A 144179-nucleotide genomic window follows, 5' to 3' on the forward strand; every position below is an offset into this window, starting at 1 on the left:
ACCATAGCCTTGACTAGACGGACCTTGGTTGGCAAAGTAATGTCTCTGCTTTTTAATATATTATCAAGGTTGGTCATAACTTTCCTTCCAAGGAGTAAGCCTCTTTTAATTTCATGGCGGCAATCAGCATCCGCAGTGATTTTGGAGCCCCCCAAAATAAAGTCTGACACTGTTTCCACTGTTTTTCCATCTATTTCCCATGAAGTGATGGGACCAGGTGCCATGATCTTTGTTGTCTGAATGTTGAGCTTCAAGCCAACCTTTTCACTGTCCTCTTTCACTTTCATCAAGAAGCTTTTGAGTTCCTCTTCACTTTCTGCCATAAGGGTGGTGTCATCTGCATATCTGAGATTATTGATATTTCTCCCGGCAATCTTGATTCCAGCTTGTGCTTGTTCCAGCCCAGCGTTCCTCATGATGTACTCTGCATAGAAGTTAAATAAGCAGGGTGACAATATACAGCCTTGACGTACTCCTTTTCCTATTTGGAACCAGTCTGTTGTTCCAGGTACAGTTCTGACTGTTGCTTCCTGACCTGCATACAGGTTTCTCAAGAAGCAGGTCAGGTGATCTGGGATTCCCATCTCTTTTAGAATGTTCCACAGTTTATTGTGATCCACACAGTCAAAGGCTTTGGCATAGTCAATGAAGCAGAAATAGATGTTTTTCTGGAATTCTCTTGCTTTCTCCATGATCCAGCGGATGTTGGCAATTTGATCTCTGGTGCCTCTGCCTTTTCTAAAACCTGCTTGAACATCTGGGAGTTCACGGTTCACATATTGCTGAAGCCCGGCTTGGAGAATTTTGAGCATGACTTTACTAGCATGTGAGATGAGTGCAATTGTGTGGTAGTTTGAGCATTCTTTGGCATTGCCTTTCTTTGGGATTGGAATGAAGACTGACCTTTTCCAGTCCTGTGGCCACTGCTGAGTTTTCCAAATTTGCTGGCATATTGAGTGCAGCACTTTCACAGCATCATCTTTCAAGATTTGAAATAGCTCCACTGGAATTCCATCACCTCCACTAGCTTTGTTTGTAGTGATGCTTTCTAAGGCCCACTTGACTTCACATTCCAAGATGTCTGGCTCTAGGTCAGTGATCACGTTATCGTGACTATCTTGGTCGTGAAGATCTTTTTTGTACAGTTCTTCTGTTTATTCTTGCCACCTCTTCTTAATATCTTCTGCTTCTGTTAGGTCCATACCATTTCTGTCCTTTATCGAGCCCATCTTTGCATGAAATATTCCCTTGGAATCTCTAATTTTCTTGAAGAGATCTCTTGTTTTTCCCATTCTGTTGTTTTCCTCTATTTCTTTGCGTTGCTCACTGAGGAAGGCTTTCTTATCTCTCCTTGCTATTCTTTGGAACTCTGCATTCAGATGCTTATATGTTTCCTTTTCTCCTTTGCTTTTCACTTAAATGAATCAGCAGTCTATAAACTTATCAATCTCCTTTCAAGTGTATAGTGGTTATAAGACAAATATATTTTCTTGTATTAAATAAATAAATAGAATACATTATGTAAAAGCACACACTCCAGAATTTGAAGTACAGTAAGCCCCCTACATACAAACAAGTTCCCTTCCAAGAATGATTTCATAACTCCAGTGTGTTCATAAGTCCAACAAATTTAGCCTAGGTATGCAACTAACACAACCAGCTAAATAGTACTGTACTATAATAGATTTATAACTTCACACAAATAATGCATAATAAACAAACAAAAATATAATCTTACAGCATAGTATCTTGAAAAGTACAGTAGTACAGCTGGCATGCAGCGGCTGGCATTGAGTGAACAGGCAAGAAGAGTGATTGGAGGAAGGAAAGGAGATGGGAGATGGTAGAGCTGAAGGATCATCAGCAATAGAGATGGAGGGCAGGCTGCAGTTTCACTCACACCTGACATTGATGGCACAGGTTATGATTCCTTACTGAATTCAGTAGTGTCTACCCTCATAAAAAATTATCCAGTGATGTCTGGGTAGTGGCTTTTTTTTTCTCATCATAGATGACATGGTAGCACTAGACAGCATTCTGAATGGCTGCTGCTACCTTTGTGTACCATTCTTCGTTTGGGTCATGTGTCTCAAAAACCAGCATGCCTCTTCAAATAAAGAAAATTGCCTTGTCATTTTTCCATGTCTTGTATCTCTTTGATTCTTCAGTTACTTCTTCCTCTTGTCTCTCTTTGTCCTTTCTCTGGGGCTCTTTCCCAACAGGTCTTCATTAGTAACCTCCTTGTGTTGCACAGCAAGGTGTTCAGTGAAGTTGTCCTCTTGCAGATCTATCTCCAGCTTATCATTAAGGGTCACTACATTGCTGAAGACCTCTTTGGACTTCTCGTCCATCTTCTCAAATCCTGAAAAATCATGAACAAACTGGGGGAAAACATCCAAACCCCCAATATGGTGATGGCTGTAACCTCACACCAAGCAAAGCCAATTATTTTTATGGTCTTGTAGATGTTATAGTTCTTCCAAAATTGTTGCAGGATTGTTCCTGATTTGTCATTGTCTTCATTGCCTGATGAAAACTGTGATGTAAATAATATGAAAGTGAAAGTCACTCAGTTGTGTCTGATTCTTTGCGACCCCATGGACTGTGCAGTTCCTGAAATTCTCCAGGCCAGAATATTGGAGTAAGTAGCTGTTCCCTTCTCCAGAGGATCTTCCCAACCCAGAGATCGAACCTAGGTCTTCCACATTGCTGGTGGATTTTTTACCAGCTGAGCCACCAGCGAAGCTCAAGAAAAATGTAATGGGTAGTCTATCCCTTCTCCAGTGGATCAACCTGACCCAGGAATTGAACCAGGGTCTCCTGCAGGCAGTTTCTTTACCAGCTGAGTTACTAGGGAATCCCTGTAAATAATATAGGGATGGGTATAAAGTTCATTTGGATTATTCATAAGATGTTATGGAAAAACCCAAACAGAATTTTTGACCAACCCAATATTTCTTGAGAGTTGCCGTAACTCACTGGTCCATAGGCTGGATGAGCAATGTATTATTCAGTGGCACATGCACTACTTTGATGTTGAGATGAAAGTCATCCATGAATAAGGAGTGGCCTGGATCACTGTCAAGCAGCAAAAGATTGTTTAATGGAAGGTCTTTCTCCAAGCAGTATTTCTCTACTTCCAGGATAAAGCGATAGCAAAAACAACCCTGGAAAATGGCCTATGGAACCCAGACTTTGGGGTTACTTTTCCACAAAACAAGAAGAGAGTCCTAGACTGTGTTTTTAAGGGCTCTTGACTTCTCTGAATGATAAACTAACAGGCTTCAGCTTCATATCACTGGAAGCACTGCCATCAAACAACAAAGTTAGGCTATCCTTTGATAGGTTTTATAGCCTGGCATCAACTTTTCCTTCTTACTGATGTAACTTTGGTCTTGCATCCTCTTCCACTACAGTCTTGTCTCATCCACATGAAAAACCTGCTTGGGTAAATAACACACCTTCAGAGTCAAACTTACCCCTTCCATAAAAGGGACATTTCTTCCTCCCTTTCCTGAACTACTATCTCAGCCTCTGAATGCCACGGGGCTTGTATGCAGTTCTCATTCTGTCTCACCATTCCGTCTACCATCACTTCTAACCTCCTTGAGGTTTAGGTCCAGTCACCCATCTCAGGAAACTTCTCTGCAAGTTTCAGAGGGCAATCCCCTTCCTTCCTCTCTTTGAGGCTCAGTTACCACATCAACAAGATGGCGCTAAGAGCATCTGCTTCCTTGGGTTTCTGTGAACATTAAGCGAAGTAACTACAAGACCGAGCTTTACGACCCTGCTATGGAACAGTACCAGCTCTCCCTGCAGTTGATCAATTTGTTCATGTTTGTGAAGGACCCTGAGAACAAGAATCTGCTGGCCCATCAGTATGGCCCTCCGGGTAGCTTCACCTTCACCTCCCAGTCTCCAGGAGAGCACCAGGTCTGCCTCCACCTCAAGTTCATCCAGTTCGCCCTCTTCTATGATGGCAAACTGGCCATTCACTTGGACATGCAGTTGGGTAAACACACCAATGATTATGTGGAACTTGTGGCCAATGACAAGCTGACTCTGCTGCATCTGTGCATACGGCAGCTGGTGGAGCAGGTGGAGAAGATCCAGAAGGAGCAGGAATACCAGAGGTGGCGAGAGGAGCACTTCCAGCAGACCAGCGAGAGCACCAATCAGAGGGTGCTGTGGTGGTCCATCCTGCAGACCCTCATCCTTGTGGCCACCAGCATCTGGAGATGTAGCACCTCAAGAGCTTCTTTAAAGCCAAGAAGTTGGTGTAAATCAGCCTCAGAGACCAGAGGCCTGGGCTCCAGTCAAACCCCTGGTGCTGAATGATGGGAAGTGGTCTGGCCTGGTCTGTCTCCTGGCTTCTCCCATCCTTCCCAACCCTGAGGGATTTCCTTGTTAACTGGCAGGGGGAGAGAGGACCTCGTTCGACTGTTTTCTCGTTGGGATTTGGGAGAGAATGAGTTTCCAGATGGAGACATGTGGGTGGGAGGAACTGCTGGCTGAGCAGGAGGTTGGTGAGTGTTATCCCCACCCCCATGTTAATTAGGATGAATGAACTATCCCAAGATGGAGAAATAGGAGTGAATATAAATTATAACTCCAATTTTCTGAGGTAAGCATTTATTGCTTCCTGTGCTACAATTTGAACTATGGTGTTGGAGAAGACTCTTGAGAGTCCCTTGGACTGCAAGGAGATCCAACCAGTCCATTCTAAAGGAGATCAGTCCTGGGTGTTCATTGGAAGGACTCATGCTAAACCTGAAGCTCCAATACTTTGGCCACCTCATGCAAAGAGTTGACTCACTGGAAAAGACTCTGATGCTGGGAGGGATTGGGTGCAGGAGGAGAAGGATTGGGGGCAGAGAATGAGATGGCTGGATGGCATCACAGATTTGATGGAGGTGAGTTTGAACTCCAGGAGTTTGTGATGGACAGGGAGGCCTGGCGTGCTGTGATTCATGGGGTTGCAAAGAGTCAGACACGACTGAACCACTGAACTGAACTGAACTGATGATACAATTCATTCTATATGGCCAATCAGATGTTTAACATGTGAGGCTTCGGTGGGAGATTGATCCCAAAGTGGATGAGGTGAAAAATGCTTTTGTCCCAGAAGCATTAACAACATGTGGAACCTTTTCTAGAAAAGTCCAACTTGGGCCCCTCTTTTGGGTAACCTGAGTGCTGGTGGTAATCGTGTGCCCATTGCACCTTCTCTCTCTGGGCTCTACTCAGGCTCATGTGCTACCTTATTCCAGTTACTTGGACTGCTAGCTTCTTCAAGGAATCTGATATGCCCCTCTGTGGTCCTGCTTTTATTCAGTTGACCTCTGTCTCTCTGTGATTCCATTGGCTTATATTTTCAGTAGATGCCTAAAGTTCCAAGTCACTGTTTCCATTATATTCAGCATCTCCCGTAAGTCAGCCTTCACAAGTGCACGCAGGTATGCACGCGTTCATGTTAAGTCACTTCAGTCATGTCCAACTCTTTGCAACCCTATGGACTGCAGCTTGCCAGGCTCCTCTGTCTATGGGGATTCTCCAGACAAGAATACTAGAGTGAGTTGTCATGCCTTCCTCCAGGGGATATTTCTGACCCAGGGACAGAACCCACGTCTCTTATGTCTATCTGCATTGGCAGGCAGGTTGTTTACCACTGGCACCACCTGGAAAGTCCTGGCACATAGGTATAGATGCCCCCCATTGATTCTGCCTGACCTAGTCCACATTTTACCAGGTCCTATGCCTGTGGCCCTATTGGACTATAGTCATCTCTCATGTGAATTTGACATTTTCTGTTATAAGAAAATTCACTGGTTGGCGTTTCAGTAAATTCATGTCCAAATTGTCAAAAAAAACATACACACCTTCATCAGTACTTTCTTGAAGCATTATGGGAAATCCCAAGGCAGCTGTTGTATCTTCACTGATTGCCTCACCGCTATTATGTTGTGAAGGTAGATTCTAACCTTGCGTCAAGGAAACTAGCCCTGGCTGGCATTAAAAGATGTGCTTTCTAATATTTCACTGCCATGTTTCTCCTTCAAGTCCTCGTAAAGGCTTCTAGCTTTCTCTTGAATCAGTGTTAAGCTGAGTGGGACTCAATACTGATGCTGATCCCTGCATCCACACCCTGAGAAGTTTTTCTATTTCCTCCATCACTTTTCCATGCTTCTTCAACGTTATTGTTGACATCTTCGGCACAAGACTTCATATGTTCCATAATCTTGGCCTTGTTCTTTAGCACTGTGCCAGTGGTTGAACAATCTATGTTATAAGAACAAACGATATCTGCCATCATTTCATCTCACTCCACTGTCTCAGTTGTTTTCACTTTTGCCATCATTATCGCTTAGTACTTCTTAGCAGTACCAGTTACATCACTGCTGCTTTTATGTTTGTTTCTGGACATCCTGGTCTTAAAATAAAGATACTGTACTATATAGTCTATACAGAGCCTTGTGGTAAAGTACATAAAAGCTTGTAGAGGATGCATGCATATCACAGTGTACACAACTGCAATACTTTGGCCACCTCATGCGACGAGTTGACTCACTGGAAAAGACTGATGCTGGGAAAAATTGGTGGTGGGAGGAGAAGGGGACAACCGAGAATGAGATGGCTGGATGGCATCACCGACTCTGTGGACATGAGTTTGAGTGAACTCCGGGAGTTGGTGATGGACAGGGAGGCCTGGCATGCTGTGAGTCATGGGGTCGCGGAGAGTCGGACACGACTGAGCGACTGAACTGAACTGAACTGAACCAGACATATGAACTAACTTAATGTGATTGGACATGCAAATGTATGTTTGCATCTTTTAAAGTTCCCAGCATGAAGGTTCATGTGTCAGGGGCCTACTGCACAATTAAAATCCACTTGTTCATTTTAAGATTGATACAGCTCTTTTGAGACTTAATATTGTTTCTCATTTTGTTAAACAAATACTTCTACTGTACCTTATATATGTGTGTGTGTGTTAAGTCACTTCAGTCGTGTCTGACTCTTTGGGACCCTGTGGACTGTAACCTGCCAGGCTCCCCTGTCTTTGGGAATCTCCAGGCAAGTATACTGGAGTAGGTTGCTGTGTCCTCTTCCTGGGGATCTTCCAGACCCAGGGATCGAAACCAGGTCTCCTGTGGCTCTTGCACTACAGGTGGATTCTTTACCACTGAGCCATTGGGGAAGCCCTGTACCTAATATACACCAGATAATAGTCTAAGTACTCTATAAATATTAACTAGTAATCATCATAATAGGTTAATGGGATAGGGATGATTTCTATCTTAATCCTCTATTCGGTTCGGTTCGGTTCAGTCACTCAGTCGTGTCCGACTCTCCGTGACCCCATGAATCACAGCACGCCAGGCTTCCCTATCCATCACCAACTCCCGGAGTTCACTCAAACTCATGTCCACAGAGTCGGTGATGCCATCCAGCCATCTCATTCTCGGTCGTCCCCTTCTCCTCCCGCCCCCAACCTTTCCCAGCATCAGAGTCTTTTCCAGTGAGTCAACTCGTCGCATGAGATGGCCAAACTATTGCAGTTTCAGCTTTAGCATCAGTCCTTCCAATGAACACCCAGGATCGATCTCCCTCAGAATGGACTGGTTGGATCTCCTTGCGGTACAAGGGACTCTCAAGAGGCTTCTCCAACACCACAGTTCAAAAGCATCAATTCTTCGGCGATCAGCTTTCTTCACAGTCCAACTCTCACATCCATACATGACCACGGGAAAAACCATATCCTAGAAAAAAGGAAATTGAAAGATAGAGGTGGCATATAACTTGTGTAAATGTACACATCTGAAAAGTGGAAGAAGCAAGGTGGGAACCCATGCAGCTTGACACCTGTCTTCACTTAGACTCCTGTGTTTTGCTGCTGCTTATTGTACCAAGAGTTGCTAACAAGTGAATGTTTACAACCCCTAAAAGGCATTCATTGAAGCCATAATGTAAGGGTATTTGAAGATGGGGCCTCTGGGTGATAATTAGGTTATGAGGGTAGATCCCCTGTGATGGAATTAGTGATTTTATTAAAAGAGGAATAAAGCTAACCCCTTCCCTCTCTCCACCATGTGAGGATACAATGATAAAATGATTGTCTATACAACAAGAAGAGTCTGTAAAACAGGCCTTCACCAAGAACCTTACCATGCTGGCACTGTAATCTTGGACTTCCCTTGCAGAACTATGAGAAATAAATGTTTGTTGTTTAAGCTACTCATTCTGTGGTATCCTGTTATAGCAGTCAAGACTAAGACAGCGATGTTTTCCGATAAACATTTCCTGTGTTTGAGGAAAATGTATGAACCATTTGTTTCCCATTACACACACATATCTATGCTATATTAAGATGTGTATGTGTCTAATGATAGTTTAAGTGTAGCATATAAAATTATATTATAGATAGGAAGTTGAGTTAAGGATCAAATACTCCTGGGCATGTGTCCAGATATACTACCCATGTGATACAGTGGAAATAACTTTATCTCCCTGAAACCTAGTTTATTCCTCCATAAGATGAGTACTATAACTTTCGATATTATTCATATATAATGAATTGCTTTTTATTGTATGGGAGTTACTAGAAATACTACTTGTATTGAGAGGGAGGGAGGCCTGGTATGCTGCAGTCCATGGGGTTGCAAAGAGTTGGACACAACTTAGTGACTCAACAACAACAACACTACTAATATAATTATTGTTATTACTAGTACTTCTCTATCTTCTTAGAGTACAAAAGTTCTGACAGAATTTCTATTGTCTCATATTGGTCAAGACATCATTGAAGTGATGTGTATTTGTAAAATTTGGTTCCGTAAATGTAGAAGAAATTAAGTAAAAAAAAGAAAAAACACAAGAGAAATCAAGAAAATTGAAGAGAATCAGAAAATAAGCTAACATTTTATTCACAACATATAGGCACACACACTTGTACAGTTGACCCTTGAACAACATAGCTTTGAACTATGCGGGTCCACTTATACTCAGAATGTTTTCAGTGAGTAGGTAATACAGTACTATATGGTCCTCCTTGATTAAATCCACTCGTAGAACTACATAGAGCTGTAATGTTATATGTGGAATTTGACTTCTCAGGTGGGTGGGCACCTCTAACCACCATGTTGTTCAAGGGTCCATTGTATTTTATTTTAAAGGATGAATATATTACCACAGTTTCATATACTGATGACTGAAATAAAAACACATTACCACGACACAGAATGAAATGCTTTATTTCATTTATTTAAAAAATGACAGACTCACAAAATTATTTCTACATTGGTGCTGAGAAGAGATGAAAAGTTTATCATAACAACCAATATTAATTTTTTTTGGATTTTTAACCTTATATGAGCTAGAGGTTTTGCTAGAATTTTTTGTTTTATTGGTACTGTATGGAAACTAAATTTGGCTAGATTCTTATAAGTTTACTAGACAATGCAAATAAAGTACTTCATGATTATTGCTTGTGTTTAATTAAACTAGAACAGTAGTGAGTTAAATCTCTGATCCCAGTTTCTATGGAGTTTAAAAAATGAATGAAAAGCTAACACAAGTGGAAATGACAATGCTGTAGTCTGTTACTGATTTGTAACATACATTTGGGCATATAGTAGGCTTAATTATTATTTGCTTTAGCAGAGGATGATGAGGTTATGAATTCCTAATTATCAATCAATCTCATTTCTTTGTAAAAATGCAAGCAATTCATAGTGTCACGGAATAAGAACTAAGTAATCAATGATTTCTGTTGGGTTCCTGGCTTAAATCTGTATTCTTGGATATTATTATTACCACTGGGAGTCCACACTTTTATATAATGGGAGTGAAAAAGTTGTAAGAACCTCTAAAATAAGAGAAATACACTTAGAACTAACTTTAACTATTTGAATGTAATATAAAATTTTGTAAGTATGAGTTTGCACTGGTTCTCTATCTGTCATAAAGTAATATGTGTTATGGTATTTTCCTAAACCCAAATTATTGATATCTGGGTCCATAATTGTCTTTCGATTAGAGCCTTTATTCAAAAAGTTTTCAAGAAATATTCATTGAAATACTTTGAAACTGGAAACATGAATTATAATATTTTTTTCTTCAAAGATTTCAAGTTATTTTAGTGATGATATACACATCCAGTATGTATGCTATTTTTAACCAATAAAATATCTTACATTCTGGGTTGATTTCTAATTTATCAATGAAGTGTTTAATGGTCTAATCTGTCAAATCATATTTGTTCAGTGTATTAGTTTTCTATTACTGCTATAACAGATTATTTGAAAAAGTAGATTGCTTTTTTTTACTTTAAAGATTTCAAATTATTTTAGTAATGATACACACATCCAATATGTATGTTCAGTTAAGTTCAGTCATTCAGTCATGTCTGACTCTTTGTGACCCCATGAACTGTAGCACACCAGGCCTCCCTATTCATCACCAACTCCTGGAGTCCACCCAAACCCATGTCCATTGAGTTGGTAATGTCATCCAGCAATCTTATCCTCTGTCGTCCACTTCGCCTCCTGCCCTCAATCTTTCCCAGCATCAGGGTCTTTTCTAGTGAGTCAGCTCTTCGCATCATGTGGCCAAAGTATTGGAGTTTTAGCTTCAACATCAATATGTATGTTAGTTTTAACCAAAAAAATATTTTACATTCTGAATTGATTTCCAGTTTCAAATATAGATTAAAAGTTTAATGGTCTAGTCTGTCAAATCATATTTGTTCAATGTATTAGTTTTCTATTACTGCTATAACTGATTATTACAAAGATAGTCACATAAGAACTGAAATTCATTATTTTCACATTTCTGGAGGTTGTAAATCTAAACTTGGGCTCACTGAGTAAAAGTCAAGTTGTCAGTAGGATTCCTTCTGAAGGGTCAAGCAGGAAATGGATTGTCTTGCTTTTTTTTTTTTCCCCACTTTCTCAAGATTCTTAGGCTCTTGACACATTTCCATCTTCAGGGCCAGCAATTGTTCATTCTGTCTGAACTCTGCTTCAATCACCAACTTTTTCTGGCTCTGATTCTTCTGCTTAGCTCTTTCATTTAAAAGGAAAGTTTTGAATACTTTGAATCTATGAGATAATGCATGATAATCTTCCCATCTCATGTCTTTAGTTAAATTGTATCTGCACAGTTTTGCTATGTAAGGTAACATGTTCAAAGGTTCCAGGGATTAGGGTATGGACATCTTGAGTGGAGAAGAGCATTCTTCTGCTCACCCCAGTGAGTACAATAAACATGCCCAGAAGGCATGTTTAGGTAGCTGCCTATAACAGGCCCTTTCCTTTCTTAGAAAACTATCCCTCCATCCATAGTGAAATGCTCTCTATTTATCTTATCTCCATGTGCTTCCATAATCCATATATTTCTCAAGAATTTACCACTCACACACACACAGAATTACAATCACTGTCATCATTGTCACCATACAGAGATGGTTATTACATTCAAACTGAGAAAAATTGTCCCTCCAGAAAATTGGTATACTCAAGATTAAGAATGCTCATCAGTATCTTCTAAGACTTGAACATAAATGTGGTAAGAAAACCAGATGAAAAGGCCTTTTGGGTAAAATTGTGCTAAGGAGAAATTGAGGAGCGCCTCTCTGCCTACAGAAGAAAATCTAAAGCAGATGTAGAAAGAATAAAGAATAGAGAAAGGCTATTAAGAAACACAAGAGCATTTTCATTTATTTGTGGCTTCCTAGTTCATTTTTCCAATCCCTGTGAGGCCTGCCTATTCATATTGCCCTTGAGTTTTATGATAAGCCAATAGGGTGGTAGAACCAGATTTGGAAGAACAAGTGTGCATATATCTTCCTAACACTGTTTTCAACGGCATTATGTTCGAAGTTTGAATTTGACTCTGATGGTAATATTTATACCATGGAAATTGGCATATGCTATAAATGTAGAGTGGAGGGCCACTTGTTGGATATTTATCAGCACACAACCAGACTTATTCCTAGATCCTGCAGTCAGTTTCTTTCCCTCTGCATAAGTTAGTTGAGTGAATTTTCTTACTTGCAATGAAAAGCACTTCCACCAAAATAAAGGTGATTCGTTTAGGACATTTTTTCTTGACTTACTACACACTAAAACACATATGTATCTTTTATTTTGGATATTTTAAGTTTTGTTTATTTTTTATGAGGTGAACTACCATATTTTGAAGGAGACAGGCAAAAGACCGACCAGCTGAAGTAGAAGAAACAAAAAAACACGTCTTATTCATTAAGATTAGCTGTTAATTCCATGCAGGCATGTTAGAAGAGACTTGTAGGTTGAAGTGACCATTTAGCTTAGCCTTGTACAATCAGTAACATATTTATGTGTTACAACTCTGAGGTACTCATGCAAACCTAAGCATAGATGGAAGAAACTGCAGAGTGAAAGTAGCTGATTAAATTTTGTTTTTCTTTACTGACATGTTTTTTATTTATTCAAAGCTTCCATGGTGGTTCCTGCAATGCAGGAAACTTGGGTTCGATCCCTAGGTTGGGAAGATCACCTGGAGAAGGGAGTGGCTACCCACTCCAGTATTCTAGCTAGAGAATTCCATGGACAGAGGAGCCTGACAGGCTACAGTCCATGGGATTGTAAAGAGTTGGACGTGACTGAGTGACTAACATTTAATCACTTAATCAGAATAAATTAACTTCTGGTTCTTAATTGCAAATCTTAAGGAAAAATCAACCTCAAATGTTTTCTACTCCCATATTACCATATGACTTTGGTAATTACCATATGGTAATATGAATTACCATATGACTCTTGTTTTGATAACTTACAAATAAAATTGTTAAATAGATGATGGTGGTTGGTGGCTTAGTTGCTAAATTGTGTCTGACTCTTGCAACACTATGGACTGTAGCCTGCCAGTCTCCTCTATCCATGGTATTCTCCAGGCAAGAATACTGGAGTGGATTGCCATTTCCTTCTTCGGGATATCTTCCCGACCCAGGGATTGAACCCTGGTCTCCTGCATTGCAGGCAGATTCTTTACTGACTGAGCTATGAGTAAAGAAAATATATGAATACAGGGTGAAAATATAATATGACCCAGTCATGATAAGTTGGGAATTTTAAAAGCCAAATCTGATTTTTAACACCATTGGCTCATATATTTGCTTTCAGTCTGTAATTTTATTTTTTTAATTTACTATGGATGATCAGTTGCTCAGAAGTGGTGACAAAGAATAATGAAGGATTGCTAATCAGTTGTTAATTATAATTTTTGTCTATTTATGTTGACTAAACCTAGAACATATTAATTTCTAAAACTAAACATTTGGAAAGCTTACTGATATAGGAAGGTCTATTAAGTTATTCAGAAATGGATATCTGTTATGAAAGAGTAAAGGCATGATTTTCTTTTTTCAATAAGGTTACCCCAGTATGCACAGTGGTTTAAGCATTAAATTTTAGAGTTTTAAAATAGGAAAAGGATTGACTTTTTAAATTATTTTGATGACATTTTAAAGAACAATTTATTTCTTTGAAACAGATGTTCTCCATTTCTATTTCAAGCCCTTTAAATGTTATATAAAAAAAGTGAAAGCCAAATTGCATGAAAATAAGTATCAGAGATATGCCCACAATGAACATATTTAAAGATAAGGGTGAATGATAACAATTAAGACATTTTCCATTTGGTGGCATCTACCCTTGTTAGCAATGATGCTTTTAACTTGGTTAATTTTTTGTTCACAAATCTCCAGTTTATATTATAACCACCTGTAGTGTTTATGACAATGTGAAATAATAATTAAAATATTCCCATGGAACTACTGAACATATGGCACATTGAGTTCTCTGTTGATTTCACTGTGACACTGGTTCTATTTTTTTGTATGTTTTCTCAACGTGGTTATTTTAAGTTTTGCTGAAGCTTCAGCAATGAGACAACCATTAAAAAAAAAAAAAAGAAGAAGAATCAGAGGCTTTTCTGTTTGTTTTTTGTTAGGAAATGGCTAAATGATATCTTTGATACATGCTTTGTCCAAAGTTAAATATATATATATACACACACACACACAAGCATATATATATATATATATATATATATATATATATATATATGACAACTTGATGTATCTGAAGTAATTAGGTTAAAGTGTCAACCTTTACTAAATGAAATCTAAACTAAGAGACAAGAGCCTTACACTCTGGTGTCATTTAGTTACCTATTTCAATGTGGAACATTAATTTTTAACAACCAGTCAGCCCTGTATCTACATACTGTATTTGATGTCTGCAGTAGAATGTTTCAATTTCAAGTACGTTTAGAGATTCTGTGGGCTTCCCAGCTGGTGCAGTAGTCAAGAATCTGCCTGGCAATGCAGGAACGCAAGAGATGCAGATTTGATCCCTGGGTTGGGGAAGCTCCCCTGGAGGAAGGAATGGCAGTGTGCTCCAGTATTCTTGCCTCGATATTTCGATGGGCAGAAGAGCCTGGCAGGCTACAGTCCAGCTGGTTGCAAAGATTCAAAACACAACTGAGCAACGGAGCACAGATCACCACATTGGGATTCTATGTTTTAAGAGGAGGGTTACATATTTCACTTTACAATGGTGAATTAAAAGCATCATCTAAACACTGAGAGTATGAAATGAACCATATTTTTAAACAACTGTGCATCAAAAAGAGACATGAAGTTCTGTTTTAAAATCACAGTGTGTTTCCAAGCAGTTATCATTGGTAAATCATTCACATCCTTTTCCTCAATACTGAAAATTCTTATGAGTTATCATTAGACTGTTACAACTTATAATGGAAAAATCAATGCAGTAAGAAAATTAAATTTTACTGATAGCCTTTAGGCAAAATGCATTGTTAAAATGCATTTTAGCTTCCCATGTGGTTCATAGGCAAAGGAAGAAATGGAATCTGGGTTAGCTGTCAGGGAAAAATATTTTTTTAGAAGCCTGCAGGCCTGCCTGTGAACCAAACTATTTTCTAATGCATTTGTTCCTTGATTACTTAGTAATGTGAAAATAACCATCCTAATCTGATCATTTGAAAGGTCAGAAGTCTGTTCTACTTAAAAAAAATAATTCTCGAGTCAAAATCAATGAAGAGATCCTCAATCTTCCCAGGAAAGGGAGCTAGCAGGAAGAAAATGGATTCCTCTCCTGAGCAATGGAGTAATGACATCTGACCCCTAGGGAGAGAAAGGATGGGGGAAGAAAGGAAAAGGATGAGAGGAGAGGGCCAGACAGAGGAAGAGGCTGGTGGTATAACAGAAAATTCATCAAGCTGCCACCAGTCTCTTGAGAAGACGTGACATATAGACTACATCTGATGTAGTTTGTAATCACCATAACGGACCACTTTCTGTTGGCAGACTGATAAAACAGACCTGGATTACCACTCATGCGTTTTACTGATCCTGCATTCTTAATAAAGTTGTGCTTTATAAGAGTGATTTAAATGACAGTGTTCTTTTCTTAATTACCAAGGGGAATGTGTACAGTTAATTTCTAGATCATAAACAAAGACACTAGTGTTTTACAACTTCTTTCCTACCCTAGACAATGACTAAAAAATTCGTTTATTGCCGTCATAAAACACAATGACTAGGTAGAGCACATTTTTTTTTTCCCATTTGACTTTCAGAAAAATCTTTTTAGTGGTCCTTTTGAAATTTAATGTTATTTCATAAGTTTAGTCGTTCAGTTGTAATAGCAGTTATCAATAATATTTTCAATTTTCAGTCTTCGAAACAGTATATTTAGTTGTAGTTAGTATTTGAAATTGTTCTCAGTCAGCTTTAAATTCTTAATAATGGTAATGATTAATATTTTTGAAAGCACATAGGTAATTTTGTTGATGTCTAGAATATTAAATGGGTTTTCCTGGTAAAGATGGTAAAGAATCCACCTATGGTGTGGGAAACCTGGGTTCAGTCCCTGGGTTGGGAAGATCCCCTGGAGGAGGGCATGGCAATCCACTCCAGTATTCTTGCCTGAAGAATCCGCATGGACAGAGAAACCTGGTGGACTACATACAGTTCATGGGATTGCAAAGAGTCAGACACAGCAGAGTGACTAAGCACAGCAGAGAGTGTTAAATAATAGGGAAGGAAACAGTTTTATCTTCTACGTGAGGATAGCCAATGATTTCAGTAATCTGAAAGATATTGGTTATACTGCCTAATATCATCACAATATTAGAAATATTTTTATTATTTTAAAAAATAAATTTTGTATCTTTTCTGATGATTTTTGCTTTATTGATTTTTTTTTAACCTGCACTGCACTTTTTTTAAAGTTGCTTACTGTGAGGTTATTCTCAACAACTTCTGAAAACACTTTTTTATTTTCAACAAATATTTGCAATATGAATCATATTTCATATTCCTAACAAAATGGCTGGAAATATATGCAGTGTGTGTATATCTTAACCCAAATGTGAAAAATTACTGGATGAGTATACTGAAGTAAGTTTGGTGAATAAAAGGTTTTCAGTTTGAAGAGCTTACATTTGGAGCTGAATATGTTTATTGGGATTAAATAACATTCAATAACTGAGTGTTATGTTTTAATGGAATAGAAGTGTAATATAAATATATATATAAAGTGATATTATTCCTTTTAGTAATTATAACATATATTTTCATTCTAGGATATGGTATCATATTCTCCTATTTTTGTTTGTTTGTTATTTTCCTCATAAATGTCTTCTATTGGGGCCACTTATATACTCAGAAGTCACATACCTACTACTTCTGTAGGAGATTGCACAGATTCTGTCACATTTCAGTTGACAACTCAATGATCAATCTCCCACGCAAAATACAACAGTGGTTCTGTACCATATACTTTCTGGAATGAACGCATCCTGCCTATTTCAGCATAAGTCTTCTGAAACAGAGGCATCACAGCACCAGAGCTAGCATGTGAGAAAGAGGATATGAACTCTTTCAGTGGACAGTACAGGCAGCCCTTGTATCCAGTGGTTCTGCATCCTGAGATTCAGCTGACCATGGATCAAAGTTACCAAAAGTAAAACTTGAATTTCTCATATGCTGGTAACTATTTACAATTATTTACATAGATCCCCTGGAATAGGAAATGGCAACTCAGACCAGTATTCTTGCCTGGGAAATTCCATAGGCAAAGGAGCTTGGCAGTCTAACAGTTCTTGGGGTTGTAAAGAGTCAGATGTGATTAGCATGCACGTACCATAATGTACATAGCATTTACATTTTATTAGGTACTGTAAGTAATCTAGAATTATGTTGAGTATGCAGTATGATTTGCACATATGCCATTTATATAATAAACTTGAGCATCCTCAGATTTTAGTCCTGGAACCAATCCCCTGTGGATATCAAGAGGCGATTGCAATTCATTCTGGTTACAGGGAGATATCAATTTGCCCCCACAAATGACACTTCTTTCAGTAAATGCTCTTCCTGTTTTGGAGTCAATATATTTGCATGACTCTTCATGGAGTGTTGAATACATAGAACAGGGTTCTATGGAAATAATCTTTAAAATTCATTGCTTGCTATGAGTTATAAATACATCATAGCCAAAAACAACTACTCCCCCCCCCAATTGGTAATAATAGCTCTCCCTATTCCATCCAAATGTTGACAGCTTTATATTTTGGATACTTGACGGTGTGCCTTGTGATCAGCTTCTTACATCATTATTTGAGACCTTGGGACCATTATCCTTTCTTCCAGTTTACCTCATAGGAATAAATTTAAAGAGTAGATTAAATAACTTTCTTCACAGTGTGGTATTGAGGTGATTTGTCCAGAAAACAATTGACCATCAGTGACTTATTTCACTCTACTGTACTTTGTGTTTTAAACAACTCTCCTTCTCCTCCAGGAACAATACTATTAGAGAAGAACCCATAAATCGTGAGCCCTTGTGGACCTACAGTAGTACAGTGACTTAGACATATTGGCTTAATGGCTATTTTGACTTTTTCACAGCACTCACTGTAGTTCCCCATAAGGCCCTCGAGTCTGAGAGAGTTCATGACTCTCAGAAAAGACTGTACTTTACTGGACAGCCACGTGAGTTCTTAGATGATACATATGCAATGAAAAAATATAGTTCAATTTTCTAAAAATTGTGAATATGGCGCTAAAAACATAAAGTCCGATGTTTCCTGTCACCCTCCCAAGTAGCGTCCTGCACTAGGGAGAATGCACAATAATTGAAATTTTTATATGATTGGATTTTTACGTATGCAGTTTTAAGGTAAGATTCTAGGATATTGGTTATGATCACTTAACAGATGAGGAAACTGAGCTCAAAGAAAACTGTACAAGTCCAAGACCACTTATTCAGTTAGTGACAGAAGATGAAACTGTTAGTTGCTTCAGTCATGTCCGACTCTTTGCAACACCACAGACTGTAACCTGCCAGGCTCCTCTGTCCATGGGATTCTCCAGGCAAGAATACTGGAGCAGATTGCCATTCTCTCCTCCAGTTGCCATTCTTCCCAACCCAGGAATGGAACCCAGTCCTCCTGCCTTGCAGATGGTTTCTTTACCATCTGAGCCACTAGGGAAGTGACAGAACCTGGATTTAAATCCAGACCTCTCACTTTCCAAAGGCTAGTTTTTCTAATTTATCCTAGAAGCCTTTAGAAATTAGTGAACATTTATGATATCTGATGACAACACATAAAGTAAAAATAGCATTCTCTCAGATGATCGTAAGGAAAATACCCGTGTCTTGAAAATATGCGTGTACTGAAGTTAGGCATAATGTAAATATCAGAGGACTGTGGCATCAGTTTTTAATGAACTGTAGCAAAGTCTCCATGATGTAAATCTAAGTTAAATTTTTATATCTACTGATAACCCAGTGTGATCTGTTAGTGCCTTTATAAAAAAAAATCAGATCAAAAATTGAAGTGAATCATTAATGTCACATATTTCAAAAATATTATATATTCTTAAGAATAACAAAATATGCTGGATGCTTTCTACAATTCCATAAATGTTAAAAAAATGTTACACTATCATGGCATAGTCATAGGTTAGCAAGGCAGATGAATGAAAATGCCATGGAAATCAGCAGTGAAACCTTCTGATACATTCTGTGTCAAACTGTTATGGGTTTCAGGTAGAGTTCTGTTTCTGGAATAATTTCATTCATTCTTCTCCCTATAGCACTGTGAGCTAAGAGAGCTGTACATGAGGGAAAATGTAGCCAAATAAAAAAAAAAAAGCCTTATTAATAAATGGGCAAGTTACCAGGCATACCCAGGACTGTAGACCACATAGGAAATAATAAGCCAGTTACTGCATGGGAAGTTGGAGCTCCAGGCTTTAAGACATGGTGTCCTGGAATCTCCAGTACAGTGCTGCCATATGAATGTCCTGAATTTAGATTGATTACATTTACAAATTTTTAAATGAGGGATAGAGCTGAAATTGCCAGCTACAACTATCAAGACCATCCCCAAGAAAAAGAAATGCAAAATAGCAAAATGACTTTATGAGGAGGCCTTACAAATAGTTGTGAAAAGAAGAGAAGTGAAAAGCAAAGGAGAAAAGGAAAGATATACCCATTTGAATGCAAAGTTCCAAAGAATAGCAAGGAGAGATAAGAAAGCCTTCCTCAGTGATCAGTGCAAAGAAATAGAGGAAAACAATAGAATGGGAAACACCAGAGATCTCTTAAAGAAAATGAGAGATACCAAAGGAACATTTCATGCAAAGATGGGCTCAATAAAGGACAGAAATGGTACGGACCTAACAGAAGTAGAACATTTTAAGAAGATGTGGAAAGAATACAGGAGAACTATACAAAAAAGATCTTTGCAACCCAGATAATCATGATGGTGTGATCACTCACCTAGAACCAGACATCCTGGAATATGGAGTCAAGTAGGCCTTAGGAAGCATCACTATGAATAAAGCTAGTGGAGGAGTGGAATTCCAGTTGAGCTATTTCAAATCCTAAAAGATGATGCTGTGAAAGGGCTGCACTCAGTATGTTACCAAATTTGGAAAACTCAGCAATAGACTGGAGTTTTGGATTTGAAAAGGTCAGTTTTCATTCCAATCCCAAAGAAAGGCAGTGCCAAAGAATGCTCAAACTACTGCACAATTGCCTTCATCTCACATGCTAGTAAAGTCATGCTCAAAATTCTCCAAACTAGACTTCAGCAATATGTGAACCATGAACTTCAAGATGTTCAAGCTGGTTTTAGAAAAGGCAGAGGAACCAGAGATCAAATTGCCAACATCCTTTGGATCATTGAAAAATCAAGAGCGTTCCAGAAAAAATATCTATTTCTGCTTTATTGACTATGCCAAAGCCTTTGATGGTATGGATCACAATAAACTGCGGAAAATTCCTCAGGAGATGGGAATACCAGACCATCTGACTTGCCTCCTGAGATATCTGTATGCAGGTCAGGAAGCAACAATTAGAACTGGACATGGAACAACAGACTGGTTCCAAATATGAAAAGGAGTAAGTCAGGGCTGTATATTGTCACCCTGCTTATTTAATTTATATGCAGAGTACATCATGAGAAATGCTGGGCTAGATGAAGCACAAGCTGGAATCGAGATTCCTATGAGAAATGTCAATAAACTCAGATATTCAGATGATACCACCCTTATGTGCAGAAAGTGTGGAAAAACTACAGAGCCTCTTGATGAAAGTGAAAGAGGAGATTGAAAAAGTTGGCTTAAAGCTCAACATTCTGAAAACTAAGATCATGGCATCTGGCCCCATTTCTCCATGGAAATAAATGGGGAAACAGTGCCAGACTATTTTTTTGGGCTCCAAAATCATTGCAGATGGTGACTGCAGCCATGAAATTAAAAGACACTTACTCCTTGGAAGGAAAGTTATGACCAACTAGATAGCGTATTAAAAAGCAGAGACATTACTTTGCCAACAAAATTCCATCTAGTCAGGGCTATGGTTTTATCAGTAGTCCCATATGGATGTGAGAGTTGAACTATAAAGAAAGCTGAGCACCGAAGAATTGATGCTTTTGAACTATGGTGTTGGAGAAGACTCTTGAGAGTCCCTTGGACCACAAGGAGATCAAACCAGTCCATCCTAAAGGAGATCAGTCCTGGGTGTTCATTGGTAGGACTGATGTTGAAGCTGAAAGTCCAATACTTTGGCCACCTGATGAGAAGAGCTGACTCATTTGAAAAGACCCTGATGCTGGGAAAGATTGAGGGCAGGAGGAGAAGGGGACAACACAGGATGAGATGGTTGGATGGCATCACTGACTCAATGGACATGAGTTTGAGTAAACTCTGGGAGTTGGTGATAGACAGGGAGGCCTGGTGTTCTGTGGTTCATGGGGTTGCAAAGAGCTGGACACAACTGAATGACTGAACTGAATGGCATTGAAACATGTATATTATCATATGTGAAACAAATCGCCAGTTCAGGGTCAATGCATGTTACAGGATGCTTGGGGCTGGTATGCGGGTATGACCCAGAGGGAGGATAAGGGGAGGAGGGAGGTGGGAGGGGGGTTCGGGAGGGGGAACTCATGTACACCCGGGGCGGGGCAGATTCATGTCAAAGTATGGCAAAAGCAACAAATATAATATTGTAAAATAATTAGCCTCCAATAAAAATAAAAATTAAAAAAAAAAATAAAAAGAACTGAACTAGCTAGAAAAGTCCTGGAGAAAGCTGGACAGGGAGTAACATAAGGTTCCCACCTCAGTGTGTGTGTATGCATACATGGATGCATACATGTGTTTTTGTAGCACTTGATCTGAATTCATCTTTAGGTTTCCACATTCAGGCAAATATTATTCTATATCCCTTCTCAACACCATCTCTATTAATATCTTTCTTTTCAATATCTTTGTAGTAAGTTAGACGGAAACAATCATGTTGCCTTCTCATAGGGTTGGAAGAAAGGAATAAAAGTGCATTGCTGAAATAAATCTCAGTTTAGCAGTTTAATTTCACCATGATCATTTTGACCTTTATGCCACTTTCTTGCAGTGGCTGCTGTGTAATATACTGTGGAATTCATAATTAATTGAGACTGATAGGCATATTTTCTTTAATATTAAAATATGATAGATACTTCCAGATCTTGTAGTTTATCAAAGTGGGGGTGTGGATAACAAATTCTAAAACAAATGACATATGGTCCAGTGGTTTATGAAAGGGATAGATGGATGATGGAGTCATGGATTCTTTCCTCAATATTTTGTTTTTAAATCTAGAATCTGAGTTAATAAGTTGACTTAGCACCTTAAATGTTAGGAAATATTATAGTGTCAAATGAAAATGAATTTTTTAATGTATGTAGGCAATTAGATTAATGTTATCTTAGTGTGTAGATGTACTGATTATGTTCAGTTCAGTTCAGTTGCTCAGTCATGTCCGACTCTTTGCGACCCCATGAACCACAGCACGCCAGGCCTCCCTGTCCATCACCAACTCCCGGAGTTCACTCAAACTCATGTCCATCGAGTCGGTGATGCCATCCAGCCATCTCATTCTCTGTCATCCCCGTCTCCTCCTACCCCCAATCCCTCCTAGCATCAGACTCTTGATTATGTTAATACTGTACAAAAGCTATTTTTATAATCCGAAGACAAATTGAGGTCTAATTTAATCTATTCAGCATATTGTTTTCCCTAGACATTTTATGTCTTTTAAAATTTCCTTTTTTAAATATAGCATTTCTGCCTTATAAACAGTGTTCCGTCAGTTTTCTGCCTTTGTAGCTACTATACATTCTCTACATGACCCATGCAGATGAAGAATCAGTTCTTATAAGGTTTCCAACTCTCCTGAAAAAGACCCAGTAACTCTTTCTTTTCAGTTTACCATCACATGTACATTATATTTCCTGCTTCCTGACAATTTAAGAACAGAGGATCTTGTATCTTCTTCATTACTGTCTTCCCAGTATGTACAACAATTTGACATTTACAGTAGATATTCAGAAACTGTTTATAAATTAGATAAATGACTTGTGTCAAAGTCTGTTGTTTTATATAGCATTTAATAAAACATAAGTAGTTTGTTGAGTGCCTATAAGACAGTTCAATTTCCTTACACACTTAACAAAAATTTTATTTTTTTTCTTTATTTAAAATACATTTATTGTGTATCTGCTCTGTACAGAACACAGTGCCGTGGGTTATAGGAAAATGTGAGAATTTGATGCCTCCCATTACATCTAAGGGAGCTATAAGGTATGAACAGAAATATCTATTAGGCAAGTTTGAATGTGATAAATGTTACAGGAGATCACTGAAGAAAGTTTATCAGTACAGTTCAGTGGCTCAGTCATGTCTGATTCTATGTGACCCCATGGACTGCAGCAAACCAGGCTTCCCTGTTCATCACCAGCTCCTGGAGCTTACTCAAACTCATGTCCATCAAGTCAGTGATGCCATCTAACCATCTCATCCTTTGTCATCCCCTTCTCCTCCTGCCTTCAATCTTTCACAGCATCAGGGTTTTTCTCAAGGAGTCAGTTCTTTGCATCAGGTGGCCAAAGTGTTGGAGTTTCAGCCTCAACATCAGTCCTTCTAATGAATATTCAGGACTGATTTCCTTTTGGATGGACTGGTTGGATCTCCTTGCAGTCCAAGGGACTCTCAAGAGTCTTCTCCAACACCACGGTTCAAAAGCATCAATTCTTCAGTGCTCAGCTTTCTTTATAGTCCAACTCTCACATTCATATGTGATTACTTTTCTTCCAAGGAGTAAGTGTCTTTTAATTTCATGGCTGGAGTCACCATTTGCAGTGGTTTTGGAACCCCAAAAAATAGCCTGTCACTGTTTCCATTGTTTACCCATCTATTTGCCATGAAGTGATGGGACTGGATGCCATGATCTTAGTTTTCTGAATGTTGAATTTTAATCCAGCTTTTTCACTCTCCTTTCACTTTCCTCAAGAGGCTCTTTAGTACTTCTTCACTTTCTGCCATAAGGGTGGTGTCATCTGCATATCTGAGGTTATTGATATTTCTCCCAGCAATCTTGATTCCAACTTGTGCTTCTTCCAGCCCAGAGTTTCTCATGATATACTCTTCATATACGCTAAATAAGCAGGGTGACAATATACAGCCTTGACATACTTCTTTCCCGATTTGGAGCCAGTCTGTTGTTCCATGTCCAGTTCTCACTGTTGCTTCTTGACCTGCAGACAGATTTTTCAGAATGTAGATAAGGTGGTCTGGTATTCCCATCTTTTGAAGAATTTTCCACAGTTTGTTGTGATCCACACAAACAAAGCTTTGGCGAAGTCAATAAAGTAGAAGTTTTCTGGAACTGTCTTGCTCTTTCAGTGATCCAATGGATGTTGGCAGTTTGATCTCTGGTTCCTCTGCCTTTTCTAAATCCAGCTTGAACATCTTGAAGTTTGCAGTTCATTTACTGTTGAAGTCTGGTTTGGAGATATTTGAGCATTACTTTACTAGCGTATGAGATGAGTACAATTGTGTGGTAGTTTGACCAATCTTTGGCATTGCCTTTCTTTGGGATTGAAATGAAAACTGACCTTTTCCAGTCCTATGGCCACTTCTGAGTTTTCCAAATTTGCTGGCATATTGAGTGCAGCACTTTCACAGCATCATCTTTTGGGATTTGAAATAGCGCAACTGGAGTTCCATTACCTCCACTAGCTTGTTAATAGTGATGCTGAGGTCCACTTGACTTTACATTCCAAGATGTCTGGCTCCAGGTGAGTGAGCACACCATCATAGTTATCTGGGTCATGAAGTTTTTTTTTTTGTCATTCTTCTGTGTATTCTTGCCACCTCTTCTTAATATCTTTTGCTTTTGTTAGGTCCGTACCATTTCTGTCCTTTATTTGTCCATCTTTGCATGAAATAGTCTCTTGTTATCTCTGAAGGAAGTATAATAGACATCTTTGCTGCTGCTAAGTCGCTTTAGTCGTGTCCAACTCTGTGCGACCCCATAGATGGCAGCCCATGAGGCTCTGCCATCCCTGGGATTCTCCAGGCAAGAACACTGGAGTGGGTTGCCATTTCCTTCAAATTTCACCAATATTTCTTTCTTTTATTTAGTAATATTTTTGGGATAACTGTTACATGCCTGGCAGGATAGATACAGGGGTGAAAAAGATACCTCTACTTTTAAAATTTTATAGTTAACTAAAACTAGATAACTTTGGGGTAATATTGGAAATTCAGGTGAGTGGACAAAGAATTCTTTTACAATACCCTGACTACCATGATAGGGACAGAGTATAGAAAATGTCTCTTCAAACACAGAATAGGGATATCAAATGAATAACATTTTTCTGTCATTTTAGACTATCTACTGTGTAGAAATCCTTTTTCTTCCTATCATAAATACTCCTGAGCTTATTATTTATATACATGATTTTAATTCACTTAAGATAAAACATTCCAAAAATATAACTTACCTAGAAAATAGTTTATTGCATGATCAAATAAAGCATGATTCCATAATGTTCTTGCTTTGAAGAAAGAAATATATTTGTGATTGAACCTGACAGATTTAGAAAATTAAGAAAAAGTGGATTGTGGAGAGACTGTTGTAATGAATTACATGGCAGTGAAAGCAATCATTATAATTTATCAACCAAGGTGCTAGATGAATGTGCATTCTGCTTCTATTGCATTTATTCAATGGAACAAAGGCTGGGTGTATATATATATATACACACATATCCTTACAAACAGATGCACAGGATGGATTTTTGATAACTTAGATGAAATGATACATATGCAAATAGGTTAATAGAATAATATTTAAAAAATCAGAAAACTAGGGCAGGGAAAGGGAGAAGGACCAGGTATCTTTGTTAATCAAGAATATTGACACAGGTGTGAAGTGTAATGCCGTTTTGGTTCTGAGACTCCTGGAAATGAGAGCAGATACTGACCCGTATCATAACGCGCAGAATATTTTGATTGGTTCCAGTTGTTTAGTGATGGGAACTATTGCTTTGATTAAAATTTTGACAGATGAAATTCTAAATTATACCATGCATATATGCATGCTTGGTTGCTCAGTTGTGTCTCTTTGTGACCTCATGGACTAATGTAGCCTGCCAGGCTACTCTGTCCATGCAATTCTTCAGTCAAGAATACTGGAGTGGGTAGCCATTCCTTTCTCCAGTAGATCTTCCCAACTTTGAATATGGTTCTCCTGCATTGCAGGCAGATTCATTACTGTCAGAACCATCAGGGAAGCTCAAATTATATAATACCTAATTATAAAGTTAAATATCAAATATACATAAGCTAAAACTTAGAGGTTGATTTTTTTGTGGTTAGTAGTTCAGCTGGTAAAGAATCTGCCTGCAATGTGGGGGACCTGGGTTCGATCCCTGGGTTGGGAAGATTCCCTGGAGGAAGGCATGGCAGCCCACTCTAATATTCTTGCCTGGAGAATCCCCATGGACAGAGGAGCCTGGCAGGCTACAGTCCATGGGATCACAAAGAGCCGGACATGACTGAGTGAATGAGCACAGCACAGAAGAAGTAAGGATTTATATAAAGCAATGTGTACTTTATGTCTGCATTTTGTACTGTTTATTAGTATGTATTTTGCACTGTGTTCAGTTCAACTCTTGAATTACAAATAGTAACTTTAGAGACCAAATCGTATGCATCAAGGGTAAACAGGATAAGTCTTCAGACACAACCCTGATGGAATCAAACCTGCTTCAGACTGTCTTCCAAAAGAAGGTCACTCTGTGCTGCTGCTGCTGAGTCACTTCAGTCGTGTCCGACTCTGTGTGACCCCCTAGACGGAAGCCCACCAGGCTCCCCCATCCCTGGGATTCTCCAGGCAAGAACACTGGAGTGGGTTGCCATTTCCCTCTCCAATGTGTGAAAGTGAAAAGTGAAAGTGAAGTCGCTCAGTCGTGTCCGACCCTTAGCGACCCCACGGACTGCAGCCCACCAGGCTCCTCCATCCATGGGATTTTCTAGGCAAGAGTACTGGAGTGGCTTGCCATTGCCTTCTGTAGGAGTGTACTATTGAAATCACTTAAATATAATATATCCCAGAATTACAACAGCAATCTTGTCACAAGAAAATGGAGCTTCAATATTCTTATTAACTTTAAACAAGCTATTATATGTGCCTAAATAACACCACAAACTGAAATTTTGTATGATTACTGATACATAATAGATTTTTCTTTGAAAATTATTAAAAGGTATTTTATTTTGATTTCATGACCAAGGTAAATTAAACTGCAGAAATGTATGGATTCTGTATAATTCACTTTAAAAAAGGTTCTTGGCATATGCAGTGTAAAGATAACTTTTGCTCTTAAAAGCACTCCTAGTCTATCAAAAGAGACACTCTTGCAATGCTGCTGATTAAATATCAAGAAGGGCAGACACACTATGAAAATACATGGGAGTCACATGTAATATGGGGATTAATTGGGACAGAAAGAGGAAATTTCACAGAATTTTTTATGGGGTAAATAAAACCTCTTAAATAGAGTCTTAAATTTTAAGTGGGAGTTAACCATGTGAAAATTAATGGAAACTTTTAAAAGATACACTTTTCTGTACTTTTTATTAACAAGGAAAATCATGAAGTTAATGAGTTCCAGAACTAAGAAATGGAATGTCAAAGGCATGGATGTATAAAGGAGTATGGGAATTTTGAAAATTTTAGTATAGGATGCTAGGTTGCTATTAGAGTATAAGTTAGGGATTGGTAAGAGAGGAAGCCAGTTTATTGAAGTTTTTACACATTATCGTAAAGAGATTTAAAGCATCTGTATTACTTACTCCAACATAATTTCCTAAATTATCTGTTAGGCTGTTTTTGAATGCAGATCTCCTTTGCTGTTGTTTAGTCACTAAGTCGTGTCTGACTCTTTTTGGTTTTGTTTTTTTTTGCTATTGGTGTTTTTATTTTTTTAATTTATTTATTTTAATTGGAGGCTACTTACTTTACATTATTATATTGGTTTTGCCTACATTGACATGAATCTGCCCCGGGTGTACATGTGTTCCCCACCTTGAACCCCCCTCCCACCTCCTTCCCCATCCCATTCCTCTGGTTCATCCCAGTGCACCAGCCCCGAGAATCCTGTATCATATATCAAACCTGGACTGGCGATTCGTTTCACATATGATAATATATATGTTTCAATGCTATTCTCCCATATCATCCCACCCTTGCCCTCTCCCACGGAGTCCTTTAGCAGACCATAGTTTCCATGGAGGCAGATCATGTCCAATTTGCCATTCTCAATATATTATGCCTGGTGCATACTCCTAGCTACAAAAATTTTTGTAATGAATATATATTGAAGACAATGCAGAACCAAAGATGGGTTTTCAGTTCAGTTCAGTCGCTCAGTCGTGTCCGAATCTTTGTAACCCCATGGACTGCACTCCAGGCCTCCCTGTTCATCACCAACTCCTGGAGCTTGTTCAAATTCATGTCCATCAAGTTGGTGATGCCATCCAACCATCTCATCCTATGTCGTCCCCTTCTCCTAATATGGCGCAAAAATATAAGGGTGAATTTAAGTATCAGGGAGACAAGTTAAAATTCTTTTTCAGTAGACAATAGTGAGAATAAGTTCTACATTTTTGGTTTGGACATTTTGGTATATGATAAGGCCTTCTTATGAACTTAGAAATTTGTGCCTGCTTTTATGTATGCATTTCTATATAAACAAGTGATGAAACACATATGACCTATGAGAAATATTAGACATTCTTTACAGAAAGTCCTTCATCTGATATATAAGAAATTTGAGGCCTAAAAATGGTCCAGTTCACTCAAGGCTTCTCATTGAACGTCACTTTCTTGTATAGTCAACTGGTTATTTCTGGCTGACAGAAGATCAAGTTCCAGGGGGTTATTTATTGAATAACATTTATATCTTTCTCATGACTAAAGAAAACTGAAATGAAAAAGAATGCTATATTTGTATCTGTCAGGACCTAGGCATTTAAACATAAACCACTCTACTTATTTCAAAAAGGGGAAGAGAGCAGTACAGTGAATTTGTCACATAGGAATTTGAGCAGTTAGAATAGCAAAAGAGAGATAGGAATGTCAAGTCTGGGAACAAAATGTTACATTAGTGATCCCACAAGTCTCCACTTGTTTCTGTGCTGTTGGAGATGCTGTGATAGTCAGTCCTGGTTTCAGCAGAGAAATATCACCTTTCTCAGAGCTGGAACTGTTGTAAAAGGGAATGACTCTTCTTAAGTTTCCTGAGTCTAGATTGAAACATCTCAACTCAGCTAATACTGCGTCCACTCCAGGAACTGCTATGTAGCTGGTACCAAAAGCAGAATGTGTTCTTTTTTTCTGCTTCTTAGTTCCTTTCTAAATGTTTTCTGCTCTATCAAGATCACATTCCTTATAGATTTGAATTCTATTTTATTTTTACCTAACATTTTGGATAGCCATCATATAGATATTAAATAATTTACTTAATAATTTGCCTAATTTTTAGTATTTAGATCAGTTCTAATCTTTGCTACCCAAAATAGTGTTCAGTAAATATCTTTATTTGCAACTATTGTTTGAAGTTTCAGATAATTTTTTAGGTAAGGGTCTCAGAAGTATGAAGAGTAGTTGCAAAGGCTTTTTATGTTTTAAGACTACTTTGTTGCTTACCAAAAGTTGTTTCATTCCAAAGGTTTATAACTAGAATTTATTCTCTCGAGCAATTAAATCTCGTTGTTGTTTTACTAGCATAAATTATTTTTCTTTCTTTTCTCCATTCCCTTTACTCTGTTTCTTCTGCTCTGCTTATGTCTATTTTGTTTCATTTTATTTACTCTTTTGACATTTTCTTAGTATTTAGTCTTCTTTACAATGTGTTTTTACTAGGTCTCTTGTTTCTTGTATGTTAATCAAGATTACCTTAGACCTACATTTATATATATATATTTTCTATTCAGTTCAGTTCAGTCGCTCAGTTGTGTCTGACTCTTTGCCACCCCATGAATCACAGCACGCCAGGCCTCCCTGTCCATCACAGATATCTTTAATTTTCCATTCTGAATGTTAGAGGTTATTTGTTATCAATTCATAAAAAGGATTTTTCTTTTGTGTTAAGAAAAGAACATTTCTCAGGGCCCATAATTATATTGATGGGTATTCTTGCCTTTTGTTGGAGACTGGGTTACTCTAATGCCATTTAATTGGAGTTGGAGGAAGGGATGCTAAGGCTGCAAAACACAAATTCCTCCTAAGAGCTTGGCTTTCATCCCAGAACTGCAAGGGAATACCCCCAATCAAACACATCTGATGACTAGCTGCTATTATATAATAGGAAATATTTTCCTGCCTATTGATACAGTTCAAAGTAGGATAAATCAATCCCCAGCTATGTGGTAAATTATTTTTCTAATTTTATTTCCTGTATCTATCACTGACAAGTTCTTATTTATTTATTTTTCTTCTGAAAGCACTATGAAATCATGATTATTTTGACAACTATGTTTGACTTGATTTTACCTAGGTAAAATTGGGTAAAACACTGTGACTTGGAATCAGGAGCTTTTAGTTATATAATTTTGCAGTGGAAAGTTTTTTTGCTTCAATTTAAAGGGATTTTTTGGGGGTTTTTTTTTGACATTTTATAGAGACTAAAGTTGAACCAGCCAAATAATTTGATTTCATAATTGAGGACAATAGGAATGGGTGACAATTTAATAACTACTTTAACATTTTATAAGTAGTAGATGCCATGGTCTTTGGAAATGTATAAACCTGTTAATAGCAACTGTTAAGTAATATATTGTCTGAGGAAATGGAATCCTCAAATATTGGATGTAATTATGAATTTAAAGAGTGAAGGCACAAACTGTGGATAGTATTCAATGATCAGATTATTTAACTAGGATATTGAAATAAACCTGAAAGAGAATAAAATATTACTTCTTAAATATATTTTACTACCATACAGGACTGACAGAGTGTGAAGCTAAGAAGTCTTAAACTGGGAATGATCCTGGAAATTATATATAGTTTTCATCACCTATTTTTTCCTAGAGAAGAAACTAAAGATCCATAAGACTACAAAATAATTTCTCCAGAAAAATAAGATCAATTGAAGAAAAATAATATCCTGAGAAAAGAGCCAGCTTAAGGATTAAGAATAGTAGAGTTCAAAGGTAAATGGTAAGATACTAAAAGGCTTAATCATTAAAGCTTAGCCAGATATATTTGGAATGAGTATTTGAATGGAATAGGAGCTTGGTGGGCTGCAGTCCATGGGGTTGCAAAGAGTTGGACACGACTGAGCGACTTCACTTTCACTTTTCACTTTCATGCATTAGAGAAGGAAATGGCAACCCACTCCAGTGTTCTTGCCTGGTGAATCCCAGGGACGGGGGAGCCTGGTGGGCTGCCATATATGGGGTCACACAGAGTCGGACATGACTGAAGCGACTTAGCAGCAACAGCAGCAGGAGATGATACTTTTCTTGTTTGGAAGTGAGATGGGCAAGCTATGTAAAACAGATATTTCCCAAACTACACTTTCCAGGTAGTAATAAAGTAGATATTAAGAGAACAATATTGCAAGGGAAAAATTAACAGCATTCTCCCAGAAACTTGAGAATAGTTGCCAAAATGTGAAACTCATCCTTTGTCCAGCAGTTCTACTTCTATAAATTTAATCAATAGGCATACTTGTATAAATTACCAAAAACTTGTATTGATAACATTCACTGACCAATTTGTATAACTACAATATTGAAAACACTATAATACCCATTGATATGAAAAGTAGTTAATTGTTATATAGATGCACAATCCTTAAAGAAAATGTGTAGAGTTTATGCTCACTACCATCAAAAGAGTCCTAAAATATGTTGAAAAGTAAATAAAGTCAGGTGAAACTCACTACATACAATGCAATCATATTTGTTTTTTAAAAAGGAAGTGTGTGTGTATAAATATCTATCCTTGTAGTAGAGACGGTGTACATGCCTGGATGGTTGGAGAAAATCTCTAGAAATACACATAACAAATGAGATGCTGCTGTTTCTTTTAGGGATGTTATGCAGGAGTGATAAGATTTTTATTACAATCCTTTTGTGCTGTTCGATTGTTTATATACGTGCATTACCCTTTTAACCACAAAAATTAAAGATAAAATAATCTCACAATCTATGACTTGCGTCATCTCAGAAAAATCATAGAAATTTTAAACTCTCTCAATTTTTAAAAAAATTCCTGACACATTCATAAATGATGATCCACTTGCAACTCTTACCAAAGTACTACTTTTGTTTCGCTACGGGCTGTCCTGTCACCTACAGTATTCTGTTCCCCAGGGCAGTATGGATAGGAACATAATAACTCATGGATGTGCTCTGGTGTTTCTCTGCATAGAGATGTCATTTGGGATCACTGTGCTGGGCCTAGGTAACTGTTTACAGGAGGTACAGATGCTGCTTCTCAAAACTTGTGTTCTACCTTGATCATAATTAAACCTGCTATATGATAAATGCTTATCATAAGTTCTATCATCAAGGATGACTCTAACAAGAAACTTGAAGTCCAAGAAACAGTATTGCATTCATTTTGATAGTCACCAGACCCAATCCAGGACAGAGATTGCTTTCCTTTTCTTCATAGAGATAGGAATGCTTCTCCCTCTAGCACACTTGGACCTGTGTTACGGTCACGTTGCTCTGTGAGGTTACCGCTGCTTCTCTAGTATAAAGGTCTTTTTCCTTCCATGAAGCAAAATTGCCATTTCTCTCTCTTTTCACTAGAGGACTGAAGGAAAATACATCTCCTGCCATAAATCTGTAGTGTCTCTCTTCCACTCAGGTATGTTATTTTTGTCAGAAGAGTGGAACTTGGAGAGAGGAAAGATGAATTGACTGATACAGTGCTGATAGTAGTGGAGATTTAAATGTGATACATTATGAGATTCTTGGATAGAGACAGGAGGAAAAAGCTGTAAAACTTGACAGACAGAGGAGTAAAGAGACTATTAAACATGATCAAGGAGAAAGAATGATAATGGAAGAATGAAGCCATCAGTGCCAAAATAACAGGCTTGGGTCAGTAAAATAGTGAATTTAAGATTGCAGTGTTATTGTGATATTTGTTGGTGGTAATGTTTAGAGTACGGGGACCAAAATAGCTGTTTCAAAGCTTGATGTGAGAAGTTGATGCTTAGGGAATTTGGAAATTTGGGGCAGGATTGTTGAAATTGCCCATATTCATAGTAAGAAGAAAAGATTTGGTTTCATTTTCTTAAGCAATGTAAGTGGCCTAGCAGTCATAGAAAACACAACAAAAAAAAAAATGTTAGACCTAATACTGGCTGAAGACATTAACATGGAATGGCCTACATGCAGATCAGTTTAGAGTTACACAAAGAGCACCACCGCCTCAAAACACCATTGGCAGTGTGCATTCAAAAATGTATCTCTTGCAATTATTACAGGTTTGTATTCAGCAAAAGAGCCAGTCATGAATTTAAGCAAGATAGCACAGGATTGGTTATTTGAAGAAGCGAAATATGGAGGTGATGTTTGCTTAAAGACCTCAAAGCACCTGATAGAGAAACTGGTGACCCTGGCATACAAGGTAGAATATTAAGTTTGAAAGGGATATGTAGAAAAAGAGTCCTTGAGAAATAATCAAAGCTGGTGGACCTGAAAAGCAGCATGTTCTGATCCTAAGGATTAAGTCAGTAAAGTCATTTTTGACTAGTTCTTCTGAGGTTAAGTTGTTACTTTTTCAACTTGGCTTATGGCAAAGCCCGTGGTGAAATCTTCTGGACGCAATAATGAGAAGCAAGGGGAATAAATCATAGTGGTAAATGTGCAATTGTTTCCATGCTATCAGAAGAGAGATAGATTTTGGTTCATGAAAGGCAAGTTTAGAAATGTTTGGATGACAATTGGAGAATAAAAGTTAATGACAAAATGAATAAGTCCCTAAAAGCTAAATAAAATGGGTGGTGATGTGCAACAAATAACCTTCAGACGGAGAGGTAGAGGTGGAGAAGAAACTCGTATTTGGCCACTGTGGCACATACACACCCCTTTTGCACAGTTGATTGCACAGCAGCTGGGATGGGCAGTTCTATGTGCATTGCCAGCATTCCACCTGAAGCACACACCATGGGGTGTTTCTGATTTTCTGCTTCAGGCATTCTGTAAGTTGAGTCTCTCAGCCCAGAATGTAACTGTATTTGTGGGTGAAGATGGACATTAATGCTTCCAAAGACCACCTTCAACTAGTCTTCAACTAATAGTGTGGGAAGATCTGTAATTTCACCAACCTCCCTGAAATAAATTTCAGGGTAATCATTCCAAGATGATTCCTCTACAAGATTTCTCAGAGTCTCCACAAATCTCCAGTTAGATTGATTTCTAGTTGCCTAGATCGGCAGTCCCCTCAATAAGGCTTTCAACTTCCCCAGTCCCTAACTTTTGCCTTCTGGAATTAACTCATAAGTTTTCTGCACCAAAATTCTCATGTCAGGCTCTTCTTTAAGAAATCCAAATTAAGACAGTGTGTTACTTCCTTTCTCAGTAAATGGCTTAGCAGTGGGAATTTGTGGATAATAAATAATGTTTGGAATAGAAAACTGTAGTGACTATTGATTAGCAATGGGTTATGGTGAAGAGTGGCTTAGTGTTTGCATTTACAATTAGACCATTCCTCGGATCCAGTTTTCTCTTCTTTCATGTGTGATGTGCTTACATTTTATTGTTCTGAGATTGTTTCCTGTGGAGTCTCTCCTATCTACCCTCATAAATTCTTGGAAACATTCAAGGCACTAGAATTAAAGGGCAGATAAATGTGGATAACTTAACAAGGAAGAGAAAGTAGTTTTGAGGATAAATAGGTGGGAGTTAGGAGGGACCAGGAGGAAGTTGTGAGGGAACAGGAAATAGTTCTTTGAATCATTCTTTCTTCTTTACCCCTTAATCTTAACATTTTTATAATTTGTTATTGTTTATTCTTTAAGAAAAAAAAAAAAAAACTAGCCTTATCGGCTTCCCAGATATAGTGGAAGAGTCTAAAGAGCTATCAGATAGTTTGTATGAAGAACACAGAGAAAGGTGTACATAAAGTTGGCTCTATTTAGAGCTGAAGATTTACATTTTCCTTAACCCAGAGATATAATCCCCTGAAATGGGCATAAACTGATGAATAGGGACATGGTCCTCAGAGGACCTAACCAACCTCATGGTCTCTGGCTAATGCTCACTAATTATGAATAACTTTGTTATATGGTTTCCTGCTCCAAGGTGCACCCGATCTCCACTATAATCAGTTCCGCCACCTTCTTCTTGCAACTTGTTTCTGTTGGTGGGGAAGTGGGGAGGGGTTGAAGCTGGTGATTTATTTGGAGTAAACACAAATTAAAATCTCTCTCCACTTTTCCAACTCTTCCACTCCCCACTTTTCCCTTCATTTAAACTCTAAGCCTGTGTGAGAATCGACTGAAGTTAAAGCCTAATTAGGAATTAGAGGATATTAGCTCTGCATGTAAAGGTCCACCAGAGGTTAGCTGACACAACATTGCATGTATTCAACTGAATTTAAAAATTCTTGTGTTAAGTATGCATGGTTAAGAGTTAGAAATTCCAGGCAAGAAGCATTTTTTTATATACTTTATAGTACTGTTATTCTGTAATTCTGAGTACTGTATAGAATATATATTGATAAGAACAAATAGCTATAGTTTGATATATTTAATATAATTTTTATTTTTGAATTGAACAAAGACCATAGAATTTGAATTTGTGATCATCATGTTCTACATGAAGATGCTTGTAGAAAATGTTCAGAAACAGATTCAGTTCAGTTAAGTTCAGTTCAGTCGCTCAGTCATGTCCGACTCTGCAAGCCCATGAATCACAGCACGCCACGCCTCCCTGTCCATCACCAGCTCCTGGAGTTCACTCAAACTCATGTCCATCAAGTCAGTGATGCCATTCAGCCATCTCATTCTCTGTCGTCCCCTTCTCCTCCTGCCCCCAATCCCTCCCAGCATCAGTCTTTTCCAGTGAGTCAACTCATTGCATGAGGTGGCCAAAGTATTGGAGTTTCAGCTTTAGCATCAGTATTACCATATGCAATTTTTTCTCTTATTTTCCTCTCTGATTTATTGGTTATGTGTTCACAGCTGGTTGCTAACCCAGAATTTGATGCACATTCACAGTGTCCTGATCATTTGCATTTCTCCACTGAGATATTGTGCTTCTTCCCCCTCAGTCCCTTTCAGACTCTCTAATTATGCTGAAACCTTTAGTCTGTGACTTTGGCAGTTCTCCTGGAGTGCACACATCTCCCAGCATCCTACAGATGTGGCTCAAAGTTCATCTAGTGGCAAAGGGTTCCTGGTTTCCTTCACAAACTGGAAATCACTAGTGAGAATCTCAGTGCTACCACTCTTTTCTTTGTCTTTGTAATTTACACAAGTTATTCAAATCCTCTGTGTGATGCCTGAAGCCAGGACACCACATGGTCAGTGGTTTATGATAAGACTCTAAGCTGTATTTTTAGGTCTTTCAAATGGTTCACTTTTCAAGGCTCTCATAGCACAGCTGAGCCCTCATTGGTGGTGGCTGAGCCCCATGGGTTCCCATTTAAGTACTTAAGCTCCTATAGTGATTGATGCCATAGATGAAAATACATCAGTAGACCTGATAGATGAAGTAGAAAATATACATTTCTCCATTTAACAGCTGTGTGCCAGACAGTATCTACTTCTGTGTATGATTGATAGTTTAGGTTTCCTTATTCTTAGTTAGGAAAAAGGTCTGTATAGAGAGTAAAAGAGTCCTTAAATTTAGAAGGAGACCTCGTTTTACATCTGTGCTGCTGTTTCACTTTACATTTGTGCTTCAGTCAACTAATGTGTGTGTTTCTGCAGCCACTCAGGCTTGTGCCCAATGTGAAATATTGTTAAATAGTCTAATTTAGATTTTGTTTACCTCTCTTTACAAGGTTTACTTATGTTGAAATTCATTGTCTGAGAATTCTGAGAAGGCTCATAAAATGTTTTGCCATCCACAAAACTGCTATAGTTTTGCCTTTCCTTTCCCTGAATAACACTTCAGATGAATCTGAATTACCATAGTTGTCAATACATCTTTATCTCATGACTGATTACAGTCTTGGAGAAATCAATCTCTAAAATTAGCATACAAGTACATCTCTATTAAAATTCTATCACAAACAAATAGCATATTGTCCCCTTTATGCAGTACCAAGGAATAAAAAATAAATTGCCAGGATACATTTCTTCGTAAAAAAGAAAATGATCTGTTATTGTTTTTTCCTCTATTGCTTTACCTTTTTCTCCTCTTCTATATTTTTTGTTTGCCAAGTGTTAATGTCTACAAATGTTGGTTAAATCTATAGTTACTTGAAAAAAATCTTTATTTGCAAATTAGTACTTATCAGAAAATGCATGGTCACTCCTCTACTTCCACAGGTACTGCATTCACAGTGGGTTGAATCAATAGATGCAAAATCCATGGATACAGAGTGCCAACTGTGTGCCACTTTATAAAAAGGACTTAAGCATCTGTGGTGGGGTTCTGAAAACAATCCTCTGTAGATACCCAGGGACAAGTGTATTAGAGACTAGCAGTATAAATATATTATTAGTATGTGAGTGTTTTTTTTTTTTTTTTTAACTCACTGGTCAAAAGTTGCGCTGAAAAAAAGTTGGTATTCTGTAGTGCACTACCTTCAGAGAAGGTACTGAAGAGTCAGTATTGTTTTTTCTTCAAGAAGCCCCAGAGCATGGTAGTATCTTCATGTCTCTAGTGTAGCTTAAGGTCTGATGCTAAAAGTTTGCAGTTCTGAAAGAGAGACTTTAACACCATATCTAGAGGTGATTAAAATAATAAATTATTGGTAAAAACCATGAATCAAAATTATATATTATGAATCAATCATATGATTATGAAGTTATGGATGAGAAAGTGTTTCTAAAAATAGAAACTGTATAATTCTATATCAATTCATGCCCCCAGCTCTTTTACTGCTATGGATATATGTTATAAACTAATTTGAAATAAGGTAGTTGATTTGTTAGACTGTCTTTAAGGAAGGCTCATGTGACCTATAAGACTATTATTGTGAACCTTGGTGAGACTCAGTGAAATCTATAGCAAATGATGTGCCTCCAACGACAACTTGACTTATCTCTCTGATGATTCAGAAACTCTTACCTCAACACTGGTGAACTCACATGGCCAAGATCTGCTTCTAGAGCATGGTTAACAGCTTGAATATGACTAGATATCCACTCATCAGTCACAATGGGGAAACTTTTTATTTTTGCAATATATCTATTTTCCTGCTGAAGTTTTGTAGTGTACTGAACATTACGTTATCCACATGTTCCTTTTCTATCCCATATTTTAAAATGTGCTAGAATCCTTTTTTTAATGGCTCAATTTAATATATTTAAACTATTGTGCTTCATTCATGGGGTCTCATTGTCAAGCAAGTGATGTTTGGTATAAATGAAAAAGTGAAAGTGTTAGTTCCTCAGTCGTATCAGACTCTTTGTGATCCCATGGACTGTAGCCCACCAAGGTATCTCTGTCCATGGAATTTTCCAGGCAAAATATTGGAGTGGGTTGCCATTTCCTCAGGGGATCTTCTCGACCCAGGGATTGAACCTGGGTCTCCTGCATTGCAGGCAGATTATTTGCCATCTGAGTCACCAGGAAAGCCCAGATATAAATGAATCAGAGAGACATTAAATTCTAAATTTTTATCTAGAAGATTGTGTCAACTAACGTTAGTTTTTTGCACAGCATCTATTCTCTCATTTTTAATTAACATTCCAATTTGTTCTAGGTGTCAATGTTCTCTGTGAAAAAAAGTCTGTTTCTCAAAATTATTTGCAATAAGGGTGTCCATGTTATTCAACTCTGGCCAATGAGAAGCAAACTAGAATTTGCTGAGATTTCTAAGAAAGTTTTCTTTCTTCCTTGCCATTTCCTTCTCTTATTTTTTGCATGAAACATGCAAAAAGCTCATGGGCCACGGATCCTAAACTAAGAATACCTATTTTCAGAATTTTTGTCACATGAAAAAATACATATATGTGTTGCTTACATGTTCATTTGTGTTTTATCCATAAATCAAATTATCCCACACTAATACAAACACTGACCTAGAGCCAGACATCTTGGAATGTGAAGTCAAGTGGGCCTTACAAAGCATCACTGTGAACAAAGCTAGTGGAGGTGACGGAATTCCAGTTGAGCTATTTCAAGTCTTGAAAGATGATGCTGTGAAAGTGCTGCACTCAATATGCCAGCAAATTTGGAAAACTCAGCAGTGGCCACAGGACTGGAAAAGGTCAGTCTTCATTCCAACCCCAAAGAAAGGCAATGCCAAAGAATGTTCAAACTACTGCACAATTGCACTCATCTCACACGCTAGTAAAGTCATGCTCAAAATTCTCCAAGCTAGGCTTCAGCAATATGTGAACCGTGAATTCCCAGATGTTCAAGCAGGTTTTAGAAAAGGCAGAGGCACCAGAGATCAAATTGCCAACATCTGCTGGATCATGGAGAAAGCAAGAGAGTTCCAGAAAAACAATTATTTCTGCTTCATTGACTATGCCAAAGCCTTTGACTGTGTGGATCACAATAAACTGTGGAAAATTCTGAAAGAGATGGGAATACCAGACCACCTGACCTGCTTCTTGAGAAACCTGTATGCAGGTCAGGAAGCAACAGTCAGAACTGTACATGGAACAACAGACTGGTTCCAAATAGGAAAAGGAGTACGTCAAGGCTGTATATTGTCACCTTGCTTATTTAACTTATATGCAGAGTACATCATGAGGAATGCTGGGCTGGAAGAAGCACAAGCTGGAATCAAGATTGCTAGGAGAAATATCAATAACCTCAGATGTGCAGATGACACCACCCTTATGGCAGAAAGTGAAGAGGAACTCAAAAGCCTCTTGATGAAAGTGAAAGAGGAGAGTGAAAAGGTTGGCTTGAAGCTCAACATTCAGAAAACAAAGATCATGGCATCTGGTCCCATCACTTCATGGGAAATAGATGGAAAAACAGTGGAAAGACTGTCAGACTTTATTTTTTTGGGCTCCAAAATCACTGCGGATGCTGATTGCAGCCATTAAAAGACACTTACTCCTTGGAAGGAAAGTTATGACCAACCTAGATAGTATATTAAAAAGCAGAGACATTACTTTGCCAACCAAGGTCCGTCTAGTCAAGGCTATGGTTTTTCCCGTGGTCATGTATGGATGTGAGAGTCGGACTGTGAAGAAAGCTGATCGCCGAAGAATTGATGCTTTTGAACCGTGGTGCTGGAGAAGACTCTTGAGAGTCCCTTGTACTGCAAGGAGATCCAACCAGTCCATTTTAAAGATATCAATCCTGGGTGTTCATTGGAAGGACTGATGCTAAAGCTGAAACTCCAATACTTTGGCCACCTCATGCAATGAGTTGACTCACTGGAAAAGACTCTGATGCTGGGAAAGGTTGGGGGCAGGAGGAGAAGGGGACTACAGAGAATGAGATGGCTGGATGGCATCGCCAACTCTGTGGACATGAGTTTGAGTGACCTCCGGGAGTTGGTGATGGACAGGAAGGCCTGGCGTGCTGTGATTTATGGGGTTGCAGAGAGTTGGACATGACTGAGCAACTGGACTGAACTGAATACAAACACATTTCTTTCAAGAGGTATTTGTAATTATTATCAGGATAAAGGACGTTGGTGATTTTCCGTTGCTAAATAAGTTAATGACAATATGGTGAGCTAAAAAAAGATTAAAAATTATTTTGACTTCATAGATATTCTAATATGTTCAGATGCATTTCTATTCTTTAGGAATATAGTATAACAATCCAAATTAATTTGGGCAGGGAATCCATTTTCAAAGAGATTTTACTGTGACTATTGTCCATGGAATAATGTTAGTAGTGTAGAGAAATATACATATAAACATACATATGATAAATAGAAATAACTTTTTGTCAGCTAATGAAAAAGAACTTTGCTAACATGATGTTTTAGAAATTAGACTACTGAACTGAGTTATTTTTCAATGTTTTTCTACATTCAGCCATCTACTGACACTAATTTGTGCAAATCTCTCTTGGTCAATATGTATTTTATAACTCACTTTTGAATAATTATCCAATTACCTGCTATATTCCTGAATTGAAGAACAATTGTACCTGGATCAAACTAAACAAACTGGAAATTAAAATAAGCTTTAGTTTTTAAAGCTCTGTGTTATAGCCAGCTGAACTAATCGGCTGTAACTGGATTTTACAAAGGTCTGTGTGTACAGCGTGGGTTTCCCAGGTGGCCCAGGGGTAAAAAATATGCCTGCCAGTACAGGAGATACAGGAGACAAGAGTTCAGGCTCAAGGGAAGGTCCCCTTGAGAAGGAAATGGCAACCCCCACCCAGTATTTTTGTCTGGAAAATTCCATGGGCATAGGACCCTGGTGGGCTACAGTCCATGGGGGTCCCAAAGAGTTGGACACAACTGAGCATGCACTTATTTCTTTGCTTTTCATCTTTATAGTGGACTTCAGGCAGTCAAGGGCAGACATCTCTCTTCCCACCCTTTATTCCTCAATCAGGACCCTTCAAAGCAGAGTCCTTGATTCATCTCCTGATATTTAACTCCTGGTCAGGCAGCACATATAGGCTGTGTATAAGGAGGGAACCTATGAAAACTTCCCTGGTGTGGGAGTTCCCTCTGCCTAATTGTCTTAGAAGTCTCTTCATATTTAAGGTGACATAGTATACTATGCCTCTACTGCAGTTCAGTTTCTTAGCATTTCTCCTTTTTACTTGTCCAAAACTTTAACTTTACACAAGATAAAGAAAAAGATATAGCTATTTCCTGAACTAGAAGAAATTATATATTATTTGATTTGTTTTCTCCTAGAAAAAGATATCAGATGGAATTTGAGTTTGACCATTATTTTGTATCTGAAGAATATTTTTTCTATTTTTCAACTTTTATAAAATAATATACAATAAAAAAACTTATCTTATGGTTGAAATATAGGAGGAACTTCAGAAATTTTGCGTATTATAAGTCATAAAGCTAACTCATGATATTGGCTGTGGCTTTGTATATTCAAGTTGCATTTTGGTTAGTAGGAAAGAACCACTTTTCAAAAAGTAGTTGCTGTCAGACTGCACATCTGGTGATGATGAATCTTTTAAAATGATTGTTTGACCTTGTGTGTATTAAAAGTGGAAACTGACTGTAGTCCTGGAACATTTAAATACTGTTTGCTGTTAAGCAAATAATGGGCAATAATTCTCTGTGCTTCAGAAATAGTACAAATCAGTAAAGACAAATTGCTTTATCCTATTATTAAGAGATATTTGTCACATTATCATTTGAAATATGTTTTTAAGCAGGCTTTTGAAGAAAAAACTTTCTATTATAGTAGTATTCTGATAAGCTCTTATATTATTTTTGCTTTTCTTCAGATGTGCATTTTTGGTCTTCTCATTTATATATACTTGAAAGAATAACATATTTTAGATCATTTTATGATGCTCTCATAAAGTTAAAGTGAGACACTCAAGATGCAAGAAAAATTTGGAAAATTCAGCAGTGGCCATAGGACTGGAAAACGTCAGTTTTCAGTCCAACCCCAAAGAAAGGCTATGCCAAAGAATGTTGAAACTACCGCACAGTTGCACTCATCTCACACGCTAGTAAAGTCATGCTCAAAATTCTCCAAGCCGAGCTTCAATAGTTGGTGAATGGTAAACTTCCAGATGTTCAAGCTGTATTTAGAAAAGGAAGAGCAACCAGAGATAAAATTGCCAGTATCCATTGGATCATTGAAAAGGCAAGAGAGTACCAGAAAAACATCTACTGCTTTACTGACTATGCCAAAGCCTTTGACTATGTGGATCACAAGAAACTGTGGAAAATTCTTCAAGAGATGGGAATACCAGACCACCTTACCTGTCTCCTGAGAAATCTGTATGCAGGTCCAGAAGCAACAGTTAACTGGACATGGAACAACAAACTGGTTGCAAATAGGGAAAGGAATACATAAAGGCTGTATATCATCACCCTGCTTATTTAACTTATATTTAGAGTACAGCATGCAAAATGCCGGGCAGGACAAAGCACAACCTGGAATCAAGATTACCGAGAGAAATATCAGTAACCTCAGATATGAAGATGACACCACCCTTATGGCAGAAAGTGAAGAGAAACTAAAGAGCCTCTTGATGAAAGTGAAAGAAGAGAGTGAAAATGTTGGCTTAAAACTCAACATTTAGAAAACAAAGATTGTGGCATCTGGTCCCATCATTTCATGGCAAATTGATGGGGAAACAATGGAAAAAGTGAGAAACTTTATGTTGAGGGGCTCCAAAATCACTGCAGATGGTGACCATAGCCGTGAAATTAAAAATGGCTTGCTCCTTGGAAGAAAAGCTATGACAAACCCAGGCAGCATATTAAAAAGCAAAGACATTACTTTGCAAACAAATGTGCGTCTAATCAAAGTTATGATTTTCCAGTAGTCATATGTAGATGTGATTTGGATTACAGTGAAAGCTGAGCACTGAGGAATTGATTCTTTTGAACTGTGGTGTTGGAGAAGACTCTTGAGAGTCCCTTGGACTGAAATGAGATCAAACCTGTCCATCCTAAAGGAAATCAGTCCTGAATATTCATTGGAAGCACCCTGATGCTGAAGCTTAAACTCCAATACTTTGGCCACCTGATGCAAAGAGCTGATTCATTGGAAAAGATCCTGATGCTGGGAAAGATTAAAGGCAGGAGGAGGAGAAGGGGATGACAGAGGATGAGATGTCTGGATGGTATCACCGACTCAATGGACTTAAGTTTGAGCAAGTTCCAGGAGTTGGTGATGGACAGGGAAGCCTGGCATGCTGCATCCACGGGGTCACAGAGAATCAGACACAACTGAGTGACTGAAATTAACTGATGAAGCTCTCTTTCTGTCATGATTTTATCTTTAATATTTTATTTCCAGGGTCAACCTTAGATGATATTTTCAAAGTATTTATGATATGCTTAAAACATGTTTGATTTAGGTCATATAAGAATGGTGTAGTGGTCTTCCCTAATTTCTTCAATTTAAGTCTGAATTTGGCAATAAGGAGTTCATGATCTGAGCCACAGTCAGCTCCTGGTCTTGTTTTTGCTAACTATATAGAGCTTCTCCATCTTTGGCTGCAAAGAATATAATCAATCTGATTTCAGTGTTGACCATCTAGAGAGGTCCATGTGTAGAGTCTTCTCGTGTGTTGTTGGAAGAGGGTGTTTGCTATGACCAGTGCGTTCTCTTGGCAAAACTCTATTAGCCTTGGCCCTGCTTCATTCTGTAATCCAAGGCCAAATTTGCCTGTTACTCCAGGTGTTTCTTGACTTCCTACTTTTGCATTCCAGTCCCCTATAATGAGAAGGACATCTTTTTTGAGTGTTAGTTCTAAAAGTTCTTGTAGGTCTTCATAGAAGCGTTTAACTTCGGCTTCTTCAGCATTACTGGTTGGGACATAGGCTTGGATTACTGTAATATTGAATGGTTTGCCTTGGAAATGAACAAAGATCATTCTGTTGTTTTTGAGATTGCATCCAAGTACTGCATTTCAGACTCTTTGTTGACCATGATGACTACTCCATTTCTTCTAAGGGATTCCTGGCCACAATAGTAGATATAATGGTCATCTGAGTTAAATTCATCCATTCCAGTCCATTTTGGTTCACTAATTCCTAGAATACTACCTGATGAACTGTAGACAGAGGTTCATGACATTGTAGAGGAGACAGGGATCAAGACCATCCCCATGGAAAAGAAATGCAGAAAAGCAAAATGGCTGTCTGGGGAGGCCTTACAAATAGCTGTGAAAAGAAGAGAAGTGAAAAGCAAAGGAGAAAAGGAAAGATATAAGCATCTGAATGCAGAGTTCCAAAGAATAGCAAGGATAGATAAGAAAGAAATAGAGGAAAACAACAGAATAGGAAAGACTAGAGATATCTTCAAAAAAATTAGAGATACCAAGGGAACATTTCATGCAAAGATGGGCTCGATAAAGGACAGAAATGGTACGGACCTAACAGAAGCAGAAGATATTAAGAAGAGGTGTCAAGAATACACAGAAGAACTGTACAAAAAAGATCTTCATGACCAAGATAATGACAATAGTGTGATCACTCACCTAGAGCCAGACATCTTGGAATGTGAAGTCAAGTGGGCCTTAGGAAACATCACTATGAACAAAGCTAGTGGAGGTGATGGAATTCCAAATGAGCTATTTCAAATCCTGAAAGATGATGCTGTGAAAGTGCTGCACTCAATATGCCAGCCAGCAAATTTGGAAAACTCAGCAGTGGCCACAGGACTGGAAAAGGTCAGTTTTCATTCCAGTCTCAAAGAAAGGCAATGCCAAAGAATGCTCAAACTACCGCACAATTGCACTTATCTCACACTCTAGTAAAGTCATGCTCAAAAGTCTCCAAGCCAGGCTTCAGCAATACGTGAACCGTGAAATTCCAGATGTTCAAGCTGGTTTTACAAAAAGCAGAGGAACCAGAGATAAAATTGCCAACATCCGCTGGATCATGGAGAAAGCAAGAGAGTTCCAGAAAAGCATCTATTTCTGCTTTATTGACTATGGCAAAGCCTTTGACTGTGTCGATCACAATAAACTGTGGAAAATTCTTCAAGAGATGGGAATACCAGACCACCTGACCTGCCTCTTGAGAAAACTCTATGCAGGTCAGGAAGCAACAGTTAGAAATGGACATGGAACAACAGACTGGTTCCAAATAGGAAAAGGAGTACGTCAAGGCTGTATATTGTCACCCTGCTTATTTAACTTATATGCAGAGTACATCATGAGGAATGCTGGGCTGGAAGAAGCAAAAGCTGTAATCCAGATTGCTGGGAGAAATATCAATAACCTCAGATATGCAGATGACACCACCCTTATGGCATCTGGTCCCATCACTTCATGGGAAGTAGATGGAGAAACAGTATAAACAGTATCAGACTTTATTTTTGGGGGCTCCAAAATCATTGCAGATGCTGATTGTTTCCATGAAATTTAAAGACACTTACTCCTTGGAAGGAAAGTTATGACCAACCTTGATAGCATATTAAAAAGCAGAGATTTTACTTTGCCAACCTAGGTCCGTCTAGTCAAGGCTATGTTTTTTTCCAGTGGATGTGAGACTTGGACTGTGAAGAAAGCTGGTCGCTGAAGAACTGATTATTTTGAACTGTGGTGTTGGAGAAGACTCTTGAGGGTCCCTTGGACTGCAAGGAGATCCAACCAGTCCATTCTAAAGAGATCAGTACTGGCTGTTAATTGGAAGGACTGATGCTAAAGCTGAAACTCCAATACTTTTGCCACCTTATGCTCAATGTTGACTTATTGGAAAAGACTCTGATACTGGGAGGGATTGGGGGCAGGAGGAGAAGGGGATGACAGAGAATGAGATGGCTGGATGGCATCACCGACTCGATGGAGGTGAGTTTGAGTGATCTCTGGGAGTTGGTGACGGACAGGGAGGCCTGGCATGCTGTGATTCATGGGTTTGCAAAGAGTCGGACATGACTGAGCAAGTGAACTAACTAAAACATGTTTATTTCAGTTTTACCTTATATATATCAAAGTATAAATATGTTGAAAAAGCATATTTATACATTTCAGTTCAGTCACTCAGTCTTGAATTTATGGTTTGTAGACTTTTTGATGATGGCCATTCTGACTGGTATGAGGTGATATCTCATTGTAATTTTGATAGCTCATCTTAGTTTTGATTTTCACTTCTTTGATAATTAGTGATATTGAGCATCTTTTCATGTGCCTTTTAGCAAACTGTATGTCTTTGGAGAAATCTATTTAGATTTTCTGCCCATTTTTAATTTCTCTTCTTTTTTATGTATTGAGCTACATGATCTGTTTGTATAAGTTGGAGCTTAATCCTTTGTCAGTTGCTTTGTTTCCAAATATTTTCTCCCATTCTGTACATTGCCTTTTTTTAATTGTTTATGGTTTCCTTTACTATGCAAAAGCTTTTAAGTTTAATTAGGTCCCATTTTAAGCATTTTTATTTGGATTGCTCTAGGAGGTGGATCGGGGAAGGCAATAGCAACCCATTCCAGTACTCTTGCCTGGAAAATCCCATGGACGGGGGAGCCTGGTAGGCTGCAGTCCATGGGGTCGCTAAGAGTTGGACACCACTGAGCAACTTCACTTTCACTTTTCACTTTCATGCATTGGAGAAGGAAATGGCAACCCACTCCAGTGTTCTTGCCTCAATAATCCCAGGGATGGGGTAGCCTGGTGGGCTGCTGTCTGTGGGGTCTCACAGAGTCGGATACGACTAAGGGACTTAGCAGCAGCAGCAGCAGGAGGTGGATCAAAAAAAAATCTTCCTGCAATTTATGTCAGAGAGTGTTCTTTATTTTCCTGTAAGAGTTTTATAGTATTCAGCCTTACATTTGATTCTTTAATCTATTTTGAGTTTATTTTTGTATAAATATTAGAGTGTGTTGTAGTTTCATTCTTTTTCATGTAGTTAGTTGTTCAGTTTTCCCAGCACAACTTGTTGAAGAAAGAGTGTCTTTTCTCCATTTTGTATTCTTGCCTCCTTTATCATAGATTATGTGACCATAGGTGTGTGGATTTATCTATGGACATTCTATTCTGTTCCATTAATCTATATTTTTGTGTTTGTGCTAGTACAATATTGTTCTGATGACTGTAGCTTTGTAGTATAGTCTCAAGTCAGGGAGCCTGATTCCTCCCATTCCATTTCTCTTTATCAAGATAGCTTTGGCTATTTGGGATCTTTTGAGTTTCCTTACAAAGTGTGAAAAAAAGTTTGTTGTAATTCTGTGAAAAATGCCACTGGCAGTTTGATAGGGGTTTCATTGATTCTGTAGAGTAGGTAGTATAGTCATTTTCACAGTATTGATTCTTCCAATCCAAGAGCATGGTGTATATCGCCGTCTGTTTGTATCATCTTTTATTTCTTTCACCAGTATCTAACAGTTTTCTTAGGATAGGTCTTTTGCCTCCTTAAGGTAGGTTTGTCCCTTTGCACTAAGAACAAAAGATCGGAAAGAGAAATCAAGGAGATAGTCCCATTTAGCATCATATTTGAATGTTTTTTAAATTACTGAAAAAAATATAGTTCTAAGATTAAATGTCCTTCAAGGAAATAGTTAGGAAAATGTAATTAAAATAATGATCATAGTGTGATTAAAAATGATTTTGAGATATGCATTCACAAGATGGGACTTTGTGTTGACACCCATCAGTCAGACTCCATTTTGGCTCTTTCCTACCACAACTTGATTCTTCCATATCTTAGAACCTGGACATACCTCTAGGCTATGTATGATTCAAAGACTACTGTTTATTTCTATTGAGATGTTACTTCATGGTTGTGTCCAACCATCATTTATTTCAACAATGCAAGGTTATTTAGCAGCAATATATTAATGGTTCTTGGCCCCAGAACTGGCCTTCCCCATCTTCTGGCTAGTTATTTTATTGAACCTTGAAATTTACCATAGCTCTTATATCCTATTTCTAAGAAATTAGCCCATCTGTGCGTAGGCATAATTCCTTAAAATAGTTTCTGCTGCTGCTGCTGCTAAGGCGCTTCAGTCGTGGCCAACTCTGTGTGACTCCATAGATGGCAGCCCACCAGGCTCCCTTGTCCCTGGGATTCTCCAGGCAAGAACACTGGAGTGGGTTGCCTTTTCCTTCTCCAACGCATGAAAGTGAAAAGTGAAAGTGAAGTGGCTCAGTCGTGTCCAACTCTTAGCGACCCCATGGACTGCAGTCCACCAGGCTCCTCCATCCATGGGCTTTTCCAGGCAAGAGTACTGGAGTTGGGTAGAAACCGAAAATAGTTTCTACCTGAACTTATTTGCCAGTTATGCTGATAGATGAGAAACTTATTTGTGATCCTGGAAATACTTTTTTAACTCCTTAAACTTCGAAAGTTAGGAAAACAAAGATTCTGGTCTTTTATGACATACAAAGTTTGTTACCAAATTTTTCAACTCTGAAAGGTCCTCAATCAGAAAGTTTTCAACTACAAGGGTCTTTCCAAGTCCAGTTCTATAAATAATTTACAAAATAGTAACCACCTTGCCCAAATGCAAAGATAGACAAACTGAATTAGCCTTATGCTTTCTCCTTTATTATGTAAAAATGGAAATATATGGCAAATAATCAAGTTATAAATTTCACTACAAAATACATGTTTTTATAAAGGCAAGAAACTAATATCTATTATAGCTTTGACAGAAAGATGAATAAAGAATGACATTGAAGTTATCTTAAGTAATTGATCCTACTAATAAGAAAGTATTTCCAGTTTTTTTGAATAATAAAATATTTAAATATGAACATGTTTTTAAAATTCAGCAAAATACATTTAGGACTATACAGACTATTAGAGGGCTTAGTTGAGAGTAACAGAATTTTCACAGAGAGTACCCTGACACTAAAATATTTTAGATTCATGTTATTCCTCTTCTTTAAATCCTTATGTAGTGATTAAATCCAAGCAACGAGTGGATAGTAAGTAGAAAGCCATATTTTAAATCCTTTCAGTGAACTAATAAAAAATTCATGCTGTTTTATAATACAGTATGAGCTGATGCAGAATTACCCTGGATTGGCAGGAGGAGGCTATTCTTAGTATAAAGCAGCTGTGTTTATTAAGTAAAATTTGTCATTATAACTGCAAGTAGATTTAGATCTAATTTATTATATCAGAAGTATTTTTTTATTAATCTTTCAAGATGAGAAGGAATTACAAAATGGTGCAGTGTAAGACTTATTTCTCATTTAAGAAGTAATTGGCCAAGTGAATTAATTTCTCAATTGGTGTGTTTAGAAAAAAAGCTTGAAACATATTTTTTAAGTTAAATAACATAGTAATTATGTCAATTAATTATGTGATTTAGTGGAACTTCAGTTTGAACTACACAGGGAAAATGTAAAATGCATAATCAAATTCATCAACAGACTTACATTTTTATTGTTTTATCTTATTTTGTTTGTTAATTACTTTGTTTTGGAAGGATCTTCAGTTATATGTACTGTGCTATATTATAAATATCTCCTTATGCTTTATTATATAGAAGCTAAATAATTATAGAATTCCCTGATAAAATACTTAGACTTTTTTTGCCTTTTTTAATCTTTATTGATGTATTTGCTAATACAAAATGTTAACCATCAAGATAAAAAATAAAGAATTACTGAGACATCAATTTAAAATGTACCAAAAGTAATGGTATTTTAAAACATTGCTTTATATATGTGTGTGTGTGTGTGTATATCAAAATATATAAAACAATAAGAATCAGGGGAAAAAATCAATAGACTCATGATTTTCATACTTTAACAATCAATCAAAAGCTATTTACTTAAAAGTTATTTGCTTTAAGAATTTGACACATGCAGTCCTGTGATTCTTCCTGTGGGCAAGAATCACTTAGTAGAAATGGAGTCAACAGAAGAGTCCGAAATGCAGTACTTGAGTGCAGTCTCAAAAATGGCAGAGTGATCTCTGTTTATTTCCAAGGCAAATCATTCAACATCACCATAATCCAGGTCTATGTTCCCAACCACTGATGCCCAAAAAGCTGAAATAGACTGGTGCTGTGAAGACCTACAACACCTTCTATAACTAACAGTGGGGAAAAGGTATCCTTTTCATCATAGGGGATTGGAATGTAAAAGTAGGAAGACAAGACATACCGGGGATAACAGGCAAGTTTGGCCTTGGAGTACAAAAAGAAGCAGAATAAAACCTAACAGAGTGTTGTCAAGAAAACACACTGGACATAACAAGCACACTCTTATGACAAATGTAGAAACACATTTACACATAGACATCACCAGATGGTCAACACTGAAATCAGATTGATTATGTTCTTTTCAGTCAAATATGGAGAAACTCTATACAGTCGGTAAAAACAAAACCTGGAGCTGACTGTGGCTTAGACCATGAGCTCTTTATTGTAAAATTCAGGTTTAACTTAAAGAAAGTAGGGAAAACCATTAAACCATTCAGGTATGACCTAAATCAAATCCCTTATGTTTATATAGTGGAGGTGATGAATAGATTTAAAGGATTAGATCTGGTAGACAGAGTGCCTGAAGAACTATGGGCAAAGGTTTATAATATTGTTCAGGAAGTGGTGACCAAAATCATCGCCAAGAAAAATAAATGCAAGAAGGCAAAGTAGATGTCTGAGGAGGCTTTAAAAATATCTGAGGAAAGAAGAGAAAGGCAAAGGAGAAAGGGAAAGTTACACCGAACTGAATGCAGTGTTCCAGAGAATAGCAAAGAAAGATAATGGACAATGCAAAGAAACAGAGGAAAACAATAAAACAATAGAATGGGAAAGACTAAAGATCTCTTCAAGAATATTAGAGATATCAAGGGAACAGCTCATGCAGAGATGGGCGTGATAAAGGATAGAAATGGTAAAGACCTAACAGAATCAGAAGAGATTAAGAAGAGGTGGCAAGAATACACAGAAGAATTGTACATTAAAGGACTTAATGATCTGGATAATCACACTGTTGTGGTCACTCACCTGGAGTGTGAAGTCAAGTGGGCCTTAGAAAGACTTTATTCGAATTAAACTAGTGGATGTGACAAAATTACAGCTGAGCTGTTTTAGGATTTTACTAAAAGATGATGCTGTTAAAAATGTTGCACTCAATATGTCAGCAAATTTGGAAAACTCAACAGTGGCCACAGGACTGGAAAGGGTCAGTTTTCCTTCCAGTCCCAAAGAAGGGCAATGCCAAAAGATGTTCCAGTGTATGATTATGCTCATTCTGTGCGCTAGCATGGTTATGCTCAAATCCTTCAAGGTTAGGCTTAATAGTATGTGAATCGAGAGCTTCCATTTGTACAATATATGTTTCAAAAGGGCAGAAGAGCCAGAGATCAAACTGACAACATTCTTTGTATCATGGAGAAAGCAAAGGAATTCCAAGAAAAAAAGAATATCTACTTCTGCTTCATTGACTATGCTAAAGCCTTTGACTGTGTGGGATTGCAATAAACTGTGGAAAATTGTTAAAGAGATCGGAGAACCAGACCACCTTACATGTCTCCTGTGAAACCTGTATGCAGGTCAAGAAACAACAGTCAGAACTGGACATGGAACAACAGACTGGTTCCAAATTGGGAAAGGAGTAGGACAAGGCTGTATATTGTCACCCTGTTTGTTTAACTTATATCCAGAGTACATCATGTGGAATGCCAGGCTGAATGAATCACAAGCTGGAATCAAGATTGCCAGGAGAAATATCAATAACCTCATATATGCAGATAAGAGAACTCTAATCATAGAAAGTGAAGAGGAACTAAAGAGCCTATTGATGAGAGTGAAAAATGGTGAAAAAGTTGGCTTGAAACTCAACATATAAAAAAAAAACAAAACACTAAGATCATGGCATCCAGCCACATCATTTCATGGCAAATATTAATAGAAGGGAAAAAAGTGGAAGCAGTAATAGATTTTATTTTCTTAGACTCCAAAATCACTGTAGATGGTGACTGCAGCTGTGAAATTAAAATACGCTTCCTCCTTGGAGAAGAAGCTATGAGAAAACTAGACAGCATGTTAAGAAGCAGAGATATCACTTTGCTTACAAAGATCCATATAGTCATAGCTATCGTTTTTCCAGTAGTCATGTATGGATTTGAGAGTTGGACCATAAAGAAGGTTGAGTGCTGAAGAATTGATGCTTTCAAATTGTGGTGCTGGAGAAGACTCATTGAGATTCCCTTGGACAGCACAATAATCCAAGTGGTCAATCCTATAGGAAATCAACCCTGAATATTCATTGGAAGGACTGGATGCTAAGCCAAAGCTTCAATACTTTGGTCACCTGATGGGAATAGCCAACTCCTTAGGAAAGACCCTGATACAGGGAAAGATTGAAGACAAAAGATGAAAGGGGCTGCAGAGGATCAGATGGTTTGATAGCATCACCCACTTGATGGAATGAGTCTGAACAAACTCCAGGAGACAGTGGAGAACAGAGGAGACTGGCGTGCTGTAGTCCTAGGGGTTGCAAAGAGTCATACAGGACTTAGCAATTGAACAAAAACAATATTTTGAAGATCATGTGAGGTAATATACATGAAAATACCTTGTGATCATACAGTACTGAATATTGCTAACATTAAAAAAATATATATCAGTTGGATAAGCTTTTATGTGGAGATGGTAGGAACTGACATTTTTCTTTTTGGTAGACCAGTTCTTTCTTAACATCAACCAGTAGACAGCTTAGAATGATACATGATTCTCTTCTCATATCAGCATTTAAATGATAAGTACATTTCTCAATTCTTATATGGCAAAATCTTTGGGAATAAGAATAATTAGGTCCTATATCATGCATAAACCATACCAGTAAAATTAGATCATAGGTTGTTATCTTTGGGAATAAGATGGTATAATTAAGTCCCATTTCATGACATGTGCTATTTCATGGATTTCCCTGGTGGCTCAGATGGTAAAGCGTCTGCCTACAATATGGGAGACCTGGGTTCGATCCCTGAGTCGGGAAGATCCTCTGGAGAAGGAAACGGCAGCCCACTCCAGTACTTTTGGCTGGAAAATCCCATGGATGGAGGAACGTGGTAGGCTACAGTCCATGGGTCTCAAAGAGTCAGACACGACTTCACTTCACTTCATGACATAATCATAAAATTAAAGAAAGAATATGGAAAACCTCTCTTCCATCTTTGGTCAGTGTGTACTACACATTAATTTTTAATGGTTTATTTTTTTACTTGGTTTAATTTTGTTTCTTGTGAACCTGAGCAAGTGATTGTGGGAGCTAGAGTCAGGCAACCTTCCCCATACTCCTCTGCCAGTGTGCTGACCTACAACACCCCTGGTATTTCTTTCCTTGGTCTCTGCTAAGTGGATCCTGCCAGTCATTTTAAATTGTGATAAACTGCATGGTGGTTTTGTGATGTGAAAAACATCCATTAAGTTCTAGCTTGAGTTCACACACCACTTCATATTGCTTGTTCAGTTCAGTTAAGTCTCTCAGTCGTGTCCGACTCTCCGCAACCCCATGAATCACAGCACGCCAGGCCTCCCTGTCCATCACCAACTCCTGGAGTTCACTCAAACTCATGTCCACAGAGTCGGTGATGCCATCCAGCCATCTCATTCTCGGTCGTCCCCTTCTTCTCCCACCCCCAATTCTTCCCAGCATCAGACTCTTTTCCAGTGAGTCAACTCGTCGCATGAGGTGGCCAAAGCATTGCAGTTTCAGCTTTAGCATCAGTCCTTCCAATGAACACCCAGGATTGATCTCCCTTAGAATGGACTGGTTGGATCTCCTTGAAGTACAAGGGACTCAAGAGTCTTCTCCAACACCACAGTTCAAAAGCATCAATTCTTTGGCGATCAACTTTCTTCACAGTCCAACTCTCACATCCATACATGACCACGGGAAAAACCATAGCCTTGACTAGACGGACCTTGGTTGGCAAAGTAATGTCTCTGCTTTTTAATATACTATCAAGGTTGGTCATAACTTTCCTTCCAAGGAGTAAGCGTCTTTTAATTTCATGGCTGCAATCAGCATCTGCAGTGATTTTGGAACCCCGCAAAATAAAGTCTGACACTGTTTCCACTGTTTCCCCATCCATTTCCCATGAAGTGATGGGACCAGATGCCATGATCTTTGTTTTCTGAATGTTGAGCTTCAAGCCAACCTTTTCACTCTCCTCTTTCACTTTCATCAAGAGACTTTTGAGTTCCTCTTCACTTTCTGCCATAAGGGTGGTGTCATCTGCATATCTGAGGTTATTGATATTTCTCCCAGCAATCTTGATTCCAGCTTGTGCTTCTTCCAGCCCAGGGTTCCTCATGATGTACTCTGCATATAAGTTAAATAAGCTTGTAAACAAAGCTAAATCTCAACCTCAGCCTTGAGAATTGTATACTTAAAAAATTACAGAAATTTTCCTTTTAGCAGAGAAATATGACAGCTTCACAAGTGTCTCTGGAAAATCTTACAAGTTCTAGCTTTTAGGGGTCACTTTTATTTTATTTTAGTTTTTATTATAATGGTACTAGATTAAGTCTCTATTTCTTGCTTCGTGGCAATTTCCCAGTAGGTTGAGGTTGTGGACAGGGACCTGCTTATACTTGAGGTCAGTCCTTTGCCTCCATACCCTGCAATACCCCACAGAGGCACCAACAAAAGTAGGACTGTCCTCAGATGAAAACCCCATCTACTCTGGAGATGAATATAAATTTCCCAATTTCTTTCTCTTTTAGTTTTCCTTGAATAACATTGATATTTTTCCTTCTGCATCAAAAGAATAAATAAGTTTGAATCAGTTGAGTTTTCATTTAGTTAAAAGCATTGGATGTATTTAGGACAAAGCCACTCAAATTTATCCATAAATACCTCTAAAGGTAAAAAAAAAAAAAATATGTTATTAAAGAGTTTAGGACCAGTCACAGGTTTCATCCAAGATAATATTTCATAGGGCTGTTTATGAGACTTAAAACATTAAGCCCTTAAAATATAAGCCCTTTGTAAATGGTTAATCAGAAAAAAAATATAAAATGAATAGTTGATAGTGGATGAAAAGAATCAAGTAAAAATGAATATGTGCAGAATGTTGATAAAAATTCTGAAACTTGAAGTTAAAGTATCCATAGAGAAGGAATAACAAAATATAATTTCACGTTCCTACTCTCCTTCCCACAATATTCAGAAGGATGATAGGTGTTCTTTGCAGGCACATTCAAACCTTAGGAGTGATGATCCAGAAATAGTGATTTTCACATTGAACACAATTTAAAAGAACAATATATATTTTTCCTAGTATGCGACACTCTGCTGAATTAATTTGTCTGAACATCAATAAGAGTTTCAGAGAGGGAGAAAAGTAAATCATTGTTTAAGTGGCATACAGTGACGACTACTGCACAGAGTGGATACCGCACAGAGGTGAGATAAACTCTTCATCCAAATATGGTTGAATATCAAGACTAATGATGCCACACATATATCAAGAAGTGATGAAAACATTGAGACTTTCTTGGAAAGCAGAGCAGGTTCTAAAGCAGGTTGGGAAATGGCTTGAGCGGGAACTAGGATGGGTGACTGCCATTGAGTTTTGTGATGGTTAACAGGTAGGACTAAGAAAATTGGGACTGTATGCATACAGGCCTGGGTGTTGTGTTAAAATAACACAAAACAAAAATATAACTGTTTTTAAAGTAACAACTGAGCTCAAAATCTGATAAAGTTATAAAATGAGTCCAAATCTTGACTCTTCCTTGAGTCCAAATCTTGACTGTTGCACAGTTCTAACTTCAAGCTGCCACCTAAGGAGAAAGTACCCAAGTTTCCTTATCAGCTTGCTCATTTGTGAGACAAAAGGGAAACAAGTAATAGGATTTGCAAGCTATCATATCAAATATGAAAAGTAGAGCTAATTCTATTACAATGATGAACAGTAATGATAAATGCAAGTGATGTTTTCCCCTGAAAAGATTGTCCCTAATCCCACCTGTAGAAGTACAAGTTTGTGATGATTAGAAAGCAAAGTTTCCATTTCTCAGGAATAATCACATTAATATTGAAGAAAATGGCATTTCTAATCTGTGGAATGGCCAGCACCAAAGCCTGTCTGACTGGAGGATGTCCTGCAGACACAGTCAGGTGCCCCAGGAAATGACTATAACTGAGTATCTTGGGTGGGTGTCCTGGGTCAGGAAATATAAATGATGAGAATGAAGATGGTAATAATGGTTTTATTTTCTTTGAGTACTTATGTGCCAAGTCCAGTGCTAAGCACTCTAGGAGTAATAGGTCATGTCTTCCCCCCAAAATGACCTGATGTGGTGGCCCCCTCCCTTTGTGTGTGGGTGTGGGTGTAGGTGCCAGGCTCTGTCTGTGGGATTTCCCGTGTAAGAATATTGGAGTGGATTGCCATTTCCTTTTCCAGGGGATCTTCCTGACCCAGGGATCAAACTTGCATCTCTTATGTCTCCTGCATTGGTAGACAGATTCTTCACTGCTAGTGCCAACAGATGAGCAATTTAAGATCCAGAGAGTATTAGCAAGCCAGGGAAAGGAAGAGTCAAGATGGACTCATTTTATAACTTTATCAGATTTCGAGCTCAGTTGTTACTTTAAAAACAGTTATATTTTTGTTTTGTGTTATTTTAAAATTTATTTATTTTTTAATTGAAGGATAATTGCTTTACAGAATTTTTTGTTTTCTGTCAAATGTTTTGTGCTTTTTTTTTTTTCTAGTCCACAAACAGAAAGCAGAATAAATTAGCAAATCAAATACAGAGAACAGAGTGTAGGTCACTGGAGAGGAAGGGTCTAGGGAATGGGGGAAGGATAAAATGGTAAAAGGGATCAGCTTTATGGTGATGGATGGAAAGTAACTTTTGGTTGGTCAGCACAGAAATTTCAAAAATTGAAAAATAAGTTCACATTAAATATGTATAATATTATAAACCAGTGTTATCTCTATAAAACATAAATCTAAAAATGTTTCATAATTTTAAAAGTTATACAATTATTGCTTATTTTATGTAGCTTACATTGAAAACATACATCTTTTATGAAATTTTACTGTTTTCTTCTATATTTATACTAGAATTATAGTGACTAAAAATAAGGGAGATTATTTTACTTGTCAAGAAATATACAACTGTTGGGGATCTTTTAAGAATGTCCTCAATGGGATTTTCATGACTTGCTCTTTCTATTCTAAATCACAGTCTGAGTGTGTCAGTATATTCTTCTAGAGCCTTTAATGGTTTATTTCAACCTGTAGAGTCAAGTATAAATTTATATCTCTCTAAATTTACATTAGTCTTGTTTTTAAAATTTAAAAAAATCAGTGATTATATTCAATGTGACTTTACTGAAAACTTTGTATAAGCCTAAATTTATAAGAAAATGAAGTAGAGGGAGCCCACTCAATATAGTCTGTTGGAATGTACATAACGATTCAAAATATTATTCATGTTATAAGATCCATATTCTCAAGACAGAATTAAAATATATTAAACATTTAAAGACAAAATCATATCTCAAATATTCTATGTGATTAAGCTTAGAATCTAAATAATGAACAAGACTAATAACAGAGGTATATTTATTAATAATCCCATTTATGGAGCACTTTGAAAAACATAAGAAGGAACTAAAGGGTAAATCTACTGTCTAGAAGAATCTATAATGTAGTCAAGAAACCAGTAACATAGGGAAACTTGCATGGGAATAATCACAAAGGATTTGTATAAGCCATGTTATTTTCAAATGTAAGACTGTGTTCGGGGTGGGGGGGCGTGGATTGACCAAGGAAAACTCCCTGAATGTGATTGTTTTTGATAAAATCTGGAAGAAAGTAAGTGATCACAGATACTTAGACGATACTTAGAAGCTCCAATACTTTGGCCATCTGATGTGAAGAACTGACTCATTGGAAAAGACCCTGTGGGGGTATTTTGAAGGCAGGAGGAGAGGTGGACAACAGAGGATGAGATGGTTGGATGGCATCACTGACTCAATGGACATGAGTTTGAGCAAGCTCCGGGAGTTGGTGACAGATAGGGAAGCCTGGCATGCTGCAGTCCATGGGGTCACAAATAGTCGGACATGGCTGAGACTGAACTGAACTGAACTTAGAAGAAAGGGAGAGTAGAAAAAAAAGAAGAGCATCACTTGAGATGAACAAAAAAGATTTGTCCACCAGGTTCCTCTCTTTAAGGAAATCACTCCTCTCCTATTCCTTGTAGTCAAATGGGACTTCCCCACCTCCCTATCCACTATGGTAGGCTTATGATCAAGGTTAGGCCAATCATGTCACTCCATTTATCTGGCCACAGTAATTGGTTAATGTTGGGCATTATGATTCAAGCTGGACCTATTCTAAGTTAAGCAACTTGTTTAAGATCATACAAGTAAGTTGAACTCAAAATCAGATCTATCTGATTTCAAAGACATATTTACATACTATATGAGAGTATCTCAAATTTTAAACTCAAAGCCTTGTTAAAACATCTTGTAGGTTGATTCAGAAATCATATTTTCTGATTCAGTAGATCTTCCCAGGTGGTGCTAGAGGTAGAGATATAAGAGATGCAGATTCCATCCCTAGGTCGGGAAGATCCCTTGGAGGAGGGCATGGCAACCTACTTTAGTATTCTTGCCTGGAGAATCCCATGGAGAGGGGAGCCTTGCAGGGTACAGTCCATAGGTTCACAAAGAATCGAACATGGCTGAAGCAATTTAGCATGCACTCAGGTCTGGCTTGGAACCTGAGAATTCATATTTTTTAAAATATTTCCAGACCAGATATGCTGGTCTGGCTACCTCTTGTGATGACCACGTTGCTTCGCACAAGACTATCTGCATAGAGGAATACTGAAGAACATGAAATGGTTGTTTTGGTTTAAATGTGTAGGATCTAGTTAAAAGGAAATTTCTGGGTCATAAAATGATTTTAGGATATTATAATGGAAATATAAATGTAGATAATATAGACTTACTGAAGGAGAGCACAGAGATACAATAACTGTTTGGAGGGAAAACATGAGAAAAGCATAAAAGGTTAATGGGTAGGAGAAAGAACAGACTAGTTAGCAGCCCAAGAAATAAAAATTGGTGGGAAAAGAGTTGTAGAGACTAAAAATCATAGGTGTTTCATTTTTGACAATTGTTAGCTTAAATTCATGCCCAAATTTTTATATAGCTATCCATTTTCTATCCAATTATGATTTACATACTTGATGTCATATTATAAAAATAAATACAACAGCACGAATTTACAACAGCAAAAACAAGTTCAGGACCAAAATAGGAAACAGAATGTGGTGTTGAGATCCTTAACAAAATTTGGAATCAGAACTGACATTAGCAAATCGGTGTGTGAAGGCTGAAATGTAAGAGATATCATGTCAGCACTAGAATAAACTGTTTAATCACCAGATCTTAGAAGCGTATCTTTCACATACAAATGTGTTGTTTAAACCACATGACCTAACTTTGTAATTATAATCTGATAGATTTTTCCATGTATCTTTCTTTGGTGACAATAGTCTTCTTATCCTTTTTAGAGTTCTTTAGAAAGACGCAGATGCTGTCCATTTTACAGAAGGCTATTCCAGGGCTGGAATAAAAATGGCCAACTCAATTATGACATAGTTTAATGTAGTTCAAAAGGAAAGGAAGCTTTGAAGCCTTCATTTGAAATACTTCACTGATTTACCATCAGTTGCTGCTTTAGGTGAAACTCTTATAGCAGGAAATAAAGTGTTGTCACTTACTAATTATCAATAGATTTAAAAGAAGATTGGTTGAATCATGAAATAGGGCATGTTGGGATGGTGACAGTCAAACCTCAGATAAAAGAAGAGCGGTTCTGAGGTATTAAGTCTGCATCTAATGAGACAGCTGACTTTTCACTTACATGTTCTCTGCAGTGTACCCTGGGCCCATATTTATGCAAGCATTGCATTCTACTGTATGCAGAAAAAGACTGTGTTTACCCAGTGTGGAGTGCACATTCTTTACATTGGAACTGAGCAGCTCCAACAAAATGTGACCAGAAAGCACACTGATCACATTTTCTAGTTCCACTTGTATTGCCTGTGTTGGGTGCTCTTTAAGTGGGCAGATCTGAATGCTAGCAGGATAGGGAAGTTTATATAAAATTATTGTTATTAAGCATGCACATGAAAATAAAATGTTAATTCATTAGTTATAGAACGTAAGAAATTCTGAAAGGACAAAAAGGGAAAGGAAAAGGCAAGAAGTAGAAGAAACCAATTAAGTTCTTTGGACTTGCAGAAGAATTTCTTTGCATGCTCTGACTTTTTAAAGGTTCATTATCTGTATAAGAGATGACGTGACACTATATTTATGCACTATCTTTTCTCATTGCTTCAGTGGTTCTACTGTATAAAAGTAACAGGAGGGATTTGCTGAACAGACATATTCCCTGGACCCAACACTGGTGAATTGTGATTGTATAAATTACAACTTGGCCCAGGAATACAGACTTTAGTATCACAGCCTATGTACTGAGTGATTCAGTTGCAGGAGAATTCCTATCCACTGTTTGATAAACTTTTATGTTCTCAACACTATTACCCCTGTTCCCTGCCAAAAAAACCTCACAAAAACAAAACAAAACAAAAAACACCTTGTATTTAAATTTTTGAAGCCAAAATCCAACTGTTTGAGAACTAAGAAAAACAAACCTTTGTGAAACTTATGTCAGCTTTTTCACTGTGTGACAATACAGGCCATAAAAGGGTAAAAGGGTATCTTGGGACAGATTATACCAAATGCTTAGATTCCCCTGCAACATGGGGAGTTGCTGGCATTATTGTGGATATCAATTTTCAACTTGCACTGCTTAGTTCCTTAAGGCTGAGAACAGCTGCTGTTTTCACTTACACTGAAGTTTTACATGTAATGAAGAAAGTCAAGTATATTATTTTTATTTAATGGTTTCCACTGATTGCTGCTGCTGCTGCTAAGTCACTTCAGTCGTGTCCGACTCTGTGTGACCCCATAGACGGAAGCCCACCAGGCTCCGCCGTCCCTGGGATTCTCCAGGCAAGAACATTGGAGTGGGTTGCCATTTCCTTCTCCAATGTGTGAAAGTGAAAAGTGAAAGTGAAGTCGCTCAGTCGTGTCCGACCCACAGCGATCCCCATGGACTGCAGCCTACCAGGCTGCTCCATCCATGGGATTTTTTAGGCAAGAGTCCTGGAGTGGCTTGCCATTGCCTTCTCCTTCTACCGATTATATCCCTGTAAAATATCCCTATGTCTTTAGTTATTGGCTTTTTTGGAAAACAAGACCATAAAAATCCTTCCTGTGGTCATTTGATCATTTCATTTTGTAAAAAAATAATAAGCTGCATTTTTTCTATACCCATTAGGAAAGCATATCCTTGAGATACTTTGTCTTTTTTGACGAGGTTGGCATACAGCTAGCTCACCAGATCGCAAATAAATAGCATTGAAATAGCTCACAACAGTAAGTAGATGTAAATTTTCTAATGAATTAGCCCAAGTCATAAAATAGTTTGTTTAAGGGAGAGAATCTAAGTAGTTAAAATGGATTTCTTAAGGAAAAAAAAATTGAGAATCATCAAGATAAAGGAAACAGATACAACGTATTATAGCATTTGAATTTTTCCTCTTTTTTTTTTCCTCTCACTTGAATACCTGACTGAATCCGGCATTCAGCATTAAAGCAGCAATCTGCTGCAGAGTGGATGAATTTGTGATAAATGGTCCCTTGAGGTTTATAAAACATATTCTCCATAAAACAAGCCACAATATGTTTCTTCACATTAGTCAACTTCTGACAGTCAAGCTGCTGAAGCTCCAGTCCAGTGTTGGTACCTGCCATCCCTAAGCTGTAAACAACTCTTTGTTTATTGCAGCAAAGCTCATACATCCATTTCAAGGTTTTACAGCGATAAAAGGCTGACTGCCTACATAAACTGGAGTGGGCTGCAATGTTGTTGTTTTGTTTATTGCTCTTTTACTGTAGTGGTCAAATAGTTCCTTTGAGACCAGACATGGTTTTCTGCCATCTGCACATGCAGTGTCAGAAAAACTGTGTCAACTGAATCACTCTGGAAAATATTTATAATGAGAGAGCTAATTAAATGAAAAAAATTTATATATATATTCAAAAATTGAATATAAAATGCAGATGATTAATAACAAATTAAAAATAATCTACCTTTTTTCTTCTTCTTAATAGAGAGTAGCACTTGCCTTGGAGACTTTGAAGGGTGTAAATTGTGTGTATCTACTGAGCAGGGATCAGTTAAACAGTTTTGTCCTGTTGTGTTAAGGTTTTGTATTTCCACTGGTGAAATTCATATTTAAATGCCTCTGAACAATTTTAACCACATATTTACATTTATGGACTATAAAAACCTACCAGAATGCTCATGTTTAAAGCTTATTTTTGTCTTCAGACGTGTTCTATGAATCAGCAGGTTCAAAAACAAAACCACAACTTTAAGAAAAAACTAAAATTGATCACACAGAATTATATTCAAGTAAAAGAAAATCAGTAATGAGTAGAAGTAATCAGTTTTCTTCCAATAAAAATCATTGCATGTTAATTTGAAATGAAGAGGGATTTTTCTAATAAAAATCAAATTTGCTTTATTTTTAAGTCTCAAATTCTGGAGGATGGTTGCATGGTATGATTCTGACATCTTTTTGGAACTCTGATATTGAAGTTTAAAAGATGTACCTCAATATGGAAAGAGTATTGCCTTCTTTGCATCTCATCACAATACAGAGCTGACATAAGCCTTGAACAATTTGATGATGACAGAAAGGGTTTACTTTAATAAAATGTGCTGTAGAAGAGTTCCTGAGATTTTAAACTTTTCAATGACATTGGTTTTGAATGAAAAATAAATTGTACTTACTATTTTGAAGTAAGGACAAATTTATTTCATATTTAATATCAAAATAAAATGCCCACTTTGAAAAAATATGAGTACAAACAACTTATAATTAAACAGTTTTAATTTTAAAAGATTTCCTGTTGAAAAAATAAAAACATAAAATTACATTGTGTGCATTCTGAAATGCTTACCAAAGTGTTTTTAAGATGAGAGGAAACTAGCATTCAGATATTATATATGAAGTGTGACTCTGAAACACATATAATAATGGAGATATTTAGTATTATGTTCATGCAAGCCTATGAATTCTAGGAAAAAGTTATTAATTCCCTGATATTTCTAAAATTGCATGCATGATAAGTCAGCTGGAGGGGTAAATGTGCCTCATTTTCTAATGCATGCAATATTATTTATGGCTATGTAATATGAACTTCATGCATACCTTAATCTTTACTATATTACTGATTAAAGGAAAAAGAATACCTGTCAAAATAGAGTGATTTCAATGAAATGGAACTAAATCAGCAATTTGAGACCCAGTGAGATAGTCATGTATATACCTTCTCCATAATTATGAATTCTTCCCTAAAAGGCTTTTCTCATTACAGAGGATACAATATGAATATACTTTTAATGTCAGCACCTAATGAGTTGCTAAGTAAATGAATGATACATGGATGGGTAGGTGGATTACTGAAAATATACATGAAGAATCATAAATCTGCAGAAGCAGGTAAATAAATGAACACTAGTGCCTGTGAGATTCATAGTTATTAAGTACTGCATTTTGTTCTGAGAGTCCTCACAAAGTAAAACATATATATATATATATTTATATTTATATATATATATGTATAATTACATGGTATTACATGGTTCTCATTGTCTGAAGAAATAAAATGTGATATTTAGGAAAGATGTTTTTCTGATACAAGATTACTAAAGAAATATGTAGTAGTCTTTACACAAAGGGATTTTACATCACCCCAGTGGATTTCAACGGAGGTCTTTCGTAAGGTGCACGGATGTTCATGTGGTCCTGGTGGGAGCATTTTTAAGATTTACTCCGTGTGCTCAGTCATGTCTGATTCCTTGACACCCTTTGGACTGTAACCTGCCAAGCTTCTCTGTATTGGCATTTTTCAGGTTTCTATTTCCTCTTATAGAGAATCTTCCAGATCCAGGGATTGAACTTGCGTCTCCTGTGTTTCCAGCATCACAAAGGATTCTTTACCGCTGAACCATCAGTGAAGCCATTTTTTTTTTAAGATCAACTATTCTGCAAATTAATGGCATGTAATGCAATTTGTTCCATTATTAATGATGTGACCTCTGATCATTTGATTAAGGTGGCATCTGTCAAATTTCTGCACTGTAAAATTCCATTTTCCACACCAATTAATGAGTACAGTTAGTTCTGCTATAACACTTCTTTTGAAAATGTAAATTTGTTCTAATGTGATTGATACATCAGGAAATGAATGGAACATAACAATTACATGCTTCTTTATGTGTGAATTTGCCCTGGAGCAACATCAGGTGAACACAGAAAACTGCATCCAGTTGAACTAAGCCATGAAGGAATATGCAAAACTCACACATGCACACACCTCAGCCATCTGCCCATTACCTCAGTTAGTTATGTCAGTTGTGAGAAAAACTCATCCATATTTGATGTTACAATTTCCTACCCAATCTCAGATAACCTTTCTTTAATCACTCCACAATAACTCATATACTACAACTCACTAAACACATAAACTGCAAGTCAATTTTGAAACTTTTTCAGGGTTAAGGGTCATGTTTATTGTTATATATTTCTTAACCACTTAATATGCTGTCATTTTTATGAGGTTTCTATCTTTTCTTAATATGTCATTACTGATAAATTTGGGCTTCCCTGTTGGCTCAGTGGTGAAGAATCTGCCTGCTAAGCAGAAGAACTGAGTTTGATCACTGGGTTGGATAGATCCCTCGCAGAGGAAATGGCAGCCCACTCCAGTACTCTTGTCTGGGAAATTCCATGGACCGAGAAACCTGGTGGGCTACAATCCATAGGGCCACAAAACTTAGCAACTAAATAATAACAACAAATGAGGAGTGTATCCTTTCACATGAGCCCTATGGTCTTTATTGTGTAATTTTGCAGAGCATGATGATTTGGGGAAACACATATCCCATTATAATAAAATTACTTATAATCTGTTGTAGATGCTTAAAGGGTTTGTAAATACCTTGTTTTCATCAATATTTTACCCCACAGTTTTAGCTTACATTGATGATTGTTGCCTATAGAATTAAGGCAGTTTTCTAGCTCTCTTTCATTTAAGTAGATGATATTCTGCTGTAAGGATTGACTTTCATTCTCTTCCTTTTAAAAATATATATGTTAACTTGTGAATAATTTTCAAAATGCAGTCCATTTTGTTCCATTAATGTCATTGTTTATTTTAGTAATCAAAAATTTTCAATTTGATTACCTACGCTTTTTTGCCGTGTTCCCATCATTTTCTGCACTCTTTCTTATGTGCTCTCTCAGGTAGCTGTTCCAGACAAGTGCTGGATGCTTTTCCCTAGTCAGTTCTGCAATCAGAACCTTATCTTTTGTTTTTGAGGGTGGGGGGGTGGGTAATGTTGCTTTTAGTTAACAATGATACTTGGAAACCAAAACCTGTTATGTGTGCTTGTTGCTTAGTGGCTATAGAGCTTTCTGACACTTGTTCTGAAACTCTTATGTTTTGAAACACAAAAGTGAGTTTGTAACAAAAATGAATTTTGTGTGGATGAGACTTAAGATTTCTGCCTTTGGTTAGCCTTTGCCTTTGTTTTGCATACATAATAATTTTGCTTTTTTTTTCCTTCCTTTTAAATGGACACTTGTGTATACTTTCCTATTTCTAGCACCTGGACATCTTTAACAAAGAACTTAGGGTAAAACCAGTTTTGTAACCCATGGATATGTAGAATGATTTGGGGTCTAAGTCAGAGCATATTCAATCTGAGTTTAAAAAAATTTATAATTTTACCATAGATTTATTTTAGGTATATTATCTAAAAAGTTTTCTAAATATTCTTGAATATTAGTGAAAATTACCAAAATCAATATGTCATTGTTAGAATAGTTGAGTTATGAGGAGAAAAGGGTATCTGAATATAGCAATAAAAAAAATAAGGGTAAAAGTTCTCTTCTGTTGTCATGGTCATGAAAAAGAATGAATTTTAAAGCATGGACAATTAAATTTAAAAAGCTAAACTAGAGACTTCACTAAGCCTGAACACTGAAATTTTTCAGAATTACCCATCAATCTAAATTTAAAAACAAACGTTTTTTTTTTTCATAATTAACTTTTACCACTTACCTCCCCAATACATACACATAAAACCAGGCCTATTCATTCAAACATATAGCTTTATAAATCTACCTTAATTACATTTAGTCTTTTTAAAAATTTGGACCAAAATGTGAAAGTATAAGAGCTTCATTTGATGGTCTTGAAATATTATAGAAATAATTATTAAAAATATTTGAAGATAGAGACTGTGAGTTCTAAAAGTCACAATTATATACGCAAAGTATCAGTTAAGTTCAGTCGCGCAGTTGTGTCCGACTCTTTACGACTCCAAACCACAGCACGCCAGGCCTCCCTGTCCATCATCAACTCCCGGAGTTGACCCAAACCCATGTCCATTGAGTTGGTGATGCCATACAATCATCTCATCCTTGTCATCCCCTTCTACTCTTGCCCTCAATTTTTCCCAGCATCAGGGTCTTTTCAAATGAGTCAGCTCTTCTCATCAGGCCAAAGAATTGGAGTTTCAGCTTCAGCATCAGTCCTTCCAATGAATATTCAGGACTGATTTCCTTTAGGATGGACTGGTTGTATCTCCTTGCAGTCTAAGGGACTCTCAAGAGTCTTCTCCAGCACCACAGTTCAGAAGCATCAATTCTTCGGCACTCCAGCTTTCTTCACAGTCCAACTCTGACATCCATACATGACCACTGGAAAAACCATAGCCTTGACTAGACAGACCTTTGTTGACAAAGTAATGTCTCTGCTTTTCAATATGCTGTCTAGGTTGGTTAAAGCTTTCCTTCCAAGGAGTAAGCGTCTTTAATTTCATGGCTGCAATCATCATCTGCAGTGATTTTGGAGACCAGAAAAATAAAGTCTGATACTGTTTCCACTGTTTCCCCATCTATTTCCCATGAAGTGATGGGACCAGATGCCATGATCTCAGTTTTCTGAATGTTGAGCTTCAAGCCAACTTTCTCACTCTCCTCTTTCACTTTCATCAAGAGGTTCTTTAGTTCCTCTTCGCTTTCTGCCATAAGGGTGGTGTCATCTGCATATCTGAGGTTATTGATATTTCTCTTGGCAATCTAAACTCCATCCTGTGCTTCCTCCAGCCCAGCGTTTCTGGTGATATACTCTGCATATAAGTTAAATAAGGTGACAATATACAGCCTTGACATACTCCTTTTCCTATTTGGAACCAGTCTGTTGTTCCTTGTCCAGTTCTAACTGTTGCTTCCTGACCTGCAGGTTTCTCAAGAGGCAGGTCAGGTGGTCTGGTATTCCTGTCTCTTTCAGAATTTTCCACAGTATATTGTAATCCACATAGTCAAAGGCTTTGGCATAGTCAATAAAGCAGAAATAGATGTTTTTCTGGAACTCTCTTGCTTTTTCCATGTTCCAGCGCATGTTGGCAATTTGATCTCTGGTTCCTCTGCCTTTTCTAAAAGCAGCTTGATCATCTGGAAGTTGATGGTTCACATATTGCTGAAGTCTAGCTTGGAGAATTTTAAGCATTACTTTACTAGCATGTGAGATAGGGTCAATTGTGTGGTAGTTTGAACATCCTTGGCATTGCCTTTCTTTGGGACTGGAATGAAAATTGACCTTTTCCAGTCCTGTGGCCACTGCTGAGTTTTTCAAATTTGGTGGTATATTGAGTGTAGCCCTTTCACAGCATCTTTCAGGATTTGGAATAGCTCAACTTGAATTCCATCACCTCCACTAGCTTTGTTCATACTGATGCTTCCTAAGGCCCACTTGACTCCACATTCCAGGATGTCTGGCTCTAGGTAAGTGATCACACCATCGTGATTATCTGGGTCGTGAAGATCTTTTTTGTACAGTTCTTCTGTGTATTCTTGCCACCTCTTCTTAATATCTTCTGTTTCTGTTAGGTCCATACCATTTCTGTCTTGTATTGTGCCCATCTTTGAATGAAATGTTCCCTTGGAGTCTCTAATTCTCTTGAAGATATCTCTAGTCCTTCCCATTCTATTGTTTCCTCTATTTTTTTGCATTGATCACTGAGGAAGGCTTTCTTATTTCTCCTTGCTATTCTTTGGAACTCTGCATTCAAATGGGTTTATCTTTCCTTTTCTCCTTTGCTTTTCTCTTCTCTTCTTTTCACAGCTATTTGTAAGGCCTCAGACAGCCATTTTGCTTTTTTTGCATTTCTTTCTCTTTCGGATGGTCTTGATTCCTGTCTCCTGTACAATGTCACGAACTCCCATCCATAGTTCATCAGGCAGTCTGTCTCTCAGATCTAGTCCATTAAATCTATTTCTCACTTCCATTGTATGGTCATAAAGGATTTGATTTAGGTCATACCTGATTGGTTTAGTGTTTTCCCCCACTTTCTTCAATTTAAATCTGAATTTGGCAATAAGGATTTCATGATCTGAGCCACAGTCAGCTCCTGTTCTTGTTCTTGCTGACTCTACAGAGCTTCTCCATCTTTGGCTGCAAAGAATGTAACCAGTCTGATTTCAGTGTCGACCATCTGATGATGTCCATGTGTAGAGTTTTCTATTGTGTTGTTGGAAGAGGGTGTTTGCTATGACCAGTGCGTTCTCTTGGCAGAACTCTGTTAGCGCTTGCCCTGCTTCATTCTGTACTCCAAGGCCAAATTTGCCTGTTACTCCAGGTGTTTCTTGACTTCCTACTTTTGCATTCCAGTCCTCTATAATGAAAAGAACATCTTTTTTTGGTGTTAGTTCTAGAAGGTCTTGTAGGTCTTCATAAAACTGTTCAGCTTCTTCAGAGTTACTGGTCGGGACATAGATTACCGTGATAATAAATGGTTTGCCTTGGAAATGAACAGAGATCATTGTGTCATTTTTGAGATTGCCTCCAAGTACTGCATTTTGGACTCTTTTGTTGACCATGACGGCTACTCCATTTCTTCTAAGGGATTCCTGCCCACAGTAGTAGATATAATGATCATCTGAGTTAAATTCACCCATTCCAGTCCATCTTAGTTCACTGATTCCTAGAATGTCGATGTTCACTCTTGCCATCTCTTGTTTGACCACTTCCAATTTCTTGATTCATGGACCTAAAATTCCAGGTTCCTATTCAATATTGCTCTTTATAGCATCGGACCTTGCGTCTATCCCCAGTCCCATCCACAACTGAGTGTTGTTTTTGCTTTGGCTCCATCCCTTCATTCCTTCTGGAGTTATTTCTCCACTGATCCCCAGTAGCATATTGGGCACCTACCAACCTGGGGAGTTGATCTTTCAGTGACCTATATTTTTGCCTTTTCATACTGTTCATGGGGTTCTCAAGGCAAGAATACTGAAGTGGTTTGCCATTACCTTCTCCAGTGGACCACATTCTGTCATTCTTCTCCACCATGACCAGTCTGTCTTCGGTGGCCCCACATGGCATGGCTTAGTTTCATTGAGTTAGACAAGGCTGTGGTCCATGTGATCAGATTGGCTAGTTTTCTGTGCTTGTGATTTCAGTCTGTCTGCCCTCTGATGCCCTTTCTCAGGGCCTACCATCTTACTTTGGTTTTTCTTGCCCTGCCAATTATATTTAACTCCTAACTTACAGGATAAATTGTGTCATCTTATTTTTATGTACATGCCAATTAGGTGACCATGATAATGGATTCAAGCATCTATTTGTACAGTATTGATTGTTGTTATGTACTGGCCACTAGTTTAGGTCCTGAGGATACACATTATTTAAATTTTATATTTTTAAATTGTATTTTGCATAGGTTTTAGGAGAGTATTTGTTTATATCAATATGCTGACATTCTTATGACAACAGATATTGCAATATATTGTAGTAAGTCCTACAATAGATTTAACTATTTAATAGTAATAGTTAATAGTGTAACATTATGTCAGATATTGTTTGAAATACTTATTTGTCTGATCTCAGTTCCTCCTCTTGCTTGATACAAAAATTAAGGCACAGAGAATTTGAGAAACTCATACATGGATGTGCAGGAGGTAAATGGTAGAATTGGGAATCGGAAAGTCTAGCTGTAGAGTCCATGTTCTTAACAGCTTTTCTCTGTGGCCTAATAATGAGAAAAAAAAGAAACACTTCTGCTGAGGGGATTTAGAGCAGGGTTCGCTGCACAGATTCACACTAGATGCCTATGCCATGGAGCTTTCAGTCTAGTTGTGTGTATGTTGCAAAGTGTAATCTGAAGGAACTAAAGGTTTTGTGGGGAAAGACACTGAATCAATGAAACTTTGGGGTCATGATGAATTTTATTTTTTCTGTTTTAAACTTACTCTTAATTATTATGGAAAATATAATGCATAACAAATGCAAGATCTCTGTAATCCAATGTTAATTCACAGGGTAACTATAAAACTCTCTGTCTCATAATGCTCTAAGTATTGAATAGCCAATTATTATTTTGAATCATGTGGAATGAATCATATGCCTAAGTAATTATTGTTAAATAAAATCCTATTCTTGATATAATATATCTGCATTTTACATGAACTTGAAATGCAAGTTTTTCTAGTTGGTGTTAATAAACTTGTCAGTGTGAATCATCTTATGTTGATTATATTTGTAAGCCCTTAAACTTGATTGAATTTTAGGGAGAATTCTTGAATTAACTTCTTACTGTTCCATTTTACAATGACTTACATATCCAGTGTGGCCTGTCTTTTCAATATGTCTACATTTAGTAATCTTGATGCTTATTTAATTGTATGACAATGTACAAGGTATTTATTGCTTTTCTTTGGAATTGTGTCTTCTTCCAGTTCACTTAATGCATGTGGAATTAGCTTGTACTCCTACAGTTAATTTCTGTTTATTAATGGATTAATCATCTACATATAATAATTCATGTATTTTAAAATTAGAATTCCTAGGTATGTCACTATCTAATGTTACATATTCTTTTGTCTCTGGGCTGTTTGGGTTTCTGTTCTTTTTGATATCAATAATGTACCATGTCATGAATCCCGACCTATCTTTATTGGGAGGAATGAGCAAACATTGGAGCATAAATATGCTCCTGACTTAATACCTGACTTAAAAATAGGAAAAGTGACACAGCCTGAAATCAATTAAGTTGTTTATTCTTAGTTTCCACCTATCCATTTGATATCTTGGTGATAAATAATACCTTTCTTAATTGTATTTATCACTTGTCTAGTTTGTTATTCTGATGTGTATGAAGGCTGTTAAATAAAGTTGTTTTTTGATTGTGCATTTATATTGAGGAATCCTTTCACTAAAGCAGGCTAAGATGGACAGAAATAATAGTGTAACTGGGCATCTGAATAAAAGATAAAAGATAATGCATGACTTCTGTATTTCCTAAGATCCTCACTATTTTGCTGACCTGCGATCAGGATGAACCCATAGACTATGAGATTTTTTCTGAGATATATAACCTGATTCTTTTAACCATTCCCTCCTTCTGAGGTTTGGTTGGTGATTCTATCATCAAGAGTCTACAACCAGGACAAGCACTTCCTCCTCTACTGGGATGTTGTAAATGTAAGGAACCTCAATCCCCATTGCCAGAAAAAAAGAAAGGAAGAAATGATGGTCTTGACCTTTGGGAACTCTTTTACATAGTGAGTAATGACATAACTGAGTTAGAGAACTAAGGCCTGGAGCTAGGAGGGGAGTTGGTGGAAACTAATCTAAAATAATTAGGAGTTAAGACATTGGTTTAAGGGACTTCTGAATTAAAAACCAAAGGAGAGAGTTTTGGATAACACCCTTCAAAAGCTCTGCCCCCAAATTACCTAAAATAAATTTTAAAATGATATATAACTCATACTTAATTAATTTGAAATCTGTCATTTTCTTCATAAGGTGAATAGTGCAATGGATATAATTTCTAGCATTTATAAAATATTTTAAATATTATATCTCAATTTGAGAGTATCCTAACACGACTGGGTGACTTCACTTTCACGCATTGGAGAAGGAAATGGCAACCCACTCCAGTGTTCTTGCCTGGAGAATCCCAGGGACGGGAGACCCTTACTATGCTGTGTTAATTTCTGCTATACAATAAAGTGATTCAGGTGTATATATATATAGTTATATGTGTATATATATTTCATATTCTTTTCCATTATGAGTATTATAGAATATTGGATAAGTTCCCTGTATTATGCACTAAGACTGTTTTTATACATCCCATATATAACTGTTCACATCTGCTAATCCCAAAGTCCAAATCCATCCCTGGCATTTTTTTTGTATTGTGGCATTAGGTTAAACCAATAGCTATCATAGAAACAAATCCAGATATTTTCAGTGTTACTATTATAGGCTTTTTGAAATTTGTGAAGAGAAATGCTAGTAGATATTTAGAAATTCAGTGGGTCAATATTTTATATAGCTTTACAAATCTGGTAGCTGGAATCCTATGTAGTTAAATAATAGTTATTCGTATACTACCTTTGTTCTGTAGGAATCAAAGAATTGTCAGAACTAATACCTCTTCTTCTGATAGCACCCTTTGAGAGAAAGTAGAGACTGTTACCCTGAAAACAGAATCACTTGTCCACAGAGAAGAGATTTAGGGTTCAAGTCCTAACATTTTAATATCTTTAATTGTATGCTCTCCAAGAATTCATTATGCCAACTTTGCTTATTTTGCTATAATATTCTAACTTGTCTTTCTAGTTTATTTCTTGATTTAATTCATCCATAGTTATGAAATTTAAAAATAGTAACAGGAAAACTTTTTAAGGCAAAAAAGAAAGGAAAATAGTCAGTGTTATACTGTGAATTTAATTGGTAATTGCTTGTTAGTACTTGTCTCTGAATTGTATTCCCACTTCTCAAAGTGTGATTGCAGGTTATGAGGACATAGAAAAATACCCCTTAATGAGAAAATAGTTGACTTATTCAATAAATGTCAAACTTAAATGGTAAAAAGAACTTGAGCCTTTAAAGATAACACATATTCTCTTCAAAATACTGATTTCTCCAAAAGATGTTTAACAAAATCAGATATTAACTTGCTGGAGGATGTAGTTTTTTAAAATGATGTTTCCCTCAAACTTTTGTGATTTTATATATTTGTTGTTTCAGTCGCTCAGTCATGTCTGACTCTTTCTGATCCCTTGGACTGCAGCATGCCAGGCTTCCCTGTTCTTCACTATCTCCTGGAGTTCATCAAACTCATGTCCATCGAGTTGGTGATGCCATCCAGCCATCTCATTCTTTGTCGTCCCCTTCTCCTCCTGCCCCCAATCTCTCCCAGCATCAGGGTCTTTTCCAATGAATTGGCTCTTCACATCAGGTGGCCAAAACATTGGAGCTTCAGCATCAGTCCTTCTAGTGAATATTCACGACTGATTTCCTTTAGGATTGACTGTCCAAGGAACTCTCAAGAGTCTTATCCAGCACCAGCACCATAGTTCAGAAGTATCAATTTTGTATATTATGGCATTAGTAAATTCTTATTTTTCCATTTTATTAAGTTACAGATTGATGTGTGTGTGTGTGTATACTTCAGATATAGTTCTCAAAATTTAAATAATAAAAAAGTAGTAGGTGATTTTATTACATACTGATCTACATGTCAGACCTTATACATTTAGGTTTTAAACATCCTAATAAGGTAAATATTATAATTATTGATATTATTTTATAGGTGAGGACAGAGAAGCTTATTGAGAAAAGTCTGTTTGTAGAGGTAGTAAGAGGAGTAGCTAGGTCTTAAATACAAGCCTTTAGGCTCCAAAATTGAGGCAGTTAATCTACAACCTCCCTGGACTTAGGAATCATGTTAAGTGCAAACATATTTTCAGACTCAGCTGATGCTTTTAATAATTTTGATAAGAATATTAGAACTATATCTAGTATAAATGTAACTAGTATTTCTAAATATTTTCTTCTTGTTTCACAGAAGTGGGGTTAGTTATTAAGCACAGAAACAGTAATACTCATAGTATAGAAGTTGATAATTAACATTAATTGAAAAAATTATTCAGCATTGCATCAAAATGCTTATTGCGTCTTTTTGCATAAATATCATTTGCTTGGATGTAAGTTCAGTAAAATTAATGATTCTTGCCCATTTTGTTTATTAATGTATACAAGATCCCTAGAACAAGCCATGCCATAAGTAGGCATTCAAGAAATAGCTCTGAATAAATGGAATTTTTATCTTTTAAAACTTAAAGACATTTTTCAGTAGCTTTTTCTTACATGTGCCAAATATGTGTGTAACAATTTTATTATATAAATAATATATTAAAATTATGCAATTTGTAACTGGTAGACATCTACTTGAAGTCTAGTGAAATCAGAATTTGCACTTCATAATTTTTATTCACAGAAAAATTTCAAAGTCTAATTCATTTTAGAGTGGATATTGTTAAATAATATTTGTGTCTTATAAACAAGTTGTTTCTCCAAGATGCTACAAGCTTTATTCCAAATTCCCCAAATTTTACACTGTCTCAAAGGTAAATTTGTTAGCTATTGGTGTGATGACTAGAGGCTTCAGGACATGCTTTGAACTGAATTTTATCTCCCTCCAAATTCATATATTGATAAACCCATTGGAACTCTATTTGCAGATAGAATCTTTAAAAGGTAATTGAATTTAAATGAGGTTGTAAGGGTGAGGTCTCAAGTCAATAGTATTGTTGGCCTTACAAGAGAAGAAAAAGAGTTTTCTTTCTCTTCCTGCACTGCAGAAAGCCCTTGTGAGGACACAGCGAGAAGGTGGCTGTCTTCAAGTCATGAAGAGAGCCCTCACCAGAAATCAGTCATGCTGGTACTGTGATCTTGGACTTCTGGCCTCCAGAATTGTGAATTTTCATTGTTTAAGCCTCTTAATCTATAGTATTTTGTCACAGCTGACCAAGCATAATAAGAGGACATTTTACCTTTTATTAAATGTCAGAATGTATTGGCATCCATAGTGTAATTAGCCTCACCTGAAATCGGCATTAGCACCAGGATATTTGACTGTTTGATGTTAACAATTGACACACTATATTTTTACAATAATATAAAGGGAATCAGTGGCCACATAAAATTTTACTTATAAGGACATATTTTGGAGCCACTTGTTATTTTTATTTTTATATAGATGAGTATACTTGAAAAGTATTGGTGAGTTTATGATTTTTTCTTATAATTCTCTCCATTTATTTGTATTAAAGGGTTGAAATCTGGCTTGTTTGCAGGAGGATGAATGCCTTCATTATCACTGCAAAGCACGACTGAGAAAAGAAAGACTGAAGTGGGAACAGTGGTTGAGTTGCTGGGCTAGGAGGAGAAGTGTTGTTTGGGACAGATGATTTGTCATTGATACCTAATATATCAAGGAAGCTGGAAATATGCATGCCTTCTGGAGAATCTAGACTGGAAGCATGTGTTGATTAAATGACTCTCTATGAGCAGCAGTGTGCAGTGGTTAATTGTAGCAATTATTGTATGATTCCTTAGAGGACTTTGCCAATCCAGGCATACTGTTTTTGAACTAAAATGCCACAAGATGTGCTTTTAAAATATTACTGTATATTTCTTAAATGTTGCAGTTGGTAATACCTACCACTCTGATTTTATTTTTAAACCACAGAGAGATTTTGATGAAGCATGTTCATTAGGCTGCATTAATTATACATGCAGCAACCATGAAACAGGTGTTTGGCTGAAAGAGGGGTATTTAATCAAAAAATTGATCTTAAACTAGCATTTCATATTCTGTCCTTATTTATGGACTTCTTTACAGGGTGTTAATATAAATTATGGTTAACCACCTAGATTCTCTTTTGGGAAAAGTTCTCTTTAGACAAAATCTATTTACACTATGAAAGTTATTTTTCTTTATATTTTTAGAAAATGATTTCAAATTTTCTAAATTTTCTAAAATTTAAACAAGATTCTTAAATGGGAAAATCTGAAAATTATCTGAAATGCACTCAAGCATATACCATCATATAGACAATAAATGTGAATTGAAACATAAAATGATTTTTCAGATTGAGTCTTCACTTCTCCCTTGGTCATGATGCCTTCACAGTTATAAGATTCTCTCCCCAAATCAATATTTTCTGTAAGGATTTGAAGTCACCTTTCTTGCTATTACTTTTAAGTGGCACAGATTTCAAGTGTTCTGGCATAAGTAAGTAATCAAGTATTTTTATTTCTCCAGAAATATCAAGTTTTGCAAATTGCACCAGGTGGTGAGAAGTCTTTTTTTTTTTAAGTGAATAGCTTTTCTTCAGTCTTTTATGTAAAAGGTCCTCTGATAAGCTTTGTCTAAATTTTAAATCATATCTAAGCTCAACTGAAGAGTATTCTTGTTAGCCACACAGCTGATGGCTTTGCATTTGGAGCCCCACATTTTACTTCACAGAGATTTTGCAGATGTTGGCCCTGGCAGTGGTTTACAAAGAATAATTGCTTCAGGAACCAGTTAGTGTATGAGTTCCAAAATGGCAGTCTTCCTCTCATATCCACAGCTCAGGGAGAAGAAATGGGATGAGGGGGTGTTATAGTAAATCTGGAAGAGCAGATCTTTAGCTGGTTGAAGGCATGTACCAGCTGTACTTTTACTTCATACCTAATCTCTCAATATTTCTTAAATGTATCTTTGCATACACACACACACACTTTTTCTACCAGTACATACGATATATTTATGGATCAAAAAGGCACTATATGTTGATACTTATCCACTAAGCTCCAAAAGGCCATTTTCAATGGAACTCGCAGTATTTTATCCTAAAAAATTTTACCGAGCACTTTATTTGACGTATATTAGTTGAGTGCTAGATTCTTGAAACTTTTAAAAATTATATTATTTTCTAACATGTTTTGAATCATCAGATTTTTATGATCTTAGTATAGTGTGTATATACTTAATGTCTAAGGCATGCCACCTCTCCCCCCAAAAACTTTGCAGGTCACTCGATTTTATGGGGTTGCTTTTCTTGTGAAGGAAATGAGAGGAGTTCTTCTAATAACTTTTCTTGCTGAATAGAACGACCTAGATTTGTTGTATACTGGCAAAACTGCTAGAGGATATTTTTACATTGCCATTTTGTCCTCAAGAGTTACCTAACTGATTTCACCATATGAAATCTCTTTCAAGTTTCTTGTGTGACAATGTGTATAGTCTGTTGGATTTGCAGTATCAGAAAGCTGGATAACAAGGTAGGAGTTAGCTGAAAATAGGAGATAAAATTTCTTCTGACCATTGGAAATATCTACCAGGAAAGAGAAAGTAACGAAGTCTTTTTTATACAACTCATTGCTTTATAGGAACTAAAAGGATTTATGTTAATTATTATTAAATATCATTTAAAAAATCTTGAATTACCATGACAGTCCCCTGTTTGAAATTAGACAAAATGATGTGAAAGATCTAAACATAAATTTTAACCTTGGCCAAGTTGTACATAATTGCCTTGTAATCTCTTATTCTAATTGGATAAAATTAAACTTTTTTATTTTAAACTCAATTTCCAATGAACTGATTGTCATACATGCTTAATTTGTCCCTACTTGTACCTAATTAAGAGATGTGATAAGTGAATTCACTAATCTGCAAGTGAGATGTACAAGAACATATGTCAGGCTCTGTAGCTTCCCTAGTACAACATTATTCATGATTTGTATATCTGATAGGCAATTGAAAGAAATTAACTTTGTAAAGCCTACAATTCTTGCCCTTGAATTTCTCATTTTTAATATCAAATGTAAATTATTTGTCAGACAAGCAGTACAGTGTTATTCAGTTACAGTTATTTGTGTTCAGTTTGCTGGAATAGAAAAGTGGATTCTAGTTGGTAGTCATTGAGGCTCATCAATTTCATCATTGAAATTTCTATCACTTCCCAAATAAGTGGTTATGGAATTTATGTAAGTGTGTTTTACTAATAAACTCAATAAATTCCAAACTCTCAAACTCTGTGCCTTAGAACAGGTTGATCTATTTTAGCATCTAGAAGAATAAAGTTGTTCTCTCTTATTGACCTATCAATATGTAGCATATCTGAACACACATTCTAAATCCTGTGTCAACACTTAAAAATGGAGAAATAAGGGAAGAGATTACTGATGTTAAAATTTCTAATTTGAACAATTAACACCCTTACCTTTTCCCTCAACACTGCACCTTCATCAACAACTGTAAGGCTTTACTACATAAGGAAAGGCATGTAAATAGGTAAGTAAATAGCTGTAGCTGTAACTATTGATATTGATTCTGTTATTTTTGTGTGTGTTTATACCTATGCATACATGATTATACTTCACAAAATATTTTGTTCTGTTTTACTGGTTTGAAAATAAGTAAGAAGACTCTTGAGAGTCCCTTGTACTGCAAGGAGATCCAACCAGTCCATTCTAAAGGAGATCAATCCTAGGTGTTCATTGAAAGACTGATGCTAAAGCTGAAACTGCAATACTTTGGCCACCTCATGCGATGAGTTGACTCACTGGAAAGGACTCTGATGCTGGGAAAGGTTGGGGGCAGGAGGAGAAGGGGACGACAGAGAATGAGATGGCTGGATGGCATCACCAACTCTATGGACATGAGTTTGAGTGAACTACGGGAGTTGGTGATGGACAGGGAGGCCTGGCGTGCTGTGATTCATGGGGTCGTGGAGAGTCGGACACGACTGAGCAGCTGAACTGAACTGAACTGAAGAATAAAAATAAGAAAAAAAAGATATAATGGGCCCAAAATAAATCGTGCTCAAGAATAAAGAGATTTTAGAAACACTGTTCATGAGACCATATCACCTACATTGTACATTTTCCTGTTATTCTATCTAGCAATAGTTAACAACAAATATGTTACCTTTTTATGATAATAACAGACCAAATACTGCATAATTGTGTTTGTGAACCCCGGGAGGTTTATCATTAGATACACAATAATATTTAGCATTTTTCAACAGACATGGGACATAAAGAAGTCATGTTTTTCTTCTCTCAAAGTTCATGGGAATTGGTATCTCAGAATACGTTAACAGCAAGCATCGTTGAGATTCTACTTTACGTTGTAAACTTGGTGCTTTGTTAAAAGTGGTATAAGACAATGATTTTGATCTTGGAAAACCTATTAATTAGAGACAGGGATAGGATAAATCTTTAAGTACAAAAACTCTAAGGTCACTTGTTTTAGTGATTTTCAAGTGATTCTACTACGTTAGTATCTGTGTAATAATAATGCCCTAATCTTTCATCTTCAGAAAAAGTTAATCTGATAAATCATACAGGTGCACAATAATCATTGCTAGTTGTTGTTGAACAAGCAATGAAGGAACTCACTTCTTTTAATCTAATTTTCTTTTTTCAAGAACAGTCTCTTTAGTAACTAGTTTTTGGAGGTTTTCTGTTTAGTCATACTAACAAGATATATGCACAAAACTTCAGAAAACCTAATTATTATTAAGCAAGATATATGAAAAAGCCCAACAATTAGATACTGTTTTCTTAAATATATGAATTATTCTGAAATGACAGAGTGTATATGTCTGAAGTTTGAGTACTTGAGGCCAACCTTTAAATTATTGCAGATTTTTCAAAATTATGCTGGATGAATTAGATGTGATTAAAAAATGAATCTCAACTCTAGATCATTCCTTATACCAAAAATGGCCTCATAAATTATCATAGACTTAATTTCTAGAAGAAAACAGGAGAAAATCTGTATGGCCTTTGATTTGGTAAAAGCTTTCATATTTAATACCCAAAGTACAGTTCATAAAAGAAAAATTGAACCTTATTAAAATTAAAAGTTGCTTTGTGAGGCATACTGTGAAGAGAATGAAAAGCAAACCACCATATGGGTGAAAATATTTGCAAATCATATTTCTTACACAGAACTTGTCTCTCGAATATATAAAGAATTCTCAAAACTCAACAACATGGGAACAAACAGCCCTGCAAAAATGTGCAAAAGACTGAACAGACACTTCCCTCAAGAAAATATATGGAGAAAAATATATGAAAAGATGTTCAAAAACATTAATCATGGAAATGCAAATCAAATGCACTATAAAATATTACTACATGTCTATTAGAATGTCTGTAGTTTTACATTTTTTAAAAGATTTTTTAAGACAGTTTTGCAGTTTCTTATAAAGTTAACAATACTCATACAATATGACGGAGCAATCCCATTATCAGGTATCTTCCAAAGAGAATTATTAACTTATTCAATTAAAATGCCCTATCCATGAATGTGTATGTCCCTTTACTTCATAGTTGGTAAAACTGTAAATAATCCACATATATCTTTCACCATTGAACAGGTAAATAAATCTGTTCTACATACATACAATGAAATTCTCGTCAGTAATAATATGGATAGACTGTTGATTTAAACAATAACATGGATGAACCATACATACATTTTTCTAAGTAAAAGAAGTTAAAGGTTACATATTACATAATTCTGTTCATGTGACACACTTAAAAAAGAAAAATCTTTAGGGAGAAAAATGAATTAGTGGTTGCCAGCAGCTGGGGGAAAGTGTTGCTTATGAAAGTGTATAAAGTGAGCATTTTGGAGACATGTGACTGTTCTATGAAACAGTAGTGATGAACTGTATTCATTTGTCAAACCTATATGATTGTGCACCACAAAGCATGACATTTGTGTATGGAAATTTAAAAAAAATAAAAATATGGGGTAAAATATAGAATTTGGGCTGTGAAAAATGAATCTGTGTTGAAAATGAATCATATATGTTCCCAACCTTGAACCCCCCCCCACTTCCCTTCCCATCCCATCCCTCTGGTTGATCCCAGTATACCAGCGCCGAGCATCCTGTATCATGCATCAAACCTGGACTGGTGACTCGTTTCACATATGATAATATACATGTTTCAATGCCATTCTCCAAAATCATCCCACCCTCGCCCTCTCCCACAGAGTCCAAAAGACTGTTCTATACACCTGTGTCTCTTTTGCTGTCTCCTATACAGGGTTATCGTTATCAAAACCAATACAATATCGTAAAGTAATTAGCCTCCAATTAAATAAATTAAAAAAAATAACAAAACTGAAGAAACAGGGAAACACTAGGGCAATAAAAAAAAAATGAATCATATAACTACACTGAATGGGATGGGAAGAAAAGAGCTGACCTAAGTAACTTTGTAAAAATGATGTTTGAATAAATACTCTAATGCTAAATATAAACAAACAGTATATATACTGCAGTGGGTTGCTTTACCCTCCTCTAGGGTATATTCCTGACCCATGAATTGAACCTGTGTCTCTTACGACTCCTGCATTGGCAGATGTGTTTTTTTACCATTAGTGCCACCTGAGAAGCCCTATTTATGTATTCCTACATATATATATGGGCTTCCCTGGTGGCTCAGATGGTAAAGCATCTGCCTGCAATGCAGGAGACCTGGGTTCGATTCCTGAGTTGGGACGATTCCCTGGAGAAGGAAATGGCAACCCACTCCAGTACCCTTGCCTGGAAAATCCCATGTATGGAGAAGCTTGGTAGGCTACATACAGTCCATGGGGTCGCAAAGAGTCGGACACGACTGAGTGATTTCACTTCACTTCATGCATGTATGTGTATATATATATATATAAATATATATATATATATGTATTATACACACACACACACATATACATATATAGACATATCAAAAGGACATGGGAGCCAACGTGGAAGAACATTCAATGACTAAAGTTGGAGCAATGAGAGCAGTAGAATGGATAATTATATCATTGAATTATAGTCAAAAGAATAAAATATATCCAACATGATATACATAAATAATTAATAAACAATGAGAGAGAAGTGAAGCTCTTTGTTATAGAACTCCAGCTAGTAACTGTGGAATAATGAGGGAAATGTAAAATCACTATCATGACATCATATTAGACATTGTTGCAGGAAGAATTCTCTCATGGGTCCTAAGATGAGTAAGGGAAAATTTATGTGGAAACAAATGATTTACATAGTCTTACATCCTCTTCCCCTACATATTTAATATTTAAAAGGAAAAAAAAATATTGTTTACAATGGAGAATTCTAACAGATACCACCTTAACCATAAGATCAAATTTGATTTTATCAGAAACAGGTATTGACATCACATACCCCCAAGGTAATGCACCGAGAAGGGTACATTGCCTCTGTGAAATTCCTCTCAAGAATGAGGAATTTCAGTCTAATCATGAGGAAGTATCACATGTACTCAATGCACATTTTAAAATTGTATTAGGAATACAGTGCTGTTTAGGAATCATGGTCATAAAAGACAAGGAAAGATTGAGGAAATGTCACAGGTTGGAGGGAACTCTGGAGACATGACAACTGTATACAATGTAATGACCTGGATCAGACCCTAGAGTAACAACAAAAACAAAAAAACATAATACATAGGTGAAACTGATAAAATCCAAGTAAGTTCTCTACTTTGGCTAAAAGTAAAATAACTGGACTTCCCTGGTGGCTCACTGGTAAAGAATCGCCTGCAATGCAAGAGATGTGGCTTGAGCTGCAGGTTCGATCCCTGGATCAGGAAGAGCTGTGGTTATAGTAATATAAGGTATATATGGCAAAATATGGTGAAGGATATATGAAACTTGTCTAAACTATTTTTGTTGCTCTTGTAAAGCTAAGTGTTAGTCACTCAGTCATCTCTGACTCTTTAGCTACTCCTAGAACTGTAGCTCTCCAGGCTCCTCTGTCTCTGGAATTTTCCAGGCAAGAATCCTGGAGTGGGTTGCCATTTCCTCCTCCAGGGGATCTTCCTGACCTAGGGATGGAATCTGGGTCTCCTGCATTGCAGGCAGATTGTTTACCATCTTGGCCACCAGGAAAGCTAAAATCAACTCAAAATTAAGCAAAATAATCTCAAATCTTTAATAGTACCCACTCCTTCCTGTCCTTCTGCTCTCCTGGAATCATAGAGAATCATCACATTCTTCCATAAATGTTTATTAACAAACATTGCTACTAGCAGGTAATTATGTTTGTACTGTATGTGTGTCTTTTAATGAAACCTTGATTTGACATTGGAGTTTCCCTGGTGGTTCAGTGGTAAAGTATCTGCAGGCAATGCAGGAGACTACCTGCAATGCAGGTATATGCAGGTTCAGTCCCTGGGTCATTATTTATTTACTTGGGGGTTTATGTGAGTAATATTATCTTTATAAATTACCTTTTATTGTTTTTTTTTTTTTTAGTCACTAAGTCATGTTCGACTCTTTTGCGACCCCATGGACTGTAGCCCACCATGCTCCACTGTCCATGGGATTTCCAGGGAAGAATACTGGAGTGGGTTGCCATTTCCTTCTCTAGGGATCTTCCTGACCCAGAGATTGAAACTGCATCTCCTGCATTGCAGGCAGATTCTTTACCACTGAGCCATCAGGGAAGCCCTATAAATGACTTACCTCACAGCTATAGTCGCTGAGTTATTAACTCCCTCATTTTTTTAACAGAACTTCCTATTGATATGTTATGGTAATACATCAATGCCTTTAATTATAGGATTGTCTAAATGTTTTATAAAACATTTTTCATTACAAATCTTCTCATAACTTTATATTGTATGAGAACTTTCCCTTCCTTGGGATAGCAATGACCCATGATACAAAAGTATTGAATATTTGTTTGATAACATAAAATTATAACTGGGTAGAATCTGAAACTATATGTTTTTCAACTTTCTGCTTTTCTGTTAGAGAAAGATTCAGCTTAAGAGTATGCTTCCTTTTAGTCATGACATGCCTGTAGAGACATACCAAAAAAAAAAAAGTAAGTTTTATAGCAATCCAGTGCTTCCTAACAGACTTTATCCTGGCTTTTTGAAGGTGTGTGTTTCAGTTGTTTCTTGATTACCCACTGGTGGCAGGTGGGAGCTTCACAGCTGTTTGATTTGGTGGCTGATGTGTCTATTCTTTGAGAGCACAATTGGCAGCTTGGCAGTCAGCATTCTTCAATGATCAGTGGGGCTCAAACAGGATCTCTTGTTTTATGCAGCTCTTTCGTGAAGACTTCAATCCATGTGCCAGCTGAAAAATGTCATATATAATGAGCCCTAAACTTTAAATCCAGTGAAGTCTAATTGCCTCTCTTTGGAATACTGTCGCTGCTGACTATAACAACATTTCTGCAGTACCTTACATAAGCTGAATGAATTTGAATTAGACTACCTTAATCACATTGAGAAACCAGAGTGAAGGACATTTGTGTTCTGCCAGCAGATATACTACTTGCTACACAAACTTGAATGTCTGTTTCTTTTAGTGTTTTCCTTTTTTTTTTTCTCCTTTGGCAAGTCCATAATTTCTGACAGTATCCTAGCATCTCAAGCTATGACAGATCCTGCGTTAAGACTGACATGGTCTCTGAACAAAGCAGAATTACTTGATGTATATTTATTTATTTATTTTTCTTTTTTAAAAAATTTATTTATTTATTTATTTTTATTTATTTTATTTATATTTTTTTACAATATAGTAACAAATATATTGTTCAAAATACAATATAGTAACAAAGCCAAAGAGCAAGACAAAACTTACTGATGTAGCTTAGGACTTAAGACTTCAGTCATTGGTGTCACACATCTGAGTTCACATTTCAGCTTTGTCAATTCTCACTATTTTATTTTCTTTTATTTTTTAAAAAACAATTTTAGGAATCTTTACTTAAAAACAACCTTATCTTAAAGTGGAGTAACTTTGGTTTTACGAGCAGCAAGCAAAGTACAGAAGCAAAAATGCATTACAGGAGCATTAAGTTCTACATTAGGTCACAGCGTCTAATCTGAAATCACACCCGTAATATCAATTTTCAGGATATCTGGAAAATAGTTATTTCCCAGGATGTCTGAACCATAGCTACTCTATTTTGACTTTTAATTGTAAAAAAAAAAAAAAATTTTTTTTTAATAGCCAAAGAAGATCTCACCATTAATGACGTCAGTGTTTTTCTAGGTATGAGAAGATGCAAGAAGATCTATTTTTTAAACAAGTCTTAATTTGGTTATATTTGGTAAAAATTAGGGTAATTTTAGGGAGAAAAGGATGTTTCAATAAATGTTAAATCCCAGTTTGTTAATGGCAGTCTACCAATGGAGGTAGTAAGACTCATGTCTTGGATAGTTCCTTGCTGTTATGTGATATTAATGTAAAATTTAATTGAATTCTTAAAGAACACCCTAAGTTTGTTTCTGAAGCTTATCTCGGTGATCTATCTTTGGATGAAGATCAGATGCCTCGTGACCTGCAACCAGGACAAAAAAAAAAGGACATAATTTAAAGGACTGTCTCCAACCTGGATGGAAGGACTTTTTTCAGAAGAAACTACACTACACCAGGATGAGAAGACGACGACATCAGAGGTAGACAGCTTGCCCAAGATGCTGGACCTGATTCGTATGATCATTTGTAATGTTTTCTTGACTTCTTCAGTTCAGTTCATTTCAGTTCAGTCGCTCAGTCACGTCCGACTCTTTGCGACCCCATGAACCACAGCACACCAGGCCTCCCTGTCCATCACCAACTCCCGGAGTTCACACAAACTCATGTCCATCGAGTCGGTGATGCCATCCAGCCATCTCATTCTCTGTCGTCCCCGTCTCCTCCTACCCCCAATCCCTCCTAGCATCAGACTCTTTTCCAGTGAGTCAACACGTCGCATGAGGTGGCCAAAGTATTGGAGTTTCAGCTTTAGCATAAGTCCTTCCAATGAACATCCAGGATTGATCTCCTTTAGAATGGACTGGTTGGATCTCCTTGCAGTCCAAGGGACTCTCAAGAGTCTTCTCCAGCACCACAGTTCAAAAGCATCAATTCTTCGGCGATCAGCTTTCTTTGACTTCTTAGCCCTCTGCATATAAATCAAATGCTTTTCTATCATAGGCCTGATCCTATGCTAGTTTTAGAAATTAATCCAATTGTCGGGTTTGTAGACATGTAAAAGCTCATTCTGCTTATGCAAAAACTCTGTTAGACTTGTGCCATCCTAATGTCCTTAAACCATGGCAACAGTCTGCTTCTAAATTGGAAAATTAAAAACAATAGCTGGAAATCAGAGTCAGAGCTATGGGAAATCCAAGATGGCTGCTTGGCTTTTCCCAGCTCCCTGACAAACCTCATTTTTTATTTGATGGGTTAAAGCCTCCCTGGCTACAGGGCCTCCATAATGAAAAATCATGGAATATTAAGTTTTGTAAACTGTTAAATTAAGTTTCTAATTTTGTTAATGTCTAGTGTTTACTAAGACTCACTGCTGAGACAGTTCCTTGTTACGTGATACTGCTAAAAGATTTAATTAAGTTATTAAAAAGGACACTCTAGGTTAGTTTCTAAGGCTTATCTCAGTAACCAATCTTTAGATAAAGGTCAGATGCTCCATAATGTACAACCAGGAGATTAACACCAGACTATAATCATTTAACGAATGAAGTCAGGTGACTTGGGGTGTACCAGGCTTTATCTAATGAAAGTTCTTGACTTATAATTCTTATTTTACTAATAACTGCTAGCTATGGCTATATTATTTTCTATGTCACTTGTTTCACTGAGCCTGTGATATAATGCTGAACTGACAGTTCCATATGAGATCAATAATTGTAATAATGTGACTCTGGGTATGGGAAAAATCAACAAGAGGAAATATTTTCCTGGACCAGGAGGCTAGTAAGACAGTGGTCCAGAGACTTTTGCTACTTGCAAGGCCTGGTCCAATTTTAGCACACTGAGTGGCCCATCACTTCCCTAAACCTGGGAATGAGCCTTCCCAGCACCGCAGGACACAGTGGCCATGAAATGGTGTCACATGGGTCAGATATGTGGCTATGAAGGGACCCTGCTGACTGGAAGTTGGTACTTGCCAGCTGCCTCTACAAAGATTACATCATGACCATTGCAAGCTGCTGACCTTCAACACCTCCTTAAAGAAGTTCAGGGTGAAAATCAGGAATGAGGCACTCTGTGCCCTGAAAAAAAAAAAAAAAAAAACTGGCAGAACAGGCTTTCAGATAGTTAGATCTTTTCAGAAAAAGGTTTTATGAGTTCCAATTGATGTATATTTAGATCCAACACTGTAGCATATATGCTACAATTTGATTTGACTTTATAGCTGCTCAGTAGCCCCCATCTCTCACCCCTTTTAATACTAAGAACTCTAAGAGTAGGACCCAATAGCAAGTTGAATAGTTTCTTCTGGAGGAGATAAAGAATGTAACGGGAGCAAGAGAATGAAACAGGAAAAAACCTCCATGTATTAAAACTAAGAACCTGGATTTTAGTATCCAGTTTCCCTGTATTTATTATCTGTGAGGAAGTCATTTTAAAGTTCTCAGTCTCAGTTCCCTTCTTTGGAAAATGCAAGTAAAAGCAACTTTCCTCTTGACTGCACAGGCTTGTGCATTAATGAATTTGGAAGACTTGCTGTGTAAAATGAAAAGTCCAAAACACACTTTAAGCTGATGTAGTTGTTGTCTCACTCTTGAGTTGATTCAGTTCTGGCTCCAACTCTGAAGTTCTCATCTTTGGCAGTTTCCACTAGAAAAGTTTCTGAATGTCCAAAGTTTCTGAGGTGATAATACCATGTGGCAATCACATAAATTCACCTTTCTTTTTTTTTTTGGTTCAGTTGCTAAATTGTGTCTGACCCTGTGACTCCATGGACTGCAGAATGCCAGTCTTGCCCAGCATCAGGGTCTTTTCCAAGAGATGATATTGGAAAAGACCCTGATGCTGGGAAAGATAGAAAGCAAAAGGAGAAGAGGGTGGGCCCTTATACAGAAATTAAATTTATGCACTAGCCTACTCAGCGGAAACAAAAACAAAAAATGTTTTCCATAATTTAGAGCTGGATATTTTCTAGATTTTAAAACATTGTAAGTCAAAAGGCTGCAGGGTCAATGTTAATATTAACTTTAACACTAGCTTACAGTAGCATTCATTTTTAAACTGTTTACGTTTGGAAAGGAGAGAGTTCAACATTTATATCTTCCTCACTTTAGCAACCTTCCTTCTCTGGCTCTGAACTTAAAAATCACCATTTCTATGAAATTTTCCTTGTGTGTCTTTTTAAAAATTATAGTCCTTTTCCTCAACCAAGGCACTTTTCCCCTCCTCCATTGTTGTGCTCCCAAGCACCCATAATTAACTCATTTGATAGTGTTAGTTGCTCATTTGTGACACCATGGACCCCATGAACTGTAGTATCCACAGAATTCTCCAGGCAAGAATACTGGAGTGGGTTGCCATTCCCTTCTCCAGGGGATCTTCTCAACCCAGGGATTGAACCCAGGTCTCCTGCTTTGCACACAGATTCTTTAACATCTAAGCCACCAAAGAAGCCCATTATCTCACTTACTATATATTTATTTATCTTTTTCAATGTCTATCTTTTAGCCAACTAAAATGTAAAGGCCAGGAGGTAATATAGTTTTATCTACCAGTATTACTGCTATACTTTTGGTACCTACAACAGTGATTGGCATAGCCTCTCAAAATTATTTTTTATTTTGTTGTTATATAAATGATAAAACACTAAAAAACTTGGATTAAATATCATTTTCTAAGTCTCCTTTCCCCCATATAAACATTTCAAATTGTATTATTAGGTGCTATTAGGAAATATAGTGATAAAAATAACCAAATTTGAATTGACCCTTTTGGTTTCCTTTGGTAATTTTGGTAAAGAGTATTAGTGTATTTATTATATTTGAAAGTGTAAACACCTTGAGTGTTGTATTAATTTACAAACAAAACTTATAAATCCATTTTTGCTACAAATGGGTTAGTTAGTAATACTGATGGTCATGGTAAAAGGACCTGGATTTTCTAATTCATTAAGCTCTCCAAACTTTCCTAGGAAAAACGATCTCTTTGTATTATATTATTATAACATATTATATGTATTATACTACTCCTGTGTCCCAGTGAACTCTGTACTCTTCAGTGTCAGGCGAGGCCATTCTTTTAATTCTCTTCATTATTGTACATTAATATAGAATAGAAAGTTACTCAGTCGCATCCAACTCTTTGAAACCCAATGGACTATACAGTCCAAGGAATTCTCCAGGCCAGAATCCTGGAGTGGGAAGCCATTCCCTTCTCTAGGGGAATCTTCCCAACTCAGGGATAGAACCCAGGTCTCCTGCATTGAAGATGAATTCTTTACCAGCTAAGCCATAAGGGAAGCTCTATTATACATTGAAGAAGAAGTGAAGTCGCTCAGTCGTGTCCAACTCTTTGCGACCCCATGAACTGTAGCCCGCCAGGGTCCTCTGTCCATGGGATTCTCCAGGCAAGAATACTGGAGTGGGTTGCCATTTCCTTCAGATCAAAGTGGGAGTAATGGTCACAGTACTATGAGTACAGTCATGGTACTCATAGTTCAAAATGAAAATTAACATTTTTAAGAAAAGCAAAGATTGTCAATGATCAAAATGATTTGTTTCAAAACGAAACAAACACCACAAACAAAACCTAATAAACTCATTGCATTAGTGAGAAAACATTTATTGCTTCCTTGATCATTTGCTATGTATACCTATATTTGCTGTGCATGCTTTAGAAAAATGACTCAGAAATTCCCTTCAAAATCAAAATTTTGTAATTTTATTTATCATGTTCTTCTCTAAATACATTCAAGTGAATCTTTTTTGAATCAAATACATTTTTTGCAGGATAACTATAATCAACAATATAAGTCTATTAAGTCTGAAATGATTTCATTAATGAAATTCTTGAGTATATATGAGTATTTCAGTGCTGATTAAAAAGTACATACATATAATATTCTTGCTGTGTTGTATGTGGGTGTGTGTGTGCTTTTATATTATTTAATATTTCTTTATGGCCTGTTTACCATAATGGAATAGTTGGATTTAAGAGATCTCTTTGTTCTAGATGTTCTACTAACTTCTTTGCAAAAAATATTTGAGATGGCAGGCAACGTCAAATAGTAGGGTGAAAATTATGCCTACTGGTGTCAACCTTTACTGCTTTCCTGGGTGCTAATGATCAGATACTACAAAACCTTAATTTTGCAAAGAGGTAAATTGCTTATAATAAATAATAATGCAGTGCTTGGTTTTTGTATAGGTTTCACCTTTGCAATTTCTATGTATTGTTTGAATCTGTCTGGCTTACTTCACTCTGTATAATAGGCTCCAGTTTCATCTACCTCATTAGAACTGATTCAAATGTATTCTTTTTAATTGCTGAGTAATATTCCATTGTGTATATGTACCACAGCTTTCTTATCCATTCGTCTGCAGATGGACATCTAGGTGGCTTCCAGGTCCTGGCGATTACAAACAGTGCTTCGATGAACGTTGGAGTACATGTGCCTCTTTCAATTCTGGTTTCCTCAGTGTGTATGTAAGCCAGAGAGAAAAACACCAATACAGTATACTAACACATATATATGGAATTTAGAGAGATGATAACGATAACCCTGTATACAAGACAGCAAAAGAGACACAGATGTATAGAACAGTCTTTGGGACTCTGTGGGAGAGGGTGAGGGTGGGATGATTTGGGAGAATGGCATTGAAACATGTATATTATCATATGTGAAATGAATTGCCAGTCCAGGTTCAATGCATGATACAGGATGCTCGGGGCTGGTGTATTGGGATGAACCAGAGGGATAGGATGGGGAGGGAGTTGGGAGAGGGATTCAAGATGAGGAACACATATACACCTGGGGCAGATTCATGTCAATGTATGGCAAAACCAATACAATAACGTAAAGTAAAAAAAAAAAATTTAAATAAATAAAAATAAAAGATTTTTTAAATAAATAAATCCAATACAGTATATTAAAACACATATGGAATATGGCAAGAGGATAACGATAACCCTGTATGAGACAACAGCAGAGACTTGGATGTGTGGAGCAGTCTTTTGGACTCTGTGGGAGAGGGCAAGGGTGAGATAATTTGGGAGAGTGGATTGAAACATGTATATTATCATATGTGAAACGAATCTGACGTGATTGGGGTCTCCCCACCTCAACACTCTGTGGATTTAAGAGGCCGTTTCTTCCAGAAGTGTGTAAATTAGCCTAGGATAGAACCTGCACGCTGAATTTACTAATCAATAAATGAGAAACCAGAACTATAAAGGTGGCATAGAAATACAAGAAATTATTCTTAAGTAATGACTCACTGGAAAAGACTCTGATGCTGGGAAAGGCTGGGGGCGGGAGGAGAAGGGGACGACAGAGAATGAGATGGCTGGATGGCATCACCGACTCTGTGGACATGAGTTTGAGTGAGCTCCGGGAGTTGGTGATGGACAGGGAGGCCTGGCGTGCTGCGATTCATGGGGTCGCAAAGAGTCGGACACGACTGAGCGACTGAACTGAACTGAACTGAATTTTTTAAAACTTTGAACAGAGTTACAGATTTTCCCATTTGTTATAAACTGGTATATGCAATTTAACCAGAACCATGAGAAAGTTGGTATTGTGTGAATTCTGAGGCACTTTCGACGTGTTGTAGGAGTGATGTGGACTTTTTTGAGTTTTACACATTCATAAGTGAATGGTCTGTATCTCGTGCCTTTGTTGGTTTTCTGTGAGCTATAGTTACTGGGAAATGAGCAGCTCTCATGTCTGTAACTCATAAACCAGTCTTTCGTGTGCCTCCTTCATGAGGATCCAGTGCGGTTGTGCTGCTGTTATCCCTCTGATAGGAATTCTAACTCAGTGTAAAGCCCCAAAGTTCTGTTACTTATTTTTATTTTATATTGTACTATATTTTATTTATAGTGTTGTGTTTGTTTTCAGTTCAGTTCAGTTCAGTCGCTCAGTCGTGTCCGACTCTTCGCGACCCCATGAATCACAGCACACCAGGCCTCCCTGTCCATCACCAACTCCCGGAGTTCACTCAAACTCATGTGCACAGAGTCGGTGATGCCATACAGCCATCTCATTCTCTGTCGTCCCCTTCTCCTCCCACCCCCAACCTTTCCCAGCATCAGAGTCTTTCCCAGTGAATCAACTCGTCGCATGAGGTGGCCAAAGTATTGGAGTTTCAGCTTTAGCATCAGTCCTTCCAATGAACACCCAGGATTGATCTCCTTTAGAATGGACTGGTTGGATCTCCTTGCAGTCCAAGGGACTCTCAAGAGTCTTCTCCAGCACCACAGTTCAAAAGCATCAATTCTTCGGCGATCAGCTTTCTTTACAGTCCAACTCTCACATCCATACATGACCACGGGAAAAACCATAGCCTTGACTAGACGGACCTTGGTTGGCAAAGTAATGTCTCTGCTTTTTAATATACTATCAAGGTTGGTCATAACTTTCCTTCCAAGGAGTAAGCATTTGTTTTAGGTGTATAGCAAAGTGATACAGTCATATATATATATATCAATTAACAAAAGCAGTTCCCGTCTTTTGATGGGGAGCTCGTGGTTTATAATATAAATGGCATTCTTTTGAGAGAGGGATAACGTAGGTAAGGCATTGGGTTTTTTTTTCTTTTTGCAGTTTGAGGCAGTTGTAAAATAACTTAATGTAGCCTTTTGCAACTGTGTATTCTATAGTATTTTTTTCATTTGGTGATATTTTAACTGTTAATGTTTATGGCATTGTGCTTTGTACCATTTATTAAATTTAGATTAAAAAAATAAATAAGTAAACAAAAATAAAAGATTTTTTTAAATTAATAAATAAATCTGAATCTATAAAATTTGCATTCTTTCTCTTTATTATTTTGTATCATATTTTAATTACCAATGTAGTTAGTTTTTAATACAATCTTAATTTCATTTAATTTTCAGACTATTGGATTTATTTTTTCCTGTTTCAGATTTTAAATAGGTTTTGACTAATTTGACAATATTTATTTAAGCCACCTCTCCATACTAATTTGAACTTCAGTGTTAATGGTGATTTTTTTTCTGGGCTGTGATTAATTTCACAGCAGCATACTGATTATTCATTAGAATTAAGTTCCAAATTCAATATTCATGTGACGAGTTGACTCACTGGAAAAGACTCTGATGCTGGGAAGGATTGGGGGCGGGAGGAGAAGGGGTCAACAGAGAATGAGATGGCTGGATGGCATCACCGACTCTGTGGACATGAGTTTGAGTGAATTCCGGGAGTTGGTGATGTACAGGGAGGCCTGGCTTCTGTGATTCATGGGGTCACGGAGAGTCGGACACGACTGAGCGACTGAACTGAACTGAACTGATAGCAGTGGTCCTCAACTTTGCACATTAAAATTTACTAGGGAGCTTCAGAAACACGGTGATGTCAAAACCCTATATTGGACCAATTAGATCAAGATCTCTCATGAGATATGCCTTAGGCAATGGTTCTTTTTAACTTCCCGAGTAGATTCTGATGTGCTTCCAGGATTGATCAAGTATTAGTGTTGTCATGATGAAATTGTCAACAAAATTATTAGAGGGAATTTCTTTTGTTATTTTAATCAGAATACTTCAAGTCCCAGTTTGTTTGTATATTCTCCCATATGTTATTTCCTAATCGTTATTAGGAAAGCATTGATATCTCATTATTCTCAAAGATAACTTCCCTTTTAACTTGTACAAGTTTGTTTTCCCCTTATATATGCTTTCATGCATTATTTTTCACCATTATTAATGATCATTATTAATGAATGATGTGAACTTTAAGTTTAGTTAACTGCTTGGTATGAATGATTAGCTAGTTCAGACCTTCTGATTGTCCATGAATTCTCTGAAACTGTAAATTTATGTACATTTTTTGGGGGGGAAGAAACTGCACATTAAGTTCTGAGTGAAATCTGTGACCTACAAAGGAATGAACAACCTCAGGGAGAAGTGCTTTATTTCATTCTAGACGATTAGTTTTCTGACTCACAGAAGGCTTGTGAAGATAAAATGAGATAAATGTGTATGAAAGGAAGTATGGATGATAACTACTACAAGATGTATCTCAAAACCATGGTGTTCTATGAGAGAAATCAGTTATTAAAAATATATGTATTTGGTGACTTAAAAAAAATCTACTCTTGGGGGAAAAAAAGGTGATTGTCTTGAAAAAATAGTAGCTTTGCTTAGGGAACACAGGAAGAAGATGTGTCATGAGCAAAGTTAAGATGAGACTATTATTTGTCCCCAGAAAACTCTACTGTTAAAAACTATAAAAGGTGGCAGAATTTAAAAAAAAATTTTAACAGTTTATTTTAGAAGATATATCTATAACTTGTTAGATAGCTATTTTTAAAAGTCTACCCTTTGCTATGTGAGAGAAAATATTACAGAAAAGTTTAAATAATGGAAAATAAAGGCAAAGGCAAGCTGCTACTGCTGCTAAGTGGCTTCGGTCGTGTCTGACTCTGTGCAACCCCACAGACGTCAGTCCACCAGGCTCCCCTGTCCCTGGGATTCTCCAGGCAAGAATACTGGAATGGGTTGCCATTTCCTTCTCCAATGCATGCATGCACGCTAAGTTGCTTCAGTCGTGTCTGACTCTGTGCGACCCTATGGACAGCAGCCCACCAGGCTCCTCTGTCCACGGGATCTCTAGGCAAGAATACTGGAGTGGGTTGCCATTTCCTTCTCCAGGCATAGGCAAGAGAAATAAGTAACTTGTGGTGATCATAAGTAACAGGATGAGGACAAAATTTCAAGTATATTTGAAAATCAGACCTCAAACTGAATTTACAACTTAGTGTATATTGCTACTTTAATCATACTGGCTTGTAAATTAACTTTTTATTTCTATTTAGTAATTACAGAACAATCATATAGGATTTGATCAATTTTAGACATTCAAATTTGGAACATTTTAATTAGCCATTCCTGATAACAGTACCATAAAATTAATAATCTACAGAATTTTTTTAGAAAGATAAAAATGAAGTGTGTTTCTTTAACATGGCCACTATGGTTGACAGTAACTCAGATTTTTTAAAGATTTTGTGCAGATTCGAAGAAAGTTGACATTAGCTACCTATGTAATATTCAGTTATCCCTAGTGAGCAAAAGTAAGGAGTTTATTAGGAATTTTTCATTGTAAAATCCCAAGCTTCATTTGTATAATAAAGGGTAAAATTATAATGGCTGGGTAGACTGTTCAGTTTCATTATAATGCTTTGAGTTTGTCTGAATTTTCTTTGGTAATGGTTTATAACATTAACTAATATATAAACGAACACCCTTTTGTTTGGGTAATGGAGGTTGGAAAAGATTGTTTTCTACTTTTATTTTGGGTTTTTTAGTATGTTGTGAAAATTTTAATTACTGTTTCTAAGAGAATACTCATTTTTCTTTCCACATTTTTCCTTGTGTCTCAAGCTATAAAATATATATGATAGTCAAATAATTTAAAATCTTGGTTTATTCAAAAATATGCATATTTTAAAAGTAATATTTTTGTGTTATGTATTTGAGAAAATATTTACAAAAGAAAGATTATTGTCCTGTTTTTACTCAGGTGCAACAAAGACTTAATGTGTGGAAAAAATTGTCATGAAGGAAATGATGGGACTATTATTAGGATTTATAAGGCTAATGGCAGATTTTTGGTGTTTAGGCACAATTACTGTATTTTATATTGCTTGAATTAAACTTTTCTCTCATATGCCTTGTACTTTATTTTGTTCCCTTGACAAAGGGGAATTATGAGAAAGCAGTAACTTTATATTTTAATATATTGAACCTCTTTTCGACTGAGCGACTGAACTGAACTGAACTGAAACATTAGAATCCAGGGTGGCATGTTAGGTACCCAAGAAAATCATGTCTTGCTACTCATTACAAACGGTATTCCTAAAGGGAATTGAAACAAATCCATGGAGCAGCTGAATGTTAATTGTAATATTGCTCTGCTGCTCACTTTGTTCAAATGGATTATAAATTATGCATGAGGCAAGCAACATACTAGCAATATTTCTGTTAACTGAGATCATGACCCTTCTTTTAGCTAATCTTTTAATGTGAAGCTAATAATAAAAAGTCCAGTTATTAACTAACAGTCTAGGTAAGCAATTCAGTGTGTGGTATATAATGATTCCCACATTCTATTTAAAAAAATATTTTCAACTATTAATACCAGTTGTTTAATGGCTAGCTATGAGAACATGGATTTTTTTTATAAAGCCATAAATATTAAGTTTAGGATACATTGGAAATATATACAGAATAATAGGGAAAATTAAATTTTGGGCACATGTCCTTCTGTCTCTTTTCCCCAAGTAGTATTACATACTTGATGTTTATATACACAAATTAATACTTATGATAATTTTATATTGTTAACAATGAATTTGCTTATAAAGGTTGAAAGTAATTCAGTATATCCACCATTATGTTCATGATGGAAATAAGAGGAATAATCTTTCCACCATAAAATTTTCAGAAAATATGTATATTCTGCAAAATAATCATACAGTTTAAAAATACCCAAATAAAAATATACATGAACTAAATTTACATATGTCAAAAAATAAATGTTTAAATTCATTTACTCATTAAATTAAGACTTCTTTGGAACATACCGTGTGTCAGTGTATCAGAGGCTAAGAATACAACATTATAAGAGAATGGTATGGCTGTTGATTGTGAACTTTAGTATACATGTATATATCATGTGCAATTTACTATGCAGAAAAGAATATAGGTATTTAAGATGTTAACACTTTATACGTAACTATTCCTAATGCTGAAACAAATGGAAAACATTTGCTTCTAAATAATGATTCATTCTCTAAAGCAAGGGTCATCTCTCTTTGCCTGATTCAGTCTCAAAATTGCAATAGATTGTGTATAGTGTAGTACATATTTGGGAAATTTTATTTCTAAATACATTTTTGTCATCGTTAGAAGTTTCTGACAAAAGCTAAAAGCTCTCCTGGAAAATAGATGATAATATGGCCCTATATGTCATCTTCATTAAATAAGTTTTTTTGGTAACTGTCAGTAAAATTAAACTAAGATTCTGAGAAAATGAGTGACAATTATGAATTTGTTCTCAATATTAACGTAGTAGTACTAGTATATATTAAAATATACTCTAGATTAAGAATATAATTTGAGTATTTTAATAAATCAATCAAACATTGTTAGAAAATAGATATTATTGATGTACCCAAACATATACAATTCTAAAATAAAAACCTGATGAATTGTAAACTCAGCTAGCTGAATGTCTATTGTTTCTATATTGTATCTGAATGAAACATAAGCTCACTAGTTTCCTTAATCAAGGATTGCTGAATTCTACTCCTTCTAGATAGAGCTTCTGAATGACATTATATATCATTAGTTGTAATTGTTAATATTTTAATTTCTCTGATTTGAAATGCCCCATACCAGAAGTCATTTTTAGTATTCATTATTTAATTGTATATTTATAGCTAGAGATTTTCTTGTGATCTTTTCTATTTAGGAATTACATGCATTTCTAAGTATGATAGAATCTTTTTATCTGTGTTGAAATTTTTGCCTGTTATATACCTGCGTGAACTTAAACAGGGTAATAAATGCAAAGCACTTACAATAGCGCCTAGTTCATAAAAGCTGTTCGAGTTATCACACTTTAGTAACAGAGGATAATTCTAGGCAGACCCAATGCTTGTAGGAGAATAGTAAACGGTGGATGGAGATTCATTTTAGGTGAGGAATTTTCTGATCACAATAAACCTGACATCTGGAAGCCCAGATTACTCCCTTAACAACAGAACAATTGTGAAATAAGTATTGAAATGAAGCGTGTTTTCCATTTAAATTCTAATCTTTATTCGTATCTCTCAATTCTGAATGACTCTGACTTGGCTTTGCAGAAGAGAGATATTCCATCAGTAAAGTACCCCAGTGCACTCTTTTAATTCTGAGATATTCTGGCTGGTTCCTGGTAACTCTCCATTTCTCTCTGTTAATCTTCTTTGTGATTGTGCAACATGAAGAAACTGGGATATAGATATCAAAGAAACTTCTTTCCTACTTAAATATTTTTAAATTATTTTATTCGTCTAAAATTTATTCTAATCTTTATAAAATATTTTAATTGTTAATTCATCATAGTCATTAAAAATTTGCTAATGAAGTGTCATTGTAGTACAAAAAATGAAGGGCAGACAAGAATTAGGCAAAATCTATGTTAACATACATATTTCCCACATAAGTAAAATTTAGTTGACAATTTATCAGCTATTTGCATTGAAGTAAATCTTGAAAACATTAGCAATATTATTTTTTAAGATAGTCTTTATAATTATGTACATCTTATTTCCAGTGATACATGACAATTAAATAAGCATGCTAGAAATGTCAAATATGTCTTCTAGAAGTTTCATAATGATACATTATAAGCTATAATTTGCCTAAGCTAGAATCTTTCAGAAAAAATATTATATTAAAATTATTATTCTAATATACAATACCTAAAACAGATGTTAATTATACTGTGATAAAATAATCTTAGGAAACACCAGATTTATTTGAAAAATATTTTAAATGACATCTTATATTTGTGTTATAATTTGAAAATATTTTCAAGTTTTACAACTACCTGTCTTTAATGACAATGTGTTAGAATGGAAAAATTCCTTAATTAGAAGGAAAGACCAGGAGTCTACTCTGAAGTACTTTCGAAAGCAAACCATAAAACTGATGATCTTGAAAGTTCCACCCTCCTAATCCAGTTATCTAAACTTTTTGAACCTCAGTTTCATTAGTGGTTAAATGGGAGTACTGACATCTAAACATGTTTCAAAAGATTAGTTTAAGGCCAAATTCTACTAAATCTTAAAAATATATTAAAAATATATCTCTGCACATACAAGTAATTTTATCATGATGATAGTAATTAGAGCAGAGTATCTTTATAATGGTCTTATATACCATTTATGAAAATAAAAGTCCATATTTTTTATTTAAAATAAATGCAAGTAATCAGTGAATTTGATTATATGTTCACGATAAGTGTTTTGATTAGGAAAAGAGGAAAAAAAATTAAACTTCACTTTGATTTACTCTTTAACCGTCTTTAGGGGATACTGCTTATAAAAATGTGAGAAGAATGTATAATCGGGGCTTAAATTGAACTGATTATGTAAATATATTGAAAGTGAGTCGGAGGTATAAATCACAGATGTCGACTTGATGGAAAGTTTGTTACAAGGAAAATCTACTGCTCCTAAATCCCAACGTGTTAATTACAAGAAGGCAGCTGGTATACAAATTTATGCTAAGCTAAGAAACAGAGATTAATGTTGAATACAGTATGTCAAATAGATATGGTAATATCTACTTTTATTCTGTGGGTGGTTTAAGCTATAATTATTACATTAGTATAAACTGAAACAGATTGTGATTATTAAGTACAATTAATAATATTATAAGTGAGAGAAGTGTATTTGTGTGTATATATCCTACTTTAAAAGTATACTTAAAAAGTTGAGATTCTAGAAGAACAAATATGTGAATTATTATACTCTGAGATATGTGTGAATCATTTTATATATATATATATAATATATAAGTCATTATATATTTTTTATATATTCTTTTTCTGAGAGAAAAAGAAAGGTATTTTTAACTTAAGTATAAATATCTCTAAATACTAAAGCTTTAAAAAATAATAATATAAGATACAGGTCATATTATATTTATTAGACACAGTCCTCAAAATTTGATCAAATATTCTTAAAAGAAACTACAAATTCTGCAGTTGTCTTCATCAGAAATACAACTTCCCATCTAAAAGTCAGGCTCAATATCTTTTTATGGGATCAAAATCTTTGTTCCTCTTATTATAGATGGTCTGTGAATATATGTTTTCATCCATATGAATCTTAATAATTCTGGTCATTGTCTTTAGTTGATCATATAGAGTTGCACTGAAAAAGACATAGCACTTAGGCCAAAAGAATCCATGTTGACCTTTACATCCTAATTCTTCACAATTTCTATAGAAATTAAAAGCGATTTCATAAAATACAGTAAATGTTTTGTCTTCAGAGATCTAATCTTATGTCTTAATTGACAAAAACTTGCAAGATAATTGCAAACGTGCATTTCTCAATGGAAAGAAAGGATGTATGACTAATAATTTTATGAAATAAAAGTTAATGGGTTGTGATTATATACTGTAACATCATTTGCAAACATAAATCTCGTCAATATATAGCCTTTAAGAATTAAAGTCTCCTTTATGTCCTAATTTATCAATTATTTTTTGAACACAATGTATGCTATGTGTGCATATAGATGTGGGGTATATTACAGTGAACAAAACAAACTCCTTACATTCCAGAAATTTATAATCTAGTGGAGTTAAGTCAGTCAAAATGTTTGGAGTCAATGAATATTATATGCAAAGCGAATGGTTAATTTTCTGTTTAGTTAAGCCCAGGTCCAGATGGCTTCACAGCTGAATTCTACCAAAAATTTAGAGAAGAGCTAACACCTATTCTACTCAAACTCTTCCAGAAAATTGCTGAGGAAGGGAAACTTCCAAACTCATTCTATGAGGCCACCATCACCCTAATCCCAAAACCTGGTAAAGACCCCACAAAAAAAGAAAACTACAGGCCAATATCACTGATGAACATAGATGCAAAAATCCTTAACAAAATTCTAGCAATCAGAATCCAACAGCATATTAAGAAGATCATACATCATGACCAAGTGGGCTTTATCCCAGGAATGCAAGGATTCTTCAATATCCGCAAATCAGCCAACGTAATACACCACATTAACAAACTGAAAAATAAAAATCATATGATTATCTCAATAGATGCAGAGAAAGCCTTCGACAAAATTCAACATCCATTTATGATAAAAAACCCTCCAGAAAGTGGGAATAGAAGGGACATACCTCAACATAATAAAAGCTATATATGACAAACCCACAGCAAACATTATCCTCAATGGTGAAAAACTGAAAGCATTTCCCCTAAAGTCAGGAACAAGACAAGGGTGCCCACTCTCACCACTACTATTCAACATAGTTCTGGAAGTTTTGGCTACAGCAATCAGAGCAGAAAAAGACATAAAACGAATACAAATTGGAAAAGAAGAAGTAAAACTTTCACTGTTCACTGATGACATGATCCTCTACACAGAAAACCCTAGAGACTCTACCAGAAAACTACTAGAGCTAATCAATGATTACAGTAACGTTGCAGGATATAAAATCAACACACAGAAATCCCTTGCATTCCTATACACTAATAATGAGAAAATAGAAAGAGAAATTAAGGAAACTATTCCATTCACTGTTGCAACGAAAAGAATTAAATACTTAGGAATATATCTACCTAAAGAAACAAAAGACTTGTACATAGAAAACAAAGCTAATGGTTAAGTTTATTGACTATGCCAAAGCCGTTGACTGTGTGGATCACAACAAACTGTGGAAAATTCTTCAAGAGATGGGAATAGCAGACCACCTGACCTGCCTCTTGAGAAATCTGTATGCAGGTCAGGAAGCAACAGTTAGAACTGGACATGGAACAACAGACTGCTTCCAAATCTGGAAAGGAGTACATCAAGGCTGTATACTGTCACCCTGCTTATTTAACTTATATGCAGAGTACATCATGAGAAATGCTGGGCTGGAGGAAGCACAAGCTGGAATCAAGATTGCCAGGAGAAATATCAATAACCTCAGATATGCAGACGACACCACCTGTATGGCAGAAAGCAAAGAGGAACTAAAGAGCCTCTTGATGAAAGTGAAAGACAGCAGTGAAAAAGTTGGTTTAAAGCTTAACATTCAAAAAAAAAAATATATATATATATATATATCATGGCATCCAGTCGCATCACCTCATGGCAAATAGATGGGGAAACAATGGAAACAGTGAGATACTTTATTTTCTTGGGCTCCAAAATCACTGCAGATGGTGACTGCAGCCATGAAATAAAAGATGCTTGTTTTGTGGGAGAAAAGCTATGACTAACCTCGATAGCATGTTAAAAAGCAGAGACATTACTTTGCTGACAAAGGTCTTTATAGTCAAAGCTATGGTCTTTCCAGTCGTCATGTACAGTTGTGAGAGTTGGACCATAAAGAAAGCTGAGCGCTGAAGAATTGATGCTTTTGAACTGTGGTGTTGGAGAAGACTCTTGAGAGTCCCTTGGGCTGCAGGGAGATCAAACCAGTCAATCCTAAAGGAAATCAGTCTTGAATATTCATTGGAAGGACTGATGCTGAAGCTGAAGTGTCAGTACTTTGGACGCCTGATGCGAAGAACTGACTCCTTGGAAAAGACCCTGATGCTGGGAAAGATTGAAGGCAGGAGGAGAAGGGGACGACAGAGGATGAGATGGTTGGATGGCATCAGCGACTCAATGGACATGGTTTTGAGTGAACTCCGGGAGTTGGTGATGGACAGGGAGGCCTGGTGTGCTGTGGTCCATGGAGTCTCAAAGAGTCAGACATGACTGAGCGACTGAACTGAACTGATTAATGAAGTTAATCATAATGAGTTAGAAGAAAGCTTCCATTCACACTCAAGTGGTTAACAATTGAGGATCTAGCAGAGTTGTTAGCATTTGATGAAGAGAAAAATGACTGAAAAACTTGAATATCAACATTTTTATAACCCCTTGGGAACATAAGAATCTTTAGGATATTTTTACAAAGCCATGTATTATGAAAATCTAGTATGATAATGTAAAATGTGTCATCATGTACTTTTATTAGAAAAATTTTGACAAAAATCAACACTAACATTTGAGAGGTTGTGTGCTTACCTTTACTGTAATAGATTGTGGTTGCCTCTTGGTGGATATACAGTTTTATTTTAAGGCTCCTTTAACATTTTTTGATACTATCTTATTATCTTTCTCATTTAAATAATTACATTTATTTCCTCATTTCTTTCTTACCTCTGTGAGTAGAATTTAAGTTACATGAAGGCAATACATTTTCTTAGGTTTAATCATTATTATATGCTTATTGTCTAAAAGTGTACCTGATTATGGAAGATATTTAATGAATGCTTAATTTTTATTGTTGAAAGGATCACATAATATAAATGAAATGCATATGAATATATGAAAGGCATTAAAGTAGTCAACTGTGAAAAATGCTATTGAGAAATGAAATACAATGAGGACTAAAAAGTCCCCCTGATTTTGTTTACCCAGACATGAGAAGCATCATTAGTAATGGCAGTAGGACCAACTTCCAAGGATTAATGGAGGAAGGGAAGGTAATCCTAGAGTGGGTTAAGGTTAATGATGAATGGAAAGGGGGAAATGGCTGCACATATGCAGATTTCTTTCTATAATTTTAGTTGTGAGTGGGGCAATAAAAAGTGTTATATTGCAATATTTTAGTGTTGGCATTTCACCTGCTTTTGTTTTCTTCTTCATTGCAATTCTAACTTTGATCATACGATTTCTACCTTTAAAAAATTATAGACTTTTATTTAATGAAAAGCTTCTCTTCCATGTCTTAGTTCATCAAAGCATAGTCTGTAATTTAATGTTTTAAATCTAATAAATTCTACACTTGCATTAATTTTTCTGTTTATTGTCTTAGGATTGATAGCTCTTTATTTCAATCAATCTATTTGCTCATTTTACCCTTATTTCAGCCCCTGTTCTTAAAACATTTTTCTGTAGTGTTGAAATTGTATTTACTTAATTTTCTTTTCTTAATGGAGGGGCTATTTTCCAGTCATCTCTTTATGGTCTTTTGCATGCTGTGTTCCTTTCTTTCCTCTTTACTGTTTTTGAAGTTTATGAAAATTATTGCTCTTCTTTTCCTATTTATTAATCTTTGAATGTATTACATAGTTTGATGTCAAAATAGTATTTATCACATCACATTGACTCACCCTGTTAGGCATATGCAATTTCTTAATTCATTCTCCTCTTAATGCCTAACAGAGTGAATGGTATAAGGTTGAAGTCATGCCCAATTAGAATGCAGATTAAGTTTTGATTTCTCTTTTGGGTTCCCTTAATTTCTTCAGTGTCCAGGTTTGATGCATGATACAGGATGCATGGGGCTGGTGGACTGGGACGAACCAGAGGGATGGGATGGGGAGGGAGGTGGGAGAAGGGTTCAAGATAGGAAATACATGTACACCCGGGGCAGATTCATGTCAATGTATTGCAAAACCAATACAATACTGTAAAGTAATTAGCCTTCAATTAAATAAATTTTAAAAAAGAGTGATAATTATAGATATTTCTTTTGTCTTCACATTTTCCAGAAAGATATGTGTTTCTATTTAAAAGATTGAAATCTGAAAGTTAGCCAGTGTTGTCCATATGATAGACAAGTAGCCATAGAACTGTTGTTCTACCCTCTGTGTAAATGCCTGGAAAAGGGTTTGGAATATCATAACTAGATACTAATTTGGATGTTGAAAAATCTGTGCAGTAGATTCTTAGTATTCTAAAAAGTCTAAGATAATGAGTATTCTATTTATTCCATTTATTTTAGCCTACTCAACACTCTGTAAGTAAAATCACAACAAGAAAACTTTGCTTCTAATTTAATTACATTGTGTCTTTTGTAAAGTTCTTTATTGGTTTTGAACTGTTTAAGAATTCTTTATCATTTTGAAGGATCTTTTAAAAACTCTTTGTTCTGTATTTTTTTAATAAAAAATATGTTTTCTAAGACATAGAATGTGATTTATACATTAGCTTCAGAATTTCATTTTAGGATTTCTTTGGAAATTTTATGCCAATATTTCGCTAAATTTTCTTACTTATTCCATGGCAGTTTTCATAAGGGAAATATAGCATTTTGATCTATAGACAACAGAGTAATTTCTGAAATTTTTTCAACCTGGATAACTGCATACTTATTTGAAAGATTTTATAGAAACTTGGTGAATGAATTTTGATGTGTTATATAATTATCTCTATATAAAATGAAATGTGCTAATGGAAGGCACACAAATACAACTAAACTAGTTTTCGAGTTCACATATCTTTAGAGGAATTAAATCTACTCTGGTATGTGAGTTTGAGAGAAATATTTCTACTTTCAAGTTGAATTTTGTTTTTTCTGAAATATTCTATCTTCATTATCTATGCTAATCTTTTGGTATTCTGCTTTCTTTGAAATTTTCTTAAGACCCAAAACTAGACACAAAGCTGACTGAATTTAATGTAGCCACACATGTCACATGACAAATAATGTCAAATTTTCATGTAGGCCAATATGAAGCACTTGAATGAATTTTCAATATTGTAGGGCACTATAACAATTTATTTTAGATGACCATAAATAATGAAATAATCATAATACAGTAAGTTAACTACTAAATTATTTGTAATATAATATCTTTCTTTACTCAAATTTAATTGTTTGAAAATGCTATAGCACATTCCATTTAAATATTTTTCTCAGGGTGTCTTTTTGAAATTGTTTCAGATACATTTTTATTATGATGGTTTTCTTAATAGAAAAAATAGATTTTAAAATTTTTATCTTTTGTCTTTTTTAAGTTATTTTCTTTTATTTTTTATGTTATGAGAATATGATAACACATTTACAGGAGACTTGCAAAATACAGAACAAAGTTACATATAGTTCCATTATATATTACAGTTATTTTTAAGTTGATAAATTAAGTTTTTACTTGGAGTTTCAATACTGAATTCTCAAAAATTAATGGAATGAATAGAAAAGTAGGATATCAGTTCAGTTCAGTTCAGTCACTCAGTCGTGTCCGACTCTCTGCGACCCCATGAATCACAGCACGCCAGGCCTCCCTGTCCATCACCAACTCCCGGAGTTCACTCAAACTCATGTCCACAGAGTCGGTGATGCCATCCAGCCCTCATTCTCTGTCGTCCCCTTCTCCTCCCGCCCCCAACCTTTCCCAGCATCATAGTAGACCTGAAAAGCACTATGAACCAATTCAACACAATTAAAATTTGTATGATTTTCACACAGCAGGAGGATACAAATTCTGTTCAAATTCCCATGGACTATAAACCAGGAGATACTGGAACTTATCTGGGGACATAAAACAAGGTGCAAAAATTTCACGGTCTAAAGGTTTTGAAATCATATGGTAGGTGCTGTTATCACTATAGAAACAACCTAGTTTTGATATGTGAGTTATGCATTCAATTTGAGCTTTTTAGAGTGTCATCAGGGGCTTCCCGGCTGGTGCTAGAGGTAAAGAACCAGCCTGCCAATGCAGAAGAGAGCGGCGAGTTGGATCCCTGGGTCGGGAAGATCCCCTGGAAGAGGGCACGGCAACCCACTACAGTATTCTTAGCTGGAGAATCCCATAGACAGAGGAGCCTAATGGGATACAGTCCATGGGGTGGCAGAGTCGGACACGACTGAAGCAACTTAGTAAGCAGCACACACAGAGTGTCATCAGTGTATTTTTTTTTTTTATTTAAGAGAACTCTAACCATGTAAGCACTGAAGAAAAAGGGAAAGAAAAAATCTGATTCTGAACATTTCATGTTTTTCCAAGCATTGGGTTAGTTCAAAAGAAGGTTGTTAACTGTTCATAGCCCAGTTAGCCCATCCTCCTATTCAGCCTTGCCAAAATGAAAGTAGCTTATAGATTATAGTTACTGGTACTTCCCTGAAATCTTCACATATCCCTGCCAGACCCTGGTACTCCATCCTGCTTTAAAAATGGGTTTACTAGACATCATATGTTAAAACAATTCAAGATTTGTGGACCACAGTTTGGGGACATTAATTTTAAATTACTGAAATGTGAAGTCCCATTCCTGTTACATGAATCTTAAAAATTTAATAGCACAAACATTTAATTTTAAGATGTTCCAGATTTTATAAAACAAGTTGCAATGTCAGTGACTTAAGAAGTATTGGAAAACAGGTTCATTGTGTATGAAGTGCTAAAGCCAAACAGCAGTTTCACCCTTTTTTCTCTCTAAACTTATTCTAACACTTTCTAAATTAAGATTTGAGAAAACCAGTTAATTACCCTATTCTAATTAAAGTAATGAATCCTGTAATTTAAAATTTATGTTGAACATCTTGCATTTACTAGCATGCAGCAAGATTTTCATATTTTATATTTCATAAAGTTTTGTTACTGGATATATTTTTGCTTGTGTGTTTGTTTATTTTGACATGGGGCAGCACAGACTAAAAGACTCACAATACAAATCATTCTTTGTGTCCGTCTGGACTTACGGCTTCCTTGGTATTTAACTGCTGGTGATGTTCTATGTGCTATATTTGACCACATTTTTCCAGTCAAATAATCACTTTCTCATTTTCATTTTGAAGCTGAAATTAACAATACAGTATTTTTAGAATCTCTTAGGTTAAAAAATAAATCTTTTTTGGTTATGTCTCTGACTAATGATGACTTATTTTTCCACATATCATAAATGCTTCTATAATAACTTCTAAAACAAAGTGCTATTAGTTAAAATTGTAGAACTTTGTTTTTGAGTGCCTATTATGTTTTAGGCAGTGTGCTAAATAAGATTTTTGTATAGGCTATTTCATTGAATTTTCACAATTATCATATTTGAAAGCTGAGGTTTGGAGAAAATGGAAAGTTGGTACAAAATCATATAAATATTAAAAATTAAGCCAGATTACAAACCATGACAGTGCCAAACTACAACCAGCATGATTAACAACTGAGCTGTACTGCTATACTATCTGGTGACACTTTAGTATTTTAAAAACTCCAAAAATTTGTAAGAAGTACAGAAACTAATGTGACTGAAACTCATGCCCCTAATATTCAATAGATGTTGATACTTTGCCTCTCATGTTTTAATTCATCTCTCTCATGTTTCCTGCTGGCCCTTCTCATTTTGAGGATGAATACTAAAGATTTAGTCTCCTACAGTAGTTCTCAACGGGAGGCGATTTTGCTGCCAAGGGACTTTTGATCATTTATAGTGACAGTTTTGATTTTTGGGAGTTGGGATGTTACTGTCATCTTAGGTGTAGAGGAAATTGTTGTTGTTGTTCAGTTGCTAAGTGATGTGTAACTCTTTGAGACCCTGTGGACTATAGCACCCCAGGCTCATCTGTCCTCCACTATCTCCTGGAGTTGTTCATATTCATGTCAATTGAGTGGATGATGCTGTCTAATTCATCCCATCCTCTGCCGTCCCATTCTCCTTTTTCCTTTGATCTTTCCCAGCATTGGGTATTCTCTAAGGAGTCAGCTCTTTGCATCAGGTGACCAAAATATTGGAGCTTCAGCTTCAGCATATGTCTTTCCAATGAATATTCACGGTTGACTTCCTTTAGGATTGATTGGTTTGATCTCCTTGCAGTTCAAGGGACTCAAGAGTCTTCTCCAGCACCATAGCTTGTGCTGCTAAATATCCTACAATGCACAGGATAGTCTTCACAGCATCGATCCTGGTCTACCTCACTTTTCCCATTCTCTTTCTCTCCAGAAGGTCAGGAAGTTAGTGTAATCATCTTTCTGCAAGTTTTCATACTTTTATTCCTGGTGTTTACAGATGATGCAACCAAGATATTCCCTTGAATATCTAGGCTGTGGTAAATGTGGTTCCTGTGTTTCTACCTTGATGAGAAAGACAGAAATGTAAAAATTAAAATTATTAATGGAAAAAATAAGAATAATCCTATCCATTTATATTTAACATAAATCATGGTGATGATTTTAGAGAGCAGGAAAGTTTTTAACTCAAAACATTTGCTGTTATAATTTTATTTGCTATAGAGTTATAATATATTTTAATACCTCATATGTGAATTCCCCCTTTCTTATTCTTACATCACTATCTTTCTTTTTACTATTCCCTGAGCTTTACCTAGAGCTTTTCATGTTTCGTAAAAAGTTTAACTGGGGTTTTAACTGAATGTGCACTGCATCTATAGCTTAATACTTTGTTGTCTTTAATGGTCTTTCTTCCAAGGAAAATTATTTCTCTGAAAAAAGAAAATCTTTTGTCCTTAATCATATTTTGTAAATTTCTCTAATTATTTTGTTAAAATTTCCCCATGTACCTTACATTTTTATTCCTTTTGTAAATGCTACCTTTTTAAAGATATTTTTCTGGTGTGTTGTTGCTTTTCTGATATTTTGTTATGAAAATGAACTTCCTAAACATACTTTAGAACAGTTTAAATCTGTGTGGAAAACTACATTATCTGTGAATTGTTTCTTCCTTTTTAATCTTTATATCTTTTCCCCTGCTTTGTAATCAAGAACATTGTTTAATAAAAGCATGAATAGTGTACCTCCTTATTATTTCCCTGTTTTTAAGTTGGTCTTTTTCAGTTTTATCAAAAGTGTGATATCACTAAATTTTTCAATAATTTTTACTAGGTTCAAGAACTCGTCTTCTATGTCCAGTCCATAAATGTATACAGACTTTTGCCAAATGGATTTCCTATACTTACTGGCAAGAATATATATATTTTTTCTTTAATCCATTACTTCAAGGAATTAAATGTATATGTAGGATAATGTTGAACTATTTTTGAATTGCTGGGATAAATCCTGTTTGATCATGAAGCATTGTTTATATAAGCATGTATATACACATACAATCACTTCTGAACTTGTTTGCCATTAAGAATACAGCCATTCCCTTAAGTATTTTATGTTTTTTGTTTTGCTTTAATAAACCTTTCTTTATGGATAATCTTAATATCTGTCTTTGGTATTCTGCATTTTCACCAAAATGTTTCAAGGTATTGTCCTCCTTAGACTCTAAATGTTCAATTTGAGAATTCATATCACTCACCATCTCTGCGAATTCTCAGCCATTACCTCTTTAAAATACTGCCTTAGCCTTATTTTTTTCTAGTCTCTTTTATTATAACAAATATTAGATAAATTTTGGACTCTCTACTTGATGACACTTAGCCCTTATATTCATAATAAGTGACTTATCTCTGTAAATCCACAAATTCTCTTTTAAAATATAATAATACATTTTATTTTGGTTATTATATAATTTGTATATAAAAGTTCTTACCATATGAATTTATTTTATTTTTCCCTTTTAATCAATAGACTGGTGTTTACAAACCCTTTTTAGATTGTGTCTGGTGACACTCAAGGCAGATTGTTTTCCTTATTTTTAATCAAATTCTACTTTCAAGGAAATTTGTTTTATTTCTATTTGTAAACCCTATGTGGGCTGTTGTATAATAATTCTTCTAGTGTAGATTTGCTTCTGCCAGGTATCCTAGAAAAATTTCTGTTCAAAATCAAGTTTTGTATTAAGTTTTTGGCATATTGATTTTCATATAAGAAAATTAGTCTCCAAGACAAGTATTGACCAATTTCTACGAGTCTTTTTTTTCCCCCGTATTCAGAGCCAAGGTAGAGAAGTTTGTTTGCTTTTGGTCCCACTGAACCAGTAAGCAGGTTTTCCTAGATCAGTTTAATAAGGATACCATCCTAAGTAGGGATTTATTTCAACTCCCATCCTTGTATAGTCCTAACACCTATTTCCTATCCTGATGTGGATACTAAATTCAAGGATCCTGTTAGTCACTGATTGTTTCCATTTTGTCCTCCTCACCCACCCCAGAACATCAGCTCACCGTTTAATTGCTCTTGCTTTCAATTTCTTTGTTCCTGGGCACTTGGGATTTCTATCTTGCCCTGAGCTGTGTTTAAAGTGAAGTAAAGTGAAATCGCTCAGTCGTGTCCGACTCTTTGCGACCCTGTGGACTGTAGCCCACCAGGCTCCTCCGTCCATGGGATTCTTCAGGCAAGAATACTGGAGTGGCTTGCCATTTCCTTCTCCAGGGGATCTTCCCGACCCAGGGATCAAACCCAGGTCTCCCGCACCACAGGCAGACGCTTTAACCTCTGAGCTACCAGGAAAAGTTGTTAGTTAAATTTCATATGTTTATAGTAAGAGAACTTCTAGACTTGTTCTGTTCATTCTCTTTCTTCAACAGGAACACAATGAAAAGCAAATCAGAGTTACTCTTTTGATCATGTATAATCAACAGTATATAATAACACATATTTTAAATGTACTTACTGAAAGGAAAATAGAATAACACCAAACATTGTCTTATAAATTACAATATCTATGGTTCCATTAATCTAACACAATTATAGATTACTTTTTGATGCATTTTGCATACTTCTTCCACATTTATATATAATTTATCAGAACTGCATTGGATTGAACATGGCAATTTGTAGTGTACTATTTTTATGTAATATAAACTTTTTTCTCCTCTAAATATATTTTTAAATCTTCATAAAAACCCAGTTGAATCGATTTATAGTAATTTTATATCATCATTCCCTAATGTTGAAATTTTAGCTTGCATCCAAATTTTGGCGTTACAAAAATGCTGCAGAGAGAATCTTGTAACATGTGATCTTTTCTATATGTATAAATCTTATTTCTCTAAAATATGGCCCTAAATGTGAGATTTCTGTTTCAAAGGAATGATTAATTTCGTGGATTCTTTTTAACATATTACTTATATTATTTGCTTTTTAAAATATTATACAGATAGATATACCATCCAAGAATTCAGCTTTAATATAGTATCTTCAGCCTTGGCTTATTTTATGTTTGCAAAAATAAATGAAATTTGTTTTTAGTTTACATTTCTCTGCTTTGAATAAACATCTGCTCCATAGTTTTTTTTCTGTTGTTGTTGTTTCTTTCCTTCCCTCCTTCTCCTCCACGTGTTCCTCATTCTTGGTTAAAATGTGTTTTAACAGTTTTGTTTATTTTATTGTGTGCCCATAAATATATTATTCAATTTTTAAAGGATTGATATTCTTGTCATACATTCACATATTATGGGCTTCCCATGTGGTGCTAGTGGTAAAGAATCTGCTTGCCAAAATAGGAGACAAAAGAGACGTGGATTTGATCCCTGAGTTGGGAAGATCCCCTGGAGAAGGAAATGGCAGCCCACTCTCAGTATTTTTGCCTGGGGAATCCCATGGACAGAGGAGCCTGGCAGGCTATAGTCCATGGAGTCACAAAGAGTCACACATGACTGAACACACACACATGTTCACATATTTATGTAATTGATGATCATTTCTAATGATAACTCTCCCTCTTTTATCTCCACACATATATACACACATGAATTTCTACTTTTTTCTATTTTTCCTTTCATTTTCTGTATAGGAAATATATTTATAGGCACATATTTTTCCTACGTGTCAAGTGAAAGGGTGTGGATTTTATTAAAATTTGTGATTTATTTGGAGTACTGGTAATATGAAAAGGATGCTGAGTGTATGTAGAAACTGTTGAGGTAAAGATTAGAGTCTTGAAGGTAAAGTTGACTCATGAAAGGAGATTGACACAAAGCCTCTGTTCTTGGGTGTTCCCAGTAGGAAGGCCTGAGAAGGTAAGTATGTTTGGGAACAGAGTCCCTGAAAGGCAGGGGACTGATAGTATATCTGGGCAGCAATTATGTTTGCATACTTTGTAAAGAAGAGAAATATGCTTAGGTTCCTTTGGCAGAATTTTCTACTCCTACCACATCTTGCTCATCATCTCTCTTTTATATCGACAATCAATGACAGTGTCTCTAAAAATGCTTTCTCTCCTTTTTAGAGCTTCCCAATGACTTTCATTATCAACATATTAATAATAAAAGCGTGAAAAAAACAACTTATTAAGTGATGCTCCAAGAATTATGCAGGTGTTTTACATGCAAATTGTTTCTAATTGTTGAAACAGTACAGTAAATCTGTCGATGTTATTGCCTTTTTGCAGTTGTTCATTCTCACATCCCACAGCTACTAAGAGTAGCATCTTAGTAGTTTTCAATCTGCCTCTGTGCTACTGAAATTCTAGCATTTCTCTAACCATGTACTGATAGCACTGTGGTTGTTGTTCAGTCACTAAGTCTTGTCCGACTCTTTGCTACCCCATGGACTGCAGCACTCCAGGCTGTCCTGTCCCTCACCATCTCCCAGAATTTGCTCAGATTCATGTCCGTTGAACCGGTGATGCCATCCAACCATCTCGTCCTCTGCCACCCTTTTCTCCTTTTGCCTTCAATCTTTCCGAGCATCAGAGTCTTTTCCAATGAGTCAGTTCTTTGCATCAGGTGGCCAAAATATTGGTGCTTCAGCTTTAGTATCAGTCCGTCAAATGAATATTCAGGATTAATTTCTTTTTGGATTGACTGGTTTGATCTCCTTACTGTCCAAGGGATTCTCGAGTGTTCTCCAGCACCATAGTTCAAAAACATCAATTCTTCAGGGTTCAGCCTTCTTTATGGTCCAACTCTCACATCCATACATGACTATGGGAAAAACCACAGCTTTGAGTAACTGGATCTTTGTTGGCAGAGTAATGTCTCTGCTTTTTTTTAATATTCTGTCTAGGTTTGCCATAGCCTTCCTTTGAAGGAGCAAGCGTCTTCTAATTTCATGGCTGCAGTCACCATCCACAGCAATTTTGGATCCTAAGAAGAGAAAATCTGTCATTGCTTTGAACTTTTCCCCTTCTATTTTCCCTAAAGTGATGGGACTGAATGCCATGATCTTCGTTTTTTGAATGTTGAGCTTTAAGCCAGATTTTGCACTCTCCTCTTTCACCCTCATCAAGACGATCTTTAGTTCCTCTTCACTTCCTGCCATTAGAGTGGTATGATCTACCTATCTGAGGTTGTTGATGTTTCTCCCAGCCATACTATTGGTAGTATTAGGATTGTACAATAGCTTAAAACCTTTACTTGCATCTCCTCATGGTGCTTACGCCTGGCAGGCATCAGAGCAGTTGACCATGTGTTCTGATTGAGGACAGATGGGTAATGTCTGGTTACTGGCCAGAGTGGATAGGTCACAAAGTTAACCTCTGTGTGGCAGACTGGCACTGCCATTCTTAGGGTATCTGGAAATATAGCGCATTCAGTATCTCTATTGTATATTCATAACTGATATGTGGTATAAGTTTGATGTTCAACAGGAAAGTTATTTTAAAGCAATGTGTGAGTTGTGGTTCTAATTTCTCCTTTCCCCTGAATTGCTGTGTAATTGTCACAAAACTGTCTATTAATAATTGCCCCCTGTTTTGAAACTCTCACTTTACCCATTTTTAAAAATTTTATTTGTGATCTTCAGGTGTCTGAAATTTGAAACTGTATATTCTGCATTCTATTTTGCATATCTAATTTTCTGCTTTAGTGAAAGGCCCACAATATCAGGAGCATTGTTTCCTGAGAGGATTTATTTTTTTGTTTTCAAATGATTGAGCAGAACAGTAGTGTCTGTCTACATTCAAGTCTTGAGTCTATCATTTTCTCTGTGTAAATTCAGGCAAAATATTGTTTCCTGAGCACCATTTTTCTCACATAATTTGAAAAAAGGGCCATCATAAACCATCCTCATTAGATATTTGGAGGAGTAAAACAAAAATTCCATCATTCAACAAGTCATAGAAAGCACCATATTTGCAATAGTAGCAACAACAACAGCCTAATAAATACTGTTATATTTTAAGTATCACTCATTAATTTCTTCAGCGTTTTTTCAATCAGTAATCATACTTTCAAAAACTGTATTTTTATTGTGTTTGGAATCATGCTAAACCTATGTATATATTATATTCATATAATATTTACTATTTGGAATTGTGTAGAAATTAGTTTATTGTATTTAGACTGAGTATATTGTTGTTAGTAATAGTTGGAATTGTGTTAAGCCTGTGCATTAATATATATATATATATATATACACATATATAAATATACACAGCATTAATTGAGAGATCCACATCCATTTTACATATTTTCATTTTAATTTATTCACACCTTTGTCTAAAACTTAAAATTTTATTAACAGCTCCTTTTTTGGGGGAGGGGGAGTGTGAATCAGAAGAATTTTGTTGCTGCTAGTAGGAAGGATGGCTAAGATTTTACCATCATGCAAACTTACTTTTTTGATAGTGCTTTCATTTGTACAATTGTTGGAAAGTACAGAGATATTGCATATATCCCCTATCTTTATGCATGCACAACATCCCCACAATGGACATCCTACACCACAGTGGTATCTTTATGACAGTCAGTAAACCTGTATTGACACAGTATCACTCAGAGTTTGTAGTAGACATTTGGGTTCACTTTTGGTGTTGTACATTCTGTGGGTTTTAGTAAATGTATAATGATAGGTATCTACCATTGTAGTAGCACAGAATAGTTTTGCTGCCCTAAAAGTCCTCCATACTTGAGAAATTTGGTTTTTTGGCCACAGAACGGTACAAGACAATTTCGAGTTTATTCTTTTTTGTATTAATCATTATAGGTTTTAAAAAGTTGTGAGGGGAGAGTGTGAGTCAATTAAAATTGAATCAAGTAGTCCATGGTGTCATGAAGAGTCGAACACGGCTGAGAGACTTCACTTTCACTTTTCACTTGCATGCAATGGAGAAGGAAATGGCAACCCACTCCAGTGTTCTTGCCTGGAGAATCCCAGGAACGGCAGAGCCTGGTGGGCTGCCGTCTATGGGGTCGCACAGAGTCGGGCACGACTGAAGCGACTTAGCAGCAGCGGCGGCAATGGTCTTTACTAAGGTGCATAAATGTTGAATTGTGTATTGTTTACCAGGTTTCATGATTGACTTTTTTTTTATCACAACTTATAGAGATTTAGCTGATTCTTTCCAATGCATGAAGTGTTATCTAGAAATAATAGCATTAATTTCTATGACAATATCCCTATCCATTCTTGCTTTTGAATTATCAAGAGCATCTCTAATGTTAAACAATATTGATAGCAGTAGATATCCCTTTTTGTTACTAAGTTGAAAGGGGTTATCACCATCATTTTTCCATTATTAAATTGTTGGTTTGGGGTTATGTGGCTATTTCTAAAGAAACTCTTCTATTTTTTGAAATCATCTTATTGAGAGAGATGTTAAATGTTCTCTTTTCATTGAATTTTGAGTGAACAGCAATTTAAATGTTTTAGCCTAATAATATATTAACATTGCTACATTGACATATCTTTCCATTTCTGCACTAAATGACATCAGTAAATTGTTGATTTTTTTGTTACATTTGTATTTTGTCAACTGATAAGGGTAATCTTTTATTTCATTAGATTTCTGAATTTAAAATTATAACTAATTAATAGGGAATATTATGTATCCCTATTATAATTTTTCTTTCCTTCTTATCATTTCATGTAAGGGATGAATGTCTTTCTGTATGCTTCTTTCCCCTCACAGCAGACATAATGTTCAGAAACATTTTTCTAGTTCTAATGCTGAAGCTAAATATATTTATAACTACATATCTACTTCAAGCTAACAAATGCTTATTTGTTCTTAAATTTTAACATAAACAGTTATTTCCTGATCTTTGTGTATAGTAACCAACTTCCTTGTGCAGGAATTCGTCTCTTTATTTCTTAAGTTATTTTCTCAGCCTCTACAGAATAAAATGGGTATCTTTGTGGTAAATTTTATAAAAGTTCACAGGTCTAAAACTTTTTTTCTATTATCTTCATATAATAAATGAAAACTGTCTTGGGTAAAGCAGAGTTCTTAGATTACACCTTTTTGGTAAGACTGAAGTTTTTTCTCTGTTACCTTCTGATGCTCAGTGTCACAGCAGAGAGCCTGGAGACAATATTTGCTTTCTTTGAAAGATTTTTGCTTTTGATCTCTTACATCAAAATAATGTCTCCCTTTTCTTGAAGTATAAGACTTTTTCTTTGGCAAATTTATTGAGGTCATTGTGAATTCAATCTCAATGCTTTTGTGGAGTTCTGAAAAGTTTTCTTTAATTTTATATTTCCTTTTCAAATTCTTTTGTAAAAAGGTGTAAAAAAATGAATTGTAATCAGCAACTTATTCTTTTTTTTTTCAATAAAAAAATTTTTTTAATTAAAAAAATATATACCAGGCAGCCATCTCTCAGCTCAGTACCCAGGTCCTCATCACCATGGTCTTCCTCAAGCACAGTTTGAGTTAGAAAGACACTGTTTGTATTAATACAATCAAAGTCACTTGGTTACTCTGAGGTTCACCAGGGTCAGAGGTCATTCTGTCCAAGCAGAGTGGAGACCTTCTCTACTCCACTGGTCCTGGGGTCCCAGGGCTACCTTTCACCCCAGAACCCCAAAACAGGCCTCCTGGCCCGACTTTCCAGGGGACGGCTGCACGCTGCTTCCTGACACCTCGAGGGCACCCTGAACGCTGCCCTGGTGGCTCTTAGAGCCTCAGTGTCACCAAGCCCTGAACCCCAACCTGCTCATCTCAGGTGGGAACCAGCCTGGAGAAGGGGAGAGGCCATGGCCACAACTGGGACCAGGATCACCCAGACCCTGATATCTCAGCAGAGGGAGAGGCCACATCCAGCAGACACGCTTGCTAAGTGTGGCCAGCACATCCCCAGAGGCTTCAGAGCAAGTATCACGGGCTGATGGGTGTCAAGAACAAGCTCCAAAGCAGGCCCCATGTCTGAGTTGACTCAGGAAATCCTCACGAGCGCCCAGGGGAGGCACAGCTCCAAGTCCGGGATCCCTGATCCAGAACACGGGGCCCGAGGTGTTTCGGGATCTCTTGGATTCGAGGAACACCTTCGTGTTTCCACAGCAAAGTATAGGTGTGTATTCCCTGGAAGTGGGATAAGCTGACCTACCACCAGCCTCACTCATGTCTGTTCAGGTCAGGCTTTGCTGCCAAATGAATTTTGACGCCATGTCTAAGGAAAAAACTTCATTTCTTTTGAGAACTTCTGAATTTAGGAATTATGGACCACAGTTGGGCTTCCCAGGTGGCTCAGTGGGCAAAGAATACCCCTGCAATGCAGGAGCCACAGGCAGACGCAAGTTCAAGCCCCAGGCCAGGAAGATCCCCTGGAGAAGGGTGTTGCAACCCACTCCAGTACTCTTTCCTGGAGAATCCCATGGATAGGGGAGCCTGGTGGGCTACAGTCCATGGGGTCGCAAAGTCGGACATGACTGAAGTGACTGAGCATGCAGGCAGAGACCACAGTTTGTGGGTAGACTTGATCCTCATCTCACAAGGAAGGAAACAAAAATTCATGTGTGGACAACAGCCTTCACCCTGTTCCTGTGAATGTGACATATTTGGAAACAGGTCTTTAAAGAGGCAATTAGGACCTGCTGATGTTCCAGTGGTTGAGGCTTCATGCTTCCACTGCAGGAGACGCAAGTTTGATCTCTGATTGGGGAACTAGAATCCCACACGTTATGGGGCATGGCCAAGATAGATGTAAGAATAAAAAAAAAGTACCCTGAACATTTATTGGAAGGACTGATGCTGAAACTCCAATACTTTGGCCACCTGATGCGAAGAGCCATCTCATTGGAAAAGACCCTGATGCTGAGAAAAACTGAAGGCAGGAGGAGAAGGGACGACAGAGGATGAGATGGTTGGATAGCATCACAGACTCGATGGACAAGAGTTTCAGCCAGCTCTGGGATATGGTGAGGGACAGGGAAGCCTGGCATGCTGCAGTCCATGGGGTCACAAAGAGTCAGATAGGACTGAGCGACTGAGCAACAACAACTTTAAAAGAGGTAATTAAGCTAAAATGCGGGCACTAGGGTGGAACCTCATCCAGTGTGACTAGTGTCCTTACAAGAAGAGGAAATGCAAATGCAGAGGGAAGACCACATGAGGATACAGAAGGGCCATCTACAAGCAGAGGAGAGAGGCCTCGGAAGAAACCAACCCTGCCCACACCCTGCTCTTGGTCTTCCAGCCTCCAGAGCGGTGACCCAACCAGTCTCTGTTGTTCCAGCTGCCCCATCTGTGGTTACAGCCTGAGCTGACTGGTACACAAAGTGAGGCTGCAGCTCGGAGCATGACCCAGGGAAAGTGCGGGATGGGTGACCAGCAGTCAGGCAGATGATGACCACCTCCAGACAGATGATGGAGCCCTGGTGCTCCTGGAACACGTGCAGCTGCTGGCCACTCAGGATGTCCCAGGTGCAGACGGTGGCATCCGTGCCGACGGTGGCATCCTTGCTGCCCGTGAAAGCCGTGTGGCCCAGCACGTCCAGTACCAGGCAGAGCACAGTGCCCGTGTGGCCCTGCAGCGTCTGATGGCAGCAGCCGCTGGCCACCTGCCACACCTTGACTGTGCTGTCCGTGCTGCCTGTCACCAGTAGGCCCCCGGCCACGGCCTCCTCCACGCAGGGGGCCCCAGCATAGGCCAGGGTCAGCACAGTTGCGGTGACCCCAAAACTCCCTGGCCACCTGCCCCCTGTCCACGCTCCAGGCGCTGGCCATCTGGTCGTAGGAGCTGCTGAAGAGCTGGTTGTCGGACCAGGATCCTGTTCACGATGGACGTGTGTCCCTGGAACACCTGCAGACACTGCCCGGTCAGCACATCCCACTTCCTGATGGTGCAGTCAGCGCTGCAGGTGAAGGCAGCCTCGTCCTCCAACTGGCAGAAGGTCATGTAGCTCTCGTGTCCTTGCAGCAGGGTGCAGCACCTGACATACGCGGTGCTCCAGAGCCGGGCCGTGCAGTCCTCGCTGCCCGTCAGTAGGCGCTGTCCGTCGGGGCTCAGGCTAAGCCAGTTGATGACCCCGCGGTGGTTGATGCAGACCCTCAGGGCAGACCCTCAGCGCAGACCCTCCACCCCCCATCCCATGGGTTGGGGGGGCCCTCGGAGGAAGCTGCGTGCCACTAGGGAGGGGCCCTCAGTGTCTTTGCAGCGGTTCCCTGTGGCTGTGTCCCGAGGCCATCACGGGGCCTTCGGCTCCAGGTTCCTGTGCACAGTTGTCTTGGGGCGCGCTGGAGAGCGCAGGGCACAGGGGACTGGTGAACCCGGGGAGTGAAGCGCCCCGTGCGCCCTCCTCAGCCAGCGCCATGCGAACAATATGGTCCAGCCAGGCTCCTCCTCCAGCAACTTATTCTTGATTATTGTCAGTTGTATTTCAGTGTTCTGTGATTTCAGTATCTGTCATCTCCTCTTGCATTCTTTTTGTCTCTCTTTAAGTTTTATGTGTCTATGAAATATCTTAAATGCATTTTTTTCAGCTTACCTTCTGTTTTACTAATATATTTTATCCAAAATAAATTCTAATATATAATTCTTTGACTTTTCAGGTAAGTGCATTTTTTAATCACAACAATAAAAACCTCTAAAATAAGCATTCAGAAACTATGATTGGCTCATATTTAGAAATATGTAAGCACATATGGTATCATAATATATATGTATTAGATTTATGTGAAATGTTTTAGAGTTATGTATACATTTTGAGTTATCATTATATTGGAGGCATTTCTTATAACATCATAAAATAGATACATTTAAGCAAAGCAAGAAGAAAATACCTTTTGTGATAGCCATATCCAAAGATAATGACTACTATTCAACTTAGTGTCACTAATGAGGATTTACATAGAGTTTATACAGAGATCCTATATTCTATTGATTTAATTGATGTAGCATATTTTAATCATTTCTGTGGTCTTTATAAATTTTGTATTTATTTAAATGGCTCTGTCAGTATGAACCCCCTTAATGTACTAGTGTCTTTACCTATTCCTGTATTCATGTATAAGTATATGTCTGTGTGTATCTCTCTGTGTGTTGGGAGGGATGGGTGTGTAATGAATAATGCTACAAAGGACATTTCTAAACAGAAATCCATGTGGATACTTCTGCTTATTCGGTTAAGAAAGACATTTAGTAATGATAAGGTATGTATTGTCCTTCTGGCTTTTTTCATAGCTGCAGTGAACTCCCTTACTAATATGTGAAGAGATAGTTAATACTGTCCACTTAATTTGCATACTAGCAGGGTGTACTGTCTCAATTTACTGTCAACTGATCAGTTTGGTTCAGGCAATCAGTCATGTCCAACTTTGCAACACCATGGACTGCAGCTTGCCAGGCTTCTCTGTCCTTCACCATCTCTGAGGGCTTGCTCAAATCCATGTCCATTGAGTAGCTGATGCCATCTAAAAATCTCCCAGCATCAGGGTTTTTAATAATGAGTCAGCTCTTCTCATCAGGTGGCCAAAGTATTGCACCTTCAGCTCAGCATCAGTCCTTCCAATGAATATTTAGGGTTGATTTCCTGTAGGATTGACTGATTTGATCTCTATGGATTCCAAGGGACTCTCAAGAGTCTTCTCCAACACCACAGTTCAAAAGCATCAATTTTTTGGTGCTCAGCCTTCTTTATGGTCCAAATCTCACATCCATACATGACTACTAGAAAAATCATAGCTTTAACTGTACAGGCCTTGTTAGCAAAGTAATGTCTCTGCTTTTTAATATGCTGTTAGGTTTGTCATAGCTTTCTTCCAAGGAGCAAGCGTATTTTAATTTCATGGCTGCAGTCACTGTCCACAGTGATTTTGGGCCCCAAGAAAATAAAAAGTCTGTCACTTTTTCCGTTGTTTCCCCATCTATTTGCCATGAAGTGATGGGGCCAGATGCCATGATCTTCATTTTATTGGGTTTTAAGAAAGGATTTTCACTCTCCTCTTTCACCTTCATCAGGAGGCTCTTTAGTTCCTTTTCACTTTCTGCCATAAGAGTGGTGTCATCTGCATATCTGAGGTTATTGATGTTTCTCCTGGCAATCTTGGCTCCAGCTTGTGCTTCATCCAGCCTGGCATTTTACATAATGTACTCTGCATATAAGTTTAATAGGCAGGATGTACTCCTTTCCCAATTTTGAATCAGTCTATTGTTCCATGTCCAGTTCACCTCCATCCATTCAGGCACTCTATATATTAGATCTGATCCCTTGAATCTATTTGTCATTTCCACTGTATAATTGTAATGGTTTTGATTTAGGTCATACCTGAATGGCCTCATGGTTTTCCCTACTTTCTTCAGTTTAAGTCTTAATTTTGTAATAAGGAGTTCATGATCTGAGCCACAGTCAGCTCCTTGTCTTGATTTTTCTGACTGTATAGAGCTCCTCCATCTTTGGCTGCAAATAACGTAATCTGATTTCAGTATTGACCATCTTGTGATGTCCATGTGTAGAGTCTTCTCTTGTATTGTTGGAAGATGCTGTTTGCCATGACCAGTGTGTTCTCTTGGCAAAACTATGTTAGCCTTTTCACTGCTTCATTTTGTACTCCAAGGCCAAACTTGCCTGTTACTCCAGGTATCTCTTAACTTCCTACTTTTGTATTCAGTCCCTTATGATGAAAAGAAAGGATATCTTTTGTGGGTGTTAGTTCTAGAAGGTCTTATAGCTCTTCATTGAACCATTCAACTTCAGCTTCTTCGGCATTAGTGGTTGTGGCATAGACTTGGATTACTGTGATACTGAATTGTTTGCCTTGGAAATGAGCAGAGATCATTCTCTCATTTTTGAGATTGCATCCAAGTACTGCATTTCAGATGCTTCTGTTGATTATGAGGGCTACTCCATTTCTTCTAAGGGATTCTTGCACACAGCAGTAGATATAATGGTCATCTGAGTTAAATTTACTCATTCCCGTCCATTTTTAATTCACTGATTCTTAAAATGTTGATATTCATTCACTCTTGCTATCTGCTGCTTGATCACTTCCATTTACCTTGATTCATGGACCTAACATTCCAGGTCCCTATCCAGTTTGTTCTTTATAGCATCACACTTTATTTTCACCACCAGACACATCCAGAACTGGGTATTGTTTCCGCTTTGGCTCAGCCTCTTCATTCCTTCTGGATTTGTTTCTCTGCTATTCTCCAGTAGTATATTGGGCACCTACTGAGCTGGGGAGTCCATTTTTCAGTGTCAATTTGCTTTGCCTTTTCATACTGATTAATGGGTTTGAATGATAAACAATGATGACAGAGGAAGTTTATTGCTATACAACTAACAGACCAATCCAACCTGCTTTGCAAACTGAGGATAAAAACCCACAATCATGTGCCTATGAATGTTCCAAACATCTGCCCTTGAGATATTTGGACATTGGCTGGATTGTGGTTATTCAGCTGCTAAGTTGTATCTGACTCTTTGCAACCCCATGAACTGCAGCATGCCAGGCTTTTCTGTCCTTCACCATCACCATCTCCAGAGTTTGCTCAAATTCATGGCCAGATTAGTGCCAATAATTTTGCTTTGATGGAACCAGCTGGAGGGTGTTTTCACCCTTTTGTTTCTAAGATTATAACACAGTTGTTCATTCTAGTAGCTACCTCATGGTATAAATTTTAAATGATTACCTGAACTAGTATCCTCCACATGTATTTGCTGCTACTATCACTGCACCTTTTTCTTGGAATGATAGTTTGTATCAGTGCTTACAAGAATTTGGATTTTTGCTCTAAAGATATTTATTAATTTCAGTATATGCTGAAAGTTTTGCACACACATTCCAGCGTTTGTGTGAATTGATTTGCATCCCATAGGTTTCTGTTGTGAGTCAAGGAAGAAGTAAAATGAATGATCAAAAGGAAAAGTGAAACTTTTCTATAGCATGCTATTTTCACAGACACTTAATAGATGCTCTTTGGAAGATTCACCTGTTAAATAATTTTAGAAACACTGGATTACACAAATATAATGGCAAGATATATATACTTTAATGTACTAAGGGGCATTTTTAACATCTATAATTTATTTTACAATATTACACTATTTCTCCCTGAACAGCAAAGCATATGGCCTACAACTAGTATTTCTTGAGGCACAGTTTGTGAAATGTAGCATGTTGTTTTTACTCAATTAACTTTCTTTTTTTCCAAGATACCCCACCCCTGCCTCAGTGAGCTACTAATGATAACTTACTCCTGCTATTCTAGAAGGGGGATATCAGGACATCTCATACTTTTATCCTAGAGATAAATGTTTCTGATGCCTTTTTTTCCTGGACAGTTTACCATATATCCTGAATATATCTTATAGTATGGGCTCCATGTTGTAGGATGCTGTGAAGGAGATAGGCTTTTGACTGAGGTAGACTGATTCCCCTGATTCTTCTGCCATGTACTTCACATGTGATATTTGGTAAATTATTTTACCTCTCAGGATCTCTGGTTAATTATATTATAGAAAAGATACTGTTACCCTTCTTGAAAATCACTGAGATAGATAAGACTGATTTTCAGACTATATAAAGTATAACTAGAAATATTTCTTTTTAATGGAAACTATCAAAATGAGCAATACTCACATAAAACCACTTTCAACATCTGTTATCCAACAAATAAATGAAAAATTAAACTTCAATTTTATACCACAACAATACACTCAATAGTGTGATTATTTATTGACAATTTGAGATTTTGCAAGAATATAGAGAAATTTTAACACTGGTCTTTTTATGGTGAAAATGAAAATTGCCATAACCACTTAGGAAAACCCTTTGGCAGTTTCTACTGAAGTAAATATATGCTTGCCCTGTGACCCAACAATTGTACTTCTAGAGTATGAAGCATTCATAGCAGTTTTAGCTACAGATAAGTCATTAAGAGAAGGAATAATGTGTGACATGCTTGTAAACTAGAATTCTACACTTCTGATACATATGAAAACATTGAAGGATCTGCCAGAAAGAACCAAGATGCAATAGGCCATCTGATGTAGAATTTCACTGATACAACGTTCATGAACAAACAAAGCTAATCTATGGGAATAAAAGTACAAATAATGGTTACCTCCATGGAATGGGATAGATAGTGACTGAAGAAATGCAAAAAGGAATTTTCTGAGTGGTAGAAATACTCAATATATTGATCCAGATGGTGATTTCATATGTATAATCTATGTAACAATGTATTCAACTGTGAATGTAAGATGTGCACTTTATGCATTTACTTTGAGTAATTCAATTAAAAACAAAAGGGATAAGGATAACAATGAGATATAATACGTGTAATATATAGTATGGACATTTAGTACATCTTCAATATACTGAAGCTATTTTGACTTGTGTATGTGGTATTAGACCAATATATTGCATATAAAATCATTTTGAAAAGATAATATGCTTCATATCCCTAGTTACTGATTTAAATATGAGTTTTGGACTACTACCAGTGCATAAATTGGGATCAGCCTATATATATGCAATGAACATCCTAACAAGGAGAGTTCTAGAAACAGAAATGAGTTATATGCCATATCGTCTGTAGCCTGTTTGAAGAAAATTAAGAAATGATAAAATAGAAAGACTATAAATTTGTTCTCATTGCATTACTGCAAGTGATGGGTAGTAAGAAAAGATGACAAACTGAAGGAAATGGGACAAATCTGCTGTATCTGAGACCATATCAAACCTCATCTACTGTTGTGTTGAATTTTTCTTCTTTTTTCCAGAAAAAATTCAGTTCAGTTCAGTTCAGTCACTCAGTCGTGTCCGACTCTTTGCGAGCCCATGAATCACAGCACGCCAGGCCTCCCTATCCATCACCAACTCCCGGAGCTCACTCAAACTCATGTCCACAGAGTCGGTGATGCCATCCAGCCATCTCATTCTCTGTCGTCCCCTTCTCCTCCCGCCCCCAACTTTTCCCAGCATCAGACTCTTTTCCAGTGAGTCAACTCGTCGCATGAGGTGGCCAAAGTATTGCAGTTTCAGCTTTAGCATCTGGCTGCTAATTAACTCCCCCATAATGGATGTTACTGAAAACAAGCAAACGAATAAGGAAAATAAAAACTTAAAAAGTAGGTCTAAGTTATAGTCTGAATCTCTGAATTTAATGTCTCTGGAATTAGATTTCTCCCATTGATTTTTAAAAAAAATTAATACAAGTGAGTGGAAATCCATCCATACCTAATAGTGCTAACCAAAGCTATTGTGCTCATCAAATTTGCATCCAGATTGCCTGGATGCAACACACATTACACAGGTGGTTTGATTCACTTGATAAATGGAGCTTTCAAAATGATTATCAGTTTTTTAAACAATGGTAGCTATGTAATCAATGGCAAGCCACACCAGTACTCTTGCCTAGAAAATCCCATCGATAGAGGAGCCTGGTAGGCTGCAGTTCATGGGGTCGCTAAGGGTCGGACACGACTGAGCGACTTCACTTTCACTTTTCACTTTCACACGTTGGAGAAGGAAATGGCAACCCACTCCAGTGTCCTTGCCTGGAGAATCCCAGGGACGGGGGAGCCTGGTGGACTGCCGTCTGTGGGGTCACACAGAGTCGGACACGACTGAAGTAACTTAGCAGCAGCAGCAGCAGCTATGTAATCGGAGAAGGCAATGGCAAGCCACTCCAGTACTCTTGCCTAGAAAATCCCATGGATGGAGGAGCCTGGTAGGCTGCAGTCCATGGGATTTCTATAAGTCGGACGTGACTGAGAGACTTCACTTTCACTTTTCACTTTCACACATTGGAGAAGGAAATGGCAACCCACTCCAGTGTTCTTGCCTGGAGAATCCCAGGGACAGGGGAGTCTGGTAGGCTGCCGTCTATGGGGTTGCACAGAATCGGACACGACTGAAGTGACTTAGCAGCAGCAGCAGCAGCTATGTAATGGTGTTTCAAAACAGCACTTTAAAACTATACTCTTTTAATTTGTTGTCTTCCTGTTATATTTTTATAGGTTCTCATTTTTTTCTGCTGTTGAAATTGCTTAGCTTTATCTAGTTTTATGAATGGAGACATAGTCTCAAATAGTTTATTTAATGAATCCAGTCTATCTCTGCACTTAATTTTTTTTTGCACTTAATCTTTATGTAATAGACAAAGACCACAAGATTACCTTCTACATGGTTCCAGTAAGCCTGAGGCATAAACAGTTTTTAGTTGGCTCATAACAAACAGAGCAGCATAACATTATTCAAAGAAAACAGGATCAGACGATTAGAGACAACATTTTATAACTTTACATTAAATCATATTCTGTGATTTCCTAACATTTCAAACAAGAAAAGAAACATGACTGATCATGTATTTCTCATGATCTGTTTCAGGTAATCTTGTTTAGTAGGACTAATAGTTCTTTTCCTTATAAATGAGTGCTGAAGAAGAATTTATACCATGCCAATGTTGAACAAGCCAGTGAATAGTGGTTTATTGGCCCAAACCAAAAGATGAATGCTTCCCATAAAGTATCTATCCAAGTGGTGGACTGAACATGGCAGAGAGAAAATGAAAGAGAGAGAGAGTGGTTGGGATGGCCAGTGATTGGGAGGCAGAAAAAAAGTAGGAGTAAAAAAACTACAGTGAGGTACAATCCTAGGTGATTGCAAGGTTAAATTGTTGATATTGAATAAAGTGTGGCTGATGCCTCTGTGTGAAGATGTCCAAAAGATCTTTGGATGTTCAAGTATCAATTTTAAGGAGATCAGGACAAGAAGTGTTAAGAAAGATTTCTGCCTAAATTGAGAGTTGAGTGCATGAGATTTCCAAGGGGAGGAATAGAACCAAGCCCTGAACTGGGTGACTGATAGGTTTTTTAACTGTTAAAAGAAGAAAAGAGAACTAGCATAACTGAAGTAGAGGAATAGACAGAAAACAACAAGAATTGCTTTACCCAGGCTTAATAAAGAGATAAGTTTTTAGAAATCATTGCAACAGCGGTTCAAAGGAAAACAGAAAATAGTCGATCTTTAATTTGTGTCAAAAAGATCACTGGTTAGCTTTGAGTGAAAAGTTTTCTTACGAACTAGGGAGATAGAAAACCAGTGACAATAAAAGGATTAGGTGGACTATAGGAAGTTCAGTTCAGTTCAGTCTCTCAGTCATGTCTGATTCATTGTGACTCAATGGACTGCAGTACGCTAGGCTTCCCTGTCCATCACCAACTCCCAGAGCTTACTCAAACTCATGTCCATCAAGTCAGTGATGCCATCCAACCATTCAACCTCTGTCATCCCTTTCTCCTCCCACCTTTAATCTTTCCCAGCATCGAGGTCTTTTCAAATGGGTCAGCTTTTCACATCAGGTGGCCAAAGTGTTGGAGTTTCAGCTTCGCATCAATCCTTCCAATGAATATTCAGGACTGATTTCTTTTTGAATGGACTAGTTGGATCTCCTTGAGGTCCAAGGAACTCTCAAGAGTCTTCTCCAACACCACAGCTCAAAAGCATCCATTCTTCGGTACTCAGCTTTCTTTGTAGTCCAACTCTCACATCCATACATGACTACTGAAAAAACCATATCCTTGACTAGATGGATATTACTTTGTTGGAAAAGTAATGTCTCTGCTTTTTAATATTCTGTCTAGGTTGGTCATAACTTTTCTTACAAGGAGCAAGCGTCTTTTAATTTCATGGCTACAGTTACCATCTGCAGTGATTTTGGATCCCCCAAAATAACAGTCTGTCACTGTTTCCATTGATACCCCATCTATTTGCCATGAAGTGATGGGACCAGATGCCCTGAGCTTAGTTTTCTGAATGTTGAGTTTTAAGCCAACTTTTTCACTCTCCTCTTTCACTTGCATCAAGAGGCTGTTTAGATCTTCTTCACTTGCTACCATAAGGGTTGTGTCATCTGCACATCTAAGGTTATTGATATTTCTCCCAGCAATCTTGATTCCAGCTTGTGCTTCTTCCAGCCCAGCGTTCCTCATGATGTACTCTGCATGTAAGTTAAATAAGCAGGGTGACAATATACAACCTTGATGTACTCCTTTTCCTATTTGGAACCAGTCTGTTGTTCCATGTCCAGTTCTAACTGTTGCATCTTGATCTGCATACAGATTTCTCAGGAGTCAGGTTAGGTTGTCTGGTATTCCCATCCCTTTAAGAATTTCACAGTTTGTTGTGATCCGCACAATCAAAGGCTTTGGCATAGTCAATAAAGCAGAAGTAGATGTTTTTTCTGTCACTTTTTCAATGAAACAACAGATGTTAGCAATTTGACTATGGGAAGACATAGGAACTTTTAAAGCATAATGTATTAAAAAAAAATAAAAGAAAGCTGGAAAAGCTACTTTAGAAGCATTCCTGTGCACCTTTCAACCTTTAATTTCTCACCTTTTACTGTTGTTGTTTTTCAGTCACTATGCCCTGTCCGACTCTTTTCAACCCCATGTACTGCAGCATCCCAGGCTTCCTTGACCTTCAGTATCTCCCAGAGTTTGCTGAAATTCATATCGATTGATTTGGTGATGCCATCCAACCACCTCATCTTCTGCTTTTCCATTCTCCTTTGCCTTCAATCTTTCCCAGCATCAGGGTCTTTTATCATTTTATTTAATCCCTACAACAACTCTCTATGCTTTAATATGTATGACAAGAAAATAAGATCAATATAAAAATTTTTATAATTAAAAATAAACGCATGCCTTCCTTAGGCGTGTGTGTGTGTTCATGCTAAGTCGCTTCAGTCGTGTCCAACTCTTTGAAACCCTATGGACCATAGACCGCCAATCTTCTCAGCCCATGGGATTCTCCTGACAAGAATACTGGAATGTGTTGCCATGCCCTCCTTCAGGGCATCTTCCCGATCCAAGGATTGAACCCGCGTCTCCATATCTCCTTCATTGGCAGATGGGTTCTTCAGTACTAGCACCACCTAGGAAGCCCATTCTTTAGGTACATGAAGGCAAATAAATGGAAAAAGAAGAATTCAAAGAATGTGTATTGAGTCAGAATCCTACGTGAGGCAAGAAATCATAGCATAAAGAATAAAGTTTCAGTATGGACACATATCCTAAGTCAGGAACACTGGGAGAGATGAGGTTGAATATGTGGAATACATCTACAATGGAAGAAATAGAAGATGTCTTCTAATGGTTTTTACCTTTTCAATCAAGTAGGAGGCATGTTACTTGAGTAACAGTGGTAGGAATGGTGGAAATGGTTATTGAGAAGAGTTTGTCTTGATACAGCTGTATTTGGTGATGATAAAGAAGGACAGGAAATCAACATTAGATGGAACAAAATCTTGAAGAGTTTCTATGACTACTGGAGGTTAGAGAACATTTATTTTCATGATCAGTTTATAAAGTCCTGTTATCTTCTCCAAAACCATCAGCAGGTTAGGGATATAAGGGAGGAACAGAGAAGGGCAGTTACAACTGTTGTTGGGATAGGTGGCAGATATTCAGAAAAGTGAGGAAATAAAATGTGGCCTTTATGACTAAATAATTGAAATGATAAAACAAGAATCCTGGTAACTAGATTCTGGATATTGAGTGATGGATATCTGTTTGCTAGATATAGTTTGCTAATCTTTCATTTAACACTAACTCAAATGACAAGGTATTCCTCCATCATAGGGCACTGAGAATTGGTGGTCAGCATCTTCTTTTATGCTTATTTTCAGAAAATATAGAATTGAGTCAGTAAAAGACTTCGGAAGTTAGTCTGTAGTTTTGAGATAGCCTATCTTAAAAAAAATAAGAGCAAAAGTTCTAAAACCAAAAAAATAACTGATGTCAGGTTCTAAAGTGCTATGTTTGTGAGCAATGGATTTACTCAACAAGCAGTATTTTAGACGTGGGCCTTCTTGGGAAATGCCTACATCATGGAGTTGCTTAAGTAACTATATATATGAATCTCCTGCAGTTTCTTGAACCTTTTTGATTTTGGCTTCCAGAAGACTTATTTATGTGGGCATCTAAAGCTGAAACTCCAATACTTTGGCCACCTCATGCGACGAGTTGACTCACTGGAAAAGACTCCGATGCTGGGAAGGATTGGGGGTGGGAGGAGAAGGGGACGACAGAGAATGAGATGGCTGGATGGCATCACCGACTCTGTGGACATGAGTTTGAGTGAACTGCAGGAGTTGATGATGGACAGGGAGGCCTGGTGTGCTGTGATTCATGGGGTTGCAAAGAGTCGGACACGACTGAGCGACTGAACTGAACTGAACTGAACTGAAAGCAAACAAATAGAAGGAAAGCAGGTTAAGAAAGATGTGAACAGCAAGAGAGAAGGAAGGGCTTGGAAATTTGGAAATGGCAAGAGCAAACAAACTTAATTGGGGAATGCTTACTAAATTAAGTTATGCTTGCTTTCTTCACTGTGCACTTATTCTTTTTTATTTTCTCCACTTGGATTTTTCCCCAGTGCTAAAAGAAACTGCACTCTTGAAGCTCATTAATGACTTTTCCTTTTTTTTGTTGTTTTAATCTCATTTGATTAATTGAATCCTTAGTATTCTCCTTTGTTTCTATTTTGCTTTCCTTTTTGAAACCCTACTCCTTCACCAACTCTGAGAACATTCTGTCCTAGAAGCCTTCTTATATCTATGAATATTCTTGCCTTCACTTCTCTGGGGACCCATTCTCCTCCTGCTTTGTAACTGTAGTCACTGCAAAAAGCCTTTTTACTAAACATATACACTTTCTGGCTCCTTTACTCTTTTATTGCTTAACTGTCTCTTGATTGCAGTAAATATTTTGGAAGCAAAAATGAAAATTCATACAGTAATTTTCTCATAGTAGATATTATCTCCTATCTAATTCTAATATATAAAATTTCAAGCTATTAGTAATGAATAGTATAGAATTTTTATTGACATATACTTTATAAGTTAAACTGAAAGATACCTGGATATTGTAAGGTTTAAAGTTTGGACATTTATTGAATAGTTAATAATTAAAGAAAAATTCACATGTAAATCTACATGCCCTATGGAATACAAATTTTTGTATGCATTCTCCTATTTGAATATAATAATACATTAATGAGGGCTCTTTGAAGGACTTTGAAAATGCTCTTGAACTAGTAGTTTCTTACACTAATCTCATTGATGAAATAAAACTTGTAAATTAGGACATAAAAAGATATATCAGAGATTTTGAACTCAGAAGCTTGTCAGAAAGACATATTTTGCTCTTGGGTATGCTTTATTTCTGTTTATCTTCCTCTCAGAGAAAAAAAATAATTAAGTGTTAGCTGTGAAATGATACCTTAAACTGATACTGTGAAATCCCTGTAGTATCCAGAACATAACTAGTTTTGTTTAATTTTAATCAGATGAGTGTCCTATTTGCAATTCAAGAACAATCTAGTAAAACAATCCTTAAACCTTAATATAAGGACTAAGAAAACATTGATATTAAGAATAGGGTATGAAAGTGGACCTATTTTCTGTTAGAAAATACACATAAATCCTTTGAAAGTCATTCTATTAGTGAAAACCTTTTGCACATTTAAATGTAAAAATAATAGGGAAATTTTAAGAACTTTCTTTGTGTCATCCACTGATCCAGGTACAGAATAGTTTAGCTGAATTTAATTGTTTAAAGGACACTATCAGGGGAATAGATACTATTTTAATCTCCAGTTTTCAGATAATGAACTGTGGTGGAGACAAGGTCAAGGTCACAGAAGTGGGACATGGAAGAGTCAAAATGCTAAGTCAGGGGGTCTGCTTAAGGCTCTCACTGCTGTGCTAAACTCCATTTCACTATTGAAAAAAAGCCATATGTGTCACAGAACTTGTTTTATCATGTAAAATAGAATGATGGCATCTGTTAATTGTAGGCCACAAACTGATCAAGCAGAACAATGATTTATTTTTCCCTTGGCTCCAGAACACCTTAAAACATTGTTTTGATCATAAGCTTCTGAGACTCCTATTTATTTAATTAATGAATATGTTGCTGTTTGAGATGTTTTAAACCATGTGCTGCGTCAGATTTATCAGAAATAACAATATAAATATATTTTAAAACCTCTCAAAATGATGAATTAAAGGCATTTAAAAATCCCTCACTTCAGTAAACTGGAAAATAATTTATCAGGTACTGTTGAATGGCACTTATACACTTTAGTGAATTAAATGTGTGTCAGGAACACAGATTTTGACCTCTCTGAATACAAATAGATTTTTGTAAATTGAATGTGTTAAGAGCAATTCAGAGATGTTGGAAACTTAAATAAGTAATGATTATTTTCTTATCAAAGACTGTTAAGTGCTCCAGCAACAACAGCCAACAGTTAAGTAAGACAATGGTGAAAAGTTGTTGCTAAACCATGAAAGACGCTGGGATTGTTGGCCTCCAGAGGAGAAGAATTCAAACCAGGGCCAGAGAGGAGGCTTGATTGCTCAGAGCTTTTGTTTTTACTTATTATAAATGTAATTAAAGTTTAAAAAGTATACATGAGAATTAAAGTATAAAAAAGATAGAGAAAACTTCTGATATAGATATCAGAAAGGAGCAGAAAGAGTGCCCCCTTGCTAGTGTTAGCAATGGAATTATATACTTTTTAATTCAGTTTCAGTTCAGTTCAGTCACTCAGTCGTGTCCGACTCTTTGCGACCCCATGAATCACAGCACGCCAGGCCTCCCTGTCCATCACCAACTCCCAGAGTTCACTCAAATCATGTCCATAGAGTCAGTGATGCCATCCAGCCATCTAATTCTCTGTTGTCCCCTTCTCCTCCCACCCCCAATCCTTCCCAGCATCGGAGTCTTTTCCAGTGAGTCAACTCGTCGCATGAGGTGGCCAAAGTATTGGAGTTTCAGCTTTAGCAACAGTCCTTCCAATGAACACCCAGGATTGATCTCCTTTAGAATGGACTGGTTGGATCTCCTTGCAGTACAAGGGACTCTCAAGAGTCATCTCCAGCACCACAGTTCAAAAGCATTAATTCTTCGGCAATAAGCTTTTTTCACAGTCCAACTCTCACATCCATACGTGACCATTGGAAAAACCATAGCCTTGACTAGACGGACCTTTGTTGGCAAAGTAATGTCTCTGCTTTTTAATATACTATCTAGGTTGGTCATAACTTTCCTTCCAAGGAGTAAGCATCTTTTAATTTCATGGCTGCAATCAGCATCCGCAGTGATTTTGGAGCCCCAAAAAATAAAGTCTGACACTGTTTCCACTGTTTTTCCATCTATTTCCCATGAAGTGATGGGACCAGATAGCATGATCTTTGTTTTCGGAATATTGAGCTTCAAGCCAACCTTTTCACTCTCCTCTTTCACTTTCATCAAGAGGCTTTTGAGTTCCTCTTCGCTTTCTGCCATAAGGGTGGTGCCATCTGCATATCTGAGGTTATTGATATTTCTCCCAGCAATCTTGATTCTAGCTTGTGCTTCTTCCAGCCCAGCGTTCCTCATGATGTACTCTGCATATAACTTAAATAAGCAAGGTGATAATATACAGCCTTGACGTACTCCTTTTCCTATTTGGAACCAGTCTGTTGTTCCATGTCCAGTTCTGACTGTTGCTTCCTGACCTGCATACAGGTTTCTCTAGAGGCAGGTCAGGTGGTCTGGTATTCCCATCTCTTTCAGAATGTTCCACAGTTTATTGTGATCCACACAGTCAAAGGCTTTGGCATAGTCAATAAAGCAGAAATAGATGTTTTTCTGGAACTCTCTTGCTTTCTCCATGATCCAGCGGATGTTGGCAATTTGATCTCTGGTGCCTCTGCCTTTTCTAAAACCTGCTTGAACATCTGGGATTTCACAGTTCACATATTGCTGAAGCTTGGCTTGGAGAATTTTGAGCATGATTTACTAGCATGTGAGATGAGTGCAATTGTGTGGTGGTTTGAGCATTCTTTGGCATTCCCTTTCTTTGGGATTGGAATGAAGACTGACCTTTTCCAGTCCTGTGGCCACTGCTGAGTTTTCCAAATCTGCTGGCATATTGAGTACAGCACTTTCACAGCATCATCTTTCAAGATTTGAAATAGCTCAACTGGAATTCCATCACTCCACTAGCTTTGTTCGTAGTGATGCTTTCTAAGGCCAACTTGACTTCACATTCCAAGATGTCTGGCTCTCTAGGTCAGTGATCACATTATCATGATTATCTTGGTCATGAAGTTCTTTTTTGTACAGTTCTTCTGTGTATTCTTGCCACCTCTTCTTAATATTTTCTGCTTCTGTTAGGTCCATACCATTTCTGTCCTTTTTCAAGCCCATCTTTGCATGAAATGTTCCCTTGATAGCTCTAATTTTCTTGAAGAGATCCCTTGTTTTTCCTATTCTGTTGTTTTCCTCTATTTCTTTGCATTGATTGCTGAGGAAGGCTTTCTTATCTCTCCTTGCTATTCTTTGGAACTCTGCATTCAGATGCTTATATCTTTCCTTTTCTCCTTTGCTTTTCACTTCTCTTCTTTTCATAGCTATTTGTAAGGCCTCCTCAGACTTTTTAATTAGTTATTACAATGAATGGAAAGAATGTCTGGAGGTTATAAAGATCTTATTAGACCCATTCCCATAATTTACATTTTAAGATAACAGGATTAGCCAGAAGGTTTTTTTCAGAAATTGTCCTCAAGCAGGATACATTATTGTTATATAATCCTTAGTACAGAGTTTAAACTGAGTTGTTTGTTGTGTAATCATCAGTTCCAGGCTTAAAGATAAAAATGTTTCATGTGACTAAGACCAAGGAATGTAGAGGAAGAAAAAAAAAAAGTTTGTCCTTTCTTCCTCCTTGCAAATTCCAGACCCCTATCTCCTTCTCAAGAACCCCTGACCTCTCTCTCCTTGGGGACCCCTGGACTTCTTATCAACCTGCCTAGGAATTGACTCTTTCAATGGTAAGGCAGAAGACATATTTACTGACATATTAAGTGTTCTGAATCTAATATTTTCATACCAGCAAACACCAATAGAATGGTTTTAAATAATCACTAGAAACTGATCAGTGCATGGGTGGAAGAAAGTACATTAGCCAAACAAACGTTAGCCAAACATGATAGCAAAATATATAACCAAACTTTAATAATACAGTTCTTTCGAAGAGCAATAGCTTAATTTGTACTGGAATTGGACTCCTCTCTTACTTTTTGCATACTTAAAGAATCATAAAATATACACTACAGATTAGGGACTATAAATTCTGGAAGGCTTTGGATAAAGCAATAAATAATTGTGGTGCACATTCTTAAAATCTCTCTGAATTATTGACAAATAGCGTGACTTCAGTATTACAGATTGCTCCTAGTTCCCAGCAGTGAACTAATATGACAATTAGATAAGGAAGTTAAGCATATATCTTTCCATGTTGCAAATACATGAGGCATTTTTAAATCATATTGACTTTCTTTTTAAGCTTAATAAGATATGAGTGTGCAGTATTTTCATTAAATAGAAAGATTACTAAGTTAATGAAACATTTAGCAAATTTCTAAATTTAGAAAAGTACAAAGTATTAGTAGAAGATGATGATGTGATTAGAGGATCCTCTTTCCCTTACTAGAGAGAATGAGCTCTCTTAGGTATGCAAGATGTCCTTGGGTATGATTTTGATGCCATGAACAGAGCATAGGATTGAAAGAGGAGCAAATGTACGTTCTTCTTTCCATCTGTCAGTTATTAGGGTGTCTCCTTGACCAAGTGAATTAAAATTTCTGAGCTCTAGTATTAAATATGTAAAGTAAGAATGAAAATAATTTTCATTTTAGTAAATAGTTGTGAAAAGGTAATCAAACCATACAAGTAAAGTTTGTAAAACAGTGTGAAATATATGTAAGATGTCCGTTAATAGTTGCAAGCTTATTCATTCCTATTATTTGTATTTTTTGTGTGTCTCAATGAGCCATTCTTAAGCAAATATTGTATTTTGTGCTCACCTGACTTTTATGATCTCAAGAGAGAACATGATCTCAAGGGTCCTTAGAACCACTGTGAAATTTCCTGTAACTTTTATCCTCAGGGAAAAGTAAAAGCTGTGGCTGTCTATATACACAGAAATACACCCCTGTGTTGTCCACTGTCTGGCTAGTGTTCTAAGATCCAGGCTACCCCCAACTCTCTAATTATGGATTATCTGTTTTGCAAGACTCAAGACTTTCAGTCAGGAGTTTCTCCATAGCATTTTGTCACAGTAGAGCAATGAAGTCGAATTAATGCTTTTGTAAAGGTCAGAAAGACTTGAATATGTAGTCCAAGTTCAGTTCTGGTACTGCATGTAACACTCAACTGAGTTAAAATATTTTGGCCTCTGTTTTCTCATTTATGAGAAAAATAGGACATATATGCCCACACTTTTATATATACACACACTTTACCTAATACAATGGTCTGCTCTGAAGTTATCCTGAGATATGTGAGTCAGTTTCTGAAACTGAAAGGATGTTCTCACCATTCTCAGAACACAACTTGTGCTGGATCTAGTTTCTCTATTATTGTAAAGTCAGAATAGCCCAGCTATTTTCCATTGTCTTTTACATGAACCAGTATGCCACTTATACTAACTTACATGAAGTAATAGAGCAGAAAAGAATAGTTAGAGAACATCAAGTCTAATCTTTTCACTTGAAGAATGAGGAAGCCAGTTCTGGGAAGTAGGTCAGAAGCTCTTGCTCTACTCACATACTTCACTGGTGTGAAGCATCTCTGCTACCTAGGACCTAATGCATGGACTTTTCTGTAACCCTCTCTTTGTTATGAGCTAAAGACAAGTAAATATTTGTATGTAGTTTGATTAGCTATACTGTTGCTCCTCAGTGCTCCAAAATGTGAAATGCGTAAGGCTGGGAAATGAAGGTGAGAATGATGAAAGGTGACTTGTAAGGAAGAAGAAGTGGGTTTCTATAAATACTGGCAAAAATCATACCTGATAGCGGAAGTATAATCCATGTTTCTCCCAAGCCCCTTAGAAGCCACAATGTTCAGAGGGAGGTGTATGTCTGTGGAAAAAACAAGAGGATTAAGAGTAGCATATGAGTGCGTAAAAGTACCTTCAACCAAAGTTGATGAAAGCACAGGATCTGAACGACAATGCAGTGGGCCTAACATGCAGAGAGTCTGCCTGTTAATTCCCACAGTATTTATTTCTCTGAACATCGTGTGCTAATGTGAAGGCAGCTAGATTAGCTACCCAGTATGTTGCCACGCAAGCTCAAATGGACCTCTTTTTATCTGCCAATGAAGGTCAGATACCTTGAAGGGCATCAGGAAATCTAGAAAAAAGGACCCTTCTTTTTAAAAGCTATTTCTGTTACAGAAATTGCCCTGCCAAGATACATAGGATGAAAATTTATAAGAATTTTCTTTTTGAACTACTAATTCTCAACACCTATGTAGGCAGATTATTGTTGTATTGGAGTACTTAGATTTAACTGAGGATAATTGGATAAATCATCGTACTTAATAGCCTTTGCAGTACATGGTGTGTTTGCTTATACATAAATAGATTTCGTTCCATATTCTATATACCTGGATGTTTATAATTATGGCTAGTGTGTTATTGCCTAAGCATTAGGCCCCATGATTTCTAAAACTGTCATTGTGGTTGTTTGCAAAATAATTACTCTCTTCATGGATTCACAAAGTTTCCTTTTAAACACATATAATATTAAAACAGTTTGTCTCTTTGATATGCATAAGTCTCCTGAAGTTTAAAGGTGATTAGGGCAGCAGATTTTCTTGCAAATAAATCAAACATCAAGTGCAGTAGTTTCTTGCCTTGTATACAAAATGTCTATAACAACTTCACTTAGACACACTTAGGTCATATTTTATTTAATAATGTCTTGCTCCTCAGTTTGAAAAGAACGCTTTTATGATTTGTTTTAATCTAGAGTATAGTATTTTTACTACAACTATTTGATATTCTTGAAATCTTTAGGAAGTATATAGATTCCTAAAAGTGGACGATTTCAAAATACTTCATCTTTTAGCTCTGTAATGGTTGTCACTGCAAAGGAATTGTTTTAATAAGAAGGTCAGTCAAACCAGCGCTGCTGCTTAATAGTTCTTACATTCATCTCTTCCTTACTTTCTTGAACATTACACAGAGCTGCAATTTCAGACCCTTTCCATTTTCTTTAAAACTCCATCTCCTTCTGCACCTCTGTATGCTCCACGTATTTAAAAGATGACACACTCTGCCACATTGTTAGGTCAAAGTTGTGCACTGTGACTCTTAACTTCTTACATTTACGTCCCAGATTGTCCTTGTATCTTCACATCCTTTCTCCTGTATTGAAAGCTAGAAAATCAACTTTCATTTTCTAAAGGTTTATATCGACATAAATTTGGATATCTCACCCTCTGGACATTGTGTTCTTAGTAATCTTTATGGAATTCTTGGCATTAGCCTCTCTGTCTCTTTTCACTTTTGAATAAATACGTCTCTCTTCACTTTGGTTTCAGTTCAGTTCAGTTCAGTCGCTCAGTTGTGTCTGACTCTCCGCAACCCCATCAATCACAGCACGCCAGGCCTCCCTGTCCATCACCAACTCCTGGAGCTCACTCAAACTCATGTCCACAGAGTCGGTGATGCCATCCAGCCATCTCATTCTCTGTCGTCCCCTTCTCCTCCCGCCCCCAACCTTTCCCAGCATCAGAGTCTTTTTCAGTGAGTCAACTCGTCGCATGAGGTGGCCAAAGTATTGCCGTTTCAGCTTTAGCACTTTGGTTTACCTGCTCTTAAAACATCAAAAAAGCAAGCTCATTAAGACCCTAACACCTGTTCAAAGTCTTCTCTCTCTGTTCTTTTTTTAGCACCACAATTCTGGAAATTAGAACTCACTTGTTTTCCCTTCCTCACACTGCACGTCTTATCTTGACTTTGCAGCTGTGCTCTGGTACCTATAGTTCCTTCACGCACAATGTTTTTGACTGTTGTGTCAGCATTTCCCAAACTATGTACCATCTAACCAACCCCTGCTCTCAAGCCAGGCTTTACCACTGACTCACTATCTTATGAACATGAAAAGTGGAAGCATTAGTCTCTCGATAGTGTCTAACTCTTGGTGAGACTGCTGGGCTCCTCTGTCCAGAGATTGTCCAGGTAACTTTGAGAGCTAAATTGACTCCTATAATCATAAATGATAATCTCCTGCTTCTAGATGAAACAGTTCTGTTTCATCTGCCCATTCCCTTCTCCAGGGCGTCTTCCTGACCTGGGGATTGAACCTGAGTCTCCCATATTGTGGGCAGATGCTTTACCTTCTGAGCCATTTGGGAATACACTATCTTACAGTATTTTTTTTTTTTTTTCAGTCATGCAAAACAAACTCTAAACACACTTCAACTTTTCTCTACTTTTCCATTTTTTATTGGTTAGTGAGTCCAATGTGGATGGATTTTCTATATTTTTTTACATGTATTTCTTCTTTCTCGGAGAAGGCAATGGCAAGCCACTCCAGTACTCTTGCCTAGAAAATCCCATGGATGGAGGAGCCTGGTGGGCTGCAGTCCGTGGGGTCGCTAAGGGTCGGACACGACTGAGTGATTTCACTTTCACTTTTCACTTTCCACTTTCACACATTGGAGAAGGAAATGGCAACCCACTCCAGTGTTCTTGCCTGGAGAATCCCAGGGACAGGGGAGCCTGGTGGGCTTCCATCTATGGGGTCACACAGAGTCGGACACGACTGAAGTGACTTAGCAGCAGCAGCAGCAGCAGCTTCTTTCTAGTTCTGTGGCCACAACCACAGTTTAAGGCCTTCCTTTACTTCATTGTTCCTCATGCAGATGCTTTCTTGTGAGTTTCCTAGTTTCTAGTTTCTCTCTACTCCTGCCTAAACAAAGGTGATTCCAAGAAGTTCCTCTTCTGCTCAAGTTCTTAAAAATGAATGATTGAAACTCAAAGACGTTCTAACACCTTCTCAAAGGACAAGGCCTTCTGTGTAATTGCCTGCTAATATGTGCTTGGAAGAGTTGAATAATTCTCACTATGTATTTTTGACATTTATATCTATAAAGGTTTTCCTACCTCCTTATATATTATAGGATTATGTATTTTTCAAATAGGTCATATTTCCTGAATCATTATTATTTAAAACCCTTGGCTATTTCATCTGTTTTTAAATATCTTGTCTATTTTGTCTGTTTTGAAAATATCTAAATTACATATACATTGTTGTTTTTCAGTGGCTAAGTCATGTTTGACAGTTTGTGTTCACATGACTGCAGCACGCCAGGCATCCCTATCCTTCACTGTCTTCCAGAGTTTTCTCAAATTCATGTCCGTTGGGTTGGTAATGCATATACATTACATCTCACAAAAAATAACAGAACAAAACAAAACAGAGCTCATCATCTAAGGAGTTAGAGTAGATACCTACATAAACTGATACTTTTACTGATTCTTATTTGGTGTTAAGTATTCTGGCAGTTAAGACCCAAATATAAATATGTTGGGTGGTCACTGAATAATTACTGACCCTTGACTCCAATATGGTTTTTCCCGTGGTCATGTATGGATGTGAGAGTTGGAATGTGAAGAAAGCTGATCGCCAAAGAATTGATGCTTTTGAACTGTGGTGCTGGAGAAGACTCTTGAGAGTCCCTTGGACTGCAGGGAGATCCAACCAGTCCATTCTAGAGGAGATCAATCTTGGGTGTTCATTGGAAGGACTGATGCTAAAGCTGAAACTCCAATACTTTGGCCACCTCATGCGGCGAGTTGACTCACTGGAAAAGAGTCTGATGCTAGAAAGGATCGGGGGTGGGAGGAGACAGGGATGACAGAGAATGAGATGGCTGGATGGCATCACCAATTCGATGGACATGAGTTTGAGTGAACTCTGGGAGTTGGTGATGGACAGAGAGGCCTGGCGTGCTGTGATTCGTGGGGTCGCAGAGAGTCGGATATGACTGAGCAACTGAACTGAACTGAACTGACTCCAATATGTATAATCTGAACTTGGAAGAAATGAGAATTTTCAGTGACTGGTTTCAACATGGCCACAATAAGGACTCAGAGTTGCCCACTAATATATATGTGCTTATTCTCTCAGTTGTGTCCGGAAATTTGTGACCCCATGGACTGTAACCTTCCAGGCTCCCCTGTCCATGAGGATTCTCCAGGCAAGAATCCTGGAATGGGTTGCCATGCCCTCCTCCAGGGGATCTTCCCAACCCAGGGATTGAGCCCAGGTCTCCTGCATTGCAGGTGGATTCTTTACCATCTGAGCCACCAGGGAAGCCAGGGAAGTTTATAGTAAAATGACATATATGTGATACGAACAAATGAGTTGATGAAAAGCAAACACTAAGAATTTCTCACAAGAGATTGTGGGAATACACATGTGGGCTTGTGGCAGATAACTCTAAGGTAGTTCCAATTTCTAACTTTTTCCCTTTTTTCTTTTTTTCATATTCTGAAGCCAGGGACTTTATGAAATATCATTGAATTTAGCAACTAATGGTCACTGGTATGGAGGATAAATCCTAAGGGAGAGGCAAGTACACCTCACTGAAAAGCTCTTTAGCAGTAAGTCTTATTTGATTTGGAAATTTCTAGCTGCATTCCAAGTAAAGAAAAACACATGAAGCATCAAGTAATGTAACCTAAAGGTGTAAATAGATAAATATTGAAGTAAGGAAATATGTTTGAAAGGGATTTTCAATTACCTTACTTAGAATATTTCTTTTCAAAGTGTTACTGGGAACCCTTTGTGACCTCATATAAAAGAAAATTTTACAGGGAGATACAAGTATGTCAAATTGGGTTTGATTCAAGGGAAAGTTGTTGAACACTACATTGAATCTGGCTTGCAGGCTAAGAGAAGTTAGTTTAGAAGATTTACTACCATAGATTGAATCCAGCATCTCGCCATAAATCCAATTTATCATCACACATTACTTTATCAGATAGTTCCACAAGGTAGAAAAATTATGCTACAGGTCTCATTAATTTTTTGGCATGTGTGACTGAATTCTAAGAATATATAGCCTCACCATGAACATTTTATTGTGGACTGACTTTCTTTTCATCAGTCCACATGAACAAGGGACTATATCTTTAATAAAAAACACAAACATCATCCAGGATAGTTTTTTGTTTTCTTAAATTACTCACATTGGAAGAAAGTCTATTTCTCTGTACATTTTCCTACTTATTTTGAAATAAAGAATTGTCCATAGAAGAGAATTATCCCTTATGTTTATTCCTTGTAAAATTTGTATGCTGATAAATTTGATTAGCACTAAGATGCAGTTTTTTTGACCCATAAACATGTCTTACTTTGACTTTACTCTTTAGCAAACATAAAAAACATAAATGTTACATAAACTTTGAGAGCTAAATTGACTCCTATAACCATAAATGATAATCTCCTGCTTCTAGATGAAACAGTTCTGTTTGGGTTTGGTTTTTTTTTTTTTTGACAATAAGATGTCAAAATTTACTAAGCACATACTGCTGTCAAATATTGTTTTAAGTACTTTGCATATATTAAATTACTTGTTCCTCACAATAACTCTATGGTGAAAGTACTATTATTATTCTTATTATTTTGATGTTTTTAAACATATTCATTATCTCATAGACTTACCAATTTCTTCTTTTTTCCCTAATCTGATGCTTCTTTTAAGAACCTTAAGATGGATCTGTGTGTATGCATTCATCTCTAACACAAACAGCAGTCTCATAAAGCATAACAACAGAAGCTAATTTCTCAGCTGTACAAAAAATTTAAAATAATTTGGATGTCATTCAATGTACTATATTCTAATAATTACCATATTTTTCTTTCAGCAAGTAAAATAAATGCCATCACACCACCGATTTTTTTTTAGACAAGCATTAAGATTTATTTAAAAGAATTTTTAAATATCTGACTAGTAAGGTCAAACAGGGGCTTCCCAGATGGTGCAGTGGTAAAGAATCTGCCTACAAATGCAGAAGATGCAAGAGACGTGGGTTTGATCTCTGGGTTGGAAAGATCCCCTGGAGGAGGAAATGGAAACCTACTCTAGTATTCTTGTAGGAACGCTACCAATTTTAACTGCTTTTTGATGTAAACAATACTTAACAATTGTGCTAAAAGCAGAAAGGTTTATTTGTATTTAT

General features: G+C 36.9%; 2 pseudogenes; one reads left to right on the forward strand and one right to left on the reverse strand.

The window, feature by feature from the left end:
- Nucleotides 1-3768: 3768 nt before the first annotated feature.
- Nucleotides 3769-4283, forward strand: LOC148777314 (transmembrane emp24 domain-containing protein 9 pseudogene; annotated as a pseudogene).
- A 1814-nt stretch (nt 4284-6097) lies between these two features.
- On the reverse strand, nt 6098-120442 carry LOC129557121 (uncharacterized; annotated as a pseudogene).
- Nucleotides 120443-144179: the final 23737 nt, after the last annotated feature.

The sequence above is a fragment of the Moschus berezovskii genome, chromosome 7 (assembly GCF_049115385.1).
Source record: "Moschus berezovskii isolate FMDL1 chromosome 7, NW_MosBer_1.0, whole genome shotgun sequence".
NCBI classification, from domain to species: Eukaryota; Metazoa; Chordata; class Mammalia; order Artiodactyla; family Moschidae; genus Moschus; species Moschus berezovskii.